General features: G+C 39.1%; 1 protein-coding gene across 1 annotated transcript; it reads left to right on the plus strand.

The window, feature by feature from the left end:
* The first annotated feature begins 2,021 nt into the window (after positions 1-2,021).
* HMGA2 (high mobility group AT-hook 2) lies at positions 2,022-118,242 on the plus strand. Its single transcript, XM_012782401.3, has 5 exons — positions 2,022-2,184; positions 2,851-3,143; positions 5,798-5,884; positions 15,513-15,563; positions 116,913-118,242. The coding sequence occupies exons 2-5, from the start codon at positions 3,033-3,035 to the stop codon at positions 116,979-116,981; spliced, it is 318 nt and encodes a 105-aa protein (XP_012637855.2). The 5' UTR covers positions 2,022-2,184; positions 2,851-3,032; the 3' UTR covers positions 116,982-118,242.
* The last annotated feature ends 25,937 nt before the right edge of the window (positions 118,243-144,179 follow it).

Below are 144,179 nucleotides of genomic sequence, written 5' to 3' on the forward strand. Positions count from 1 at the left end.
TCTTTTAAAATAAAATCCAGACATTTAACTTAATAAAAAGAATATATAAGGGCACCATTTTGTATAGTAAAAGTCTCGATAATTTTAAAGATGAAAACAAAGTTTAATGTCTTCCCTACAGAAAATATACAGAAACCTGAAAAAATTAAACACAGCTTCCAAAGAATCAAAATACTATAAAACTGGTTTAGATAAAAACGTGCCGCAATATTTGTTTAGTATCTTTCTTGTTACAAATTCAAAAGGAATCAAACAGTCTGATAGCAACCTGAAAACAAGTGGCTGGACATCCTCCCACCCTCAGTTTTTCTGTGCTTCTCTTAGATTCTGGGATTAATGCAAAAATAAAATTTTGGAATCCTCTCCTCGCCGACCTCTATGTACATGAAAAAAAAAAAAATTCTGAGGATACAATGAGGTACCCAATATAAAACTGGCTGGCTGAAATCCTCAATGACTTCCGCCTACATTCATCCTCAGAATTTCTACTCCTGGCAAAAAAGCACACACACACACACACACACACACACACACACACACACACAAGCCCATTTTGTGTGTGTATGTAAAAATGTGCACGCCACAGTGCAAACATGTGATCGCATTAAAAAAAATGTGCAAACTTGGCAGTTAGGAAATGTTAGTCGGTGAAATGCAATCGTTAGTAGGTGAAATTTCAGTCCCTTTGATGAAGATACCATCTTTCAGCCAACCCCTGACAGAAAACCTTTGGTTCCTGTTAGACCCCTCCCTCCCCAGTCAGCTGCGGGGCTCCATCCGGAGGGATGGGGGCTCTCCCTCTCCATCACAGCTAAGCGTTCCCAGAACCAGGAGAAACCCTGGGTTCCCGCAGAGCACTCAACGTGCGGCAAAGTGTCCCGGCTCTGCAAAGGGCAGCTGGAAATGGATTTAAAATGGCAACGCTGGCCAATCAGGGCCGCCGCGCCAAAGCAGACATTTACATGCGCCTCCTCCACATGCACCGCGGAACCTGGCGGTGCCTAACTCCCGGCTTAGGGCTGCAAAGTAGGCGTTTTTATTCCACGGTGGTCTGTGTCTCGGAAAAAAAAAAAAGAAATTCTTCCCCAGGTGAAAGTTTTTATTTTGGAATTAGTCCAAAATAATTTTGGGTGTGATGTGTGAAAACCTGAACCTAATTTTTTCAGAGTTTTGTGTTATTCAAGGATGAAAAGAGGTACATTTTAAAATGTACTCCACCTCTTAAAAACGGACTGTGGCCATTATGGTGTTCACATAACTCAGAAACAGCCCAGGCTATAAAATTAGGACTTGGCAGAAAGGGAGTTCTTAGGGAGAAGGTTAAATCGAGGTAAACTGAAGGGAAAGTTGGGCGGTTGGTGCAATTGTGGGCTAGGAATCCACGAGGTCCCCTTTACACGGCTAGCGTCGCAACCCGGGGAGTCTTCGCTCGCCCCAGTCTTCCCCGGAGGAAAAAAGCTCACTGAAGAAGCTGGCGCGCTCCGCGTGCGTGTCCGCACTTTGTTTGCACGTGTCTGCGAATGTGCATGCCTATCTGCGTGCCTGTGTGTGCAAATGTGCGTGTTTGCGAGTGCATCTGAGCGCGCGAGTGTGCACGTGTACCCGCGTGCAAGTAAGTGTGCGTGCGTTTACACTTGCCTGCGTGTGTATCTGCGTGCATGTGTCCGTGCGTGTGCGCCCGCCCGCCCGCTCCGTGGAGAGGGCACTCCGAGCCCCAGGAGGGCTGTCAGGGTGCCGTCTCCTACTCCTCTGCAGACCCTTTCCACGCTCAGGGAGCTAGGACGCTGCGGCGGGTGCAGCTGGACTCTTCCCGCAGAGTGTTGGCTCCGCACCGCGGAAGCGCAGGTAAAGGCCGATCTCCGAAACGTGGCTCTGGGACAGTCACGTTTCCGCACCTTTCCAGGACAAGTGCCCACGGGCGACCTCGGGCGGCGGGTGGGGCGAGGCCTGAGGCGAGCCGGCCCGGGATCCCCGGCCTGTCCCTTTAACCCCGCCGCCGGGCGGGAGCACGTGAGCGGGGCTCCGGGTGGCACCCGGGCGCCGCCGCAGCCGAGGCAGTTGTGTTTCGAACGCGGCCTCTGGCTCGCGGCCAGGCGCCTTGGCTCGGCGGTCCGCCTGGCCTCCCTCCTCCTCATACTTTTCTTCCTGCGCAGCCCCCTCCCCTTTATCCGCCCACGATTAGAGGTGGGCACTCCCCACCCCGCCGGCCGCCACCCCCTCCCCAAGCACACACGCACTCATCCCACTTGAATCCTGGGGCAGGAACTCAGAAACTTCCAGCCAGGGCAGCGCGCGCTAGGTTCAGGACGCAGGAGGGAGCAGCCCGTCCCCCTCCGACTCTCCGGTGCCGCTGCCGCTGCCGCCTGCTCCCGCCACCCGAGGAGGCGCAGTGCCACCCACTGCTCTGTCCCTCCCTTGTGCTCGGTGCCCGACCCTATCCCGGCGGATCTCCTCATCCTCTCATTACTTTCCGACTGCCCAAGGCACTTTCCCTCTCCCTCTCTCTCTCCCTCAGTCTCTCTCTCTCTTGCTCTGTGAGCGCGGAGCGGGGGGGAAGAGGAGGAGGAATTCTTTCCCCGCCTAATATTTCAAGGGACACGATTCACTGCAAGTCTCTTCCCTTTCCACGCCGCTTCCCAAGTGCTCTCGGTGCCCGCAACTCCTGATCCCAAACCGAGAGAACAGCCTCTCCAACCTCACGCCCTCTTTCCCTTGTCCTTCGCTCCCCTCCTCCTCTCGCTACCTCCACCTCCGCCGCCACCTCTACCTCCGGCACCCACTCGCCGCCGCCGCCGCCACCGGCAGCGCCTCCTTCTCTCCTCCTCCTCCCCTCTTCTCTCTTTTTGGCAGCCGCGGGACGTCCGGTGTGGATGGTGGCAGCGGCGGCAGCCTGAGCAGCAGCAGCAGCCCTCGTAGCACGCCGGCGCCCGCTCGCCCCGCCTGCTATCACCTACTCTCCCGAAAGGTGCTGAGCAGATTCGGGCGGTTGCGGCGAAGCGGCTGCAGCGGCGTTAGCGGCGGCGGGAGGCAGGATGAGCGCACGCGGTGAAGGCGCCGGGCAGCCGTCCACTTCAGCCCAGGGACAACCTGCCGCCCCGGCGCCTCAGAAGAGAGGACGCGGCCGACCCAGGAAGCAGCAGCAAGTCAGTACGCGGGCGCGGTGTGGGCGCCAGCCCACCCCCGTTCCCGCTGCCGGGGCCCCGCGACGCGCCGGGCGACCCGAGCGCGGGAGCCCAGTCCCGGGCCGCCGCACGCTGCCCGCCGGCGGCGGGGGAGGGGGCGGAGGGCGGGCGGCGGAATCCCCCGCGACCGCGCCGCGGAGCCCCGGGGCGCCCGCGTCCCTTCAGGCGGGGAGGTGGGGAGCCGCGGCGGGCGGCCGCGGGAAGGCGGGAGGTAGGGTCGGGCGAAGCTCTTCCTCGAACTTTCGCTATTGTGCCCGGCCCGGAGTGGCGCGGTGTCGCCTGACTGCAAGTGGCCGGGGTCCCACAAACCAGAGCTCGCCAGAACTTTCCGAGCCGCTTTTGCAGTTGCCGGAGGGGAAGGAGGTGCCGGGCGCCCGGGCGCTCCCGCCGACCAGGGCTGAGGGGCTTGATTCCTAGGGGTCGGAGGCACTTTCTCCCGCCTCCGGGGTGCCCGCGCGCCGGGGGCGGGTGCGCCGCCGTCACCCCGTTGGCGCCCTCCCCAAACTCCCGGTGGCCCGAGACTCGCGCCCTCCCGACAAAGAACGCGTGGGGACCGGGCTGCCGCGTCCTCTTAAGGCTCTTTAAACGCTGGGCGGCAGCCGCCAGAGGTGGCCCGGGAAGCGGACCGGGGGAGCCTGGGCCCCCGCGGGACGAGGTTAACTCCTCCGGCCAAGGGCGCGTTGAAAGGAGTGTCCGAGAGAGTGCACGGTAGCCAGGGTCGCTTCCTCGTCAGACGAGTCCCGTCTCCCTTTTGCCCCCGAATCCCGCGGCTCAGAGCTGCAGACATTAAATGCTCTTCTCCTAGGCGAGTGGTTGGGGGTTGGGAGGGCACGATCGAGGGGAGCCGGGGACCCCGCGGAGTGGAGGGTTTTGTCTGCGGATACAACCAATTAAGCGTGCAGCCGGCGCTTGCAGAGCTGCGCGCAGCGCCCAGGGTTGGGGGTTTTGTTCGCTGCAATTTCCAAGCCTCGGCGGGCAGGGTTGGAGCGGGATATGTCTATTGAGAACATTTAAACTCTACTTCCTTGGGCTTTAAAACTTCTCCTTCGCTCCTTAGCCTTAAATCGCTTCCTTCATGGCAAATAGGCCGATTAGAAAATAATCCTAGAGTCCCAAAGCTGAGAGTAAGTGGAGTAACGTGGGGAAATTGAACAACGTTTGCTTGCCAGTGCATTTTAGAAAAACTGAGAGAGTTGTACCTTTTTGAAATCATCAAAGGAAACAAGCCAATCTAGAGGCCCCTGAGTTTTCCCGCTCTGCCCAAGCGACACTTTACACCGCGTTTGGATCCTGTTTTACACCTCCCAGGAAGTCTCTGCCCTCCCCCACTTGTTTCCCACCCGCCACCCAGCTCTCTCTAACTCTACTAATTTCCTCCCTCCCCAGACCCCCAAAAAGAATTCCAGAAGAAAATGCACTGGGGTCTGGAGGTGATTGGATGTTTTTACCTTTGAGTTAAGAGAGTTCACAAAGAAAGAAAAATGTGTCTCCAATGTGTTTGGACTGGATGTGCCCAACTGGCGCTAGTGGTCCCACAGAAAGCTTGCAGGGAACCTTCCCCAGATTCTGTAAATAGGATGCGAATTTTCATTGAGGACTTTCATGTGTTTTAAGTTAATTAGTCTCACTTAATCACTGAATCTGAATGAAATGTGAATAGATGATTCACTGGATAAATATTTAGGATCTGGAATATTAATCATCACATTCTCTTAACCACTTGAGTATTTACTACTTGGCATGGGAGCCATTTAAAGTTTTGCTAAACCTAGTGATTGTTTCAATTTCTCCTTCCCAGACACTCCATCCTCCTCGCTCCCCCCCCCCCCAAGCATTTTAGTTTTCTCTAATCCACCCCCATAAGAGTTTTCTCAAAAGAAAGTTTTGAAGAAAAGTTGTTTATTTTTATCAAAAGCTATTTAAATTTAGACTGGAGACCATGTCTGCATCTCCAAAAGGAAGTGGAGAATTGAAGCAATTATGTAGATAATTCAAGCAAAACCTCCCACCACAGATTTACCATAATTATTTGGAAAGTTAAGGGGGAATGGAGTTATTTTGAACTGAAGAACTTGGATAATTGCTCCAATACTTCACTCACAATGTGTCGGTTTGAGGCGTAATAGACCTAGAATGCAGGTATACAGAGATGATTAAAAACTGCCTTTTCAATATGGAAGATGGTTGAAATATCTATGACGTTAGCTTCATATTTCTGTTGTTTGAAATGCTAGTATAATGGATAGTGGTATTCATATAAAATGGTTATTATTTCTGTGAGTTGCCAAATGCATCACCATGCAAACTTTACACCTTCAGAATATATGACTTTCTTTCTAGAACATGCAATATTTTGGCCTTTGTTACTATTATAGGTTTGAAATAGAATCTAGTTTTCATATACAAAATAGAGTTTCCTCTTTGAACCCTTGCATTAAAAATATAGTTATTTCCCCTTTCTGTAAACTCTGTACCATCATCATCCATTTATGCTTGAACTGAATGTGTTCCAACGGCTCTGTTGAGCAGCACGTGCAGAAAATATAGCTAAAGAGTCAGGGTCAATTTCTTTCAGACGGTCTTGCCACAACAGCATTTTTTCCCCCCACAATTAGGAGCCAACCGGTGAGCCCTCTCCTAAGAGACCCAGGGGAAGACCTAAAGGCAGCAAAAACAAGAGTCCCTCCAAAGCAGCTCAAAAGGTGAGATTTCTCAAGTCAAGCTCTCCTAACTTTATCAATGACTATGGGAACCTCCCTGTTACTTTCCCATTCTGAATCCACACCTAAGCATTTGTCCCAACTGGGTAACCCAGGACTCATTTCCTACGTTTAACATCAGTTAGATGGGAGTTAACTTTTTTTCTGAGTAGATGCTTAGCATAAAAAGTTCATGAAGATACTTACAGTGTTGTTTTTAAACAAACAACCACCAAATAATATGAACCTTAAAATCAGGGAGTGGGGAAGAAGGAAGGGGGAGTGGAGAATGGCAGAATAATATTTGCCCCCGTTGTAAAATAGTTAAAAACAAATCAAAACTATAGATTTGCCTGGTGGTGAAGTTTTTGCAGTTTCCTCTGAAAAATAATAGAGTTTAATTTACTTTGTGCTTATTTACATGACTACTGCAACCCAAGTCCTATTAAAGTACTTTGCCAAATAGATGATAATTAAAAGTAAATCCAATTATGGGATACTGGAAACAATTTCATGAATTTTACAGCTTTAATTGTGATGATAAAGTATACTGTTTGTTCTACAATAAACCGGCAATGTAGTATATCATAATCTCAAAAAGCCTTTCCGTCAAGTGATACAGAAATGCTCTGAATTAGACAATGAGAAGTTTTAACAAATATTTGACTCATTTAATATATATTTTGAGTCAGGACAAAACCCAGTCAAGTGTAACATTCAACACTTTTCTGAATAAATTTTAAATTGCAGTTTAAAATAGTTTGATGTTGGTTGTATTTGATCTAGAGAAGAGGAAATATCTTAGGGTCACATGTACAGAGAAGTAAAGATGAATATAAAAGTAATTTTTTTGGCTTTATAAATTGGGAAAACAAGTTTCTGCATTTTATTTGTAGGTTTGTATAGTAGTTGAGAACAAAGGTTTAAAAATCAGAAGTAAATTTTGGTAAACCTTTTCAATAGATTTGAGTACACCATGTATAATATTTGTTAGAAAGGACTATATGCTCATCTTTATGGAGTTAATGTTATGTGTGGTTTTTCTCCATGACTGTGGGCACTAGCCATATTATATGTGATAGTTTTCAGTGTTGTAAACTGTCATAGCAACTAGTTATTTAGGACGTTATTACAAAATTATTTAGAAAGTTAACTATGACTTCTTGTCTGTTTTATTTTAACAGTTTTGAACAGAGTTGAAGGAGCAGATTTTTAATATAATTAAATTTAGCTGCTGCTTAATGTTGAGGTTTAATTGTGATTTATATTTAATTAATAAACTTTAAAGTAGCTCTAAGTAAACTTGTTATTTAAAAGTGACAAAAATCTGGTATTCCTAATCTCAATACTTTGTTCCATTTTATGTGGTTTATAAATTAATGAAAAAGAACTAATTTTACCAGGGAGTTTTTCTATGTTGCATAAGTATGGAATTTACCTTATTTAATTTTATTCTAAGGAGATGACAAAGAAATGTGTTGGTGGTTAGCTAATAAACGTTTAAGCTTTGATGCAGTTGCTCTAAAAAAATGCATCATTATAATATCTCCCAGGAAGAAATCTTTAAATCTCACTATAAATAAATTTAGAATTTAATACAAAAAAAGGAAAACAAATTACCTTCTGGATTTTACTGTATTACATTTTTGAATGAGTAAATATAAATGCTGTCATCACTTTCTCTTCATTTGAAAAAGTTTACCACTGGCTACCAAAATCTTTATTGACAAAAGGAAAGCTGAGACTTGTGCCTAATTTACCAAACTAAAGCAAAATAAAAAAGTTGATCTATTCCCAAGTAAGGTTGGATTTGTTTTTAGTGACTTTAGTGCTAGGCATTTACAAATAACCCTCCTTGGTAAATCATATTCTGAATAATTCTTCATGTGTATGCATACATTATTACAATTTTCAAAACAGAAGTAGGTTTTCTTTTTTTCCAAAGAAGTCCTTCTCTTAAATCTTTCATTCTTCCAGACACAATTATTTCACACAATTCTGTTATAAAAGTCCCTCTCATAATAAAAGTGAATAAATACATTTGCCCATAACATGACTGTTATTTTTCTTCAATTTTGTAAATTACACTTCATTTGGAGAAGATAATACTTTGCATAATAATGAATGACATTGATGAATCATTCATGGCATGTGTAAACTTAAGCTATTTTCACTTTCAAATCAGTATTTGAGTATGCTACTTCTCTATATAAACATGATATTCAAACATTTGTTTATTAAGTATATATTATGTTCTAAAAAAAGATATATGTTTGTCAGGATTTTGAAATGCAGATCTTTTTAGAAAAAATTATGTTTTTCATAACATGTAAGATAAACATACCCTGCTAGACTGACCAGAGTAGATATGAGAAGTCTTCTATGATTAATAAATTGGGTGTTTTCCTGCAAACTGAGACTCACCACAATGAAAAATACATTACAAAAACTGGTAAGTATATGAGAAGAAAGAAGTCAAAAATTAGAGAAGATGCAGTGTACACTGGACTCCTGATGATGTTGTGTTTAAAATTTCTTGCTGCTTGAAATTTCTTTACTTAACAAAGTTTGTGTTTGGACTCAGTAACTGGCCTTGGGGCATTTGAAAACAAAACTGCTTATTAGCAAATTAACAGTGTGAAACTTGACAATGCATGCAGACTGTTGCAAGACCAAGAGGACAACTACTAAATTAGCCATCACTTTAATTTCAAATCATAGTCAATAGAAAATTGATTTATGTAATATGTGAAACGAACACATTTATAAAAACACAATTTGTTATGCTTGGAACTTTTGGAAGAGAAGATAAGTATTCTTCGATCTACTTATATTCCATTAAAACTAATTCCCATGGATGCCCATTATATGACAATTGTAGTCTTTCCTGAGGAATCCAATTTGAGTGCAGAATTTGTCCCTGAACCAGTTTCATATTGTTACCTTAATAAATGGAAAGAAATCCAAAATTAATGTTTTGCTGAATAATTAATTTATCCATATATCTGTGTGTCTGTGTATGTGTTTTTACCCCTTTATTTTTTAGTTTGCTGTACACCTATGACCTGTTGTCTCTTAATTTAATTTAATTTTTTTTTAGTTTGTTTTTGTGTTTTGGTTGTGATAGATAGAAATGCTTTTTATTTTCATGTCTCCCATGTTTGGAGAAAAGGAAGTTATAACCTCCTTTAGTTTAGGGTTTTGTCGTTCCTCTTTAATCATGAGAGGGGTTGTCACTAAACTCTTCAGTGTTTAAAGTCTCAAGTCAAATTCATCTTTAAGTTTCAAGCCAATTCTCACTCAAGTATTTTTAGGGAAAATTTTTTTCTGAAGTTGAGTTAAATTCTATTAGAAGGAAAATGAATATAACAAAATCTCAGGTGTGTGTAAGATAACCCTACTTCATAATGTCATAGATTTGCTTAATCTTCCTTTTGACTTTAGATGTAGTGGCCAGACCTACACAGCGAAGTGCAGAATGAAAATACCATCTAGGTAAAGCAGCTATAGTTCAAATAATCTCTTCACAATAAATGTTTAATGTCTATCTTTAATTTGCTATAAAAGAAGTCCTAATATTAATTGAATGCTATAAAGACTAGCTCACGCTCCTTCTAATCACTTGCATTCCTAGAAATATGGTTTATTTTTCATAAATCATTGCTAACACCAGTCACGGATATTTTAGGAAGAGAAAATGTGGGTTTTATTTACCATTTCAGATAAATCATGGGGCATAGATGCTGAGTGAGGACAGAATTTTCTTCAGAATATAGCAGGCCTAACTATAAAAAATAACCAACATTATTATAGGTAAGTCAGGGAAAGGTGTTGGAAGTTGTCATATAATTCCAGCCTATGGTTTCTACAGAACTTGTATGATTTAGTTTGATTCCTTTGTGTTTTAACAGGCAGGTAAGTTCTATTTTGGGATTCAGGACCCTATCTGAGTATACAGATGAATTTAGGCAGATGGAATTAAGTAAAGCCCAACTGCTGTCTCCATTATCTTTCTATTTTAGGCTGTCTTACCTAAACAATTGACTCATTTTTTTAATTTTACTTTACTAGAAAGGACAAAGCCTTACCTAATGCATCAGCAAATACTATCTGGCAATGCCTTTTTTTTTTTTTTGTCATCACAGATTATATTCAAATATGGGAGATTTAAATATATTTGGATTACTTTAAGAAGTAACTTTATTTCAAGGGACCCATAGTTCTTTCTGATTCTCTGGACGCTATCATCCTTCTGAACTCTCTGAACTTGAAAGCACCTCATTACTTTGGCTGACCTACATTCCTGGCTCATTTTTATCTCCAGGTCTCAACAGATCATTTTGCTAAGGAGATAGAATATACCAGATTGGTATTCTATTGCATTTCTTTCTTGAGAATAGGTGGATGCTGAAGGATCATTCAAACCTGTCTTGTCTTGTTACTTGACTTTCTGCAGTTTCCAGAACGGAAGACACAGGTGGAAACTGAATTGCACTGTCCTAGATTCTGAAGTTTTTAGTTATAAATCTTTGTTTTGCCAACCAGAAGAAAAAGGTGAATGGAGAGCTGACTATATTTTAGGCTATTGCTTTATTTTATATTGCTTTAATACACTGACCAATTTCGAATGGCGTATTCTATTTGATTTAGTGAGAAGAAGTAGTACAGGCATTCTCTTTGGTCTAGGATAATAACAGATTTGTTCAGAAGGTAATCCCTGTGAAATCTTGTATCACTGCTATTAATTTTTCTGATTATAAAAGAAGCAAAGGGAAGATTTGAAGGCTTTATCATTCATCACAGTACATATAAAATATAGTAAAAACATTTATCGTAGCAAAAAATTAATAGCCACCTAAATTTGTCCCTGAAGTCAGAATTGAATTACTCTTGTGGTTTCCAAACTCTGCTCTTATCCATGTGTTTATAGGAAAGTCGAAAATATTTTACTTTTCGCCAATTTGATTTTCACCATAGAAGGTTATCTTTTGTATTTTAAAATTTCTCATGGCAATTTTATTTTATATGAGAATAGCTCCCCGAAGAACAGACCCTTTACTGCCTTGAAATCAGATTGGGTCTCAGATCTGCTACCTGTGAACTTGGGCAGGTTGCTTAACCTCCCATTTGTGAAACGGGAAGTAATAGCTGCCCTACTTAAGTAAGATAATGCTTGGAAAATCACTATGGAAACTTACAGAATTGGTAAGTGTTCTTTTTAAGGGTAGCATTTTAAAATAAGGGGAGAAAGAGAAGAAATTACATTTGACTACCTACTAAATGCCATAGCTTTTATCAGGTACTTTACATATATATTAGCTCCTTTAATCCTCTGACATATAGGCATTGTGGTCTTCATTCCATAAATGAGAAAACTGTGATTGAAAGATGTAAACTATGACATGTCTGATGTTCAGCTCTAGTAAATGATCACACCTGGGTTTGAATTCAACTTTAATGCCAAAGCTTATACCCTTTCCACCACTGTAATCTGTCAAATATTTTATAAAATATTTCATATAAGGTAGATTTCTGTTATCTCCAGTGATCTGAGATACAGGTTGGAAGTTAGGTTTTGAGAAACTTTAAAGTGGCCCTCCAAAGGTTATAAAGGGATTGGAAATGTGTGCCTTCTGTGACTGATACTCACAGACTCTGGTCCCCAAATGAAGCTTAGGGCTATGCCTTTGGGGATTATGTCACATCCAGAAGTTCCCTTATTTGTTCAATGAGAAGGCTAAACGAAATGATTTCTAAAGTTTCACTGAGCTCCAGCATTCTGATGGTAAGAAGGAAATAAGATTACACATATAATATTTCCCTCCCTCCCTCCCTCCCTCCCTCCCTCCCTCCCTCCCTCCCTCCCTCCCTCCCTCTCTTCCTTCCTTCCTTCCTTCCTTCCTTCCTTCCTTCCTTCCTTCCTTCCTTCCTTCCTTCCTTCCTTCCTTCCTTCCTTCCTCCCTCCCTCCCTCCCTCCCCCCTCCCTTCCCTCCTTCCCTCCTTCCTTCCCTCCTTCCCTCCCTCCCTCCTTCCCTTCTAGAAGTGTGATGTGGATATCTCCTGTACATCAGGCACTAAGCACTGTCATCAAGCTCAAGAAATATATCTGCTAGATGAATTCTTTCTTATTTTTTTAAATGTGGAGTACATTTAAGAGCCTGGAGTACCAGAACCTTGGAGGAAGAGATGATTCCACTTCCCGTTTAACATTCCTTCCAACCCTCTTGAACTTGCTTCTAAACATATTAAAAATTAAGTTTACAGTTATGAATCTGAACTCAAAAAACAAATAAAAAATATGAATGGACACAATCAAAGAAGAAATAGTACTTTTAACAATATGGTATGATTGTTATGACTATTAGCATAATAGTTCTGCTAATATTCTGAAATAATCAGTTCTTACAAATGCAGAATTCTTACTGTTGCTCCCTTTTCTTTAGCTATATAAGCAATAAATGCTTAGATGTACTTACATCTCCATTATACATAGGTTTATAGTATAGAACCAAATTCCATTCTGGCAAAGGAAAACCAAATACACACTTCTGCTGTGTTGCATTTGTTGATATATTAAAACAAGCCCCCTGAAAGTTTTGTTTGTCTTCTTTGAAAAATAATATTCTGAAGAGAATTAAACACAGGAAAACAATGTTCAAGCCAGCGTTTTCCAATATGTAAAAATCCTGCATCTGTGCTGGTTTACAAACTAAAATCCTAACTTGTTTTGCAGCCTTTGTGAAGTTTGATTAGAATGATTAAATAATGTGGGTTTTAAAGAACAATGAAAACCTCCCAGATCGACGCCACACAGCACAGCTAATGTGTTTCTTCTAGATGTAGTCTCAGAAGAGGGTTTCAGTTTACATGTAACACTGGCCTGAACGACCAAGGAGCAAGTTTGCTTTTAACAAGTCCGAGTGATAATCATGATATTTTGCCCTTTGGTTAATGGTGCGAATTTTATTTCTCAATAGGCTTTTTGTAAATGAGATGTTCATTTAAAAGTCATCTTATTTGCAGGGCTTTCTCTCTCTTTGAGAGATTTGCTTTCTCTGACTTTGAAATGGAGTGAAACCCTTTTAGGAAAAATACCCCTCACTTCAGTAGATTTTAGATACACCCGGATCATGTCATGGCCCCTGAAACATAACAACCGCACAGAAAAAGCCTCTTGTAGCACCATTAGCCTTTCAGATCAATAATTTCCTCCCCTTAACCCCACCTACCGCCCTCATTCCCATTAAAAAGGATTTCTATCTTTCACATTTGTGTAATTTACTACTGGGTAAACTGCAATCTTACAACTGCTCCCAAAGATTAAATAAAATGCTGCTTCTGTACTAGAGAATTCTGTACTCCTGTACCTCACTAGGCACTATCCAAAGGGTTTCTTGAAAGCTTCATTCTAAAGGTGGTGGATGTAATGGAATATTTGCATTTTCGGAACCTTCTGTGAGATTTGGAACTAACTTGAAGAAAGACTTCCCTTTAAGGGTTCCATCTTGTTAGGAGTGAAAGAATATCTATGGCAGGCACTTCCAGGCACCTCGATGCCTTCTGGAGTTATCTCCATTTTACAGATGAAACCAGATTAAGGTTTTCAGGGACCTGCCCAGAGTTACAAAGCTAAAGTGGCAGAGCAGGAATTTGAATCTGTGCTTCCCAAAGCAGAGTCTGTGATCCTCTCGGGACACCTCCTTCTCTCCACGAAGCAACACTCCAAAAGACGGTGTGATTTACTGGGCACTCACTTAATTCATGCTCATGTGACTGAAATAAGACATTGTCACTAACCCCTGACAATAAATGATTCCTTTGTGGAGCTATTCAAAAGTAATGAACAACAATTCAGAGTGCCCACATCTGATGGTTTGATAGAGCTCCTAAAGGCTACCAGGTTTCCTTTTGTTCTGGAGAATTAGCTGAATTGGTGACAGTTTTATGTCCTAAAAGATTTTCTGAGGTAGCAAATGCTTGTGTACTAAGAGGATTGTTGAGAGGGTAGGAGCACAGTCATAAGAGTCAAGCAGAGCTGAGCTCAAATCCCAGGTCTGCCACTTAACCTGTTTTGTGTATAACTTTGAGCAAGTTATATATATATATATATATATATATATATATATAACCTATCTCAGACTTAGTTGCTCATCTGCAAAATAAGAGAAATATAACAGTACCCACTTTAGAAGATTGCTGTGAGGGTTAAAGTAACACATGACTCACTCAGCCCAGTGCCTGGGATATAATGCTCAAAAAATGTGACCTAACACCACTATCATGTAGAGTTTGAGTTAATTCATGGAACCCGTTACATAGTAACGCCAGATCAGAGAGATATTGGTGAGAAATCTTGACTTATTTTATCTATTATCTACCTGTCTATCAACTATCATCTATATCCATCTATTCTTTGCCAAGCAGATTGAAGAGAGAAAGAGGAAGTTTTCATTTGGCTGTGTAGACAGTTATGACATGTCATTTTAGTATCCCTGTACCAACTACTCACTGGTTGTTAACCCAGATAACAAAAGTAAGAGGCAAAACAAGTTATCCTGGCTCAGGTTACCTACAGTTTTGTGTTGCTTTAGCCTTGGGAAGATTCTCATACACAGAACAATATCTGCTAAGTTTTCTTAATCCTGAAAAGTATGAATACGTATTTTCATAGAAGATATATATGAGGGTGATATATATGAGGGTGTGTGTGTGTTTTTGCTGTGTTTAGGGATTGGAGTAGGGGGTGACAAAAAATGAGGAAAGCTAATTACTTTATAGAGACTATTAAAATTTGATTCAAAAGGGAAAAACAACTGTGAAACCAGAAAAATCTTCTGTGAAGTACAGCAATGAAACAAACTCTCAAGATGATTAGAAATATATTCATGTCAGGTCTGTGTTGAGTGTGGAATTATTGTTAATAATGTACATTTTAAATTAATTATTAATTTTAGGCACGTATAGTTTCCATCTCTGGTGCAAGCATGGATGATTTCTGCCAGCTTTTATTCCCTCTCTGCTTTAGGTGAACTGATTGACAGGTGATTGTTTTTGGCAAGAAACAGGAAATAGACCAAGTAAAAGTGTGCAAATGTTTTTTTTCTTTTGAATTAGAATGCATATGTATTCCTTTTTACATTTAGATTTGCTTTTGGCTGCCAATATAGGTTAGAAGTGCTTTGCAAACCGAAAAACAATATATCAACATTAATTTTTGTAGCTTGAGTTGTGAAATGGAAAGAAAACCTTGATCATTTGAAAAGCATTAATTTTCTAAAATACTAATTCATGTAATTATGGAATGGGGGATAATTTTTTTATTATGGACAGAAATAAAAGCAAAATAGCTTTTTAAACAGCATTTTCATGCAGAAGAGATCACTCCAGAGGAGTCTTTTAGGGAGAAGGGTTGCAAAGACAACTCTTTACATCAGACAGTGGGGGAAAAAACAAAAGAAGAATATATTCAAAAATGCAAAAAATGAACCTTAGAGAAGAAAGAGATTGTTAAAATAATCTAGATACCTCATCTGCAAACCAGATCATTCTTACTTGAAATGTGTCCCTCGGTGCAATATTTATAAATGATGTCAGGTAGGAAACTCTAATGACTTCCTTTTTCATGTTGTAGAAAGCAGAAGCCACTGGAGAAAAACGGCCAAGAGGCAGACCTAGGAAATGGGTGAGTAATAAGATATAATTTAGTTCTGTTCTTTTTTTGTAAAGAAAAATTTCTGTTTTTTTTTTTTTTTTTAATGAGAAAGTTGTATTTCATTAATTACATGAATTTCTGTCTTCTGGTTTGATGAATCGTTTGAAAGGGTTAAGGCAAGTGACAAAGTATCACCACTTCTTACCATTAGGCTCCAGGTGTTTACTCAGAACACTTTTCTGAAGGTGACTCCTTTTTCTTTCTCTTATCAATATCAAAAGAATCTCCACTCTTCCTTCAAATGGGGTAACAATGAGATGACTTGTTCAGTAGGTTGAATAAAGTTAAAGGGTATTATGAAACCTTGGAAATTGATTACAAATGGCGATAAAATTGAGATAAAATGTGTATGAGACACATTTCATTTTCTAGGTGGCTTGTGTTTTCTTTTATACATTGGCTTTGTTAGGAAGCAAGGGTTTAATTTCCAGTTTTTCCTGCTTCCCTTAGAAATCATTCTCTATGTACTGACATTAGAAACAGTTGCATCCACAAGCGTGTACTTGGTCCCATGGGCACACTGATCCCTTATCTTTTGAGGCCCAGAATTCAGTGATCACTGCAAAACTTCACTAATTTTATCACTTGAACCTGTTCCCTTGGTCCCTACCTTACCCACACTATTCTGGTCTGTCTTTCTCACTGACAGAGGAGAAAAATTTTAAAAATGAATAAAAGCATTTCTCAAGAAAGGCAAAGGCATCCTCTATACCCACTATTGTGTATGATGGGTTCTCTGGTTTTTCTTTTCCCTCTTTGCTAGTTTATTCTTCATGCTTCATTTTTTTTAAGGTTTCCTTCTTGCTGTGCTGAATTACATTTTTCCTGTTAGTTTGCCATTTCTTTCTGCTCTAGAATTCTGTATCACTTTCTATTTATACTTTGGTATTGCCTTTCATTTGATTTATTCATCTTGTATTTTTCCTCTGCTCAACATATATTGGGATTAGATTTCTTAGCATGAGGAAATGGGATGATGTTTAGATTAAAAACATCTCAGTGTTACAGTATAACCTTGAAGTAAGGGTATTTTACTCAACCTTCTGTTCAAAAAGTGAATTCTCTATGAATGTATTCACCAGGTGATGACCCTTTAGCCTGTGCTTGATTACCTTTAATGTTAGGGAACTCACTACCTATTAAGACTGCATCTTCCTTCCTGTAAAGCTCTGAACATTAGAAAATTCTTCTGTCTGACTCCCTGTAAGTTCTACCCACTTTCTCTAGGCCTCCCTCCTGGGAATATACAGAGTAATTCTTTTCACTTCACTCATGATGGGCCTTCAAATATTTGAGGATGATTAACACATACTCTTTGTTCTCTTTTCTGGTTTGAATATCTTCAATATTTTCATTTTTTTTTCTCCATAAAGGAACATTCTTGTTATTCTTTTCCGAGCATGTTTGTTTTGTAATCTTTTGAAATATGTCACCCAGAACTAAGTATCAGATTCCAGGTGTGGGTTCCATAACCAGTGGGTTTATCACTTCCCTTGTTGTACATATGGTTCTGGTTATTTATTCCTGCTTAATCAACCACTTCAAAAACTCAATAGTGCAAAAAAAAAACCCAACTATTTTATTATGCTTGTGGATTCTTTGGGTCAATAATATGGACAGGACAGAGCAGAAAGGCCTGTCTCTACCCCAGGATGTCTGGAGCCTCAGCTGGGAGGACTTGGGGATCTAAGGATGACCCTGATACTTGAGGCCTAGAATCTGGAAGCTTCTTCACTTACAGGTTCGGTGCTTTGACTGGATTGGCTGGAGGCGTAGGCAGATCTGGGAGTGTCCTCTGGACCATCCACACGTGGCCTCTTGGGCTTGGCACACTAAGGACAGTCAGCCTTCCTATATGCACTAATGGCTCCCAGGGAGAGTGTTCTGGTAACTGAGGAAGCTGGAAGGCCTTTCTTGACTTAGTCTCCAGAAGTCAAAAAATGCTACTTCCATTATACTCTAGCGACCACACTGTTGACTAAATTGGTATTGGCGTACTTATCAAAGATAGGTCTGCTGTTTTCTAAGCATCAGAACTCTGAAGGGACATCCCATCCCATTGAACGAATCAATAAGGAAGACATACATAGTCTTTCTAATCGGCAACATAATAGAAAATAGACGAGCTCTTTGAAGTCATGGGATTAATGTGACTAAAATGAAATAAAATAAACGTAAGCAAATACAATGACAGCTAACCAGCAAAATAATCTTGGCCAAGTGTGTTCTCTTAATTGTCTCGCTGCCTTTCATCTCTTCTACCTTTGGGATATCCTATAACGTTCACCAACTCACTTCCATCAGTTATAGTCACATCTCTGCACCTCTCAGAACCTTTCTGTGGCTTCACTGCTGTCCGGCGAATTAATTACAACCTGCCCTAGTCCTTGGAAGTTGCCCATTTTACACCCACCTATCTTTACGGCTTTCTCCCCCACCACTCTTCCTCACACAGCCGATGTTTTATCCAAGCTGGAGTAAAATATAGCACAATGAAAGGATCTGTTATGGTTTTTTCTTAATGAGCTCTTGCTAATTTGGGGGGACCTGGATTCTAGGCATCTCATCTTCGTGCTGGGTAAGAACCCCATGTGGGGCATCCACCGCAGGAACCCTTGCCTTTCTGGGAAGAGCTGGATCATTCTCTTTGACTCTCATGGTTTCTAATTTTTACTGGCTGTGAGAATGGAAAATATTGTGTGGTGAATTGTTACAAGTCCCTGATTTGGTCCCCAAAGAAGAGTTGTTCTGCTTAGAAGAGGAAATAAAAGGAAATTGTATATTTTTTCTAGACAGCGTGTTTCCTCTTTGCTTGTATATCTTCTGTTGGGTAGAGTGTGCAGCCAGACACAGCAAGGCATTCTGCTCAATGGCATTCTTTGCTGGAAAGCTTGTACTGAAGAAATAAATCACTGCATTTTCCATAGGAAATGGGCTTGTACTTTATAGTAAGTTCAGTTCTTTCCAACAGTGTCATTCACTGATTTCCTTGAGTTAGAGATGTATTTTTGAACTGACTGGATTTCCTAGGTATATGGCTTAGAAACCAAATTGTTACCCTTTTATTCTTGTGGATCGTTTTGTTTTAAAGTTCTTTTGCTTTTTAAAAATATATTCTGTAAATCTTATAGATTTGTGTAACAGGCCTGGGAAAAAATATCTTACAGTGTCATCCTTTTATCTGATGTTATTGGGATCAGTACTTGGTAGGTTCATCAAAAGTTGATTAACCAAAAGCATGTAGGTATAGGAGAGAAATTTGCAGCAGTCTTGCTTTGTGGGGGATGGAGTGTTGACTAAGCCAGTGATCCAGTGTGCATGTTCCCTATATTTGGTTAAGAACACTTCTATTGTTTGTTTCCATTTGTCTTTTTTTTCTCATTTGAATTAGATTTCATATCTATTATTTTGATGAAGTAGTCTGGATTTTCACTGTGTTTGTGTGTAGAAGAGGTGAGAAGTCAAGAAAGGAGAGAGAAATGGAGCGTCATTTTTTTCTTCTGTTTTTTTAATAAGCTAAGAGCTTAGAAACTGGATTCAAATGGCTTGGGTTCAAATTCCGAGCTACCATTTGATTAACTGTGGAATCGTGAGCAAATTACATGATATTTTAAAAGTTCAGTTTCCTTATCTGTAAAAGTACACTTCTCAAAGAGTTGTTGTGAGGATTAAGTGAGCTAATGCATGGAAAAAGTTTAATAAAGGGCGTGGCACATAGTAAGTGCTCAATAAATATTAGAAATTATGGTTAATTTCACTCGACACTTTCATGCTGTTATTAGCTATACATAGCCTCAACCCTAATTACTTAGGGCCACCAGTAGTTTACACATGGAGTGAAGTGACAGAATTATATGTCAAACTAACCAAGCACCCCTGGTGGTATCCTTATGTCTTTGATATGGGCTATTATCAAGTAGAGTATTATCAAGTTTAAGGATTGCTAATAAATAATATTAAAGTACATTTCAATTCTATTTGCAGTTAAGGGGGAAATTTTACATTGCAGAGTATAACCCTTTCTTCTAATATCGAGGTTTATCGTCATGTGGTGTTCATCAATTTGAAAAGCAGCATTTCTGCTGTTTGCCTCAATGTGCACATGGAGAGATGTGCTGGTTCTTTGAATTCCATTAGCCAGTCCTGCTAATTGAAATTAGGCATTTAATATTTGCATTTCTCAATTTTTGCCTAGGAAAAGAGCTCGTCATATAGTTTAGTGATGGGAAATTTTTGGAAAGAGTTTTAGAGAGTGGAGCTAAGGCTTAAGAATACAATGAAATAATTAAAGTTGTTAACCTCACGTATGAAATGCACCATCCAGATGTTGCTTAGTGAAACAGCTAATGCTTCTGGAGGAAAAGAAGCAAGAACCAAATAGTAAAGAATAGAACAGTGGGAACAAGCGATGCTTTTAAATGTTTTGTTTAAATTTTTATGAGAAAGGAAATTAACAACAGAAAGAAAATGTTCCCCACTATGAAATAATGGTTTTTAAAGGGAAAAAAATATTCATTCTGGAGATACTGAAATTGACCTAGAAATTGACCCATGGAGCAGATGCTGAAACTTAACTTCAGTTGGTCACTCACTAGAAAGTTACTAACAATCCCCAGCTGGTTTCTCAGGCTGCTGATTTTCTTTATTTGGTAATGGGGTGTGTGCAGTACGTCGATTTAAAAATATGCATTTCCATTCCATCTCTTTTGGGGGGGCAGTTGTCTTTCTTTATTGAAGAGCTTGTGATACACAGGAAAGTGATGTAATTTCATTTGTTAGTCAAACATGTGACGGTTCTAGATAGGCAACAAGGACTTTTTGTTTTTCTTACTCTGTAGAAATCTAGAAGCTTATGTGATGATTTGAGGATCAAGGAGGGGGAACTAAATCAGAGTAAAATCTGCTACAACTAGGCTGATTGAAGCTTTTTGGTTTTCTTCTAAAGATCCCAAGTATTAATGTATTGACGAACCTGGAAACTTAATTTTGAAGTTAAAGCATTAGGTTTTCATTTCTATTACTTTTTCCTTCCAGATGTTTGCTACTTCAAAAAAAAAAAAAATAGCCATTTGTAATTTAACACTTGCCTTGTTTAAACTGAAATATAAGTTCATTGTTTAGAATGGAATATCCAATAATGCATATTGCAGATAATTACAGCTTTGTACTGGAGTCAGAGGAGAAGAAATGGCTTCAATATAACACCAAAACTGTCTGCTAATGGAGTGTGTGAAGGTATAACCATTTTCACATAGAAACTTGATATAATAATGTGTTTTGAAAAACAGGAGTTACTCTCTTTAAAGCACATGGAGTTTTGATATATGCTCAGTAATTAAATAATAAATTTTCTGATGCATATAACTCATTCAAAATGGGTAAGTAATAATCTTCTGAAACTATCTCCTCCTTTGCAATAGTTCATGATTAAAATGGAGTACTTTCCAAATCCTTTTCCCTATGGGGAAAGTGGCTTAAGTTTATTTTGTTTTAATAGCCTACTGTGAAATTCACTAAAATGATCGGTTAAAATTGTAAGATTAAACATGAAAATGTTAGTAAGTCATACCCAAAAGGCAAGAATTGGATTTGATCATTAATGTTTTGATTCAAGATTAATCTCTTTCTTGTTTAATATCTAAGTGTTATTCCTAATTATACTGTTAAATGACGTCGTTAAAAAGGAGATTGATAATCTGCCCAGCTTGGTCATCCAGTTCTATTTGGCATGACCAACTCTACCAGACCCTACCCTTTCAGGACTGTGAAGAAGGGTCTGAAGCTCAAGTGGCCCTGTTGCAGTGTCATAACAGCCTAGTTATTCAGCTATAATCAAGGAAGAACATGTTTTCATTCTAGACAGGCAGTAGCTCGTATAAATGTCCTTTTTCTCCATGAGATATCATCAGATCAATAAAGTCTTGACCAAGACCATTATCTCAATTTCACTCGAATAAAATGGCAGATACTATGGAATTCAATAACCATTTTGTATGACAATAAATGTATGTACGACTTTTCTTACACAGCGTACTATCCCAACTCCCACACACATGTTTACTTATGCTTACACAACTTTTAAGTATTGAATTTAAGTAGTAAATGTTTCTAAAAGATTGGAAACTCTCATGGTGTATATAAATAAAATTAATATGCCACCTATTTTATTAGGTAAACAGGTAAAAACTATTACTCCATATTCCAAGAGAACGTTTTAGTTCTGTTTTTAAGGGTGGAGCCTGCTTTTAATATTCTTTTTTTTAAATCGAGAAATTCTTGACTCTAAACACTTTAATACTTGACACAAATATCTAAACATTTTTGAAAAAATTTCAATGCAACGGGGTTAAACCAAGCCTCCGACCTCTACTCCAGATTGAAATAAGGACCTCTGCGTTTTGAGGAACTGAATACCTTTGGGCAGGTCGCTTAATTTACCCATGCTTTTTCTCATGTTTAAGTACTTGACAGGAACATTCTGTCCATAACTAATGGCTGTCAAGCATTTACGGTTGTAAAACACAAAAGCCTTTATTGCCACAGCCAGTTCTATCATCCAGGGACTGATTATTGAGTTTGTCATGATCCAGCCTCTTGTCCCCTTCTTTGCTCTGTTTTCTCTGCTCCCCCCTGCTGCCTGCCCTTTGGCCATTTCACTGCTCATTAGCGCCTCCACCAGATGGGGGGCAGGGGTAGGAACAGGAGGTCAGCTCTGGTGAAGGCTCCGTGGGAAGGAGGCTGAGAGTAATGGCCAACAGAAGGTTTTCAGATTATCTCTCAAGTATCCAGGCTAACCCCAGACCCTGTCCTCAGGAATAATTGAATGCAGCCATGATACAGAAGTTTGTTTGTCATTCATTGTTTATTCATTCTTATAATAAATATGGTTTTATAAATTAGGTAAGAAGTCTTTTTCAGGATGCTATAGTGAACAGACGTCTCTTTTCTATATATTTCCTCAGTATTGATGGGTGGCTGCCAATCAAGCTTGTTCTAGCAAGTCTTTTGCCTGTGTTCAAATTCGGAAGAATTATACTACATCTATTTTTACATCAGACTCAGGTTGTAGAATGATAGTTCTTTAAATTCAGGTAAAGGGAAATTGCCTTATGTTGCTGAAAGGGTCCTATTTGGATGTTAAAAGGACACGTAGCTAACCCTAGCTGTATGACTGAGTACTGAAGTTTCAATGCATTAACCCAGAAAATGCACTTTGAGTGCCTCTTTGAATGTAAGAGCATGCAGAAGGCTCAGTGTATAAGATGGACAGTGCTGTTACAGACAGAGACTACTTAAGTGCTTTTTTTGTTCACTTGTTTGTTTGCTTGTCTCTTGCTTGGCTGGACCATTGAAACCCTAGGGCTCCAGTACCGAGACCCTTTGATTTTGTGATTTTTCCATTTGTCTAAATGTTTTGCCAAAGTCTTCTGACAGTGTTATAGATCAAGCCTTGTGCTAGGTCCTGTGGATGTAGAGGCCAACAAGATAGGTGGGGGCCGCCTTTGGGGAGCTTATAGTCTGAGCAACCTGAAAAGGCAAACCTGCTGCCTGCCAGGTAGATGAGTATTCTGTGCTTCACATGTAAGGCTAAATTCAGTTCCAGTTTTCAAGTATTGAATATTTTGAGCTCTTTAGAATCTAACAGGCCTTCTATAGAACTAATTAGATTGCTTTCTAAATCCTAATACACTATTTAAATTTGCCTATATTAACACCATTATTTGGATTTACATATATATGTATATATGGTGTATGAATTAGTTGTACTGTGTGGGCCTAGGATTACATTCTCTCATTATTGCCACAGAAAATATTCAGGCTAATATCAAATATATACAGATTTGTATATATTTGTATATATAAAATAGTGAATCACATTTTATCAAGTTAGGACAGGCTTAAAAAGTTCTATTGTCAGTTACAGGATCCAAAAGTGGGGATTGGGGCTGGAGGCAGGATAATTCTTTTGAGCTACGATGTCAACATATGGTGATATTTTTTTCTCTTTGTTCATGCTGAATATAATTTATGTTTATCAAATTTTTAAATCACTAGGTCTTAAAGCAACTTAATTATATACTTTAATATTTCTGAATAGTGCTACCCTTTGTGTGTGAAAATGAGCTCTTTGAGGGTAGAACACATACCGTATTTATCTTCTTACCCTCAGCACCCAGGACATAGGAGGGAATTTAGCAAAGTAATTAAGAGCTCAGACTGCCTGGGTTTAGGTAGGTAAGTTGGCAAGTTGCTCATTGTCACCAGCCCCAGGTTTCCCTTGTGTATAGCAAAGAGGAATCATAGTTCTTGCCACATAGGATTGTTTTGTAAGAATTAAATGAGAGGCCATCAACAAACTTTATTTGACACGTAGCAAGCACTCAGTACATCACAGTTGTTGATGTTAGTACAGTTCAGGCCCATAGCAGTCCTTAATAAATGTTTGGTAAATAGAATGACAAGTTTTTCTTTAGTACATATAAAGCATGGTTTTTGAATTTCTGTTTACCAGGAGTGAATGTGGATTTAAATTGCATTCTTTGACTTAAAAAAAAAAATCTGATGATTTGCATTTTCAAAGAGGCTACACTAGGTTTACAACCTATTTGCATCAAAGCAGTGTTTGCAATAATTTTGAAGTCCAGCTTATGCCTTTTCACTTAAGAAGTAAGCTGCTAGCCACTATCACCCAGGCCCAATAGAGACTCTGAATGCTTTGCCCTTTATTAATGTTTCCATTCCCTCACTCCTGGAAATAGCATTCTGCTTTCCAAAATAGATTCTAGTGCCTTACCTTAAAAGAATTTTTGTCACAACTTTGGATCATCAGAAAAACAGAAGAGAGCTTTGTTGGCAAAACCTCATGAACAGTTTTCTAAGGTGAGTTTCTCATTTTTTTTCTGCAAAAACTCATTCTAATGGGCCATTTGTGTCCCATTTTCTTACTCTTCATTTTTAGCACTAACATGAAAATAAAGAAAAGACGAAAATCAGTTAATAACTCTATTTGTTTCTTTGACTTCTTTCAAAGGCATTTGGAAGCACTTAAAGTGGCACATTAAGGCAGCAGGGTGTGCAACCAGGGATTTATTGGAGGGAAAAATCTAAATCCCTAGGCTTGAGTCAGGAATAAGTATGTCACAGTCGGAATACCATAGGTAGCAGTGTTGCATAACTTGGAAGTTTAAGCACCAACATTGCTAATAAAGGAAGTGCAGGTTTACCTAGCTCCCAGTCAATGCAGATATCTCAGTTTTTGAAGGAGCATCCCATTACAGGAAACACCAGATCCCAGGGAGGTGAGAGAATAACTCTATGTGGACAGAGGAACGTGGAATCATAAGATTATAGTTGATAATGTTCTAGAAAGCACCATTTGTTTTGCGGTCTTTTATCATTCCCTGTTCAAAATGATTCTGATGTCAGAGAAGATACCTACCACCTAGTTTGTGTCAGAAGCTGATCCTAGGGTAATAAACAGGGTCTCTGTCCCTACATTTCTTAACATTTTTTCCCCTGCCATTATTCTTTCAGATAATCCAACTTCAGTGTTTAAATTCCATCCTGGAAATTTGATAAGGCATTTGCAGGCCTGGACCCACTCTCAGTTGAGAGATCTGAGGGCGGGTAGGGAGGAGAAGTTAGAATTTATGAACAAATCCATCTCTGGGCCCACATTCTCTTGAAAGGCTAATATTCCTAACACTGGGTACACACCTATTGAGTTTTAAGGAAGGGATGGAAAGGCAAGGAATGATGATGTTGTCCATCCTATAACATTTTCATTCTTCTGTATTCTTGCTAAATCTGAAATTTCTCTTTTAAGAGGAAGTAGAGTTTGATTTAAATCCGTCATTCCCCTTTCTTTTCTTTGGACCATATATTTCCCTAAATACTGGATGAAAATCATCTCATTCCCAGCCTTGATTCTCCCTTTCATAATCCCTTTCATAGCAGTGTTGTAGAGTGTAATGACATTCTGTTTGGATTTGCTATTTACAAAATGCTCATTTGCAGACTGTCAAACCAAGATAATGGTGGGTTCTATGTTTTTTATTATTCAGTAATGCTTTTGCTCCAGTGGTTTGCCTCCTTTTTTTTGTGAGTATTATAATTTGCCATTGAATCTGATAGGCATAGGGTTTTGTGCTTTCCATCTATTTAGACAGTTGATGAGCTACATAAAAGCATTTACAATTCATAATTTTATAAACAATAAATTGGTGACTTTGTCTAATATGTAATCTGCCTTGCTTATTAAATCACTAATATTAGTGGAGATCAATTGGGATCCTTTTCAGTAGTTAAGATCTATGGGAACGAAAATGTTATTACCATTTTCTTACTTTTGCATTGTTGAAACTTCTTAGAGGTCCGCAGTATTCACAGGAAATTAATTAATACTGTGCTCACTTGTACTTAATTGTTTCCTGCTACTATTATAAAGTGAGTGGGTTTATGTACCTTATCGGATTAATAGGATGATCAGGGCACATAGATCGAATAGTGTGAGAGTGCCTGGCCATATATAGCTACAGTATGAAGAATTCTCCTGAGATTGAAAATTGTTTTTACTAAAAAAGACTTTTCTGCCTGGGATTATTATAACGTGGTATGTATTCAGAATTACTATTTGCTGTTGTTTTAAGTAAATATATTAACAATAAACATTTGGACTCCTATTTAACTTTTGTATATCTATAAGGTAAATGCAAAATTTTCAATTTGTGTGAACATTGAGGCGTTTTATTTTTGAGTCTGAGATATTTTTAAGTCTGAGAAAATGTTTAGATTAATTTACTTGTGGTATCAGAGTTATCTTTAGTTGAAAAATATCCTGAACTATATGAAAAAAGCCATCTAGAAAGGAGATTTCATGAGTACGCTTGATAATGGTGTACAAGTTTAATCATCTTTCCTGTGACAAGAGGGTCGTCATACATTCAACCTAAATTTCTCCTTTTACGGTTCTCAGTCCATTTCCTCTTCTCTGGTTCTTAATGGTGATAGAGAACATCTGTTATGTTCCTCTTCAAACTAAATCTCCCTGCTTGTGGTAGTGTAAAGTGTACACGCTTTGGCTCCTAACAGATCTGTGCTTGAGTCTGAGCCTTATTACTCACTAGCCTTAGGCCATTGTTACCTCCCTGAGCCTAAATTTTTCCTTCTGTAAAATGAGTGTGGCAATACCTCCCTTGCAATTTTAGCTACAGTGTCCAGTTCCTAGTGAATGCTCAGAATATGGTCCCTTGTATCATTATGATTAAAACCTGCGAGAATGTATTAAGTCAGCTTTCCCTTCTCCACAATCACATTCTTAGATCTTTCTTACTTTGCCCTGTGTTTCTAACCCATTCACCAAGGTTCTAAATGAGACGTCAGATGGTTTGGTAGATAGAACACCAGGTTTGTGATGAAAGGCCTATCTGACTAGTTTTCTGAATTAATGAATTTCTAACTTTGTGACTATGGACAGGTACACTAAGCAGCCTTGAGCATGTTCACATGTAAAATGGGGATCATCATTACCATACCTTCTGTATCTTCCTTTCTGGGTTGTGGTTAAGGTAACATAAGAAAGTAATTGATATAAGTCCCAAAGCAGTGTATCGTCATAAGGTGGTAGCAGCTAAGTATCAGCAATTAAAATTTCACACTTTACAATTGGGCAAATGAAATTGGTGTTGTTATTTACATGACTTTTGAAACTTAGCTGGCTGTCTTCAGCCTTACCCTGTCCTACATGGCAGTTTATAAGGCATTTGCTCTTTTTCCATTTCCATCTGCTCTTATGGTCAGAAGGCTAAAATGGACAACTTTCAGATGCGGCCACATAATAAAATAGTTCTAACATTGAAGGTATTGAGTTCACGTGAAGAGGGGGTGCGTAAATAAGCAGGGTTGGGTGAGATTAAGAGAAAGCTGGATGATCCAAGTGGAAAGAAAGGGGTGAAGTGGATCTACCAGGAGAGGCAGATGAGCAGAAGAGGTCTCTCCAGTGGTAGACATTAAAGGGGAGTATTATAGAACTTAGCTCCTGAGACAAGTCACTGCCGAGTTCCAACAGAAGAATGTCATGGTCAAAACATATCTGAATGAGATGGGGACTTTGATTAGGAAATGGTGTGGAAGTGCCCTTGAAGACTGCAGTGATCCCAGGCAGGGGGGGACAATAGGAGTATCTGCAGAGATACAATCTAACATAAAGGTTGGGATGACAGACTCATGAGGGGAACTGGGAATGGGATATTGAAGAAGACCAGTGGGAAAGCCGATTGCCCCAGCTATGAGAGCCAATCCATGAGGACTGCCCATGAGCACTGCAACTGGGGAGAAAAGAAAACAGAGTGGACACAGTAATGCTTGAATGAATATTTACATGGACTGCTGGTTTTATATTTTAAATCTGTGGAATATCCAGTTAAGAGTTTGTAGAAGCAAGAACCTTACCCCGTATTTGTACTGTATTAATCTTTTGGCTGTGTTGCCTCAATTCAGTTTTGTTTCATGTTTAATTACGGGGCTGAAAGTCTGTAAGTTTGGGTAGTCTGGAGTGGAATTTGGTTAAATATCCCTGCAGATTACTTTACATGCTTCGGTACTCTAATAAAATCAGCCACAGTGATCCAGCTATCCATGTGGGATTTGTCGTTGCTGTTTTCCTGAGGCCCTTTCCTCCATGGCTGCCTGTGACCTTAGCCATTGAATCACTTAATCGTTTTTGGCCTCCTAAGTCAGTGATTCTAAGCGGGCAGGGTGGTAATGTGATGTCATGTCTGGGGCATGAGCCTGTATCCTCGCCGCACAGGGTCCCGCCCTTCCTGGTCTAGGCAGCTCAAAGCACAGTGCTTGGCGCATAGTGAGCGCTCAATAAATTTAGTTGCTTTTCCTGTCTCCCTCTGGATCTCAAATAGAAATGTCCAAATTTAAGAATGCCACCACAGCATTAGGTTTCCCAATGAAAGTCCGTAGTGAAAGCTGAGGCAGATGTGTGGGAATGCGGTCCCAGGCCCTCTAGTTAATCCAGGAGAGATGATCGTGCTGGGTTTACAGCTAGGCTTCCCAAGCTCGTGAATCATAATGAGATCTCTTACAGGATTCATGAGTTTTAACTTAAAATGCAAAATTTTTAAACTGTGTGTAATGCTGAGACATTTCAAAGCGTTCGTCATGGAAAATTCTGAGGAGGGTACACTTCTTGAGATAGTCTGTGTTCCACCTACATTGTTTGTATCCTATTGAACTCCCCTCTTCCTTCCACAGAAAGGTCAGAAGGAAGCCTTCCTACATTTTCTGCAAACTCTCAGATAAGAAAAACATCAAACTAGAAAGGAACCTTTTGATAGCCTTACAGATTTATAATTTTTTAAAATAAAAAGTTTCTTTCCTGTCTTTTCTCCAGTAGAGAGAAAAATTAGACTCCATTTCTTTCTTGCTTTCTCCTTTACCCCAAATTCCAGCAAATACCTCCTTATCTTTCTTTTTTATTGAGATAATTGTAGATTCACATTCAGTTGTAAGAAATTACACAGAGAAATGCTTTGTACAATTTGCCCAGTTTCCTCCAATGGGGGCACTTTGTAAAACAATAGAACACTATCTCAACTAGAATCTTGACACTTATGCGGTCCACCCATCACAATCAGATTTCCCCAGTTTTATTTGTACTCATTTATGTGTGTATGAAGTTATACATAAATGTATCACATATGTAGGTTCGTGTGTTCACCAGAAATATTACCTTGTGAGGCTGTCAGATGCTTGAGAGTTTTTGGCATTTTCCATGATGACAGACACCAAGGTGTGTCTCCTCTAAATACACAAACACTTTGCATGACTGTAGGAAGGTGTGGAGTGGAATTCTGGCCCGTGGTTCCTGTCTGTGGCTGTGTAGTTACTCTTTCACACTCCCTCATTATAAAGGGCTGGCTGGCCCAGGCAAAATCTTAGGTGGGCTTGGCACACAGCTCACTGCTTGCCTGCAGTAACTTATGCTTTTGTACTGCATCAAGAGTTCTGCCAACTTCAGAGGCCAAGGAGGAAGCAAGAGTCGGCCTAGGAGTGTAACACACCTGCTTTTCCTGAGGCCACATACAACAGGGCTATTTGAGTACCTGCTTGCTGTTTGGGGTATATTGAAACATGTCTCCATAGTCCTGAAGTAGTGGATAAATAAATACCTTTTCCCCCCTAGAAATTCTTTGTTTCACATAGATTTTTAAATGACCTCAAGGCCAGATATTCATTGGGGAAATTGTCCTGTTAATTGTGCTTTTGCTGTGTAGCCCAGTCTCTAGAATGGATTGCAGTGGAACCCTGTCATCTTGACACCTTTAGGAATGTCTACATTGGAGGGTTCCACCATCACAATTGGTTCCCCAATTAAGATCTAAAAATTGTAACCATCTCTCTCTCATATGCACGCGCGCGCACACACATACACACAGAGCAAAGCTGTGCTAAGATGCAAACGGTGGGCAGGTGGCCAAACTGGCTCGTCAGCTAAGTGTCTCAATCCTGTACTCCAGACTGGGGAACACTGGATTTGCAAATAGCTCAGACTGTGAATATAAAATTTGAGAATGGCCAAAGTCTGTTGTGTTCCAGTAGTCACTCCTAGAATCTGAAATGTTTGATTAGATAGCCAGAATGCAGAGGATGCTGATGCTGATGATGTTTGATCATAATAACCAATGACCAAAACACCACAGATGTGATCATTATGGGATCCTTGTAGAGAATACCTTTAGTGTGTTTGGATCCAATTCCCTATTGAATCCTAAATCCCAACTTTGCTGTGGCATACAAAGAGCTATTTCTCCTCTCTTTGGACTAATACTTTTCCTATTGGCACTCTAAAAATCCATGAATTACAAGTGACATCCTTTATTTTTGGTGGTAACTGTCATCTTATTTAAACAAAAGCTTACTTTTCAATCAGTTGGAGACATTTTTGAGAATCTTAGAAATGTAAGAAAAGAAACTGTATTTGAAAGAAAAAAATTATAAAAGAATACCAGGACAGGCTGCTATTACTTTCATAGCAAACCCCTTTGGGCCTTACATAACCAAAACAAATACGGTCAAACTGCTGGTGTGGGTACGGCTAGTGGCACAGGGCAGACTGCGGTTCTGCTTCCTGTGTCCTGCCTGCTGTCACTGAGGTCCAAGCCATACCAGGACAGTGACTTTTGAAAGTATTAAAATGTTTGTTTGGTGCTTAATCTTCCCAGCCATAACCTAGAGGTCATATAGTCTAGAGGTCATATAGTCTAATCCTCTCATATTCTGCTGGTGACAAAAGGAAAGATGAGAGCAATTAAGTGTCCAGCTCAGGGCCACACAACTTCATTTACTCTGACGAGAACCAGGTTTCCTGACTTGCAGGACAGTGCTTTTTCCTATGATGAGGCACTGCTTCTTGCCTCACCTGTCCGTCTTTCCTTCCTTGGTTTTCCATTTGGAATGTCCACCACAGTCCTTCTGATGAACCCTCTTCCTTCAGGTCCTTTATTAGTTTTCTTTAGGGCTGCTGTGACAAAATGCCTTAACCACAATAGAAACTTATATTTTTTACAGTTCTGGAACCTGAAAATCTGAAATCAAGGTGTCAGCAGGGTCCTGCTCTCTCTCAACATTCTAGAGGAGAATCTGTTCCATGACTTTTTTTTTTTTAAATTTTTTTAGCTTCTGCTGTTGTTATTTTTTGTTTTTGTTGGTAGTTAGTCCTTAACATTTCTTGGCTTTTAGATGCAATCTCTGCCTCTGTTGTCCCATGGTGTTCTTCCTGTGTGTCTCTTCTTTCTCTCTCTCTCTCTTTTTTTTTTTTTCTTTTTGAGAGAGGGTCTCACTCTGTCACCCTGGCATCGTCATAGCTCGCTGCAACCTCAGACTCCTGGGCTCAAGCAATCCTATAGCTGGGACTATAGGCTTGTGCCACTACACCTGGCTGATTTTTCTATTTTTAGTAGAGACAGGGTCTTGCTTTTGCTCAGGCTGGTCTCAAACTCCTGGGCTCAAGCAATTCTCCTTCCTCAGCCAGCACCACCTATATTTGATTAGGGCTTACCCTAAAGACTTAATTTTAACTGGATTCCATCTGCTAAGGCCTTCTTTCCAAATACGATCACATTCATAGATACAAGGTGGGTGAGAACTTAGCATATCTTTTGGAGAGCCACAATTCAAGCTCTAACAGGTCTCTTTAACTTCAAACCCTTTTTTAGAACCAGGCAGGTATTTGTAACATATAATGGAGAACCTGTAGTGAATTTCATTAAGTGTAAAGCATCATATCCAACATTTGTAGTTTGTTACAACAACACATTGAAAAGATTTATAGACTGTTTTTGGTGTGATTTTTGGATTAATTCCCTCTTTTGAAACCATTTGTTGGGCCCAGTTTATTTAAAGGAGGTAATGAATAGACCTGAAAACACCTAATTTTCATTTTCAATTTTGCCTAGAAGCTAGTAAAAAGCTTTTTTAGAGAACTGAAAACTATGTCACGCAGCACCAGCACTGTACTTATTTATCATTTGGACCTTTATTAAATGCTTGTTTGCATGTGCTGAGCCTCTAGGTAAGACAAAAGGAAGAAATTTAAGAGTTTTTTTTTTTTTTTGGTAATAAAGTCTAAAATAAAGTGCTATGTAATATTTGATGGTGTGCATATATTTTTAAACAAAAATTAAAAAGAAAGAATTCCTACTCTCAACTATATCATTCCTCCAAACTTTACTGGTGCAATATAATAATTTGTGTTCATAAACAATCTCCCTGACCTCATTTGCTATAATATTAGTCGATCAATTTGGGAGGAAATGTCCAAACAACCTTAATATTTATGCTTCTTTTAAGAAAGTTTTTTAAACCAAGTAAAAGGAATGGATTGCCGTGTTTTTTATTAACTTTTATATGTGTGATTCCAAATCTCCCTTTAAATTAATGTCTTTTAGCTTCAAATATACCTCTTCTCATAAGGCTAGTCCCCATTTCCTATAGTCTTACAGACTTTGGAGAACAATATTTTCCCTTCTGTCGTTTTGATAATTACGTCCTCTGTGCTCAGTGGTGGCCTATTAACTCACATGAATACCATGGGCTTGCAAAATAGCCTCAAATTTCCATATATTGGAACTGTGAGAATTTTCTATAATGGTGCTTTAGCAATAATGATGGAGGTGCAGGCATTTCCTGAGGATTAATGACCAGCTGGGAGGAACCAGTGGCCCTTGGCTCTGCCTCCCAGCCAGCCATTAATTCCAAGGAAATGTCTTTTGCTGAGGTCGTTATTGCTATTATAAGCTTAAAATGGAAAAACATAATAGGCGCATGAGTTATTTTTATGGGTTGATGCAGTTTCCAATGGTATGTACTAATTCGAGAAAATGAATGTGTATACATACAATAGTAAGTCAGATTGTTTGAATCATCCCTCAGTATTCCATACGTTTTATGACTGATTTTACAGTTCTCTCTACCTTTCCTTCCCCCTTAAAAAAAGAAAGAAAATTTGATTCAGTAATTCTTACGTTGGTTCAAAGCTTAAAAGTGTTGTAACACTGACATATTTGGAAATGTGAGTTTCTGTTATTAACTTCAAATAATAGGTTCCATGTATGGTCTGAAGGGAAAAAGAGTTTATTTTTCATTTCTGTGATAATAATTTTTCTTTAGACTAAAACGTTGCAAGAAATGAAAGAAAGAAACACCCCTGTAAGGATTTTGCTGTGTTGCTTTGATTTTTCTCTGTTGTTTAACAGGCAGCCTCATATACCTTTACATATTAAATCCATGAGAGAGTAATGCACAGCTAGTTATTTAGCATTCCAGGGTTTAAAAAAATGTATATTAAGTATTATAATAATGGGGAACCTTTTTAACACAAAACTATAAAAAACTCCTAAAAATGAGGACAAAGAATTGAAATGTTGCCCATTGTGCTCCTTTCTGATTATTTTCAAAAGCTTAGCACTTCTTGTATGGTATTTCTACTTCTGATCTTAATCCACCGGCCTGTTGCATTCATTCATTTTATCTAGGTTATTTACAAGGCCTTTTTAAGAAACATTTTTGAAAGTCATAAAAAGGACAATCTTGACAATCTTGGAATATTGCCACCTTTGACCTTTCGGAGAAATGTGGACAGCATTACCCAGGCATGATAACCAGGGACCATTTTTACTGCCATCTATTAGTGACTCCATGTTTATCAAGCATTGGCTATGGGCCAGACTCAGTAGGGATTTAAAGATTTACAGGACACAGGTTTGCACTCAGAGAAATAGGAATCAAGCTAAGAAGTCTTGTCCCACTAGGCCCTCAAGTTCCTGTCCCATTTCTTCCCTTCCTCTGCCAAATTCACTTACACTTTTCAAGTACTGTAACCATCAGTAGAACCCCTTTCAATCCCCAAAGTGTCCTAATTTGGGTGGGTAAATCGTGTGATCATTCTACCTATAATCTGCTTGTTTTTCATGTGTACACCTTGTCCCTCCCTTACTCTTGGTACATTTGTGTTCTTAGGCCACTTCCAGATTGTTCTTTCACTGTCATTATTACGTCATTCCTCTTCTTAGAAATTGCCAACTGGCTCCTCATTAGTGACCGAATAATTTTTAAATATTTCAGGTCACTTAAACAGAATTACTTGGCTCTTCCTTTACCATTTTCTTCATATACGTGTAGCCAAAGACCCTATTTCCAAATAAGTAACTGATAAAGCAAACTTCCTATGCCATAAACAGGACAGACACTTTCTCACCTTCACTTTTACCTAGAATTTCCTTCTCCCACTTTCAGCTGCTTAAAATCTTTAATTTTCAAAGTCCAGTTTAGACACCAGTCTTTATGAGCTAGCTCCCAATTCCCCTAGTCAGAAGGGGGCTGTCTCACCCCTGGAGCATGAACACACATTACAGATGCTCTTCAACTGGGATTATGTCCCAATAAACCCAACCCATCGTTAAATCGAAAATATTGTAAGTTAAAAATGGATTTAATACACCTATCCTACCGACCATTGTGGCTTAGTCTAACCTGTCTTAAACATGCTCAGAATACTTTCATTAGCCTAAAGTTGGGCAAAATCCTCTAAAACAAAGTTTATTTTACAATAAAATGTTGAACATCTCATATAATTTATTGAATACTGAAAAACAAAATGATTGTGTGGGTACTTTAAGAACAGTTTCTATGGGATGTGTATCACTTTTACAAAACTTTAAAGTCAAAAATTCCCAAGTTGAACCATTGTAATTGGAGCATCATAAATGAAGAACTATCTACATTAATGCCTTGCTTATATTATAGCATTATTCATTTTCTCTTGTACTGATAATTTTTGAACACTTCTGTACTGATAAATTTTGAACACTTTTGAACTGGTATCTTTGGATACCAGTTTCATATGCTCCTTGAGAACAGTTTTGCATTTTCTTAAAAAGCTAGGGCTGTGGTATACAGTAGTTGCTTAATACACATTTGTTGAATGGAGAAAAAAAATACATGGCTAGGCTACTTGGATCTTTCCCACAAAATGATTTCTTACAACTGCATAATTGGAAGTTTTTGCATTTTTTAAAAAAGCATTTCCACAGTATTACATCATTAATTACTGTACCCTGAGGAATCACTGCTGCTGCTAATCTCTTGGATCCAATGCTTAGTGACATAAATATAAGTGACATTAGTACTGCTACTGTTCAACAAGATTACAAAATAGAAAGTAGACTTAGAAGCAGATGTTGGAAAATATCTTCAAAGATAACAAAAATGCAGAAAATCTTGCTAGGCTTGATTTAGGGATGTAGTCTAGGATGAAGCTGCCACACCATGGTGTTTGACAACACCATGACATCCTCTTCTGCAGAAACGGAACGAGATGTGACTGGTTTGGAGGATTTTCCTCCAAATTAAAAAAAAACAAAAAAAACAAAAAACAACTGTCTATAATTAGTTTTAAAAAGATAATTTAAAGAAACAATACTTGCTGATTGGGAAAAATAAAACTGAGTTCTATGTGCCAACTTGTATGTGAATATATTTCTTATTTTTAATCATTGTTTTATGTATGTGTGTCACTATGGAACATTGAGTTCAGAAAACAAATTAATTTTCTTTTTAAGAATATCGCATAGGTTGCTTCATTTTTTTTTTTTAGGTTCTATCAGTTTATCCTAAATTGGTAAAAAACCTAGATACTATATATATTTAATTTAGGCACCTTGTATTTCTATGGTAAACAAAATGATACAATTTTAAGAGCAAATTGAGTAAAGAAATATTGTAACTATTTTCTGAATAGACTATACTGTAAAATTTCATATGCCAACATATTTTTCTTTGAAAAGAGTTAATCTATGCACAAGCAGGGTCCTAATTCTACTGTGTGGCTTCATATTTTTAGGAGAGTTAAAAGAATAAAGCTTGGATGTGTTTACCTTTTCTGAGACCCTTACAGTAAACTTACAAAGACACACAAACACACATCCACACACATTCCGCCTCCCCAACCTCAAATATCAGAAAATGAGTTTCTCTGCCCACTGTGTCCTACAGTCAGTACAACCACCACTACTACCAATATAGTCTTACATGTTTTAGGTAGTTTTACATTTTTATATTACACAGGAATTGAGGAAAAACTAGATATTTCTGAAAGTATATTTAAAATACTACTTTAGAACAATTAATCTGCTTGGGGGTATACAAAATGGAAGCCAGTTGTTGGAAAGCTCATATACTCCAAAAATTAAAAAACGTTAAGTGTCAAAGATTACACCTGAACTAGAAGCAAGGGTGGGTCACTTGGTGGATTGCCATGTCTGAAAGTAAGAGAAAGCACTCAGGACAAAGAGTGGAGTTAGAACTCGAGGTAGAGATGGAACACGTACTTAGTTACGCATGTGCAACGTTTAGGAGACGGAGCTGCACTGAAGATGAAGCTACTGGTGGTAGCTAACAGGAGCTACTGGTGGTAGATAGTAGCTGAAGCCATGTCTGTGGGTAAAGATCCTAAGAGAATGTGACAAATGAAAGGTAACGTAGAAAGTGGAGAAGAAAGCAAATATGGGTACCATTGCACACAAAGGAGATAAAATAGGTTGTCAGCTGCCAGTGATGGCATGTGTACCAGGGATCATCACTGCACCCTTCTCCAGCTGTCCCACTGTACACAAGAACTTACACGTGGTTCCCTTGCCACTCCCCACCCGTGCTCAGCTCATGATAGTTGACATGGTCATTTCTTCTCTATTAGCTCACTAGACTGAGCTCACCATTGAGATAACCAAGAACAGCAGTGAACCCTAAACCCTGGTGATGCTATCGGCACTGAAGGAGAGCAAGGGAATGAAAGTAAGGGAACCCTTTGTGGGCCAGATCATTAACTCATATCTAGTGACATCCCTTTTTTTCCATCTGGAAAAGTTAAAGTTTTGTTGTGCAATTAGCTTTACAGAATGGAGCATTTCTGTTGGTTTACTAATAAAACTGCTAAGCCAAAATAGGGCACAGTGCAAGTCCTGGTTCCAGAAGTTGGCTGCAACCTTCCTTTCTGCAGTATAAGGTGAACATCTGTAAAGAAGAGTAAAATGTCCCTGGTGTGTTTAAACGGACTGCCTTTGGCTTCAAACTAAAACTGCTAAGCCAAAATAGGGCACAAGTGCAAGTCCTGCTTCCAGAAATTGGCTTCACCTTCCTTTCTGCAGTATGAGGTGAACACCTGTAAAAAAGAGTGGAATGTCCCTGGTGTGTTTAAATGGATTGCCTTGGCTTCAAGGATCATTAGATTTCAAAGACACACACACACACACACACACACACACACACAAATCATAACAATATCCTTTGCGTGGATCAGATGATGAGAAACTGAATTGTAATTTGGGATTCATTCACAAGAAAAGGCCGAAAGGTTTTCACATGAAGAGGACCGTGAGGGTCAGGAACGCCAGGCTCTGTGCCCAGCTCAGTCTCTCTCTCTGACCTACTAGAGAATGTTGTCTTCAGACTATAGAAGTTGTGACCTTCATACCGGGCAGGCAGCATGAGGTTTTCCAGCCTTTTGAAGGGTGTGATATTTCTAGGTGAGCTGGCTTGGCACAGGAATTGCACTTGTGCCCAATCGTGGCTAAGCAGTTTTAGGAGTCCAACAGAAGTGCTCTATTCTGTAAAGCTAATTGCAAAACAAAATCTTAGCTTCTCCAGATGGAAAATGGGATATGAAAATATACCGAAGGAAGGAAACAAATTATTTTCCCCAGTATGGTTCTGCAGTCTTAGAAAGGTTCCATGAATATTATGTATGCACAGTAAACATTTATGACCATATTTAGGTCCAGGCAGCATGAGGGATTTTGTTCTAGTAGTTGTTGATGAGTACCACAATAGGAATCTTTTATATCTGTGGTAGCCATAGCAACTAAGTAGGGCCTATGTCCATTGTGCTTATTAACTTCCAACCTGCTAACCATGCTTAGACTCTGTGGGCTCCAAGACTGCTAATTCATATAACACCCCAGAGAGAGGGGTAAGTGCTTTTCAGAAAAAGCAAACTTAAGCAAGGGATTTTTAAGAGATTTGAAGAATACCCCATAGCAGTCAAGATGATAATTTTTGAACCAACTGTTAGTTTAATTGAGTATTGTTATAAAGAGAAAATTACATAAACTGAAACAGAATTATGGTTATTAAGAAAACAATAGCCTCCATGATATCTTCTAGTTATGTTACTAACTCCATTGTTGGCTATATTTTAAGTAGCGCACATTCACCTTGCATTTGGCAGGGAACACTACCTTTGCTATTAATGTTCACAATTTTTTAATACAGGGAAATATTTAATATCCTAGAAGAAATAGTTTAAATTTATGGCATTAGCATTTATATTGTAATGTTAATATAATCCTCTTTTTCCCTAGGATACACCATAAATGATTTCATAATGTTTACATTTAACACACACAGTGGGTTTTCCTTTGGATTGAATGTACAGTCGTCATTGAACAATAGCATAAAATTGACAATGGCCTATATTATTTAGCTTATTTAACTGTGATTAAAAATGTTTTGATCTATATAATTCACTTCAGCTGTTTTACATAGTAGTATATACAGTTGATCCTTGAACAATATGGGCTTGAACTGCATGGGTCCACTTTGATGCAATTAGTTTTTCACTAAAAGTTACAGCAAGTAGCAAGTGTGCCTGCCTCTCCTGCCTCCCCTTCCACCTCCTCCACCTCTTTTACCTCTGCCCCCCACCCCCCAGATAGACCAACCCCTCCTATTCCTCCACCTAGGCCTACTCTACGTGAAGATGATGAGGATGAAGACCTTTACGGTGATCCACTTCCACTTAATGAATAGTAAATATATTTTTTCTTTCTTATGATTTTCTTAGTAAGATTTTCTTTTTTCTAGCTTGCTTTATTATAAGAATATAGTCTATAATACACATAACTTACAAAATATGTGTTAGTCTATTATTGTTTTTGTTATTAGTAAGGATTTTAGTCAACACCAGGTCATTAGTAGTTAGGTTTTTGGAGAGTCAAAACTATACTTTGATTTTCGACTCTGTGGTGGGCTGGTGCCCCTAACTCTGAATTGTTCAAGAATCAACTGTATTTTTGTTTGATTTCATGAGGGTGAACTTTTTATACCATACATTTATAGGTAGAAATGAAAGTATATTATAACAAATATATATGCACTGAGAATAGTATAGCTGTTGTTTTAAAGTAATATCATATTAGAGCGAAACCTAACTTAGTCTTCAGTTTTCAAATTTGAACTGGAATGCCATGCAGAATGCACTGAAATATTTTTCTGTTTCTCCAGAAAACAAGGTGGGAAGGCACTTGTTCTAAACATCTGTATCCCCATCTGTTTTTCACCAATATTCAAACTATAGTTACTGGCAAAAATGATAGAGAATCAAAATTTGTGAACTCTAGGGATCATACCAAATGCATAATTATAATTCCTTTGTGTCCAAGGAGGGTGGGCCTCTATATTGGAGAGAAAAACAATTCACAGACATGGGAGGAAAAATAGAAATTGAGAATGACTCCTAAGGAGACATCTGTTCAGTCACTCAGCTGACACTTATCCCTGCTGAGGCTGGGCACTGTGCTAGATATTGGAGAGACACTGGGGTTCAAGGTTCCTGCGCTCATGGCTCCTACATTCTAGAGAGAGATTATAAATGATGGCCTAGGTATTAAAAAATACTGACAATGATTTCAAGCAGCGATAAGAGCTAAGAAGAAAAGTGAACCAAGTTAATGCCATGGAGAGTACCAGAGTGGACAAGGCTACTTTAGATCGGAGAGTGTGGGTGGACTTGATGGAGAAGGTCCTGGGTTAACTTCCAGCCCCAAATGACAAGAAGGAGCCAGCCTTGCAGCTGGACCTGTTGGGTTACATTGACAGCAGACAGGAGGGGAGATTTAGGGGCTTAGCTAAGCATTCACCTTTATTTTCTTCATCCCTGGGTTATGAGAAATGTGACTAGGCAGAACACCCAAGAATATGTTGCAGGTGTCACAAGAGGCAGGTAGAAGTCGAAATGATTGATTATAGCTGTTCTTTTTGTGACACCTGTGTGACTATTTGTAACCTTCAAAGTGAAATAAATCTCACTTCTCCCATCTTAGCCTGCCTGTCATTCTTCATCGCAAATTTAAAAAAGCAGTCAATGCAATCATTAATGCAAATAGTCATTCTTTTTAGCAGTGTTAACTGAAAAAAAATCACTGGCACTTAGCTGAGAGAGAGAGATAGAGGTGGATGGGAGAAAATGGGAGAGGAGAAGTCAGTTCTGATTTTCCAGTTTCTAAACATAGTAGAGGAGAAAGCAGAGCGTTTGTGAGGAAAGAATTGGAAAGGTGTGTGAGAGATTCCTTAGCTGCGAGTTAAATTACCAGCTTACATAATGATGAGAGGTACTGACCCCAGGACTTGAGGGCCTGCCATTTTTGTTAACGGGTGTTCCTGAATGTAGCTAATGGCACAAGCCATGTACAAACAGGCACTTGTCCTGTTTTTGTAATGAGCAGAAATCTAGCCCACTGAAGCACCGAGTTCTTTTCTCACTTACTGTTCTCTGAGAACATCTTTGCCTCGGATACAAAGGCAGCCTGAAACACCCAGAGGCCTTCTCAGGAAGGGAAACTTCTAGGAACTTACTCTGTTGGAGGGAGAGCCGGGACCCAGCACACTTGGAGTGTTATCTGAGCAGGAGGAGTCAGAGTTGGCTGGGCAGTTTTCCCTTAGTGAGTGTTTATTATGTTTAAGCTACAGAGCTAATTACTGCGAAAAGACATAAAGGAACAAGAAGACCGAAACCCTATCCTCATGATACTGACAAATCATTTGGACCGAGCACACATGAATCAACTAAAGAACACTTCTGCCAAGTTCAAGTTGTGTAAAATGGAGGATATGAGTCTTGTGGGGACACAGAGTTGAGGCATGAGCTATTAGTCAGTGCTGCAAGGCTGCTTGCAGGAGAAAAATTTTGGGTGGAGTCTGGAAAGAAGGGAGGAAAAGATGTGAATGAATGTACGTAAAGCTTGTCACCTGGGCAAGACTGGAAGCACCCCAAGAGCAAGGACATATCTTCCCTTTCTTATACATTCCCCGAAGTCCCTTGTTCCTTGTTGGACTCTCCTAGTGGTATTTACCAAGGGCTTCAATGATTGGTTGTGGGTACCATGTTGCTAAATTGATTAAAGTTTGGTCTTCCACCCTGCCCCTGGCCACAGCACAAAATGTAGACAGACGCCACAAGCACCTTGTAGATCTGTCCCTTTCGCCTTCTGAGGTTCACCTCCATTTTAAGCTCTTCCTCCCCCTAGCATTGCTCACAAAATAATCTCTCTGCATCTGAGAAGGAACAAATACCCAGTAACCTTCTGCAGCTGGCCTCACTAAAAGGGGAGAATCTGTTAAATGCCACTGGAAATGTAAGGATCTCTTGTGACAGTAGAGTCTCAGGAGGAAGCTAGCGGTTAAATTGCTAAGTTCTTTGAGTCCGAAGCTTTTTTCACTTGCAGTGCAGATAAGTGCCCGATCTTGCAGTATCATGTTTCTGACTTCTTTGTTCTGGCTTCATTTTTTGTTTTTTCAAAATGCCATTTTCATTTGTTCTTAGAGTTCAGAACATGTCAAAGAGCTTCTCTGAGCAGTGGGTGGTTTCACAGAGCACATAGAGAATGAAAACTAAATATCATCCCGGAAGCAGTCCATTGCAATCAGGGAGGAGTCGGGTTACTTTCCAGTTTTGGCTCTGTTTGAATGTGTGACAGGAAGGGAAGAACTGAGGCAATGAGTCACCTCATTTGGGCCTTATGGAGAAAAATGGAAGAATATGGAGAAAAATTGGAGCATATGGAGTAAAACTGAAGAAATGGAGATTTTATTTGAATGTGGGGAGAATTGAAGCAAGAGTTTCTTTCGATAGGTAGTCTGTACAATTGCTGTTTTCTCCATGATTCTTATCCAATTCAGTACGTTCTTAAGGGATGGTTTGTGAAATCAGGAGATGGAAGAAAAACCCAGGTAATATCAGCATTGCCTGTTCCCACTTAACTCTTTCACCTACATCTTCACAAAAATTGATGAGGATGTTGGTTATTCTTAATAGAATAATAGAATTGTGACATTTTGAAGTTGAAAAGTGAGTTAAGAATTTGTTTCAAAATCCAAAAATAGTCAATGTCATGTTATAAACTTTAATGATGTCAAGCTGCCAACACATTGCATACAAGGGAGCCTAACAGGTTATCATTGATTTCCTGTACTCTGTGCCATAAGAGATTGGCATTGATAAGCTGCTACACTTCTTTGATCAATGAGGCAGAAACTCCTTTGTAAAACATTGCACTGATGGAAAGACTAGCTAACATGAATCTAGGAACTATTTTCTAAGGATCTAGCTCATTCAACTTAATTCCAAGTACACTTGGATTCATTTTTGGGTAGGTTTCCCTGGACCATATTAGTTTGGGTGTACATCATTTGCAATACAGTACTACCATCACCATCATCATGTATATTCATAAATCAAAGCAAGATTAGAAGAGGAATATGGTAGCTCATGGAGCAACTCAGAAAGATGACAGTAAGGACTAGGAAATAAAACCCAATGGTTGTTTTTCAGGGACCCTACCCAGTAGGTGAGAATTATTGTAGTTCTTAAAGGTAGGCCAGTGGATCCTGAAGTCTAATCTGACACCATAGTCCACTCTCCCTTCTTACTGTCTGCTGAGGTTGCCAAGGAGAAGTGGAAGAAAGTGCTATCCATAGGACATTCCTCAAAATCATAGTGAATACCCTCACTTCTCTGGCTCTTTTCCTCAAAATAGGCCAAAGATTGCTGCTCTGTTTATGTACTTAAGATAGAATGGTCAAAAAATACAATTCAATCCCAAGAATGGAAAAACAAGAACCACATATACTCACCAGCAAACTGGTATTAAATGAGCAGCGCCTAAGTGGACACATAGGTACTACAGTAATAGGGTATTGGGCAGGGGGGCGGGGGGCGGGTATATACATACATAATGAGTGAGATGTGCACCATCTGGGAGATGGTCATGCTGGAGACTCAGACTTGTGGGGGGAGGGGGGAAAGGGCATTTATTGAAACCTTAAAATCTGCCGAAATAAAAAAAAAAAAGAAATACAATTCACATTCATATGCCGAAATAAAAAAAAAAAAGAAATACAATTCACATTTCATTCTGGTATATATATATATACTGTTTTGAGTGTTATTTCACAATGTTACTAATCAATACTTATTAAATGCCCACCGAACCAGGCATTGTTCTAGAGGACCTCAAAATACACCTTTAAAAGCACATTTTATCGCCAGTTTTGGAAATGAAGAAACCGAATCTCACAAAATTTAAGTAACACACACAGATACACAAACTAGAAAGTAATAAAACTGAACCTTGAACCCAGGTCTGTCAGATTCCATGCGGAGTCTGTACCATGCGGCCATCGCACTTAGAAAGTTTATGGAAACCTTACAGTTTTTTAGCCCTTCTTACTCTTAGCTTTAGGATAAGAAGTATTGGCTGTGCTTTCAAAAAAATGTAGTGCTCAATATTATAATGCAGTTATATTTAATAAACACTTATCAAGCACTTAACACATGTGTATGCAGGTCACTGTTACAGGTTTGTGTGTAAATAAATGAGGTATGGCTGTTAGCTTTGAGAACTTACAGTCTAGGGGTAGGTATGCATGCAATACAACTTCTGTTTGTTTTGAACTCCAGCTATGTGTCAGGTGCTGTGCTAATTAAGTGCATTATAAACATTGTCTTGCTTTATTTTTATTATTTGATCCTTATAAGAGCCTTGTAACAGTTTTATAAATACTTTTGCCAATGTGTAAATCATCAAAAACAATCTTTGAGGCCTTTGTTCCAACTAGGTAAAATAAGCTATTAGTGAATCCCGTATATTAAGGTTTAATTTTTATAGAGGTGGTGAATGACACTTTACAAAGGAAGTGAATGACAGTTCTGCTGAGCTTTAAAGAATGAATAGGATTTTAACAGGATAGCTGGAAGAGGAATTTCCTGGAGAGGGCCTTCCATGCCATTTGGAAAGTAGGAACAAGTCCATGGAGGCAGTGAAGAGTAGGGCGTGTTCAAGTAAGAGCAGCTGGTTTGGGTTGGATAATGTAACTTAGGGCCATAGCATGGGTAAGGGGGTGGCTGTGGACGATGAACCTAAGCACTAAGTGGAAACAGGTCCCGAGGGCCATGCAAAATAGATGCACACGGAGATTGGACATTATAGGGAATGGGAAGCTAGTAAAGATTTCTAAGCAAGAGAATGATAGATCAAATCTGATTTGTAGAAAAAATGTGGGCTCATTGGAAGCCTCCATTGTTAGCAATCCATCATCAGTATTATGCTAATTTTCTTCTTTAGAAATCAGTTTTAAAAAATATATTTATAATGCAAGTTTATACATTTTAAATGGTTAAAAAAAGTCAAAATAATAGTAATATTTTGGGACATGTGAAAATTATGTGGGATTCACATTTCAGCATCAACAAACGAAGTTTTCCTGGGCACAACCACACCTATTTGTTCAGGTATTTTCTATGGCTCCTTTCCTATTGTAGAGGCAGACTGAGTACCTGCCGCAGAGACAGTCTGGCCAAAAAAGCCTGAAATATTTACTATCTGACCTTTAACGGAAGAAGTTTTCTGACTCCTGCTTTAAGCATGTCTCTCTGGCTCTCCTAATCTATTTACATAGGCTTCTTCCTTTAGTGTGTGAATGGAAAATAAATTTAAGTTTATTAGTAGAAGCAAGAAACCTTTAGCTTGGCCTCAAGATATTATTTTTTTTCCTACTCTCGAGAATTTTGAATGTTCTATATCTAGATTCTCAAGGCCAAAGAATAATGAGGCAGAATATGTTTTATTCATTACTATATTCCTTTCCTACGGGGATTAGGAAGGTATGGTTTTTCCCTTTAGGTTAGAGAACTATGTTCCTTTTCTAGGCAAACTCCATTTTTAGTTTACACTCAGACTGTCAGCCCCACAGAACAATGTCGAACGAGCTTCGTAGGCTGTCTTAAAAATCTCTTCCAGTTTGCTTAGATTCCCTCAGAAAGGCTCAGGAACAGCAGAATAACCTTGGATTACCGACAATGTCTGTAACTTTCCTATTGGGTGTGCTAATGTCGCAGTAGCTCACCAATTGCCTCATGCTCTTTGCGGCTTTTTGCTTCACTGCATCGTAGCCTTCCTGGGTTTAGAGGTCTTTGGGCATAGTGAAAGGAGGTAGGACAACCTGTCCTTTGTCCACGGAAGCCAATGTGAAGTGGCAGGGAGGCCACAGGATGCAAAGTGACAAACACTCTCACCTCTTTCTATCTTTCGTCCACTCCTGAGCTGCATGTGATGTGGCTTCCGCCCACTTCGTCCGGAATATGCCCACAGAAAGTACTCTAAATAAAGGTCCCCGGTCACTTCTTACCTGCCAAATCCATGGAGCACTTCTTAGTCTGCATCCTGATATCTCTTCTGAAACAGCGGACATGTTGGCCATGCTTCCCTGTTTCCAACTTTCCCTCCTTGAATCCCTGAAGGAAAAGTTGTCCTCATGTTTCTTCTCTTGTCTGAAAGCTTCTTGTATCTGGCAGCCTCTTCTCTCTCTACCTGTGATCTACATGGCTCATCTATAGGGTCATGGCTGTGGTCTTCCCTATGTTTCATTCCCTGTGCTCATTCTGAGTTAGCTCCTTGCCATCTGAGTTTCAATTACTACCTACATTTCAATGACCGTATTCCTAGCTGCTTTGAGAGTGCCATCGTTTATGCGGTCGTGCTGGACTCCCTCTTAACTCCATTTTCAACATTCACAAAGTCTTGCTATTTACTGCTCTTAAATATACCTCGAGCCATGTATTTTGATTTCTCTTTTCCTCTGTTCCCACTGCTACTTTCTTTGCACAGGCCCTTATCATCTCTCACTTGAACTATTTGCACTAGCCTTCTACTAGTTTCCCTGCTGTCTATAGTCTTCTCTGTCTAGTTCTTCCCCAGTATCACTATGACTATTATCTTCAAAACAGAAACCATATCACTGTCCTGCCAAAAACTTTCAATGGCTACCATTCACCCAAGGGATAAAGTCCAAACTTACTTCTTATGTTGATTATAGCATTGAATCTAGTTTCTAATTTAGTCTTCTATTAATACCATCCACCAGTTGTAGTCTTCACTTCATTGGTACAGAAAGATCAGTTTTTCTGAAACTTACATTGGTTCTTTCATACCTCTGCTCTGATGAGCACATTCTTTACCTTTACTGCCATCTGGACAAATCTGAACACATCTCCCGGTTCAAATAGGGTACTCTCCCTCCCAAAATTAGTTACCTCTTCCTCTTTGCCATCATGGGAGTTTGCACCCAGCCGGGGTGGAGCACATTTCACAATATACTATATTTGTTTGTTTACATGTTTTCCATGCACGAGACTCAGTCCCATTTATCTTTGTATCTTCAGTGCAGAGCACCGTGTCTATCTTATAGAAAGCATCCAAGGAATGAATGTGTCTGAGCTCTGTGTCTATGCCTACACCAGGAGCCCTCCAGATTCTGTCGTTGAGCATGTTAGAAATGAATGATGTTGTGAAAACCTAGTAGGGCAACAATCAGCAGAAAAGGTTTACTTCCTTCTCTCAATATGTTTTTTGTATTGAATCAAGACTAAATGTAGGTAGCTATTTATAGTGACTCATGAAATCAGGTGTGCCTGTGGGTTAGAAGATAGTGTTTATTTTATTTTATTTTATTTTATTTTATTTTTTGAGAAAGAGTCTAGCTTGTTGCCCAGGCTAGAGTGAGTGCCGTGGAGTCAGCCTAGCTCACAGCAACCTCAAACTCCTGGGCTCAAGCAATCCTGCTGCCTCAGCCTCCCGAGTAGCTGGGACTACAGGCATGTGCCACCATGCCCGGCTAATTTTATATATATATTAGTTGGCCAATTAATTTCTTTCTATTTATAGTAGGGACGGGGTCTCGCTCTTGCTCAGGCTGGTTTCGAACTCCTGACCTCGAGCAGTCCGCCCGCCTCAGCCTCCCAGAGTGCTAGGATTACAGGCGTGAGCCACTGCGCCCGGCTGATAGTGTTTATTTTAATAGAAAAGAGTAGAAGAAAAGAGGAGAGACTTCCAATGTCGCTCTTAGTGAATCACATATATTAAAATTTAATTTCTCGTATAAATACTAAGCTTGGTAAAAAGTTATATATATATATGTAAGTTACATATATATAAAGTATGTATATGTGTGTTTTATAATGTATGCATAATGTATGCATATAATATATGCATTGCATATGCATATGTATATACATATGCAATGTGTATATGAATATATATTTAAAAGTGGCTATTATCATATTACTCTGTGTTATATTTCATTATATTTATCCTTAGAAAATTATCATTGTAAGTCCAATAATAAAGACAGGGGACTGGGGTTGTATTTTCAAGTCTTACTTGGGGTATTTGCCCATGCTTATACAGCAGTAACAATTATGACAGATGATTAACGTGACCAGGACACCCATGGTGTTTAATACATGGTCCCTGCCCTTATGGAATTCAAAACTCATATAAAAAGATGGGTAACATTATAGGGCAGTTTGAAGTATGCCAGTTAATGGCATACAATAAGTAGGATTTTATTTTGTATCTTTCTATAGCCTACCATAGCACTTTGCACACATTGGATGTTTAATAAATATTTGGTGATTGAATGGACAATAAAAACAAATTTGTACTAATTGTCAATTGTTCTTCACTGTATGCAGTAAACTAGCGTTGGGTCTTGGGCTATGGTATTGACACCAGCTTCTTGTGAATAAGAGTAAGAATTTATCCTTTATATTTTCATAGATCTCATTTATTATCTATGAAGACAAAAATTATTTTGTAAATTAGAAATAAAAATTAATAAATATATAAATAATAAAACTATATACAAATATATATAATTTAAATCTATGAAAAACTACTTAGTCGAAGACTGTCAGTCTTGCTGAGACACATTGAGAGAAAATGCATATGAAAGTCTTTAATGACATGAAGTGAATACTCAGGAAATTGTAATCATCTTTTCAGTGGGAACGAACTGCTCTCTTACAACAAAGCCTAGGTTTCTGGTAGTAAGGAAACCATCTGAAGATGTGGTTCCTTCTAGAAGTTGTTTTAGGGTCAGTTTCAGAAGGAGGCGTAGGGTGACTCCAAGTGCCTTACCAGCTTCTTCAAGTAGAGTACAGGTGACCTATAGGTACCTGTTCTTTGAGCTGATTTATAATTAGTACCTGGCTGCCCACATTTATCCACAGAACTGCTTTAAGTCTTGGTAAGATCTTTTTTTTTTTTAATAAAAGAATGGATGATCATGATTCTAACTTATCTGTTTTTCTATATGTGTATATGAAGATTAACATTTTCACAAGTATAGATAAAAACATTAGAAGAATTTAAATGGTCAGCCCCGATGTGCTCTTCCTTTTTTTTTTTTTTCCAGTTTGGAGCTCCATCTCAGGAAAATACAATCACATTTTGAAACAGATGTAGCTCTTTCTACAAGTTTTTCTAGTGCAAGAAAAGTAGAATCTCAGAGATCTCCATGTGCTTATTCTATCTTCTCGTCTCCCTTTATTCAACTAGAAAAGTTTTTCCCCTTAATAATACTCTAAGAATTATCATGTAACTTGACGCTATGACCAAAGTGGGTTTTGTTTCGTTTTGTTTAAATCATATGTGTAAAAATAAAAAGAAATACTTAAATTTAAATTGAGTTACAACAATAAGTGATTCTTCCCAAGTAGTCCCAAATTGAATGTTTACTCCTCCATTCTCATCCTAGAAGATATACTGACAGTGATTCAGTACATACTTGCTTTGTTTGTCTTATTGGCAATAATACCAGATGTATTTCATTTAATTTGAATAGCCATGTGCCTAAATGAGTAAATGATATCATTCTAAGTTGATCTATTTACAAGCACTAGAACTTGCAATTTATAACAACTGTTAGTTTATTATTTCAAAGACCATACTGTACTGCAAAGAATCCTTTATTCAAATTTTCATGTATTCAGTTTTGCTTGTTTTGTTTTTGTTTTTGTTTTTTTTAAATACTAGGCCTACATCATCCATCAGTCAACTTTCTATGAGTTTGAACTACCTATTTGGTGGATGTTTTCTTCTTTGTTTTCTTATTTGCTTTTTTTCTTTGAATTGTTTTTACTATAATTAAAGAATGAGCAAGGTTAGTTAGTAGAAAATGAGCTCATCTCTGCTACTCCAGCTATTTTAAAAATCTTTGATTTAAAAAAAAGTGATTGGAGGGAAGAAATGGAACTATGTTCAGTTAGGCTAGCCCTGGTTTGCATTATTGTGGGGACGAGTGAGTTTTTTTCTCTTTTGGTGTTGTCTTTAGTTTTCAGCAAAACTATTTCTTTGGAAGTTCTTTTTCTCCTAAATTTGTTGTATAGGAATGTCAGAGCTGCAACAAGTCTGTCTATCATATGAATACATGTTTATAAATGATTTACTTAGCTGTTCTGGTCTGTTAATTAAATATGTATTTAAAGCATTTTTTTTTTTTTGAGACAGAGTCTCGCTTTGTTGCCCAGGCTAGAGTGAGTGCCGTGGCGTCCTAGCTCACAGCAACCTCAAACTCCTGGGCTCGAGTGATCCTTCTGCCTCAGCCTCCCGGGTAGCTGGGACTACAGGCATGCGCCACCATGCCCGGCTAATTTTTTATATATATATCAGTTGGCCAATTAATTTCTTTCTATTTATAGTAGAGACGGGGTCTCGCTCTTGCTCAGGCTGGTTTTGAACTCCTGACCTTGAGCAATCCGCCTGCCTCGGCCTCCCAAGAGCTAGGATTACAGGCGTGAGCCACAGCGCCCGGCCTAAAGCATTTTTTTTTTAAAAAAAACAGAAGGTCTGTATCATGTTTTTCACATGATACAGATTCTAAGTTGCTGCAAAACTAGTTAATCATTTATATTTAAATATTTTCAGAAGTTTTCACGTTAGGAATTTACACTGTATAGTCACTCCCAAGTCATGATGTAAACAGTGTAATCAGTTAGGTTAAAACAGTGACGGAAAATACCATATTTGATAATTGTGTGTTTGCCAATGAGTTACTTTGCATACAGCCATATTAAATACTCCCATTCCCTTCCTAATTTTAGTGTGTTCACAACTATGCATTCAATATTTCTTTCAAGAACACCAAACCCTACAAACCCAGAAAGGGATTCTAGATGGGTCATTCTCACTTCCTCTTCCTGTCATTTATAAAGCAGGCAAAACAATTTCTGGCCGCCCATTTTTGTAAACCATAAAATCATTTTACCAAGTAAGCCCAAACTTTCTAAATAAAAATTTAACCTAAGGACAAAAAAATTTTTTTTTTTTTTGCTATTTCAAACCTTTGAAATTAAGATTTCAAGTACAACTTTTTAGACAGCCTTCGAGGAAGCCACGTCAACACATGTCCCTAAAGCACATTAAATTATATAGCACTCTCCCAGGTATGCCCAGTGTCTGCCACAGAAGGAAAAGAACTTAACATGTAAGCAGGCCAGTTGGTCAGTGGAGGGGTGACAGGTGAGCATCAGTGAGGGCTCTGGAGGGGGGTGTGAATGTTTGGGGGAGTGGAAAGAGCTCATACACTGGGCTCTGGGTTGCTGGGCTCATTCTTTACAGCCCAGGTTTGTGAAGTGATTTATGGGCCATACATCACCTTCCTGGTTGGCTTTGTTGACACCTTGTCACATTTTTGCTTGGGCTTGAGGAATTCATTGTTCTTGTTTGAACTGATAAGAAAAAAAAAAGAAGAAGAAGAAGAAGAAAGAAAGAAAGAAAAAGGGGAAAAAAGGATTTTCTCACTGAGACCTTGGGAACAGGGACAGGGTGGAATGCTAAATGCTAACGGGGAATGCTAACAGGGCGCAACGGGGCGCTTTCCCGAGCCTGGCCGCCCCAGCTGCAGTCGCAGGGAGGCTCTGCCATTAGGTGTGCTGGCTGGAGTTTCCTGTGCCCTAGGGAAGTGGTCTCCTGGTTGGGAGCTCTTTTCTTTTTGCTGGGATGGTGCTGCAGAGAGAGGCCTTGGGAGGCGCAAACAAGGAGGGGGGGGGGTAGTTTTCTTCCAGGAGTGGGAGACAGAATGGCTGAAAGGAGATTCCAGTGGAAAGTAAAATGACCCTGGTCACTGGGAGAATATAAAACACGCGGTGACTTTTGATGTGAGCCAGTCTCTTCGAAGTTCATCCTGCTGTACAGCGTGCATTTCGGGCACGGTGCCATGCTGACCTCTCCCCTTTAATGTGTAGTGCCCCATGCTTCACTTAGTATTTTGGCAGCCTGCACACAGAGGCTGGCGCTTGAGTCCAGCGCTTTGAAGACAGCAAAAAAGTTTTGGAATGGGAACTCGTCAAGCCACTGGCCAAAAGTTTGTGTGATGTATGCATAGGGTATTGTCTCTCACTTTGCTAGAGCAAATGAATGACCTACCTGTTTTTTTAGATCTCTTCTCTGATATGGTTGCTTCAAAAATAATAGTAATAATAATAATAAGAATAATAATGGATTAAACTCTTTTTCACCCAAGAGAAGTAACGGGTGAGATCATATGTTCCAGGTCATGGGATTGTAAATGCTCACACTTCCTTTTGTGAAAATACATTTCCTTTAAGAGTAGCCAAGCACAAACATATTCCATTCACTAATATTCTCTGTCATCATGCTATTGTTGATTGGAAGGAGAAGAACCTACTTGCACCCCAGCCAAGGGTGAAGTGTCCAGGGAGTGTTCGCACTTTTGTGTTATACTGTTAACAAGTTCGTGTGTAATGTAATAAATCACTTTACCTGGAGGCGCCATTCACACATCCCCACTATGAACCTCATTTTGAACTGAAGCCATAGAAAACTGTGTTCAAGCTCCTTAAAATGGTTCTCTGCAACCATATGCATTGTAGAATGCATATGTATAAATGCCCTATACAATATTTGATTTTCCAAGGCATCCCTGTAAACAAGGGATGCCTAATTGCCGAGATACGTAGCCAGAGATTGGGATTCAAGAGCTGACATTGCAGTAGTACTTAATGCAAATGAAAGTGACCCAATAAATGTGCGACAGGAAAGCTAATAAGTATATATATGACAGTATAGTAACTGTAGGATTAAAATAAAAAACTAGTTTTGGGAAGCAAACACTTTTTTGTTATCTACCTAGCTATAAAGTGATGTTTTGACTAAGATTTAAATATCTAAATATGCGCGATGCTGTGAATATTGGCAGCAAAGTTTTAACACACATCCATTTTTATTTTTAATACTACAAGCCCAGTTTCCCCAGTTTCTTTGTAACTCTGATGAGCCTGCCAGTTCTGCATTTGCCTTTTTCCTAGCTTGGAATCTACTCTGGTTTCCAGAATTAGATTTATTGACAGTGTTTCACTGCTCTCTGCTGGAGAAGCCCAACGCCAGGCCAGGCATCTAGGGCTCTAATCACTTGCAAGGAATGCAGGTGAGATGGCTCAGCTGATAAACTCCTGGCCTCTGAAATTAAACTCAACACAAGACTTATTCATGCTGGTCGTAGATCATGGTTTACAAGTCAAGTTGTACAGGCTAGAAATGGGTTTGTCAGAGAGGAGGATGGGTGAGATATAAGTGTCACACTGCTGAAACTGTAATTTCTTACTTCAATGTTGTCCTCTATAAAGATAGCTCATATAATGACTCACAGAGACAGTGCCATTTCTCAAGTCAGTTTTCATCCTTTCATTTTTGATACATAAAAATATAAATTTTATTCTGGATGGTACTTCTGAGACAAAAAGCCCCCACCCACCAGAAGAAACAAAAGACAGTTCTTTTGCCCAAACTATATCAAGTTTGAAACAAACTATATAAAATGGTTTTTTCCCCCTAAACTCCATCTTTAGTATGCACATGGCTGGAGAACAGGGATCGGGGTATGTACCAAGTAAGCAGAAAGTCTGTTAGGACTTTTTTCCACAAAACTTTCCTGGGCAAGATAAATATTAATTTATATCTTCATTTGCATGAATATAAAACTATACCACTATATTTCTCAAATTTGAAACAAAAGCACAAGTACAAAAACAATAAACACTTTAGGTATTATTTTAAATATATATGTTGAGTTTGCATATACACATATTTATGAGTATATACATGTGTTTACACATATGTTTTATGTATATGTATTTTGTTGGGAACAGGGAGCAAAGATATGAGCATAACACATCTCCAAAGTGTTTTATGTTCTTTTCAGTCTGGCATCTTTTAACTTAAAAACAACTTGATGAATAGAAATCATAAAAAGCCATCCTTACAAGAGCATTAAAGTGCTATTCTGTTCTACGGCATTCCAAGTGAATTATTGCTGTGCTGTCAAAGAAAACAAAAACATTTGGGAAGGACTGTTTATTTTACAGTGGTTGACCAAAAGTATGCAAGTGGTTATAAAAAAATGTAGACAGCTAATGATGGGAGGTGCCACTTGCACATTCTGAAATCCATTCACAAACCTTTGACACTAACTCTTGATCACTGGAGATAATATTAGAAGCAAAAACATTTTCCATGGGGAAAATCCTAGCACTTTCAAAGAATTTCAGTTCAAAGCAAATAAATACAACCTCTACCCCCTAGCCTGTATCACTGGCATCTCCTCAACCACAGAGACTAAACGGCATGATGCTTTTTCCAAGAAGAGCAAGGAAAATTTTGCAAACTGTTCCTCTCTAAGAGGTTACGGCAATGAGGTATTTTTTTGCTACGAAGCATGTGTTGCTCTTTGTATTTAAAGATTAAAATTAAAACTGCCATTGACAATGTTAATAGTTTCTTTCAACAAATATTTTCATTTTAGAGCTAGATAGGAAATTAGAGGCCCTAACCTAGTCCCTTCATATTAAAGGCAATAAAATGTGTACTTAGAGAAGATAAATGACTTGCTTAAGGTCACACAGCTTAGATAGTAAAAGGACAAGAGTTAGAAATAGAAGGTCAGTGTTTGTGTTGTGGTGTGTTTTGCCAGAGGATCAGACAATGTGCAGTCAAGACCTCACTGATAACTCCTGGTAAATGTTTATTTAACATTTAAGGATTTCTCATTGATGAAGACATCCTTGTACCAGGAATCTAGGCTTGGAGTTTAGCTTTCTTTTACTTAAAAAAAAAATCCCACTGATAAGTCAGGATCCGTTTAACCTTCTGGTGGCCTATTAGATAATACTTTTGAGAAATGGGAATAATCATAACTGGCTCACTTTATCCTCATCATGGGCTAAAAGATACGAAAAGCTCCTTGATACATCTAGCACGACTCTATCACATAAAACCACTCAGTAAATACTGGTTGAAAGAATGAATTTAGGGAAATGCTTGTCAGTGCCACTGCAGCTTGTTTTCTGGGTGGTATGTAAATTGCAAGGAGTCAGCACACTGGATAAAGCATGGCGGTAGAGTGAATTGATAGTTTACCTCCATTTCTTTGTATTAGATGCAGCGGACATCTGGCTGTCCCAAAGCTTTGCCCCCACAGTGGAGATAGCGAAAGAGAAGGAGAGGGAGAAGAACTCCTTGCGCCTGTGTCCCTACCTCAGCAGCTTCTCTTCCTTGTCTCTGAGGGTGTCCAGGGTCAGAGAGGTTTGTGCCATGTTGGCCCAAGAGATAATTGTCCTTTTGACAGCTCAGCTGTTTGTGTCTCCAGAATGAAACAGCATCAGATTTTTTTTTTCAGATGTAGCATCTGCCTTCCCTCCTACATCCTTGGGTTAATCACGTGCTTGCTGGCCAGGATATGTAAATAAGAGTTGGCTACAAAACCCTTAAAGGATTATGAAGCAATCTTGCTTAATAGCAGCGGAACAAAACAAAACAAAAAAAAAACCGCTCCAACAAATCCTCCTGTGTGCTACCAAGTAGTGGAAAGATCCAGTTATGACTGGAACTGTCCTGGCCTGAGTCAGAGGGAGGGAAGGAGGGAGGGAGGGAGTAGGAGAGAAAGAGAGAGAGAGAAGGAACATGACCACCAGAGAGGAAAAACTGCCCAAGGCGAGCTTCTCTCCCTGGCTCCTCTCCTTCCCTCCCAGCGGTTGCTAATGAGGAACAGCGTGCTGGTGAAGGAAGCCTGCTAATCCCAGAACTGGCCTTGCACGCATGTGCTGGGATGACTGACACATTCCCTTCCTTGAGCTGCACCCTTTTCCCTTATGCCCAGAGGTGGTCCGGGGGAGCCCCTGGTAGACGCCTGAGCAGCTTCTGTGCTGCAGAAGGCGTGGAGGGATTCCGATGGTGCGGTTCCTACTCGGGATTTGCAGCTGAATGTCTCCATCTCCTGTCCCTGGGCGGTCAGTGGCTGGCTTGGCACTGCGGAGCATTACCTTCCAGTTGTCTGTCACCAAAGCTGTCTACCCTGCCTGGAGGGGAACGAGCATGGAAACCCCCGGTGGCTGTGCTGCCAAGAGCAACCTTAGTCAATGACAGAGCCGGGCAGGCGGCGAGGTCCTGCGGGCTGGCCTTTCTGCTGCTCACAGGAGAATCATGCGCTGCTATTTCGGAGGCTGCTGCCAGCTGGCCCCTGCCCACCTTTTCTGTTCATACTGAAGCAGCCAGGAGCTGAGGGGAAGAGGAAGCCTCGGCTGAGCTCCGGGCCGCGCTGCCAGGGCTGCGTCTGTAGTAGGTCCAGCAGTGAAAACAAAACAGGCAGAGCCCAGGGAGGCCCCCGCCAGAGCAGCTGAGCGTGGAAACAAAGCAGCCCGCCCGGCCAGGGGAAGCAGCCGCAGGCTGAGGAGTGTCAGGCTGGAAGGGAACTTCTAAAGTAGCTCGGTCTTCTCAAAGCTGAGACACTGAGGCCCAGAGAGGGTGTGACATATCTGGGCAGTGACCCAGCCAGGAGTAGAACCAACATCTCCTGGGGGTCCATCCACACTGCTGTTCGGTTTTAATACCTCTGCTGTTAACGATTTACCCTGGGCAAGCGATTTGCTCCCCAGCCACCGTCTCACCTGTAAAATGGGGGTGAGAATAATACCTCTCAAGGTGGTTGTGAGAATTACATGAGGAAGTGCAAGCACAGTGCTTGGCACACTGCCCGGCCGCTTAGTAAGCCCTTGGTCAATGCTGGCTGGTTATTTGAACCAAAACTTGAGATGTAAGTGAAGCAGGAAACATAGGGAGTTGGTCATAAGTACCTGATCTGTTAGGGAAATGTTTTTTAAAATAGGGCTGCTTTTCACAAGAAGGGGTGAGCACACTTGAATGAAGATCAAATCGATTATATGATTTCATTCACTTTTGATGTTGAAATGTTTAATCACATGGCAGACTCTCCTCCCCCTTCCAGGAAGAGCCCAACTGGAATTAGGAGGAAGCAGGTAATGTGAGCCGAGCCATCACCCCTGCTCAGACTTCCTGAATCTATGTTTATCCCCTTTGTGAATATGCATCTGAACCTTCCTGACAGTTTAAAATGTTTAACTTCAAAGTTATATTCTGATGGAAAACACTTCCTAAAAGGCTGAAGGATTGTTCCAGAGGTGAAAGAAGAGAAGAGGTGATGAAAAATACCATGTTTGAGGAAAACTGTAATGATAAATGATTTTGCTTTCTTAGGTCCAAAAATACTTTGCATCCTGTTCTGACACTAACTCATTGTGAATCACTTGATAAAGACGAGACCAACAACAATAACCATGTACTGGGTGTGAGGTATTGTGCAAAGTCCTCTCTATACATTACCTCACTTAATTTCCACAGCAACCTTCTAAAATATTTTCCCTTTTTGTGAAGAGGAAAGTGAGGCTTAGAGAAGTTAAGTAACTTGTCCAAGGTCACTCAGCTAATAAGTGCTCTGTGCCCTCAGTCACTGTGCTATGTCCTGTTTCTTACCCGTTGATGTTCACCTGAATCCTACCTTGAACTCAGATTAATCTCTATGTACTGCTTTTTTCTCACCTGTAAATTAAAGACTGGACTGCATCATTGCCAAGGTTACTTCTTTAAAAATTCTAGATGTTTCCAGAAAAAGGCATAGTTTACAATAAACAATCTTGTTTTCCAAATAAATTCTGTCTTATTGGAATCAATAAGCCAGTTGTCCTTTTCATATGTATTATTCATATTGTTTAAGATAGAGAATTCAGGAAGGAATTGAAAATTGGGAAAAGTAATTGTATGTGATGTTTTGATACAGAGGTTGAGTATCTGTAATCTGACAATCCGAACTTTTTGAGCGGCAACATGACACTCTAAGGGAAATGCTCATTGGAGTATATAGGATTTCTGAATTAGGAATACTGAAAAGGTAAGTATATAAGGAAATATTCTGAAGTCTGGAAGCATCTAAAATCCAAAACTTTTCTTTCTGGGCCCCAAGCATTTCAGATAAGGGGCACTCAACCTATATTTGCATATCCATTGGCCATCAGGAAAAATTAACATTTTTACTAAATTGTGCCTGGTCAGTTAGATAATAACTGATCAATATTAATGCAAAAGTGTATCTCCTTTTGCTGTCAAGGACAAAACTTAAACTTTATTTGTGTTGGTCCTCATTTCTAGGGAAGGTTGCACATTTAGGCATCTAATTTGGTGTCCTAAAGGTATTAGTCCAAATAATCCAGCATTATTACTTTACTAAGTGAAATTTCTTTCTCAAGATTTTTCATGTTCTAATGGAATTATGCTATTTAGAGAATTCTCAATATTTGTTAGTATCTTTGAAATTTTGTGAATTAGACTCGTCTAGATTAATATGTGCTAGTAGTCACTACCTGTAATACCTTGGACAAGTTTCTCTAACTCTCCAGTCCTTAGTTACCTCAGCTGCAGAATGGGAATGATAATGGTATTATCACATTATTACAATGGGTTATTGAGACCATCAGATGAGTTAAACATGTAAAATTGAGCCTGGTACATAGTAAATGCTATGAAGTGTCAGTTACTTATTAATCACTTGTGATTTCCAAACTGGAATACAATTGTACCCAGTAAGTTTTAAACCATGATAAGCCTTCCAACTGATTTTATTTTTAGTTAATAATTCAGTGGTATAATTCTCTCCCTTCATTTCCCTCTATTGTATGTAAATTACATTTGCATAGAAAGTTTTCTCTTTTAAGAAGTTTTTTTTTTTTTTTTTTTTTTGAGACAGAGTCTCACTTTGTTGCCCAGGCTAGAGTGAGTGCCGTGGCGTCAGCCTAGCTCACAGCAACCTCAAACTCCTGGGCTCAAGCGATCCTGTTGCCTCAGCCTCCCGAGTAGCTGGGACTACAGGCATGTGCCACCATGCCCGGCTAATTTTTTCTATATATATTAGTTGGCCAATTAATTTATTTCTATTTATAGTAGAGACAGGGTCTCACTCTTGCTCAGGCTGGTTTCGAACTCCTGAACTCAAACTATCCTCCTGCCTCGGTCTCCCAGAGAGCTAGGATTACAGGCGTGAGCCTCCGAGCCCGGCCAAGAAGTTTTTATTCTTTTACTTTATCCTCTCTAGCACTAGAGTAAGTGGTTTCTTACTATTTATTTCTTAGAACTTTACCTAGAATAGCTTTTTTTTATTTTAAGCTGTGGTATAATAATGGGTCAAATTACATTCATTGAGTTTATTTCCTCTGAATTACAGGTTATTTTAGGTAGAGTTTGTCTCCAGTTTTTTTCTTGCTGCTCAAGTCTCAAAGAAACATGTTTTGAGCCCCGATCATGATAAATATTGGGTTTTTAAGTGACATCACGGGATACATATTTCTCGGACACAAAAGATTGTTATGTTCTTTTGGCCAGAAGAGACTCTTCTTCCTGGGAAATGTAGCCACAAAATGCTGGGTTTGAGTTTTATTAATATCCTTGTAGATTGAAAACAAAATGTTTTCCCTCTAAGTTTTTGTTCTTTTCCATTTGGCAAACCCGGTGATTTTGCCACATGAGCCAATGTTGTGCACTAGCAGCCCTGGTGATATCATCTGGACTGTGTGCAATCCCTGGAAACAAATAACATGTTGGAAAATAGTTTGCTTTGAGGCAGTAGGATCACTTATGCACCTTACAGCACATGCTGACTATCTCAGGCCATTTTCCTTTTCTAAAAATAATGTTAAGGCAGGCTGCCTCTCCCGTATTTTTTGGTCCAAATAATAATAACAATAATAATAACAATGATCGGAAAAGATTTTTATAACTAATGACTATAATTTGAGAGTCAGATTTTCAGAATCATTTTAAAATTTGATCTGATGATATAGCAAATTTCTTTTTTTTTTTTCTTTTTCAGTATAGAGTTCCAGATCAATTTTTTTTTTTTTTTTTGATATAGCAAATTTCTATGCCACAAGAATGTCTTTTTTTTTTTCTTTGAGGCAAATTACTATGTTATACTGAATCAAGACAAAGGTCAGACTTTTAAAACTTGGCTTACATATATATCTTTATTGCTGTGTTTTCACCATTCTTAAAAACTGTTCGTTGACTAAATGGTGCACAGTTTTAACAGGTTAGGATGATGACTGGAATCGGACTGTTCTCGAGCTGACGTTTCACTTAAGGGGAAAGACTCTCTCACACCGTTGGTCCCTGTTTCTTCCTCCTGTTTGGGAGCTTCTTTTGATCCATCATTCTTGAAGGGGAATTACTGAGAAGGACCTTGGCTAAAAGACAGCACAGAGGGTTCGGGGAAGGGCATATGAATCCAACCAGGGCATACCGTTGAGTTGAAGAGAAATTTCCAGAAAAAGCTTCTCAGCCCACCAGCCAAGACCCAACTCACAGTGATCACTTTCACTCTTTGTCTTATCTTGAACATACTCTTGCTTTTTGAAAGCAACTCTCCATTGAATTCCTCATTTCCTGTTTTATTCATTGGCTTCCCACGTGCCCCTTAACAAGAAAGCAAGACTCTCTTGAAGTATAGGTTATGAAATTCTTTGGATTTTTAAGACTTTGAGCTCATTTAGAAAGACATGCGTGTTCCCCATGGCCTGAAAATATAGAATGCCAATTACTTCACTCTGTTTGGCAATTTAAGTGATGCATTTTCTATAAAGGGTTCATTACACAAATGGGCCCCTGTACAATGTGTGATATTTTAGTGAGGAATTTCAAAGACAGGAGAGTTTGATGACTTGCTAAGGCCAGTTCAGTGGGGCAGTGAAAACCTTATCTTGGCTATTGTTTTTAAAATTGGCATTCCAGTGAGTCACCTAATGGAAGAGATATAACAAAAATAGTGTTTACTTGTGCAATTCTGAAAAATCTTAAAGAACAATAGTCAGATCTCAACTTCTGTAATCAAAATAATTAAATAGTAAAGATTTTTTTGGCATTTGATCACTGGGACCTCTGTAGTAAGATATCTTACTAGCCAGTATTAGCCTGCCATAAGTAAGCTTTTATTTTTCAAGCAACAACATTTGAGTTTATTATTCTGATTGCCCCTTCCTTGCCTTTGACTCCATGACAATAGTGTGTCTTTTGGATCACACCATTGGGTTTCCTGTTAGTGTTTCCTCTTGACTTCCCTCATATGCACCCCTTCCCACAGACTATAAGAAATGGCAGTTGGTTTTTCTGAGGTTATTAATCCCGTTTTCCATGGTGGTTTGGGGACATTGGATATAATTTGTGAGTTAGGAGGGCACAAATATTTTCTTAAAAAGGAAACTTTGAATAAAACTTTGTTTACATCTTTGACTCATTAATTCATTCACCAAATCTGAACAGTGCTACAGTGTGCTAACTCTTATAACAACCATGACATGGGGACCCAGGGGCCACCCTCCCTGTCACAGGTAGACCCGTGTTCAGCTTGTCTGTCTTGAGAGCCTGTGCTCTTCCCACCAATTGTGAGCTGCATTTTGTGTCCATCCTAGCAAGAAGGACTATATACACTTGATATCTTGTTTTATTATGCTTTTGAATTTTGCTGTTACCCTACTCCTGTCTACACCAAAGCATCAAACATTTCTTAAATATTTATTGTGTCCATTTTAATCTCCTAAACTTTATTACCCTTGTCACATGAACTCTAGTGTCCAGCTAGATAGTTAAGACTTCTTTCATTTGCATTTTGGTAAGACTTATGTTGTAATTAACACAGGATCATTATCTGTTTTTTTTTTCCTGTCAAGTCCCAGAAAAGAAAAAAAGGGCTGTTTCCTACAAATCAAACAAACTTCAGTGCACCATGAGCTGCCAGTGTCATCTGGCGTTTGTTCCTTCTCTTTGCCAGCAAAGCACTGAATCAAGGAAGCTCAGATGTGTCGTCCATGTCCACAAAGGACCCCTTATGATAAATGAATAGTAAATACATACCCAATAAATAAATATACACATGCACCTGCAGGTAACAGGTGAGTGTCCTGGTCAGTTTCCATTCCAAGAATGCTCACTGAAAACATAGTCCATAAGGCCAATAAGGTGTAGGACAGAATATTCCAGCCTTGCAGAGAGGGAATGAACTGGGCTCTGACTGTAAAGAGGTAGGTGGGTAGTTGTTGACTTAGTTTGAAAGTGGTTTAAGTCATGGGAAAGTACATATCAGGGTTGTTTTGAGGATTATCTCATTTCTTTCTCACAGTGACTCAATGATGTAAATGATACATCATCTTATTTTACTGATCAAGAAACCAAGGCACAGAGAAGTAAATTAATCTGTGGGGAACTCAACAGCTAATAAATGACAGAGCCAAGCAGGGCAGGCTTCAGAGTTGTCATATTTCATGACCTACTTTCTTCTGTAGCCTAACCCCACTTACATGGCAGATCGCTCTGGAAAATTCTTCTGCCTTATTCACTGAAGAAAATGCAGGCTGTCTTCCCACTAATTCTTCCCCATTTTTATGTCTTCCATACTTACGGCAAATATGGGTCCATGCAACAACAGCATCACCAGCTCACAGAGTAGTAAAGTAGCAAAGAATCTTACAAATTCCTCTGGGTTAACTTTATCAGCCAAAAACACGAAGCAAAGGTGATGGAGACCCTCAAGTCCACTGACTTGATCTTCACAAATGATATGTATATATTAAATTACCACATGTACCCTGAAACTGTATATATCTATTATGCATCAATTAAAAGTTTAAAAATAAGTTAAAATAAAAGAACATTCCCCCCCAAAAGAAAATGAACCACTAAGCCAGGTGAGAGCTGCCCAAGTCCTGACAGTTATTACACCATGAAGTTAGGAGTTTTCAGGTGTAGACCACTGTTTAAGTATAGTGCTTAAAACATTGTATTATCCCAATATACCCCAATAGGACCGAAAGCATGTGGTATGTATCTTTTTATGTCCAGCCCTTAGCACAATGCCTGAGACATAATTGCTGCACAATTGATGCTTATTGAATGAATAAATTAATAGGTCTTGGTTTAGAGCCCTTTCAGAATCCTGCTTAATCTTTCATTAATACTTTCTTGTGATTTGATCAGTACAAAGAAGAGCAAGACCATCATCTAGTAGTATTCTAAATACTGTATTTTTATAATTGTGCCTAAGATGCAAAGCTTTTGCTTTTTTTCTTTTTGTCAGCCCTATTCTTTTTATCCTGACTCAGGCTAGCCACATATGCCGTGAAAATCGGCATCACCCTGTCCCCCGCACCCCAAGCTGTCTGGTAGATCAGAACCCCATGAAAGGCTGAGATCTAGAGGACCTCTTGGCTGCTACTTCAGTGTGTTCTTACGTGTGAACCGAGCCTTCCGGTCCTTCTTTTACTTTCTCTCCCATCCATTGGAACAAATTGTCTTTTTAACGTCAAGTATAGAAACTCATCCCCACCAACACTGTTTTGATTCCAAACCCTCCTTCTACCTAACGGGCCCTTTAGGAAGAGTGGGATAAACAAACACTGTAACTCCAGGGAGATTCCTGGTTTCATGATCCATTTCTGCCTCTTAGGGGCCAGACAGTGCAAAGCTTATAGGAGACTCAGCCAGAAAACTGGCAAGTCGATTAATCTGTAGTTAACCACAGCAATAAATGAGCACAAAGGAAATGCAGATGTAAGTAGGGGATAAACTTTGAGTGGTTCCATCAGTAGTGATTCATGATGTTGAACTATGATAATATTTTCCTCTACACACTCTCCCAGTTCCCCTGGTGACCCTGGAGCAGCATTTGGGGAAGACTGTTAGTCTCGGGGGGTAGGTTCTGTGGTCGGGGTTGTGGAAGATCGGTCCTACAGCTGTTCATCTAGCTGACAAATATTTTCATAAACACGCATTGTCGAAAGTGGCATTATGCGCAATGGGTGGTTGAGAGAGTGGCATACATATTAAAAAGCACAAGACGGGACAAGAGCAGTTTTCTGGGTTTTCCAAGCTTTGAGCTGCAGAATCAGAGGTGGCAGGGCAGAGAGGGAAGAGACAGGGGCACGAGCTTGGATTCCAGCCTAAGCTCTGCTGCCCTTTGCTGTAGTGACTGCAGCAAGTCACTTATCTAATAAGCACGGGTCTCGTTTCTTCTTTGCCCATAATGTTAGCGGTCATTTCTCAGGAGCATTAAATGAGAGCATGAATTTAAGGGGTTCAGCACCACGGAGGCTGCTCTCCCAAAGATCGGTCCCCTTTTTGCATGTCTTGTCCTTTTCTCTGCAGCCTCTTTGCCTGCCACATCTCTCAGCTGACTTTTGTCCCCTGTTTCCTGCCTACTTAAGTCAATTCAGCGATTACAGTTTTTACGATAATGTGCCTCCTTGTCTCCTCTCGGGTAAATCTAGGGCGGAGTGCTCTGCCTCTCCACGGCGCTCACACTGATGGTCTTGGCTGGAGGACAGAGGCTGCTTGGCAGAAACCTAAGAGGGAACATACCGTGGTAGCAGCATGAAAGAATTTGGCAAGGAGGTGCTCGTCACATGATTGTGATTCATACTGTACTCTCAAAATGTGGCAGGAGGGCTAGGAAAGGCTTTTAATGCCAGCACACAGAGCAGAGACACTCATTTTCAAACATCACATTCTTTTTATAGTACAAGCATGCCTCACAGGGAAAATATTGAACTTGGCCTGCCAGCACCACGAGAGTCATCCCAACTGTGATTTTACTGCCTGAGTCACTCCCTGAATCAGATACTAGCTGCGTGGAGGAAGTCTTCTATTAGGGATGCTTTGACATTGTGTTTTTAATTAATTAACACCAACTCTGGGCTGGTTTTGCATTTACTTCTAGCAGCCTCCTTTTTTTTCTTTACTTGCCTGAATTTTTTTTAGACAGTTTTCTTAAGGTCTCAGTTGGATCGTGTTTAAGTATCTTGGTGAAAGAGTCATCTTTGTTGGGTGAACAAAGCAAACGCACTCTTCAAAGTAGAGTTCATCCTCTCTGAGTGGATCTGATCCATGGGAACAGTGTCGTTGGGGAAGAGGGTCCCTGAAAGTCTGGCATAACACTTTTTGATGCCTTCAGCCATCCTCAATCTGTTCATCCTGTTGTTAAAACTAGAGTTGGCCAGCTGTTGGGAAAAGTCCTCAGTTTTATTTCAACCAAATGCTGCTGCCTCCTGGGGCTGGAAAGGGGCTGACTTCAAGCACAATTATAAATGTGTAGCTCTTTCAAGCGGTGGAAACCTACAGAATGGCCTTGAGTCACAGGGCCCCTTCGGCTCAAAGGCTCTCTGCTTCCCGTGTGTCATAAATCTGTATCTGCATCAGAAAGTGTAAAGGCTGCAGTGTGTGGAAGTCCCTCTTCCTCTGCGAGTGTGTCTATGACAGATTTATACTGATGGCTACACTGCGCCCTGGTCACAGACTTCTATTATAGTCATGCCCCACTGACTCAGCCCCGTTTCCTGTTGAAGGTGAGACAAGGTCCTGCACTGAGGAGGGTGAAATTACAGCTCGACTTTCTAATTGCTGTTAGTACAGGAGGACCTTCAAGGGCTGTAGCAAGACCCACTTTGTTCAGAGCAGCATCTACCGTCTCTTTGCGATGGTGTGGTCACAGCTAAAATCCGAGGCATTTTGTTTCATGACAAGATCTGCCGTGACTGGGCACTACAGAATTCAACATTGTATGAGTAGAGGCCAAACGGATGCATGTGAAAGGAACCAATAATCTCTTTTGTTATAGTTTTTGTCCCTTCAAAGTGATTTTTCTTTTCGTCCTGAGGTTACAAGTTTAAAAATGTGGAAAATTTGCAAAAAGGGTTGAATCCATGTGTCTGTTAATATTTGCAAATGGATGCAGAACAGAACGTGGTTTTGCAGCCACCTCCTGGTTTGAGATTTTTTTTCATTCTTAGTGAACGTTGTAGGGTTTCAGAAGTAGTGGCTTGTTAGAACCTCTTGTGTTTGACCTTCGCCTTCAAGGTTTAGAGCTGTCCTGTAAAATCATGGTGTGGTGAATCTCTGCTGGTAAAGGGATACATCAAAGCTGTAGTTCCAAGAGTTAAGCAACTAAGTGACAAAGGTTTAATTGGTCTAATTTGTGGGGTTGAGGATTGAAGGGGAAAGATGTTAAAATAGTATGAATCTTCCAAGAGGAGAAAAAGCACGCCTGCTATGTTTGACTTTCTCACTATATTTAGAGTATAGTCTTCACAGGGTAGCTGTTCCTTATCATTGTGTTTGTGTTTTCTCAGAGCACCCAAAATTGTCACTAGCTGATGTGCAATGTTTGTGATGGTATTTTTTAATTCACTTTTTTATTTTGTAGATTGTAGTACTAACTATAAAGAAATGATACAGAAGAGTAGAAACTTATGTAGCTAACAATTGGTATTATATTTTTGAATTCACAATTCTTACTAATTTTTCTCCTCTTCCGTTGGCCAGCCTAACATGAGCATGTTTATGTGCCTCTGGTGTTTGTATTATGTCCACTGCATTTTTTTTTCCTAGCATGTTAAGGATTCTGTTTTAAATTGAAAATCAGATTGCCGTTTGAAAAACTGAGTTTTAAAACTCTACCATCTGCTGGATTTGTGAAAGAGGATCTGAAAATTGTGTGTGTATATGTGTGTGGTTTGTTTTATAGGCACTGCATATTTCTTTGATGATCTCTTTTCCAAGCTCATTCTTATCTTTTAGAAGATGTTTCCAGGATTTATGCATTTGGCAAGATTTCAGAGAACTCTATAGTGGTGGAGAGGTACACTCCATTTATAGGGGATCCTGAATCAGGGTCATTCAGAACATTTATTTTGTTCTTTGCTTAAATTGATTTCTGCTCTGGACATTTCTTTCAAATGGATCTTTTTTACATTGGCAAAACTAAGCACTTTATTCATAAGAACTCTAATAATAAAGCTTTTTCAGTCCAGACATAGGAAATTTGCAAAATGCATCAGGCAAGTATGCCAATTGTTTTTCAAGCCATGGTGCATGTTGAGAAAGTATTGTATTCATTAGTGTTTGCAAAACTATACATTTAATGATGCAAAAGTAAAGTTGACCTCTCCCTTTTGGTGCACAGATGCATAAACTTTATGGGAGTACACCCCAAGGTAGAGACTTATTGGAGTAACTCTTAGAAAGGGCAAGGCTGGCCATAAACAGTGATGCAATAACCCCACAATTATGTATGCTCAATTATTTGGAAGGGAAGTCTGGGAGAAGTGTTTTATATGGTTACATGGGCAAATAAGACGTGAGTATGGAGAAGCACAGTCCAAAGGTTTGCATTCGTTGTGTATCCCCCAAATTGCATCCTAATACAGCTTTATAATGTAAATCCACTGGTACCAGTAAAATGGCATTTAAAACAAATTGTAAAATGAACAACATTTGCAAAGCAATAAAGACACCACCTTTGCAACCACTTTACTACAGTTTTGAAAAATGTTAGTGAATAGCTCTCCAAAGATGCAAATAAATAATATTTTATTAGATTTCAGCCTAGGAGAAAGGGGAGGAAAACCTTCAACTAGAATTACATGATTATTACTTTGCTCCTCCCTCAACCCAGCAAACATTAAAATGGAACATAAAATAAGTCTATAACAAGATTTATGAGGAAAGGTATTACACTTAGGGGCACATTGTGCAGAAAAGTCATTAAAATTGTTTGGGCCTTTGGAAGAGGGGTGGGGGAAACCTTTTGAGAAAAATGAGAAAGTCAGATGTACCAAATGCCTTGCTGACGATTACCTAAGGCTTTATGTTTTAAAAAGCCGTGTACCTTAAGATCCGATTCATTCTCTATTATTTCTGTGTCTTCCCACCAATCAAAGCCAAAAGATTTTGTTTTATCTGAGAAAACATGCTAAAGGAGGTATAGTAGGCCTGGCATTGCTTTTGCATGCTCTGGTAGACCCAGGTTATTTATTACATGGTAAAAACAATATAGGCATGTTATATTTGCCATATGTTAGTTAGGGTGTTTCAGCAAACAAATATTGCCCTTGTGTATGGCGTAGATGAAAGCAAAGCTTACTGATGTCTAGGGCCCTGATGCCTTAACTTCCCCTCTTTATTCTCTGTAGTCTGCCTGGCAGATTTTCTTTCTGGTTGGTCGTGTGCACATTTGAATAATGGTGAGAATTCAGCATATTCTTTGTGCTTTGTTCTGGTCTGAGGAGGATGGTTTATACACTCAATTTGCTATTATATGCTTGCCTGATGCTTTTATGTTTTACTAAATCTCAGTTTATTCTGCCAGTAAAGTCGAGGTGAGTGAGTGTGCGTGCATGTGTGCGTGCGTTCGTGCATGTGTGTGTTGTTGTGTTTTCTTATCGGTAAAGCTTTAACTTTGGCTTACTGTTTAACCAGGAAACTCAGCAGGACAAAGGAGATCTAACTAAAACTATATTCCTGCTGAGAATCTCCAAGGTTATATACGATACCATAAAATGGTGGTTTGGGTAGAAAGTTCTGCAGTTCGTTCTTATCAGAGAAATAGATTTGGGGGGTTTTTTAAAAAGGAATGTTTCAAGGAGGTCTTTGAAAACCATTTTCTTCAAATGTTCGTTGCATCTGAGATCCCATTTTTGTTCCTTTATTTGCTCCAGAATACCGCCAGACTGCCAACAAAGAAGGGCCTGTGCTCCCAGGAATTTTCTGCATTCCTCTCTGGAGTAGGCATTTTTCTCAGCTACAAAGGCCTTTTGGCGAATTCCCTCTAATCATTGGATTTGCCCTGGGCTCTGATAGGTGCCATTCATGGACTTGGGCTGCTGTTTGATGGAACTGAGGCATTAATGGGATCTTTTCATGATAAACAAAACTGGGTAACGTTACCAGAAGGATCACAAAGCTACTGTTGTTGGGAGGTGTGGTGCTTTCTCTCTCTCTCTTTCTCTCTCTCTCTCTCTCTCTGTTTTTTCCTTCTTCCTCTTAGTCTACTCCTCTCATTTCTGTTAATGAATGCACATTTGTGTGTACGCGCAGCATGGCCATTTCTAGAAGCAGATCTTCTGACCTCTGCTGCTTCTCATCAGTGGCCAATGGCAGGCCTTTGTGGGACAGAAGATGATTCCATAAACTGATCTACTGTAGCTCCGCAGGCTGCAGGGAGCTCTGTGTTTTCCTAATAGATTAAACATTGGGAGAACACTGCATGAAGAATCTGACTTAGAGATCTTTCTTACATGCTGGTATTTAATTACCGAAAATATCTGGTAGTTGAGACCAATGAGTGAGTCTGCGGGAACAAACACTTAACGCAAGATTCGACTTCATGTGGCTGCTCTGCCTGGTACATCTGTAGCTGTGTGACCAGTGTCAGACTTAATGGGGCACTTTCAGTCACTGTTGTTCTTGTATCCTTTTCATGTCTAAGAAGAATGCAAAACTGGTTAGTTGAAACCTGATGCCTGCAATAGCGAAGAAGTGAAAAATACTGTTTGGGAATATTTTAGGTGACTTAACATTATTTTTGATGAAAAGAAAGTGACATCACAAACTAGAGAGCATGCAATCATGTCATCTACATTTTCTTTAAGTGTCTGAGAAAATTTTTTAAATTTTCTTATTTCAAATGGAAATCTCATGTATTCTCTTCAGAATAAGTAGAACTTTAGGTATCCCAATTGAGGTATTCTACTCATTTTTGATGCATTTTCCTTGTTCTGTCTTAACACGGGGGCCCAGGCAAAAGGACAAAAAACGGACCTGCCAGGGAGAGCACAAAGTGAGTAAATGGGCAGAGCAGCGTTTTAAAGGTCAAAAGGGACCTTAAGTTAGGGGAGGGCAGGGTGAGGAGCAGTGCTTATCATATCCTCCTACAGAAATAAGAAAGATAAATGATTCTTCCACCAGAAAAGATAGCACAAAAGCTTCATGATTCTGCAAGCCATTGATGTCACTTCTTTGTTTTAATTCTGACACAACCTGCTGGTTAAGTGTGGGTATTTCTGACTTTCAGCCTCAATAGGTAACAAACATGATACCGGGCAGCTTCCCAGCCAAGGTGTGATGATGCTGCTTAGTAGCTCCCAAATCCCTGCCTTAGTAAGTTTTTATATATCCAGGTGCTTTAAGTCAGGTGGAGAAAAAAGTTTGACAGCTTCGTACAACAGAGTAGAAAATCATTATCTTCAGTAAAGCAGCGCTTTCCCCCCCCCCCCAGGGTTTTTGGTTTTTTTTTTGGCTAATGCTATTTGTTATAATCCATCCAGTATAGACTGTTGTGAATCACAAACGCAGCATTCAGATCTGTGTCCAGTGACTTTTGCAACTTGAAAAGCAGAGTTTCCCATCCTCAAAGGAAACCTGCAATGGCTAGTGTTTCCTGCAGGGCCCTGGTTACACCAGCCCTGAAAACATGCTAACACGGCATCATTTATTTCCATTGAGAAAACATCATGAGTTTTTAAATATCTATGTAATTTAATAGTCAGGTGTTTCATACATATGGACATTGGATATATTTGACAGCTTTTAAGGGCTTAAATTTCATTTATATCTACTATCATTCTGGTAACTATACAGCAACTATACAGATTGAGCACCTACTATGCCCAGCACTGCACGTGATTTGCATTGTACTCAATCTTCCTAGCAACCCTGCAAAATCTTGTTACGGTTATTCCCATTTTAGAGATGAGGCAACTGGGGCTCAGGGAGGTTATAATGTTGAAGGACAATAGAGTCAGATTTCACCTATGTCTGGAAAAGTGCATTGGCTGTGTTCTTCCTATTCTGCCTTCTTGTCGGTTTGTAAGTCATGCTTCCGAACAGATGAAAACTTGAAAGTGTAGTCAAATATCCAAATGTTTCCAAATATCCTTATATTTCATAGCTTGTAGTTTAAGACACCTTTGGGAGCAAGTCCTTTCCAATGTTTATTTATTCTCTATAGTACCTACATTTAACTTTTTCCCCCCTGTAATGACTTCCGATCCTAACTTCCCTGTTTCAGAATTCACTCTATGACTCCACTGGTCCTCTTCCTTATGATCACAGAACACACATATTTTGGAAATTCTGCCTTATGATATGATAATTGCAGGATGTTTTCTGTAAATGCAGAAGGCTAGAGTAGAGGGAGATGATGGTTTTGAATCAAGCTTCTCTCTGGATGAGAATAATTCTGGCCTAGGAAATTAGATGGAAACATTTGGATGAACTCTCTGAATGCTGATTAAAGAAAAGCCTAATTCATGATAGATTGTTTTCTACATTCTAGACATTTTACCATGGTCTGTGCTCTTTAGGATTTTATATTCTTTGATTATTTCTCAGATTGTCTTATTTTTATTATGAGATTTGAAGATCTTTTATCTCTGGATAGTTTTCATTTTAATTTGCAAATATCCCCCTGCATCTTAGAAAAGCTAGTATTTTTAGTTCCATCATGAACTGCCCAATCACATTTTACCCGCCAACACTTTTGCCACCTCAGTAGTTTCCTGACACTTGGGGTTTTTCTGCTACTCATGAAGTCAGACATTAAGGCAGCTATGCAGGGAATTTAAGCAAATAATAAAATCGAAAGGGGGAGAAACCTTTTGTCTCAATCATTTGACTATTTTGTGTTTTCAAAACCCTTACAGGATAGGGTACTCCTTGGAGGATAATTAACTTCATTGTCTTAGATTATTCTGCATATGTAGTTTAGATCATTTTGCTAATTGCTATTAACGAATTAGGTCATGTTTACTCTATCGTCAGTGAAAACTGATTTGTTGGAATTGAGGTCTCCTTGGATTATTTCAGCCACTGCTACCTCTCTTTTAGAAAGGAAGGACGCTGATTACCAGTCTTTCTACATTCTCTAGCAGGGCCTTACGCACCCTAAATTTGTATATGAAGAGTTTGTTATGGACGTACCAGATCTTACTTGACTAAATGGCACAGTACTATTCTGAGGGCTCGTTTTTTTTGTTTTCACTCCCAGGGTAGGGTCCGGCTCCTCCCCCTACGACTCCTTTCCAGGGTGTTTTCAAGCAAGATAGAATCTGTTTCTTGTTCCCAGCATAGCTGAGTGCCAGAGATCAGAGCTTAACAGACCAGAATCTTAAGCCCGATTCAGGGAGAAACCAGACCAGTGTCATTAACTTTTTCTCTTAGTAGCCACAACAAGCTCATAGCAGCCGAGGGCCAAGGACCAACTGTCAGAGGAGACGGACCAGCACCATGGCCTGCGATAAGTACACAGAGTGGGGTATGGAGACCACAGGAGCAATTTTATTTTTTTTTTTTTTATCCTCAAAAAGACAACTAAGAACAAAATCAGCCCAGTTTTTGTAGTAGTTATTTCTGAACAGCCACTAAATCCACTGTTTACAGAAAAAGCTAGGTTTACCCAAACTAACCAGAGTTTTTAAGGGGTTTTGTGGTCTGTTGGAGCTAGATTAGAGCCAGTTATTAAATTTTTAGGAATTTTGTGAGCTGGTTGTTAAACATAGCCGTTACTAAAAATTAATGTATATGAATTTATAATTAAATAATGTTAAAAGCAAATAATGTGCAAAGCTCATCAATTCCATTTTTTTTCTTTAGATTTTACTATTATTTAGGCTCTTACGGTTATAATGTTTATTGTATCCGTATGGAGGAAATACTTTATAATAGTGTCCCATGGCTCATCTCTTCCCGACTCTGTGTTCAGTGATGACACATTGGTAGCTTGAAATTGACCATGGTAGGAGCATTTACACCACAGACATTGGCAAATGCTACAAATAAGACTTGACATATTGTTTTGATGATCGTCTAGACTTAAAAAGTTATTGAGAACATTTTAATAAGGCAGGTTAAACTTAAAAGAGTGTTGTGTCTGTACCCTCAACATTTGAATAGCATGTACAATTTAAGAAAATATTCTCTGGGTGTTCAAAAGCTATCATCCAGTACAGCAAAGAAGTCACTCACATTACCAATGAATGAGTAAAGTTCTGACTTCACTGTTTCATGTCAGTCTTAACTTATTAATGTAAATGAAAATATCAAGGAACATTCATGTTTTAGTTGCACTCATTTATTAAGGACATGAACTGTTTCTTTGCTGAATTGAATAGTAATCAAGCATTTGTTTGTAGTAATCAAGCATTTGTCTGTAGCCTGATTTTGTGATACTGTTGTTGGTGATAGAATTATAAAAATTGATAATTGAATTTTGAAAAAAATAGCAAATGAAAATGAAGTTACAGGTGTGTGGAACTTATAAATAGAGTATTATGTATTATTATTTGTAAATTGTTTGCTATACATTGTTTATATCGTAAAATTTATAATAAACTTGTGTAAATGTATATATACACACTTTTTTTTTCTCCCAGAGAGCCCAGTGTTAAACATTTACTGGATAGTGGAAGACAATGGAAGCCTTATGACCTGAATCCATAAATCCTTCACAATTTTCTGTTGAGTCCTATTTTTAGGTCCTTGTTATCCCAAGGACATAAGCAGAACTTTGCAAACAGAATGAAGCACACACATATACACACACAAAAGCCTAAGAAAGGAAAGCAATCTCCACCAACTGATTTTGTTTTTGAAAAGCTAAATGCAGTATTTATATCTGAAATATACTGAAGTTTAAGAAAACTAAGTTTTTATGTGAGGCCCACAAAATTGAGTTCCACATATAGTAAAAATTGACGGTGTTATTAACTTACTTTTTAAAAACTAACCTTGGTTTATTTTCTGCAAACCAGCTATGTACCAAACTTATCCTTGACTCTACACTGATATAAGTAAGACTTGGTCCCTGTTCTCCAGATCAAGCTCAAATGTGTGTCCATAATATGGACCATCCCACTTTAAGGACGTTTTTCATTCCAACTAAGTAACTAAAGAGCCATTTTTAATTTCTTAAGGAAATTGGCATGAATTTAAGGAGATCATTGATAATCTTAATTTGCCTTCCATAGAATGTAATAAACCGACAATATCAAACACCTGTTACTGCTACATTCTGTACCAGGTCTTTTAAGGAACTCTGTGAGCTCAGTTTTAATATCTCTGTTTTTTAAAAATTAGACATTTTATACAAAATTAGTTATGCCAGTAATAAAAGATGGAGGTGAGATTTGAGTTCAGTTCTTTATGACTCAAAAATTCTTTCTTTCCTGAAAAGATTTTTATGCTGAGATCCCCTGAAGAAAAAAGAAAAGAAAAACAAACAAAATTTATACCCCTTTATATGTAATTATTGAACACACACAGAGCCTAGGGAAATGCTTTTCAGCAAGTGTGAGAACAAAACCAAGTGACAGCTGGGTGACCAGATCCATTTTCTGTAGGAGATAGCACAGTCTGAGAAAACAGCTGCCCAGAAAGGAGGAAATGGAACAGACAACAGTATATGTTTTGGTATCATTTTACATCTAGAAGAAAGTAGAGAACCATATTCTGATCTCATTGGTCACCGCTGGTACAACCAAATTTTTGGCCTGCTGATGCTACAGGGTTTAATTATGCAGCTCACGGCATAGCATAAGATAATTCCAACTTCCTCACTCTCCTGTTGTCCCATACAAAATGGCAGTGCGCTACTTATTAACATTAGTTCAAAATTTTACACCTAAAATTTGTAAGAGTGAGATAGTTAAATAAACCAGGCAGTGTGATTAGAAAGAAAATAAAGCAAGCTGAAGTATGATAGGAAAGAAGAAAGAGAGAATACATTATTTTTAAATATTGGTCCAAATATTGCCCAATTGTTTAAAAAGAAACAAGCATCAGGATATGAGATGTCACTGGGAATACCATTTCCCTTCAGTTGCTTTGTATTTCATTGTATGTTGATCTAGGAGATATATGTGTGTGTGTATATATATATGTACACATACGTATTCTCTCCACAAAATATACAACTTGCAGCTAGTGCTTTTGATGATTCAAAATGCTGAGACTCGCATCACTTCACTAAAGCAGTGCCTGAAAAATCATGCCATAAAGTTAAATGTGTGTGTGTGTGTGTGTGTGTGTGTAAATGGTCAATGTACACTAGAAAATAATAGGAAATGTAGAATTTTTTAATTAATTGATTTATTTTCAACAATCAGTTTGAAGCAACGTAAATCAGACTATTAGGAAACTTTGGGGAAATGCAGAAGCTCAGAGTAAAATAGTGGAGAGAAAATATGTTCTAGGAAAAGCCAAAAAGACTAGTCACAATAGCAGAATGAACAAACAAACTGAGACATGGCAGAGTGGTTCAGGCAGCGCAAGGGTCCCTGGTGAACAGGAGCCACTGTAGGAAGAATCCAGTATAAAAGGTTCGAGGTCTCACAGTGAGTATGTTTTTAGGTCAAATGTTAGCAAAATGTTTCTGACAGCCCTGTCAAACACTTTATCGTGGACTTAGAGGGGCTGTTTGTGTTCCAAGGGTAGTCCTCCCTCATTCTGAGAATGCACATGAGTTAAATCACAGGATATCTGAACCCATAGTTATATCATATCTTTTGGCTTCCTGATTGGTGAGAAACAGGCTTCAGTGAATAATTAGCAGATAACAGATAATATTCCATTTTTTGTTGCTGTAACGAAATAAGACTCAGCACTGACAAATTTACATTCATGATAACTGCCTAGGGCAGCTTGATTTCCTAGTGGAGATAAAGAGGAAATGTTTTATTTGGGGGAGGTGGAATTATATTTGCCAGTATGTAATAGTAAATAACAAAACCAAACATATCACATAGTGATAATCATGAGCGGTAACGATAATACCTTCAATTTGTAGAGTAATGTGCAGAGCGCCACTTTAGCAGAGAGAATTTGAAATCATTAGCTTCATTTTCTAGAGGACCTGGGCTAGAGAGGTTTATTAGGAGATTTGCCCAATGTCATAGGGCTCATGGGTTGAGAGGCTGCAACTAGAATCAGGACCTGTGATTAGAACTAGAATCCATTCAGTGCTCTTGGCTCAAGCAGTCTGTTGAGTGACCAAAGCATTATAGTCACTAGATCTACTTCTAGAATCATCTAGCAATTGCAAACTACAGAACAATTCATTTTAAAATGACTTCTAATATCAAGCACTATACAATGATCACGTTATCTCTTTCAACATAAGATTGTGGCACATCCTTATTTTTCCATAGTAGAAAGCACCCAGAATCAAGATAGTGCTTGCCACTTACTTCAATTCCTTAGCAATTTGTTCTTTAACTGATTTTTTTTTTTGGTTGTACCTTTACAACTAAAGTGTTGCTGTTTTATAAATGAATAAAAACAAGGTGCAACAGAATGGTTCTGATATGCCCAACTTGTTGGCCTGATAATTCTGAATGATGCTACATATTAATTGATTCAAACAATTATTTTGATACTTTGAGGATTAAACTACCTACTGATTTGTTGGTATTAACTACTTATTTTAAAATTCTTAAACATCTTTGTATGTATAACTCTATAGCTAAGTCAGATTTTGATTAGGTGAATTGTGGAGAGAAACAGCATTAAAAAAAAATGTTTAAATTGCAATCAAATCGAATCACTTATATCAGACATTTAAATGCATATCCTAATTTTTGTTTCTTAGAGGCATGGCTATCTGATTATTTTGAGAGTAGGTCATAATAAATTGACTTTATCACTTAAACATAAATACATATATATGTGACAGAGGCATAAGGATAAATACCAAAATGAGCATTTACTTTATATAATTAACAATAGTGATATATTCAGTTAAAACATATGAAATTGCCATTTTTGTAAGTAAAAAAATGGTTGAATATCGCCTATTTCTTATGCTTTTGTCTACTTTATTTTGTTCACATCTTCTTCAATGGGATTCTACTACATTTTGAAACAGGTTACTCTTCCAGGAAAAAAAAAAAATGGAAAAAAAGTCTTACCACTATTCAAATACTTTGTTCATTATTACAGTTTTATAGGTTGAGGAATAAAAAGAAAAATCAACAAAAAGGTAAATAAAGTACCTCATGTCAAAACCTGTGCGTGAAAACTGCCTACATTGTGTGGATATGTCAGCTCACAATGACATTTGTTCTCAGAACAGCCACACAGTGCCAATAAATGTACATGTCGATGCTTGCCCCTGAAAATGCACAGTACTTTTTGCATGCTTCTACTCACGTGAGAAATATTTTCCTTTAAAAAACATATTTTCCTTAAAAGCACTATATTCATTTTTCCTGATATTAAAATAATACATTCTCTGTAGAAATTTTGGATAATTCATAAAAACACAAGCAATAAAATAAAATTGTTGTCTTAATCCTACTACCCAGAAAGAAGTCAGAATTATTATAGAATAATTTTTTACATGTATGAAGTAAATAATTTTTTAAAACTATAGCTAGTATAGAGCCCATCTCATTTAGAAAACATGGATTATACCTTACGTATAATTTTGTATTCAGCTTTTTACGCTTCCCATTATATTGTGAACATTTCCCAAGTCATTAAATATTCTTCTAAGTAGCCAGAAGGGATCAGCAATAGTTCACTTAAAACAGTGAACAAGCTGCATTAAAAACCAGCCAGAGCCTTGCCAAAGAGCTGATGCTATGAATACCAATCATAGCTTAGTTGCTGTTCCATATGTTAATTTAATTTGACAGAGTAAGAGTCTTTGAAGTCCTAATTCTCTTTTGCATCCAATAAACCAGTTTTTATAGTGCCTGAACTTTTAGACATCAGCCTGCAGCTAAACTCATGTCAGGAAGTTGCTGTGAGGTCACATGCCACAATGGCTGGAGGGGAGTTCCTTTGGAAGTCCTGTGGGAGAGGTGAGGGGCTGTCAGGGGTCACTTGGGGGGTCAGCGCCTCTGGTGATAGCATCTTGCGGGCATGCGGATTTGTTGCCATTTTATGTGAGCTCTTGAAGGTCGATTCCTACAGAAGTGGGTCCGCAGTAGGCCAGCAACCTTCATTAATAAGTGTTTATATACATCTTTGTGTTTATTAGTGGGTTCTGTGGCTCCAGAAGGGAAAAGTGAAGCAGCAGTCTCTTGCTGGTGTGTGGTTTCGCTTCCCACACTGGAGCGAGAAGGCCACTCTCTAGTCCTCCCCACCAGTGGCATTTACAATCTGGGTTTCCAGTTGGTTCAACTCACAAAATGCTCTATGGATGTATTTTTGTCCGACGGTTATTAGAGTTGGTGGTACCCACAAGAGGAGTGGAAAGGAAAAGGACACAAGGGCATTAGAGAAGATCAAAAAGAAAGAGGTTAAAAATAACATGTTACGCTGAACGTTAAGTTGTACAGAGTAAGGATTTTAAGTTTTCTTTTATTATTCTTTGTTTAGGTTGTAAGTTCTTTGAGGGCAGAAAACCATGTTTCTAAGGTAATTACGAGCTTAGGAGGTGACATTATTGTCTAGTAGTCATTCCAGGGGCTCACCATCAAATATAGAATCGTAATTAAAGACCAATACCTTGTCAAATTGGGTTTCTTGCACAATTACTGATCACACCTACAAGGTGCCAGGACCCACACGCAAAGTTAGCACTTGACTCCACCCGTGAATGGGCAGTGCTTGTAGCTGAAAACCAATAGGAACCCAGCACGTGATCTGTTAACGTCAGTGAAATGGGGTACAGCGCACTGGTAGAGTCACGTGCGGAGAATTCTGGCCTCGCAGCACTTGTCCCCAAAGTCAGGGGATCACTCAACAATTAACGAGTATGCGGGGAAAATGACAATGACGGAGAAATGAAAAGAGGAGTCTGTGCCCTTCCTTGCAAGGGCCTGGGGGAGGGGAGGGGGCTGTTCTTGGGGAGTTCTTCATTAACGACAGCGATTTGAGACTACGTGGCTGAAAGATGGAGCGGCCACTTAAGAGGCACATGAGCCGACATTTAGGGAAATTGGTCATTAACGGGAAGTTGTTGGATAAGAGCTTAATTTTTCCAGTAAGGATGTTTCTAGGTAACAGTCCTGTTGGGGCTGAGTGGTTCTGGGAAGGGTAGACACGGGATTAAGCAGCTGTGCTGGTGGTCATGATGTAATTGGGTTTCCAACATAATTTCCAGTCCTTCCACTGCTTCTGGGTGGTTCCGACGACTGTGTGACCAAAGTTCCATCTTGGCAGTGCGCTTCCACTTCTGCCATTGCTCTTCAGTCTTTACGAAGGCAGCTCGACTGCCTCCTTACACTGAATTACTCAATTGTTACTCCTTTAAATAAAATTGACACCATATTTGATAGAGTCTGCCAGGGAAGCATTTGGAGGACAGTAAATGCTTTACTCTGTGGAGAAAAAAGGCCAAATGAGGCAATCAAATGACCAAAATTTGCCTAAGATTTGGTACGTTTTTGTAGGAGGTTATACCTTACTTTTGTGGTGAGCTGTGGTGTGGTGTAGAAGGCACTGTCTGGGTTACCCTCGCCTGACTTGGAAACAGCCGTTATGTGCAAGTGGCAGCCTGTGTTCCCCTGGACTTCCCCTTCCTCCTGGAGAATGGGCACAGGGAACTGTTGGCACGCATCTTGCTTCTCAACTTGGGATGTCGTGCACGTGTTGTAGTACTGTTCTTCACTCCGTCTGTGCTCCTGTCCCGTGCAAAATTTCTTACTCGTATATTCCAACATCTTCTCCAGACTTTTCCTCGTCTCTTTACAGTCTTCTTCACTTGTCTTTTACATATCTGCCTTCTCTACATCCTTCTTTCTTCTCCTTTGTCTTTCTCTTTATTACCCTCTTTACATTCTCAAAATGAGTTAAATCTGGCCCCAGTTGTTGCTGGGAAGTGGAGTTAGGTGGTCCTCTGAACATCCGTGGCTTTTTTTATAGCACAGTGTTATGACTATTTGTTTACGCATCTGTTTCTGCCTTGAAGGGACTTTCATCTTTAGCGACTTCCTTGACATCTAATGGGGACTTAATAAACGCTCATGTTTTTAACCGTCATAATTTCAGCAAGAAAGTTTTATTCTGCTTTCCAGATAGTTTACAGACCTTTGGAAGCCATTCCCCGTATAGGTTGAGGACTTCTTGCAACGTAAAGTGGTCAAACTACTACAGCAAAAGGCTTTTTGTTACAGAACTGTAATCCTGATAGAATCCGGCCCCACCCGAATTCCATTATAATTACCTTTATAACATATATCCTGCCATCATCTTAAAGAGGTTTAGTTCTGAACACATCTGCTGGCAGAGGATTTGTTTTGCTTTCTCTTCTAGGAAACTGTAGCTTAGCAAACTATTATACTGTCTGACTTTAATTTTTCTTACTTTTTAACTGTTGATCTAATTTTTTTAAAAAGTAAATAGATTAGCTATATATTTATTTTGCTCAATAATCACATGTTAGCAACTTAATAATTTTAATAGCAGCAAGTACATCTAAATCTTCCACTGTTTGTATGTGGGAGCCACAATACTTTCAAAAGTGCACATCAAAGTAATTGTTATGTCTGGCACCAGCACAAATTTCTGCTGGGACCTGCCCCATTTAATATAAATTATATTACCTGTGGAATTTAAGAGGATGTAAGGTGTAGCATGCCCTACAGGAAGGAAATTCAAACTGTGGATTGCTTTTTTTAAAATCTCTGATTTATTCCTATAATATGGAATATTTCGCATCCCTAATTTCTGCTTAATCTTTTTACAGGCATATTTAGAATTTTGCAGTCATATGGAAGACAAGTTCGAAAATTCTATTCTTCTCTCAGGCTGACTTGAGAATAAAAAATATCTAAAGCTAGTGAGTGGTATTAAGGCTGTGACCTAACCATGGTGAAGTGAGAAAGAGATGTCATTGTCTGAATGAGTCTTTTTAGAAACAAACTAATAAAAATGATAATGAAGAAAAATAGGAGAATCTGACCTAATTTGACCAAATCATCAAGCCTCAGACCTGATTGTCTTGCCTCTGTTTTGCTTATATAAACATGAACTTAGGAGTAGAACATCCATGGGCAGGAATATGGAGACATAACCTCATGTTCATAAATCCAACGAACACAATTTCATATCCCGCGTATAGGACCACGATGTTAGATTTTAAGCGTGTGGCAGGAACACGTGCCAACCCAGCTATTCAGATGGAGAGGGCTCTGGCACTCGACATGCATTCACATCCTCGGTGACTCAGTTCTCCTGGTGGACATCCCTGATGCCCCGTGGTCAGCCCATTTGGCCCACGTGGTCCTTTGACATGAGATTGCTGCATACCTAGCATCTTGGGTGTTGAGCGTGTAGGATAAACACTTTCACTGGGACAAAAAAAAAAAAAAAAGGTAAATAAAATTAACAGCACAAAAGAGGATGTCTTGAAAAGAAGCAGAAAGGAAAGTGGGAGAGAGCGAGTGTGCAGGAGCGTGTGCCAGTACTAAAGAGCCCGCCAACACTAGAGAAGGAAATTAGAGGAGCTAAGACCAAAGGAATGAAAAAAAAAAGGCTCCTGCCCATGTCCCTCCTTGGTCCCCCAGGTGATTCTTACGCTCAGCCACGCTCTGCCACAGCTGAAAACCTGCTCCTTTCCCTGCTCCTGGTGGGAGGAAGGAGCCTCTCTGCTCAGTCTCTTAATTTAGTCATCATCTGACCATTGTCCTAAGACAGATGCCCATCACCAGGAACAGAGACCAGGTACTTTCTCCAGGTTTTTTTTCTTTTTATCCAATAATCCAAATATTCTCTCGAAGACTAATACTGTAGTCACGAGTAATAGTTACCACTGACTGAGGCACTGAATTAAATCTTTTATAGCTTACCTAAAAATCTTTGCATGTTAATCCTCACACTTGAAAGACAGGTACTTCTGTCCCTTTACAGAGTATTGAGTAAGATATTATAGATCTTTAGCTAGGAATATAAATGCACGTAGTTGATAATTCTGTACAAGACCTTGCTGCTGTCCCTTTGCTGCTGCATGCATGTCTGTCTGTTCACCATCTGTGGTTCCTGATTTTTCACGGGTATCTCCCAGTAGGGAATTTGGATACTGGATCCACAGCCACTTTTTACAGTTTCCTCTTTTTTTTTTTTTTTTTTTTTCCTTTTCTTTTTAAAACAGCTTCTTATTAGTTCTTGGAGCGCTGTCCAACTTAAACTGAAATGAACACCTCCATGGTTTTCTTTTGGTTTCTTACATGCTTCCTTTTGCCTTAAAATAAAATAAAATAAAATAAGGCTAAGTACCCTTTGTTCCAAGGGTTGACTGAATTCATAGGCTCCATTTCAACTCTTAAGTTTTTGAACTGCTTCAGCTAGGAAGCAGCAACCGGTAGTTACTGAATGTCAGTTGTTAGGAGCGCAGGTGTTTAGTTTAGCTTTCTTTGACCCAGTACTCCACTCACCCTTGTTCCTTTCAGCTTCGTGGAGTCCCCACAGACTGCAGCAAGGGGCGGGATCATGGTGATGAACAACATTCAGAAATAAGGATTCAGATCATGTAGGACATTTTCTAGTCCTAAACACTGATTTATAACTAATAGAAACGTAATGCCTTTATTTCAAAACGGCACTCTGTCTAGCCAACTCACTTGGAATACTTTGATGACTAGCCTTTAAGATACAAGCTGGTTTAGAAGATGCCTCTAGGCTCAAGTGTTGGGTGCAGGGAAGAGCTGGGTGTTGTTGTTGGCAAAACAGATATTCCAAGGTTGGGATGACAGAGGAACCATCTCTATCATTTGACTTTAGAGTTAGTTTTTAGATAAAAGGATAGGCTAATAATGGGGCCGGTTGTTGGGAGGATCAAGCTTCTAAAGACCTTAACATACTTTCAGCCTTCCCCGGAAGCAGGTGACAGGGTAGTTAGCGTGCATATCCTCTGCTCAACAGAGCAGCTTCTCTGCTGGCACATTGCCTGGCGTAGTTCCAAGGAAAGCTGTGCAATGACAGCAAGATTAGAATGCAGGAAGCAGAGCTGGGTCATATGCTCTAAGTTGTATGTTTCCCCTATTCCCTTAGCATAGTCGATTCCACTAACACTGCTTATCCCTAAAGCCAGCCCTCCTAACGAGAGTCTTTTGGATCCCCCTCAGTACCAACCTGAATCACATTTGGGACCCCTCTTTGTCTTCTTTGTCATATTTGAGATGATGGGATCCCTTACGCTGTAACCCCCTTCTGTACCCCACAGAGATCCAGGGCATCTGTGTAGAAAAAGTAACATGTCATGATAAAGGGTTGGTATTGTTGGATCTGTAAGATTTGAGATTCACCACGTTTAGCTGTATGTTTATGAACAATTTCATGCTTAAAATTATTTTATAAGCATGGCCAAACAGGAATGAGGCTATTATAGTGGTATCTGTATACTAAAGTCTGCTCTATATTGATCTGGGCATATCTACACTTATAGATAATACATTATATGAAGGCTCTAGATCCCTGATTTAGACACTGTACTTCTTTAAAATTTATTATCTATAACTATATTTTCTTCCCATTAGTCTTTCTGTTCATGTTCTCTTTACAATTTCCAAATATGCAGTAGTTGCAATCCTTACCACAGTTCACAGAATGATTCTTCAGGTAAATGATAAGTATTAAAATGTTTTTATTTTTGCTTATTATTTTTGTAAGCTAATCAATTAAAAATGTTTTAGTGTTAAAGTGAACTTGATTTTTACAAAATATTCTGGCATTTATTTCTCCTTAGAAATAAATTTCTCCACTACTTTAAAATTTTTCAGTGCTGCAAAGATAGACCAAAACTTGTGACCTCATCTGTTTTAAATTTGAATAAATGAATAAGTAAACAAATGAAGGAACGAATGTTCTCAGGGGGCAGTCTTTTTAGTGGGCTTCAGCAAAATAAAGAACCAAAACTTCTAGATGTTGCTTCCTGCTCTGTCTAGAATGATTCTGAAACTAGTTTTACCCGTATTTCTATAGATTGGCATGGGAGTCCTAGATGCTTGGATCCTTTGTGTTGTTCTGTTACTCCACATTGTCGGTTTTATTTAATAATTCTTCTGCCACCCATGCAAGCAGTCTCTAGAGTTTACAAGAGATTCACATAGACATTAGAGGAACAACCTGAGGTGGTATTGTTGATAGATAACCAACCAAGCATGTGTTTGAAAATACAGGTTAAGATTCTGGAAAGGATCCGGGATTTGGAATCTGCTTGAGGAATTAATGTCAAGTCTTAGTTCTGTCTGTTATTAGCTGTATAAGTCTCTTTTGTCTCTTTAGCCAGAGTTTTCACAAGTCTAAAAATGTAGATTGTCATGGGATGATAATGCCTAATATGTAGGGGAATATGAGAATTAAATGAAGCATTATAGTTTTTAAAATAAGAACACTATTAAATATGTGTGTGTGTGTGTGTGTATAAATAATTTAAAGGTAAGCTGTTTGGGGGAGTACAAAAACTCCTGAAGTGGTCATTTAGGACTTACGTATTCATGCTGTGAGGCAGGACCACACTTAAATGCTTCCATTCAGATAAAAATCTATATTGCTTGAGATACCTTCAGAAAAGGAGATGCTACAGGATTTGGCTCTACAGGCATAGTTACACTGGACATTATTAAAACAAACATGTCTTTATTATTTATAATCATGCTTCTCTTGTCTCCTCTGTATCTCCCCAGCCAGCATTTCTTCTGTTCCTCCATTCCTTCTGCCATTTGGTGCTATGTTGTAGCACACAGTTCTGTGGCAGTTTTTCCTCCTCTTCCTTTTCCCTGCTCACCTCAGTGGTTTTTCTCCATTTTAAGCAAACTTCACTTTTCCTCTGCTCCCCGGGGTCAGCCGTCCTGACTTCTGCACAGGAAGAAGATTCCACAGCGCTCCTCAGCCACTGACTCCAACGCATGCAACCCTTCTGGTGAGGAAACTTTCCTTCATGTTGCATTTGAAGCCCATTTCCTATTCTTATTTCTTCAGAACAAGTTTCAAAACAGCTGGTTGCCATCTTTTAGGTTAGTCCTTCCTAGACAGTACTTCAAAAACATTATATCACTTTTCCGTCTTTTTTGTCAAGCATGAGTTATTGAACTTCCTTTAACTTTTTCTCATAAGGCATATTATTCAGCCTTTTATTAAGGAGCAGAGTGTAATTGAAAGAATATGGGCTTTGTAGTTAGACCTGGGTTTGAATGTAGGCCAAGTTACTCACCAACTGTTGGGCCCCGGTCAGAGCTCCTAACTCCTCTGAACTTCAGTTTCCTCATCTGTCAGGTGGCGTCAGTGGGACCCGTCTCACAGGGCCATTGTCAGAACTGACGATGAGTATCCTGCTCCTGACGTGTGACCAATGGTCTGATAAATGCTATGCCCCCCTTTCCTCCTTCCTCTTGGTGACTCCTCTGCGTCAGGTCACTACTTCCTAGCAGTTACGGAGCCTAAGCCCGAACAGTGTTGAGAATTTGAAATAATTCTCTTTTCTTATCCCCCCAAAACATGTCTTTTTAACATTTTTCCATTACAGTGTTCCATCACTAGATCTCGTCTGAGGTGTTATCCATGCCATTCCCACATGCCCCTTGCCCTGACACCACATCCACAGGACAAGCTACCAAGACCCAGCTGTGAGAAGAGAACATCCAGGGAAAGCAGTATCAGAAGGAGTCACTGAATTGGCACTTGAGGAGCCCACGCTAGCTCTTGACCTCATTTTTACCATGAGGAATTTCCCAGGTTCCCTCTACGAGGCTTATTTGTGACTCTTTCCAATATAGAAACCCACCAGGTGTCCTTCAGATCACTTCAAAACACTGAGTACTCATTTTGAGGTTTCCAATTCAAGTGGGCACCTTTGTACAAATTCAAAAAAGACACTCAACTCGAGGCAAGCGCAGAGCCATGCCTTAGGGGACAGCTTAGCGAGCTGTACGAGGATTCACCTTTTTACAGAAATCATAATGTTGGCTCTGGTGTGGTTTAATTTTATAAAACAGATACAGAAAGTAGTCTGTGCCCTGTCTTGTCAGCGTTCTTTAATATCGGCCTTCTCTTCTCATTCCATCAGCCTTCTCCTTTTCCTGTGTCTGCCATCCTCTATGGCAGCAGTCCCCAGTCTTTCGGCACCAGGGAGCATTTTCGTGGAAGACAATTTTTCCAGGGAGGGCGGTGGGATGGTTTGGGGATGATTCAAGTGCATTACATTTGTTGTGCATTTTCTTTCTATTATTATTACATTGTAATATATAGTGAAATAATTATACAACTCACCATAGGTCCGGGACCCCTGCTCTATGGAGTTTGTCAATGACATTTCATTCTCTGCTTCAGACCGGCTCCAGTGACTTCTGCCAATTCCAGCTGTTTCTGTGCATGCACCTTTGAATGCCTGCCTTGACTTAGATTTTTTTGTGCAGTTATTCTTTGTGTTTAAACTTTGGGCATTTGTGGATTAAGCCAAATAGATTTGTGCTAAAAATCCCAGCATTCTATTTACAGATTCTGATTAATAGCAAGTTAGCAAAATCTATATAGTTAATTCATGTCAGCGTGGCTTCCCCTTCTTCCCTACCAGGCCTCTGGAGACCACTTAAATGAGCATCTAGATGACCCAGACGGAAGTACTGGGAGGGAAAGGGAGAGGGGAGACTTAGATCATCCATATACACACAACTTTCACAGGAAGTGAGAGTTCAGTGGTCTAAGAGGATTGCAGTGCTATCCTCCCTTATAGGAAAGAGGGTCCTTTTATACTAAACTCACACCTGTGGGCAAGCTCCTTGTAGAACAGTAAGGCGAGGGTTGGGCAGTGGACAGTGACATTTTCCAGGTCTCAGCCAAATCACTTCTGGTGATCAGTGAAGCTACAAGTCTCAGCCAGTTTGTCCCCATAACCAGTAACTAATAGATACTCTTACATTCATCTCAAGGAAGTAGTAGAATACTTTAATGCAAAAAAAAAAAAAAAAAAAGTGTAAAAAGGAATGAAAATTAAGACATGGGAAACTTGAAGATGAGCCGGAGGCAAACTTCCCTGACAGCATGATGTGCCGGACTGCAAAGGAGTCTTCCGACGGACATGCTTGGAATGCCATTGTCAAAGTTACCTTGTCTGCATTTCTCTTCATTCATCTCCAATGTGCCTGTTAGGCCAGTGGCTCCCTGGGAACCTGACAATAAAACCAACTATTAAGTAAATAGAAAAGCCTAAGAAATACTCATATATCGCCAGCTTGAAGCATTTATTTATGCTCTATAAAATCACTAGAAAACATGTGACAGGAACCATTCCTGATCTGTCTTAGGATGAACAGGATACCCAAGAAAGTTTTCCTGTTTGTTACTTCTTTGAGAGTATGGAAATATTTATTTTTGACTTTGAGATAAGTTAATATCTAGCATAGTTCTTTGGCTGCGGAAATAGTGGGGAGGGCTGGATCTGAGAAAATAACAGAGAAGAAGAGTTAGCAGGGCTTCATAGAGGACTTGAGGGAGGGGTGCAGGGACAAGCGGAGGCTGGTGAAGACTCCAGAACTGGGTCGCCAGCGCCCGTGCTGCTCACGGGGAGGTCGCCTGCAGAGGAGGTGGCTTTGAGGGGAGCGAGCATAAAATCTGGTTTTGACCTGTTTGTTTTAGATGGTGGTGAAATGTCTAGTCCATATATTTTGTAGACGTTGAGAAATGTGGGACTGAAGATAGGAAGGCAGGTCAGGGCTGGAGCTAGGAATCTGGGGCTCATCTGAGTCTAGGTGCTAATTGAATCCATGTGGGTGCACCGAGGGACTAAGGAGAGAAGGAAAAGAAGAGCTAGGAGCCCCTGGCTGAGCTAAGTGGCAGTGCCTGGGGAAAGGAGGGAGAGAGGTCAAAAGAAGGAAGAAAAAGCAATCAGAAGTATCAGAGAAGTCCTAGGGCTAAGGTCCCTGCCACCAAGGCCGTGCGAGTGTTGAGAAGCCCATTGCAGCGTGGAAGGGCAGCCCTGATTCCTGGAACCAGGGAGCCGCTAAGAAGTTTAGGAAGGAGCCATGGTGCCTGATAGCGCCCACAAAAGCAAAGAAGAAAAGCGAGCACTGCAGAGGTGAAAACTGAGGCAAAATCTGAGTTTCATCGTCTTGTTCCCTCCATGTTGTCTAGCGCCATGCTTTGTAAGAAAGCACTGGTTTAAGGAAAGAGGGAGGGAGGGAGAGAACTGACTCAGGCAGATAAGCAGATACAGGTAATAATGGGTATATTTATAAATGAGAGGGTAACAGCATAGTACTCTACAGCGCCTGTCAATGTCACTGACAAGCCTAACACATAAAACAGGCAGAAGGTAGAAAAGGAGTTGAGAAAAAGAAAGAGAAGACAGAGGCAGGGAGGAGAGAAGATGTCAGTAGGGAGTGAAAGAAGGCCAGCAGTTTCCTGGAGGGTACAGTCATGGAGGGAAACAACCTAAATTTGTGGGTTCAGCTTTTAATTTGTTCATACTTCTAGATGTTTCTTAGGCATTCATCTTGTCTCTTTGATGGAACTTTAAGCTTCTTGGCAAAGACAAGAACTGATTTTGTGTATCTCTTTAGTACCTAATACAGTTCTACAAGCATTTCTTCTATACTTAATAACAGGTTGAAAGAAAGAAAGCAAGTTTTCAGTAACTTCTAAAAGTGAATAATTACCCAGAAATTTATTTAGGAAGAACATCCAGTTTCGATAAATCAAACTAAAACATTCCTTCTCCACTCAAAGGAGGCTTTTAAACTTGGCTTTTCTAAATAACTTACTTCAAGCCCCTGTCTCTCAAAGAGTCTCTGGGTGCATTGCTTCTGAAATGTCCTTCCAAGTCGGCTCTACAAAATGTCCTTCCTAATCTCTGCAAGATGAACAAGGGGGCCTAAATGATTGGTAATATTCTCCTCTCTCTTCCCTCATTCCTTTTTTTTTTTTTTTTTTTTTTCTGTTTTCATAAGAATACCTGCCAGCATTTGCAGATGAATTAAAGGCAGTGTCTTTCTGGAGAGAAGTTACATGTTCATTAAATTTTGTGATGTGAAGACTTAGAAAGAAAGACGTAGTTTGGTTAGTAAGGTGAAACGTACACTTGGGAAACGTAAGCAGAACCAGTGAGAAAATCTGGTGGTGGCAGTTAATTAATTTTGAGCCTGGGAAATAGTTCTATACTTAGTCTACAAGATCTCTTTTATCCTGGACCCTCGGAAAACTTCAATTTTTTTTTATTTTCAACCAATTTGAATGCAGTTGTGATGTGAAGAAGAAAGACGGCCTTGAAAACATCAAAAAATGTAATTTCACTCACAGTATGAGAAAATACTTTAAAAGCATCTGAACATGTTTTTCTCAAATTTAAGAAAAGAAACAAAATTCAGCTTTTGGTGAAGATCAAGATGAAAGTGTTGACAAGTTTCAGGAGGCTGGAAATTGTTTTCTGAGTGGCATTTGTACATAACTTGATAATGTCCTACCACACATGCTCCTGAAGGGCGATGGAGAGGGGGTTGACAAGAGTAACGTCTTCCTTGTTTTATTAGATATGTAAGGGTTGTTTGCATCCATTTCCTGGCAGTAATTCCTATTTTTAGGAGTGAGGTCAATGATACTATAGAGCATGAGATACCAGTGGGTTGACTATAACTTTCAAAGCACCTCAGGATGTGGGGGGAAAAAAGTTTCTGCAGGAGGGAAGGGGTACTGCTCTGGTGAATCTCTCAGCAGGATGAAAAAGAAAAGGGAGGTCTAGACTTGTTTCATCTGATAGGATTTTCCCACAAAAGATGAGCAAATATCAGATAAGAGCGTTTATCAGACCTCAGAGAATTTTACAACTACATCCATTTGGGAACATTACGCAGCATAGACGTGCTAAGTCCCCAAAAATAGAAGACAGAAAGCACTATAAAAAATATAGACTGGCGCCCTGAGAAGAACAATAGATTGTCTTTATTACCCTAATATAAACATTAGGCATTTTTGTTTGCTTGTTAAATGATACATAAGACAATATCTCCAATGAAAATACATCCATAGCCCATGAGATCCTGACACAAAAGAAAGCAAAAATACATTAGGCAAAATATCTAATAAAAAGATGGTAATGGTCCTAATGAAAAACTAAATATTAATATATGCTGGTCCACTTTCCTATTTCTGCTCTTATCTGGTTTTCATAGCAACAGAATTGCAAAGCAGGATTGTAGAAGACAGGTACTTATAGTCAGTTAATCCCAAACTTCAGAAATAAGAACTGGTGATCTAGGAGATGCTTTAGTAATAAGGGCAGGTGTCAGCAGGGCAAATTTTTTTTGCAGATAAAGTAGAATTTAAGACAAATGTTTATTCAATGTAAATCTGCCATTTTCCTAACTCTGGAAGAAAGATAAGGAGAGCCACGTGTAAGGTTTTGGCATGTTCTATATTACTCACCATTAAATTGGTGGGATTAAAATGCCTGTGAATCCACCAACACCGCTGAAAGACATGCTGTAGAATCAAATAGGTGGTAGAATCTGTATATAAATGACAAAATATAACCAACAATTTTCAACAGATGGTGTTCGGGTCTGCTGTTTGTTTGTATTTATTTATTTTGCATTCTTTGTTTAATATTATCCTGTTTTTCCTCAATCCACAAAGGATTTCAAGGCTGCTTACAAACACCACAATGGACCTCAGGCAACCAGTTTTCGGTGACCAAAGACAGACCCTGAGGTCTGTAACATTTAGTACATTTGTCGTTTTTCTCAGGCACAAAGCTGAATTCTGGCTCCTGGAATTCAGATGTTTAGGAGAAAATCATTTAGTTTGTGGATGAAGTGAGCCAACACATTGCCAGTAGTCACGTCCCAATGTGACTTGTTTGCTTCCTAATTTGAGTTTACATAATAACTGTCTTAAAGAGACTAAACCATTTTTTTGTTTGTTTCTTTGTGAAAATAGGCACCAAGCAAGAGCTGAGTCCTTGGTAGAAGTTGGAAAGGGAGTTAACGTGTGGTATGAGGATGTGCACAGGAAATGCTTGCTTCTAGATAGTAATACAGTTTCAGAAGAAATTTCCAAACCTGCGTGAAATATTTCCTGAATTCCCAATTTAGAGACTGAATTTGGGGGGTTGCCGAGTCCTCAAAAACATCAAGGGCCTACGAAATCTAATAGAAAACTCTAGAAGGGAAAAAAAGAGAGAGAAAAAGACAAGGAAAATGTAAAAGATTCATTTAGAATGTATAGTTTAGATCCGGTTTTCCTACTACTAACCTTGGGAACCCTAATTGCATGACCCTTCCCTTAGTTTCTCGAACTGGAAACGAGGGGAGGAAACTGCTCATCCCCACTGAATGGTGTGCCCAAAAGGAAGGGCAGCTTGCTCCACTTGCTAATTTGATAGGCAAACTCCAGCCCAAACAAGTAAAAGAGAAACAAAAAATCCTTATGGTCATTCTTAAAGAAGGTTCTTCAGGGAATAAAAGGGCAAGGTTCTGTCTGGGTCCTTTTCCACTCCCCAAAGCAGAGCAGTTCTGTTTTTATCATTTGTATAAAATGATGTTCTGAAGACTGACGGGGACAGGAGAATAGGGAAGCAGAGTGGTTACTTGATGAAGGAACCCTCATCACCCACTATGGGCTTCCCTGTGATCCCCGGGGTATAAGCTGGTACGGTGCTGGGCACCACTTGCCAGCTATTGCACTGGATCAGTCAAACAAAACCTTTTATGCTAAAGGTCAAACAACTCCCTGGCTTGCTTAGTAAATAACTTAAGCTCCTGTAGGTTCCTGTACCCAGGGGGAACCCAGAATAGTGTGATAGGACACCCGTGTAAGTGCCATTTCATGGCTGCAGATGGAAGCTCTAGAGCTCTGATCAGAGATGCCAAACTTTATCACCCCTAAGAAAGTCATTCTCTGACCCCACCCCCAGCCTGCCTTGGGGAGGATACAATTTAGTACTATTAATTCCTCTTACTGTAATTAAGGTCCATTTCGTTTATTGAGGGCAGTGGAAGCTTCACCCACTTCCTATTCTCCTTCATGTTATTGAAGCTGGTTTTTGAATGAACCTACCTAAATTAAAACGATTTCAATTTTCCTTCATCTGACCTACTTTCAGTCCCATTGTTCTTTCTGCCTTACCTGAAGATAGTCTGCAGCTTCTTCAATACATTAATTTCTGGGCTGTAAATTGGAAATAGGACAGGCACTCAAATTTTGTAAATGTCCTGGGGTGGGTTGCAAATCATCAGTTGCCCTCTGCGTTGCCTCAGCCTACCACAACGCCCTCCCTACACACGCACCTAAAGTCACTCCAGATAACAGCAATTACGATGTCTTTGAACTTCTCGAGTCCCTCTGCTTCCTTCCAGGTCTTTCAAAACATCTCTCCCTATTTTCTTCTATGCCTCTTCTACCATCTTGTCATACTTCTAGAGTGGCCCTGGCAATAAACACATCAGAGAAGAGAGAAACCATATGTTTTGAGGTAAAATTTAACAGAATAAAGAAAGAATGCCATTAATCTCCAGCCCTTGAAAAATGGCCAGAAGCTTCCATTCAGACCCTCCTTACAAGTTTCCATCCACTGTCTTTTATTAAGCTGTGGTATTCCTCAAATGTTAAATTCCAAGGTGAATTTTTAAAATATTTCTTATGAACTTTAGTTTGACTCTTTTAGTTAATTATGAGTAGCTCAAAACTATGTATTCTATAATTTCTATTATAAATGTGCTATATTTTAGGTTGATGGGCTTTTGTCACGCCACCTGCAAATCTAACTACTGTTTATACTTTTCGTTTATTGGAGGTAAAACATGTCTCAAATTTGAAAAAAAAATTCACACCCAAATCAACCTTTGGACTGCTTCTGTGCTAGTAAGGATTTGGTTAGCCCAGAACAGGATGAAGTGTTCTTCTAGCTTGTGACATACAGCTAAGAAAAACATTTAGGCACAGCAAGGAAACTACATTTCTGAAACCTTGGAAAGTAACCTGACTTGCAATTTAGGTGTATAATTGAGATTGAGAACCAGAAATTTGGACATCGAAAATTCTGATTCTGCTTCTGGTTCCATCTCTATCTTTGGGAAGTGTTGTTTGGCAGCTCATCCTATTTTGTGAACACCGTCTCTTCTTCGTCTTTGTGTCTAATACAGCACTACAAACACTAGGTACTCAGCAGTTGCTCCCTGAACTGAGTTTAACCCAAGGCTAATTCATGATTCTTCACTATCAGATTTGGGATAAAGATGAAATTAAATAAAAAGTAATTATAAAGTACTCAGGTTAAATCATGTCAAGCAGTCATTACATTTACAATGATCTTGCAGATCTTTGATTGAAGACACAGATCTCAGGGGCATTTCCAGTTGTGTGCTCTGAGGTGTGCGTGTGTGCGTGCGCGCGCCCACATACGTTCTTACATAGCAGAAGGAAGGAAGTTGTGAAAGGGGAGAAAAGAGCGCTATTGACTGAAGAGCCATAAAGCTCTTTTAAGAATGACTGCTTCTGTTGTATTGGGGAATGCTTCCTTTGAGAAGGGCTATAGTATGCATCCTCTTTCCATTACGTCTATTTTTGGAAGAAATTACAGAGGATAATATATTACCAACTCTCAGGGATTCTTATCAACATAGCCTCTGTTCTCATACACACCTGCTTACATACAGCAAAATAAATTATTCTGTTCTTTAGGAATACCAACCCCAGATAATCAAAATCTCCACTAAATCACCATGTTTATCAGAAAGGTGCTGATTTTTGAAAAGCATTAGCCCCTAAGAGCAGTGAGAGCGAACAACAGTGGTTGGTGTCTGTGGCTTGAGCAATCAGTCTGAACAGGGGCAAAATCTAGGAATTGTTTTCAAAACAGTGTGGCGCTTCCTACCCAGGGAGAAGATTCACCTGCAGTTTGGCAGTTACTCCTGTTACTGCGGAACAAGAAGTTTACTTTTCAATAGTTTTACAGATTATGTGTTTAACTTTGTCTCTATAGAATTAATTCGTGGGCGGTGGGGAGGGAGGGTGGAGAGGAGTCTTTCAAGGCCAGTTCACAAGTTCAACATTTAAAGTGATAGTAGCAGTTTTTCCCCAAATCACAACAGTTTGGTGAAGTTTTGTTTCTGCCCGAATGCAGTTTACGTCCTGCGTGTACGTTGATTTAGACATTAAACTAAAACAACTTAAATGCTTAGCAATAAAAAGTTGTTTAATCATTAAACAACCACCATTTTCTTTTGCCCTTTAAACCTACATTCATTCAGCCTGGATGCTGGTGTAAGGTCTCATTAACTGCCAGGATCACAAAGGAAAGGTTAGCTAGATCAGCAGCAGCAGCAGCAGCAGCAGGAAGCTCACAAATGCCCCTGTTGTCACATGAAACATTTGTGGAGACATTCATCTGTCTCCCAACACACTCGCTCTGAGGGAGGTATATGGCGAGAAAACTGCAACCTCCAATTCCAGAAGCAGCCCCCAGATTGTTCAAGGGGGGGGGGAAATAAGTGTTCTTGCATTGACTCTTCTGCATGGCCGTATTGATCATTGTTACTGTGCAATAATTGGGGGACTTCTTTCTTGCTGCTTAAGTGTAACATGAAGAGGGTACATCATTGCAGACTCCTAGGTGGCTGGTGTGGATGCCACTTTTTTGTAAGGCCATGAGGAGTTGCAGTGTTTTCTGGGCTTCTTTCAACACACGGGAGTTCTATCGCTCCTTTTAAAAGCACAACCTAACACCATTTTCAAACCACCCTGAGTTCCACCCCTGGATTGTTTGTTACAAAATGGTCCCTTTCTCCTCAGAATAGGATGGTCAGAGATGCCTGGTAAGTGCTATTCTTGTAGAAACTGAATTTATTCCCTTCAAGAAGAGTCTTTTCTGAAATTTAATTCAATGAGCTACCATCTGTGCCCACCCCGGGCTCCAGGAAGGGATCACAACTTTTTGAAACGATGAGTTGTGCTTTATCACAGGCTGGGTTATAGACAAAATTGGTAATTGCTTCAGTTTTGAAGAAGGCAGGGACAAATGGTTTTTTATATTTTATAAAATTGCAAAGTATGCCAATGATCTCCATTTGAAATGGAGAAATGGAAACCTAGAAAGTTCAAGAGACTTGCCCAGGATCTCATAGCTAGTTAGAAGCAGAAAATGGGTTAGAAGCCAGAATCTAGACTTACAATTCATTGTGTTTTTTTGCTGTCCTAACATCTTTACTCAATTAATACAAATTTCTCCTGACTTGCCCTCATGAAGGATAAAGGCTCATTGGCATTCGTTCTTTATATATATTCCATATATATAATATATATATTCTTTATAAATATGTATGTGTCACTTAATGATGGGGATACATTCAGGTAAATGCTTTGTTAGGCGATTTCGTCATTGTGTGAATATCATAGAGTGTATTTACACAAACCTAGACGGTAGAGCCTACTACGTACCTAAGCTATATGGTATAGCCTATTGCTCTAGGCTACAAGCCTGTACACCATGTTACTATACTGAATACTGTAAGCAGTGTAACACCATGGTAAGTATTTGTGTATCTGAACATATCTAAACATAGAAAAGGTACAGTAAAAATAAGGTATAAAAGAATAAAAAATGGTACACTTGTATAGGGCACCCACCGTGAGTGGAGCTTGCAGGGGTGGAAGTTGCTTTGGGTGAGTGAGTGGTGAGTGAATATGAAGGCCTAGGATATATCCACTGTACACTACTGTAGACTTTATAAACACCGTACACTTAAACTACACTAAATTTATAAGAAAATGTTTTTCTTTCTTCAACAATAAATCTTAGCTTACTGTAACTTTTTTACTTTATAAACTTGTAATTTTTTTTAGCTTTTTGACTCTTTTGTAATAAGACTTAGCTTAAAGCAAACAGTGTATAGCTGTACGAAAATATTTTCTTTATATCTTTATAAGCTTTTTTCTGTTTTTAAAACTTTTTATTATTATGTTTTACTTTTTAAACTTTTTTGTTAAAAACTAATAAGCAAATATACACATTAGCCTAGGCCTGCATGGGGTCAGGATCATGAAGATACACTAGGTGATAGGAATTTTTCAACTCCATTATAATTTTTTGGGACCACTGTCATATATGCAGTCTATTGTTGACCGAAACATTATCATGTGGTGCACGACTGTATTTATATCTATATAAAGATTGCACGCGTATAAAGAATGCATAAGTATATATATCTCTAAGACAGCTCTCAAGTCACCAGCATTCTGACCTTCTTCAAGCTAAAAAGTCCAATTCTTTATTATTTACTTTGGGATTTCCATTTTTCTAAACTTTTTACCATTTTAGAATTGGTCTATGCACAGCAGACTGAACCAAAATATTCAGGTAATTGGTGAAGTTTTTTTTACAGATATTTGGATACTGTGCAGACAAGTTCTACATTTCTCTGTTCTCAAAGCTTCTTCCTAGGTAAATACTGGGATTGTTCTTTGGCCAAAGTTTGTTAAACCATTTCTCTCTATAGGAAAACTTTCTTATGTTTTCCATCCTCTGTCTTTCAGAGTTGCTTCCTTAATATATTTTATTTTTAAAGTAGTGTTTTATTTTGCTTGCTCATAGTGCATCATGACTACAAAATTTAAATCATTTGAATTTAAATAATATTCCTCTTTGAAGATGAAAGGAAGACATTTCTGATTTTTAAGAGTCCCTTGATTTAAAAATTTGAAGAAAAACTTTTATCAACTTGATCTTTCTAAAAAGATGCATATTTAAGTAACCAATTTACACAGGTAGATATTAACAAAATAAATCTTACACCAATTCTTCAAGTACATCAGATACTTTACAGTCAAGTACTATAATGAGTGGCCATTTGTGCTCAATTTTAAATTATATTCAATTGAAAATATTTTTTTACTTTAAAGAGGATATTCAGTCAAGTCACTGAGGAAAAACAATTGGTTAAACTGGTTGTTTGCCCTCACCCAGATAAAATCACTGATCAATGTATTGAGTGAATTTTTCTCATGAGTCAAGACATAGGTGGCTTTAACTATCCAAACACATTAAGTATGAGACCTGTGGCAGGTTGTTCTTACACAGTAGTAAGAACTGTAGAATGAGAGAGAGGGAAACCATGAAAGATGAAAGAGAATGAGAGGAAAGAGGAGAGATATGATAGACTCAAGAGAAGCTGACTATTTCAGAATAAAATATATTGTAAACCCAATATAGTTGAATGCTTACAAGAGGAGATGCTTTCAGCGACTCCTTTGTTTCTCAGTGTATATACTATATCTGAACAAAATGCTTCTTTCCTGTGAGTTAGACAGTAGGAAGTAATCTATCTTCAACCTTGTTTGGTTTGTAAATAAAACTGTAGAAAGGGTGTGTTGAACTTTGAACAGGCAGTCTGCATGTGCTCCCCCTCACTCTTTGAGGCAGGTTAAAGGGTACGGCCATGACCATCACCTTAATCCTTTGGAGACTATTTATAAAAGATTGAAAAATGTGTCCAAGGCCCATACCTGCCTCTCTGTGGAACAAGCCCAACTCAAGTGGGCTGGCAAGCAAGCCTGGCTGTAATGGGAACAGAGAAGAGAGTTGGGGGTGAGCCTGGTATCTTTCAACACATGCTTTTTGGCTTCTTCTACTAAATTTTTAATTTCTATGAAATTCGGTGGGGAAATGGACACTGGCCTTTTTTCTTTTCATCTGCTGCTTTGCAGCTATTGGGATTCTGTGCCTTGGGATAATGAAGCAGGCTGTCATTTCCTCCTCCCAAATAATACATTACAAAGTGGAAATGCAAATTTCCTGTGCAAGCTCTAAGTAGCAGGTGGTATTTCCTTAATATATTGTTTTTGACCTTTGGGAAAATTGGTATTATGAGCTGACTTTGGAAAATTAAAATAGCATCAAGGTCCTACATTTTAAATAAAACAATCAATATCTCAATTTTAAAAAATTAGACAGGAGTACCACACCAGGAAAAGACATGTGTATTTTATGTATTATTTTAAGTTTTGTAATTCAGGGAGGACAAGAAAAGAGATATGGCACAGCTGAATTTTCTTACTCATTAAAACAGTAAAAAATAAATGAAGGAAAAAATATTTTTAAGTTTCACTTTAAACCTTTGCTATTAACTAAATGCTTTGATACGATTAGTCATACAAAGAGTTAAGCATGGGGCTGTTCAGATGGCAAGTCTGAGTTGAGCTGAAGGTAAAGACATCTGTATTTTTCATTCATTTGCTCAGCAGCACTAAATTTCAAGGTTGTTTTTTGTTCAGCATCAAAGAAAAGGTTGTTTTATGGTTACTGGATTTTTTTTAAAACCCACTTATTTTATGAAAGGGACTCAAGTCACTGGGTCTTTATATTCTTTTTAGTTATTTTTGTGCCCACAGCCCTTCTGCATGCCATCTTGTTGAATAAGGAAAATGTAATTTTATTCTTTTTCTCTTCCTTTGAAGAAAAAAAAATTTAAGAGGTTTAAATACCATTCACATTTTGGAATTTCCTTCTTTACTCCCTCCCAAGACCATCATCTCACAACGACGTAAAGCAATCAAATGTTGAAAGACTTAAGAGATTTTCACTCCTATAAATATCCTTTATATGCTTATAACTGTTCTACTTATCAAGGACAACAAGAATGGAACCCAGGAGCTAACTAAGTTTATAGATGTGTGTGTGTGTGCATGTGGGGATATATCCAGATGTGTCCAAATGTCCACAGTATTTTTAGCATACAAATTGCTGATTTGGCATCTGTATCCTTTTTTTCCTCTAAAAATTCTGAGTTTGTGGACCTATTAGTTCTTAGGGGCCAAAACAACAGTCAATGGAGGACTAAAATAAACCCAGGAAATGGAGGTTTGTTTAATAGTTTAAACTATTTAAACTTGGATAAACTATTTAAACTTGGATAGTTTAGTTACCATTATTCTTTAATTGTTTTGTAGTATAAATTTGACTCGAAGGCCCAGGTGTTTGAGCACAAGAAATCTGCATTTCATCCTGTGAAGTATAAAATAAGATAGTTATATTTCCCTTAAGAGCCACGGTCATTGTCATGGCTCCTTTTCTTCCCAGAGGGAAAGGGAAGTGAAAGCTAAAGTTAAGACCTGGTACTGTAAAAGCTCATCTAACCTTGGACTCTCAGAGAATATCCATTTTCCAGATAGTTGAGTTAATGTCTTCAAATTTAAGTTTAAATTTTGTTACTATTTGTTGTATATGAAAATCTGGCTAATAGACATGATACGTGTTTCTTGAACTACATTTTATGAATGCACTGAATGAAATTTTATGTTTCTTGATATTGTCATATAAGCATCACTAGACTTTGTCAAGTGGCAAAAATCATATTTTTTCTTCCTTTCTTCCTTCCTTATTTCTTGAGTGCTGAGTAAACGTCAGGAACTTATGTGTCCACCCTGGTCCTTGGTATATAGAAGGCACTCCATGAATGTATGTTGAAGAAATGCATGAGTAAACAATTGCTCAATGGATAGTTAAAAGGACAGATTCAATTCAGCAAATTTTGTTATGGGTGTAGGACCAGCTGCAATGCTGTGACTATCATAGAGCTATATGGTTGTAAATAGTGTGGAATGTAGAGGTCATTGTGTTCACCACCAGGCAGTGAGCCCCTGTCCCTCCTTGGAAAGTACTCCAGATACAAGAATGGTTTTTTTGATCACTGACCACTTTCTCATGAGATTGGAGGAAACCTGTGCAGCTGTAGGACTCTCTGGGCATTGTGACAAGGCTGTCTGCAAAATTCATGTGCAAGTCAAAACCCAAAGCAGCCATCTTTCAAAAGGGTTTCCTCACTTTCTAAAAATCTATTATCGTAACAGCTACAGGCAATGAACTTTTCCTTGCCACTGCTATTGAAAACATTAGTGATTTGGGCATCCTAAGCACACACCACAGACCCCAGCTTGTTGGTTTTCTCACTCACTGCTGTCCCATGTGAACTAAGTTTATTCTTGGGCTGTGAAAGGTGCATTTCTTGTCACTCTGAGAAGTTGGGCTAGGATATTTGAGGAGTGACCCACAAATTCTTTATGATCATTACACCCCGATCCAGCGTGATGTGAAGGGAAAACATGGCCTCTGGAGGTAGACGGTGCACAGGTTTGAATGTTTGCCTCATCCGTTACTAGCTGTGAGGGTGACTTGGGGAAGTGCCAGTGCCTCATAAACATGGTGATATACAGGAAAGATCTTTGCAGAGCTCCTTGAAAGTTTGTTTTGATTATTGTACTGAAGATTACCTACACCTGAGCAGACACAAAACTAGGCTAGAAGTTTTCTTTGTAAGTGTCCTGAATATTTGCCCTTTAATCATAAGTGATACCGCAATTACCCTTTTAGTTTATTCTGTCTAAACAATCTCTATAAAGTCTGCAAAATAGATTGAATTTCTCATGAAATCCATTTTGTGATAACATTTCATGTACTGAATGATCCATACAGTGAATCAGAGGTAATTAATGCTAAAGGACAAAAAAGATTATAAAGATAGTCACAAAACTACACCCTGCTTCCTCAGTAGCTACGCATAGGTATGCCTATTGTTCTGAAATTACTGTTGGCTGAAAGAATAAATACAAAAGATGCTAGGAGCTACCCATCAAAAATGTTTTTATCTTTTGAAACATTGGCTTGTGCTCTATAAGCAACAAGCAAAAAGTAAGGATTTTTTTTTTTCTAATGACTAAATTTTTGTTTTCCATTTGTTAGAAGGGTTAACCTGTTCTTAATTTGCTTAAACCCATGGAGACATGATTCACTGGCACCAGAATAGAGCACAAAAAGCAATGCCAACATAGACCCATTTTATCAGTAATGCAAAACTGTTTTAGGATGGAGTATGCCCAGATACAAGTTCTCAGAAAAAGCCACAAAACTCTTTTATCAACTCCTGTTTTAACCACATTTTACCTCTTTTTCTGCCTCAGTTTGCTATAGCATTGTCTGTCTTTTGGGATGTAAGGATCCATTAACTGTTGGAATTCCTCAGAAAATGTCTGCATTTTTTTGTGTATTCACTGGGTGGTAGCCTTCAGAGAACAGGGAATTCTCAAGTCTTCTTAAAAAGAGACACATAGAGAGCATATGATCTAAGTGCTTGCATTCATATTTAAATGGGTACCTTGTGAGATACTATTCCACATAGTTTGAGTAATCGAGAATTTATATGGATTTTTAACAGTGGCACTTTCTAACTATTGATCAAATACAAGGTGAGTGGAACCAGTTTTATGGTTTCAATAAATCCAATGACATTTGCCTGTGCTCACTTTTTCTAATTGTATAGCAGTGACCACATTCTTTAATAACATTAACATCTAAAGATGTTATTAACATCTTTAATAACATTAACATTAACAATAACATTGCTTTTCATTAGGAGAATACTGGGATTCATGCTATAGAATGGTTCTTTTTATACCTCAGCCCACTGTGCATTTACATTTTTATTTTGATGATTTTTTTTTTTTTTTTTTTTTTTTTATCTAATGTGTTGTGGCTAAATTGAAGAATGCAAAATTTGTCTTCATGAGAGCCTTGGCCTTTGTGTCTGTTTTCTGCCAAATCGTGGTTCGTCTTGCCTCTGTTTTCTCTGTAAAAACCATTGGAACACCTACATATGTCATCTCTTAATGATGATGAGTAGAACTTAGGAGCTTTTATTCTGGTGCTTGCCTTTGTTCACATAAATGAAAGGTCTTAAGTTGAAAGTGATCTACATATAGGGTGAAGAACTGAGCTGGCATTCTTCATGCTGTTGGCTGTTGATGTTCCTCATCTTCGTTCTGAGGTCCTAGAATGAGAAGTGAGTATCCATAAAAGTGTTAGGAGACTTGGATTTGGCCACATCTATGACACCCAAACAGATGTTACCCTGCAGGATTGGAGGGATCTTAGAGAAGGAAGGCGTGGTTCCTTTTGCCAGCAGTCAGAGCAGAAAATACAGAATAGCAAGTTGCAGCAGTGATGGTTCCAGCAGTGACGGTTTCTGAATTAAATAGCAACCACTGACTCTCCTTTCCCTGGTTCTTCTACCACTGGCTTTATGGCCTCCCAGTAGAAGGGAACTTACAGAGTGTGCATGGCTTTGCATGCTAAACACACTGTGTTGGTTGAGTCTGTTGGGGAAACATCATGAAAATTAGATTGTTCACGTATTCAAGCTCTTCCATATTAGCTCTGTATTCTATTTGGTATTAAAACTATAGGATGGAAAATTAGCTTAACTTTAAGGTTATATGTATACAGGGAATGTTATCAATTATTAGAACCATTGTAAGTGTTGTCAAACAGTAAACTTATAGTTGAATGTAATCTATTAGATGCCTGCTTAGCAGTTGTCGGGGAATAATCTGTTAGTCATCTAAGCACAAAGTAGCTACTTGAAAATTTGTTGAGTAAATGAAATCTCTTTGACAAATATCTGCATAATTGCATGTGTTATGCATGCTCATTATAGTCTAAGAGCATCTGTTTGAATTTGGGTTTGGTTTGTTTTCTGTCTCTGTGTGACACACATGCAGACATCATAGTGTGGAAATTTACTGTTGTTATCTTAAAGAAAAGTGGATCCCTTGACTCTTTTAACAGCCTGTATACTAAAGGTAGTTTGTGAGCAACACATAACTTTGAACAAGAATAAGTTCGCCTTTACTGAAATTCTAATTTTGTAACTTGCTGAAAGTAACTTTTAGAGCGTGGTGATTTAAAAAAAAAAAGCTTTTTTTCCTTTTAAAGCCTGCAAGGTAATTGGTAGTCATTAATTAAATTTAATAAAATATAGGTTCCTTTCAAAAGAAATCCCTGACAATAGTGCATTTTAAAGCCTGGCTCTCTTTCCCAGCAGCCCAGGGTGTTTTGAAGATAGGAGAACAAGGGAAGTACTTTAAGCTGTAAAGTCTTACAGGGTAGCAGTTAAGTGCTTAAGGCACTGCATTCTTGATGCAGCATCATGTTACAGTAATATTATGAAAAAAAGCTACAGGGAATTCTCATACATGCCTAATACATATAGCTTTAATGTTCACATGGCTGGATCCATTCACAAATGGAATCTGTGGGTCAGATGTAGTTTGCAAGCCACTATTATTAAGCTGTTTTCCTTTTACTATTAAGTAATGGTTCCTTGTTAATATTATGAATGCGTGTGTTCTTTGCTCTCTCTGTAAATCTTTTGTTCCATTCATTTTTTTTTTTTTTTTTTGGCCCTGCAAGAATGTAGGGGGAGGATATCCCTATCCACAAATCAAGTGCTTTAAATAGCCAGGCTAGAGCTGAATGAAGGAAATCAGTCTAGATAACATCTTTGTGAAATGTACGCCTATGAACTCTGCATCACACAATACAAAGGAAATTGCCATTGTCCTGTGCAAGTTAGGTGAACAAAGCACATAAAAAATTCTGTGCTGGTTGCCATGCGTATTCCCGTGCAGCTGAAACCGGAATCTTGAAGGCCACAGAAATGGCAAGACTTAAATGACAAATTGGTAAATCAGAAAGTAGGGATTTTAAATTTATAATGCAGAGTTCTTTAGTCATTCACTAGAATAATACCACATTCTTTGATGTGAACACTGTAAATCATAAACAATGAGGATTGCACCACAACTGCTGCTACTCTTCCTGCTACTGCCACTACCACCACCCTCCCTGGTGCTATTAAATAATGTTTATTGAGTTCCTACAGCCAGCAACTGTGCTATGTACTTTAGTGGCATTCATCATATTTAATCACCCCAAACACCCAGTGAGGTATCCACATTGTGCAAATTAGGAAATTTAGGTTTAAATTGCTACCAGGTCATACAGCTTGTGCATAGCTAGGCCCATACCTGATCTCAGAGGTCTTTCTGGCCCCAAAATCTTTAACTTCCTTTTCTGTATGTGAAGGGACTGGAACTCTTGAGGTACCAAGATGTTAACTCCTAAACTTTACAAAGCCCATTGAGTTCCGGGCGGGGCGGGGGGGATACTTTTTCCCTAGACAAAAAAGCTGCCTCTGTAAGACTGCAAAGTAACCTCCAGATCCTGAAAACACCAACTACAATGAAAGATAGCACCTTACAAACATCCTTCCTTTATTTAAAAAATTAAAAATTAAAAAAAAAAAAAAAAGCTACCACCACCAACAGTCTCTGCCAAGATCAGAGATACCTGCACATCTGGCAATAAGCCTAGACATACCAAACCGTGTATTATCTAGAGCCAAGGACTTGAATACCCCTGCATCTGCAGAGAGACAAGCATCTCGTTTCAATAGACAACTTGTTCCTAGAGTGGGCTACTCCCCTGCTGAACTGACAGGGAGCCGGAAGAGCGGCATGAAACAAAGGGAATAGTTATGACTGGGCACCAGACGGCCCCAAGCACGCCCTCAGGTTCTGCTCTTCTTCAGTTTAGCCAAGCAGAACTCCGGTTGACTCCCATTAAAAGTCAGTAGACAGTCGGCTTCCAGAATGTGGGCAGAAGCTCATGTTAGTTATTTACTACCCATCTCTGGAATTCCTTTTGGACATGACCAATGAGTTACAGCTGGTTTTTAGGCAGCATGGCACACTCATTAACTAGCTGTCAGGAACAGCTACACCCTTTGGTCCACAAATCTGGATTTACCAGAGGAAAATTCCAAACAGACCAGGAAAGCAAAAACCACTGACACCATCACCATAATAACTGTAAAACTGAAACATGTACATTCTACAAAGAGGGCTGTTCTTTTACCTCCTCAGAAATAGCTCGACAGAAGCAAACACTTTATGTTCTAGCCGTGGACAAACAATGCAAAGAAAAATCTTGTGCGGCTGATTTCAGAGTCAAGAGGACCTTTTCACCAGCCCTCAAAGACAAACCAGCACAGAGAATAGGAAAATGTGCAAAGCCAGACTGGTTACTACTCTATATCCATCCTCTATCTTCCTTTGTTCACAGGAAGTGACTCTTTCTGTGGCCCACAGGTAAATCTGGTTTGTCCAAGCTGGTCATAGGGGTCCCATTCAAATCTTCTGGGGCCATGGGAAGAGACTGTCTCTCCTTCTGCTGGACGTGGACATTTCTGGAAGTGCCGCCACAAGTGGCCATATCCATTTTGTGACTCTGAGGAAGACAGACGGAGAATAAATCCCAGATGGTAGAGCAGAAAGATAGAATCTGAAGCTCCAACAGTTCTTGACCCACTGAATTTACCAACTTTGGAGGTGCACTGTCTTCAGCCTTTATGTTATGTTAGATAAATAATAATATCCTTATCACGTCTGCTGGAGTTGGGGTTCCCCATTATACCCAAAAGCATACAAGAGGACTGTTCTTGAGTGGACTACCTGAGACTCATCAGAATTCACTATTTACATTCTTCTAAGTTGGTTTCATTTCCATTACTAGTCCTTTCATACACTGATCTACAGGAAATATAGGGAGATAAAATCATATTTAATGTCTTGTCGTATTTTAAAAATATACTCATCATCTTCTCCCCACTTTGGGATCTCTGAAAAAGTAGCTCTCGCATGTCAACTACTGCCTTGTTGGAGGGAAGAATTGTAGTTGTATAAGCATTGTTTTCCCATGACAATCTTTCTTGCTTATTTTTTAAAGCAGGTCACGCGGGGCCCCTCCTGAATCTAGGAGTGGAGTCCAGGAATCTGCATTTCTAACAAACACCCTTTTATGTGAGGTATGAAAGGTATGACATACCAGTTGAGGAAAAAGAGCTAGAAGAGGAGGAGGGACTTCTTCCAGGCAATGAGAGGGCTTAGAAATTAGTTGAAAATTTTTTTGAATATTTACTCCATGCAGAAGACAAGGAAGTGTGTTAGGGACTGAGTGAGGTGGGTGGGCAGTAGCCCTGTTTGGGGAGAATCTCCCTGAAATTTTCCACTGGGGGCATGGTCTACCTCAGGGTTTGTGAACACAGCCTATCTGAGTTTGGAGCACGAAGTGGTGTGTCGGTAGCTTTGACCAGTAATTGTGCCTTAACATAAATAATACATATACATATATGTATATATGTATATATATATGTATGTATTGTACACATGTAAATATATATATAAGTATTATAAACACACCTATATGCAGGCTTTAAATGGAGTGTTTTAAATGGCTCCCTCTGTATGGCAACATGTATTTACATATATCATAGGTGAAAAATAAGTGCCATGGGTGGTAACATTCCAAAGAAAGGAACACACGCACAAAGGCACCATCCAGTAAACGCAGAGACCATGCTGCACAAGGGATTAAAGGCAGGAGACGTGCGGATTTCTTGAGTAGAAAGCCACAGGGAGAAGGGGGTGGGCCCGTATGGGAAGGACCTGTGTGGCTTCTGTATGGGGAACAAACATCTTCATTCTTCCTCGCATTTTGATCACAAACAATAACATATGGTACATGAGATTGTAAACTGCATAGATACAGGAAATGTGTCCATATATTCCCTATGTCGTAGATACCACAAAATTTATAGCAATGTTTGCAACACAATCAAATATTAGAGCAAGTGATAAGCAAGAAGGGAAGAAAAACAAAAATAATTTATTTTTATATATTTCTAGATATTATTTAAATTGTGTAAAAACAGTATATTTTATATGTTATTTTTATATTTTTATAGATATTTTTATATATTTATCACAGATATTTTAGCCTTCACAACCTTACTTGAATTTTTTTCCATAGTTTTCTAAATGAATAATAGAAATAAAAGGATTAAGGAAAGCATAGCTAGATAGGTAGATAGGGATATAAATAAGAATAGTAAGATAGGATTTCTACTTCCATAGAAATCTAGTGAGAAACAAGATGTTATTTATATTTCTAAGCTATCTTAAACTGTTAGATGAGAAAACTTTCTACAGAGCAAAGCTGTTACTATATAGTTTTCTAATGCTTACTTGGCCTTTAAATATGTTAGAAACAGTCTTTTGAACTAAGATATTTTAAATTGTTACATTAAATGCAGTTTTTCTCCTTATTTGGTCATCTCTCTTCTCAGCGAAATCATTGTTTTAGAAAAGTAGATTTTTTTTACTGTGTGTTTTAAAACAGGTACTATTTTTACAGATAAAAGAGGATGGGTGTTTAGAACACTGATTTTTTTCATACGAAAATAGAAAGCACAGAATACACTGATTGCCCACAGGTCTTTCCTGGGGCAGTGTGGCTCAGTGGAAGGGCAAACGCGCTGTGAAGCTGTACAACCTGGCAGGTGTCACAGCTTTGTCATACACTGGCCATGTTATCATTTGCAAGTCATTGACTGCCCTCAGGATTCAGCTTCTTCCTACATGCCTCTGAATGGCAATGTTTCTTCAGATGGTTGTTGTCAGGGTTAAACCAGACGGTGCACTCTAAATCACTTTATAAACTATGGATCTCTGCATTATCTTATGATTGACAGAAATACAAAATGAAGAGTCATGCCATCTCACGCTGAATTGGAATTAGTGGAATTCTACTATTGGAATTGGTGGGCGTGATCATGAAGAAGAGTTCAGAGAGACATTACTGGAACATTCTAAACAATCCTAAGCAAAGATATATAGTTTTTAAATAAACAGAATACCGATCTCAGAATCACCAACTTTAGAGACATTGATCTGAGTCAGGTAATGGAAGCGGTTGCCTAAAGCTCCACTTGGGTTTGAGATTGAGTAGATTTGGGAGACAAGCCGAGCAAAGTATTTGGTTTTCTAAAGAAGGCATGGAGACATTTTAATTTATGGATTCTGAGGAAGGGGCATTAATCCAGAGAAAACCTTGAGGGAAGGTGCAGGAAGAAGGTATCCCCTGGAAAGACCAGGGTGCTAGGGCCACTAGGGAAATGTAAGGATGTAGAAGAAAGAGGACTCACTTCCACTACGGTTTAAAAAAGTTTAAGGATATGAGCTAGTGTTCAGGAATAGTTAACATTTCTCAGATTGAATATTAAGATTCTTCCAAGGAAAACAATTCAACTGCTAAAGTCAGCCCTAAACTGGTGCCAAGGAAATAATGCTAAATTAGGATTCTGGGAGAGATATGACTCAGTTATGTATCATAGAGCTCTCAACCCATAAACTACCCCTTTGTAGTCCTTGAGAACATAAGAGATTACAAATAAATGTACTGACTCTTTACTTAAGGAAAGGAAATGCCTAAAATCATGATTCAGCTTTTTAAATTCAGTTTCCATGTGTCACTGTTAGAGCTGTTGGGAAATACTTAATAGTCAGATCATTTTGTAAAACTATTTTCAAATGTTTTCGTCTAAGACCCAGACAAATATTCTTAGAACTGAAGAAATTTTCTAAAGTATTGATTTAGTCTTGAGTCAAAATGAAAGTAATAAGAACTATTTTAAAATCACATTATTTCTATAAGCATATGGGCAGGTATACAAGAGAAGATATGCATGTTATGTGTAAAATTGTGTACCTATAGTTCAAGTCCAGACCCAGTTTAATATAGCCACTCTCTGGATAATAGGCCAGATGTCAAGAAGATTTAAATCTTGAATGGACTTTCAAGTATATTACCAACAAATTTGGAGTATGAACGAACAACAAATTTGGATGTTAATTACTGGTCATCTCTAACAGCAACTAATTTCGTTGCCATTATTTCACAGATATCTCCTTTTCATCTAATATTGAACATTCATCTTTCTATCTGGCTAAAGTTGACATTAGCTAAAGTTTGAACTTAGGCTACAGCGTCTGTGTATATGAGTTTGATTTGTTAAAACCCAGCAGTGTTTTAAATGTTCATTTTCCTTTAGTGCTCTTAAGCATGTGTGCATATGCAAAGTGACCTAGCTTTGTGAATGGTTATATACAGAGAAAAAGAAATACATATACAATAAATAATCTGAGCCTTTGAAAAATATAGAATTTCTTTTTAAAAAAACTTGTAGGATAAGAAAATGGGACTGAAACAGATTAATTATTTTTCTATGTTAATCTTGCATTTTTCACTCTGCTTCTTTGCCTAAGGGTGAATCTTTCCCCCAAAATCTTAGATAATCATAAAAATTGAGATGAAAAGTCAACTCATAGACCATGTATTCCTTTACCCAACCTATATGTGACTGTTTATTTCAGACTGCTTTATGTTCCCCAAAAGCACAACCATCTTCTGTAAAATAAAAATGCCTATTAAATTGCTATAATTCAGGAGCACACCAAAGTATCACCTTAAAACTAACCATGGTTTGACAACACTATCCTTATAACTTCATCTTTTGGTTTTTTAAGCTTAATTATAATCTTTAACTTTCCAAAGCAATGAATTTGCTTTCCTACCCGTATTTCTTTCTGATAGGGAAGAAGTGCTACTTTTCTTCTACATCATCTTCACATTTCTTCTTATATTTTTTTCAATGAATTTATCTCTAGTTTTTCATTTTCCTTATTATAAGGAAAGTAGTCATCTCTTTCTTCTTTCTTATAATTGTTGTTCTCTGTATTTGAGAACACTTAAGAATACGTTGTAGGAAAAAAAATTAATCTAAAATTGCCCATTGTATTCCAATATCTATTTTTTCATTTGTCTCCCCCAGTAAATTCTGGGCACCTTGAAATATTTCTTGTTTTTGGTGTACCCAGTCACTGTCTGACATATAGTTTATCAAAGATCAATTAGCATTTGATGATAACTTCGTCAGGTCAGATTTCAGAAGGATAGATTTTGAAACTAATTGGGATGCTGTGATTTTTAAAGAGTTTCCCATTGACCTTTTCCCTCCATTGCAAAGGCACCAGGGGGAGGGCAAAAATGCCAAAGAATTGGCCCCCAGTCTGCTCTTTCGAGAGCTGTCATGGCTTACTGCCATACACACACAGGCTGATATTAATCAACACTAACTAGAGTGGATCATGGCTGTTCTCATCCTTGGGCAGACAAAATGAGGCCAGCAGCAGTGAGGGCACTTTGCCGTAATAACCCAATAAATGCTTTTGAAATGATGCTTACTTTTGCCTTTTGCATTAAAGTCTAAGAGTAAAGCCAAGTAGAATAGAAAATAAATAACACCTCTGCTTTCCTCCAATACCAAGCAGAAATTTCAGAGATTTTGCCAAAACTCCCCCATGGATTTATCACTTCTTAGGAGACTTTGTAAAGAGAACTGCAAAATCTCCTTTGCACCATAAGGTCCAGATGTTACCATCAAATTGTAACCATCCGTGGCTACATGTGTACACACGTTGCACAGTCATCTCTAAGTGCACACTGGAGGCACAAAGAATGGGAGTTATGACCCAACCCTCTTATCTAAGAGGAGAGAATATTATCACTCATGGTAGATGGTTTCTCTTCTTTACCAAGGCCTCCCACCACTAGGGGGCAGGGTCATTCTCAGTTGAGGAAGCCACTAAAACAAAAAAACTTTCAACTCAAGAAGCATGGTATCTAGGGATGTGATTTGCATAGCTAGCTATAGCTGAGTATCATCCTCACATTGTTGCACCAACATTTGATCTGAAATAAATTCTTCGAACTTCAGGTGTACCATATTCCCATCTAATTACCAAAATACATTGCTTAGGTAAATCAGTTTTGTGGGGTTTTTTTGTTTGTTTGTTTGTTTGTTTGTTTACTATTTGTCATTATAGAAAACCTTGAACTCAACTCCCATATATTGGTATCAATAACTGAGAGTTGACCATTCATTTTAAGTTTAATTAGAAGTTGGAGTTTTCATTCTAGAGCTTCCTGGACAGCCACAGAGAATTGTTATTTGCGAACTACTCCAGCCATCCAGTTTCAGTGAAGAGCTCAGAAGGACCTGGAGTGGGTACTGAGACTTTAGCCTCACAGTCACAAGGACAGCCCCAGTGCTCTGGAACAAGAACTGCAGCATAAGCCAGAAAACTAGGATATCACACCTGGTATAACAAGTCCCTCCTTTCATCACAGAGTCTGGCAGCCTTTGGCAAAATAAATGAAGGGTTAGGACCCAGGCTGGAGAGCAGTAAGCAGGAAAATTAAGTGCAGGGTCTGTGTGCACAGAGTCTGTTGGCTAACAGAGTTTAGTGACACATCACACACACACACACAAATATATATATATATATATATATATATATATATATATATATCTGAATTAAAGAGATCTTACCTTGATCCTGTTAGATTAAACCATAGGGAATTGCTGATATTTGACTGGTTTTGATCCGCAAAAATGCAATACTCAGCTATAGCTAGCTATGCAAATCCCATCTCTAGATGCCAGACCACTTCATATGGTTCAACCTAATGGTATAAGTCTCTCTGGGTGAATGCTATGGAGATGCTCTGCCTCCACCTTTCCTGGTGCTACAGGTCTGCAGGAGGATTTGCATCTAGAGATCAGAATTTTATTTCCTTGACTTCCCCTAAGCTCTGGTGTTGAATTGAGGGGCCTCAGGGACATCCTGGGGGAGCAGGGATGGGTTGGGATGGAGGCCACATGCATGAGTCTCAGAACCTCCTATCGGCACTGCAGGCAGAAGAACCACTGTGTCTGCTTCCTAATGTAGGGTTCCACCTAAGATCTGAAGCAGAGGAGAAGGTTCCTATGTCAAAAAAAAAAAAAAAAGGAGTTCAAAGCCTCTAAAGAGCATGCTGTTCGTTTTTTTTAAAGCGACCCAAACACAAATCTTGACATTCTAGAATACTGAAGTTCGAAGACTGTAAATCCAGAGGGCCATGAACAAATGTGTTGATCATATCATTTCATGAAAGGCAGGAAGGAATTTTCATTCTTGATGATAGTAGTCCTCCTCCAGCCGGGTTAATGTCATATTCAAAGAAAATACAGTCTGGACAGCACTGTCACATTTAGAGGATGAAAAGCATATTTCTTAGCACACGAATGAAAGTGAATTTTAGTGAATTATTACATAACGGAGAGAATGGTCACCTTTTGAACCTTTAAACAACTTGGGACAAAGGGTGAAGAAGGATATTGTTCAAACCACAAGTCAAAAGGAACTCCCGTCAGCGCACACCACACAGCCGGAAGCCGCCGCTGGCCTTGATGGCTCACGGCCATGCGGAGTGTTTACATAAAGACTTGACAATTATTTGTCTGGAATCTGAGCTGTGTCTACTTATTCAGTATTTTTTGACATTTTTGCTATAAATAACCAATCAGTTTGGTCTAGAAAGCAGTCGGCGTAATTGGGGCAATAGGTCTATTTATTTATTGAAATTTTGTCCACGTGGTAGGGACACATTAACCAGGCGGTTCAGGCAGATACAGCCGGTTGCAGTTGTGTGGATACAAACGCACCAGAAGCTCTACCATTTCAGTGAGCTGACTCAAGTATAAAGGACTCTTTTGGAAGTTTAGAAATACTAATTTTTTTTCAAAGTCATTTTTAATCTGACACTATACTTAACTTAAAATTTTAAATGACTGAGCTTATCCTGTGAGATGTTATTTTGTGAGGGATGAAAGGCCTCTAAAATGGAACTTTTTTTTTTTTTTTTGAGACAGAGTCTCACTCTGATGCCCGGGCTAGAGTGCCATGGCGTCGGCCTAGCTCACAGCAACCTCAAACTCCTGGGCTCAAGTGATCCTTCTGCCTCAGCCTCCCGAGTAGCTGGGACTACAGGCATGCACCACCATACCCAGCTAACTTTTTCTATATATTTTAGTTGGCCAATTAATTTCTTTCTATTTTTAGTAGAGAGGGGGTATTGCTTTTGCTCAGGCTGGTTTCAAACTCCTGACCTTGAGCGATCTCAGAGTGTTAGGATTATAGGCGTGAGCCACCGCACCCGGCCTAAAATGGAACTCTTATTGAGAATTTCTCCCAAAAATTAGGGTTTTAAAATTCTTTTTTAGTAAATAGTAGATCTGTCTTATCCTATAATGCTATGAAAATGAAAAACAATCTACTTGATAAAAAATTATACTAGGGAACAGAAGTACCTATTAATTGAACAGTGGGGCATATCATTTTAAAACAAACTGGGCAAAACTACCTACTACCAGCTGGCAAGAAACTGAGGATCTATTAGATTAAAAATCTGCTGCTTACATTAAACCCAAAGACCCATGTGCACAGAGATCCAACTGATGAGCTACTTTTTTTCTAAGGTCAACTTAAGATATTTGCATAATGATCATCTTTACTATATATTGTACCTCATTTTTAAAAAAGATTAAGTTGGTAAGCCTAATTCAAGCCCCTCTTTTTCTTAATGTTTAGTACTAAAATGAACTACTAATGTCTAGGTCCTTAGTGTTCAAGGATTTTCTTTCAATATCTACTAGAAGGGATGGCTTAGCTGTCTAAGTGTCAGCTTTAAAATACCTAGACTTCCTGGAACCATAGGTTGTATTCTCAGGAGGGCTGGGGAACTCCTTAATTATTCTAAAATATTAGTAGATAGGTGGTTTGTGGCAGACCATTTCCTACACAAGTGTCTTACAAAATCTTAAAAACTGAAATGCTCTGTGGACTTTGAGAATTTGGTAACTTTTTTTCTCCCATTTGGAGAAATGCTGGTTTACTATACGATCTGAGACCCAGAAATATGTCCTTTCCTTTTTTTAGCCTCTGCACTTTCACATGTTGTACCCTAAGCTATTTATAAGGACTTTAATGATTATATTTATTTGCTTTAGCGTTGTACTTTCAATCGTGGCTGAACTAGTCCATTATAAGGACTAACCTGCAGAAAACTACATGTTGAAGGTCCATGTGGTTACAGAGAGCCTTTCTTAATCTTTGCATGACACATTTGATTGATGGGATATCTCAGTTCTCTTCACAGTTTTATTTTAACATTACATTAATTCAAAGCAGTTTTTCAAAGTCCTTTGATGCTGTTGTTGATGATATTGATGTTTTGTTCTAGGAGGAAGGTCTCTTTCACCCACTGCATTTTAGAAGTTTAAATGCAATGGTGGAATTTTCATGTCAAGCTTTTTCAAAGGTGTAATAGTCTTTTAACATAATGAACTCAAAATCTTTGTGCATTGAGAGGTTTGCCTGCCAAGTTGACAGAGTGCCTAAACTATAAAGACTCACTGTATGCACACTTACAAGAAACAGAATTGTCTACATAACAATTCGAAAGGTTTTGCTGTCTGTTCAATAGAGCAGTAGCTGTGGCATCCACACCTATAAAAGCAACTTGGCTCAGACCCTCCACAATTGATAATGAAGGAAGAATCTCCAAGTGAGGTGGGGCAGCTGGACCTTGCAGGCCTAACTCTTGTCCCATGGGGTTCATTTTTCATCAGCTACCTCAGAGAATCATAGCTGGGCCCTGCTGAGGAAGCCACAAGCCTCGCTGGGTGTGGAGCGATCCCAAAGAGGAAGGTGAATGTGGAGGTGAAAATCAAGGCCAGGAAGTACAACTGCTGGATTGGATCTGGATTTGACTTTTTTTTCTTTTTTAAGCAATAGAATAGGTTTCTTCAGAGCATTATACAGGGGATTAAGAGAATTAGTAAACTCAGGTTGTTTTAGTTTTAGAAAATGATCTTGGGAGATTATTTCAATACTCTTTGCCTTAGTGTTCCCATGAGAAAATGAAAACAATAAGGCCTAGGCCCTCCCCATCACCAAGGGGGAGATGTTAAAAATATGAAGGATTTTTGCTACTATATAGGAAATGCTTGTGCAAACTATTATTACTCGTGCATGAAAATACGCTGTTAACAACACTGAAGATTAATATGCATGGCTGATATTATTCAGGTCTTCTTATAAAAATGTAGTGACTAATCATGCTTTTAATGCCATGAACCCTGGGGAGCAACTGGTTTCTGGGTATCCACACTTAGCTCTAAGCTAAGAGATGCCTCAAGGAAGATAAGAGACTTGCAGTTTGTTTGGTGTCCAAAAAGCTTTCCAGACAGCAGTTTGCTTCCTTTCCCTTTTTATGAATGGCGGTAGTATTATGCTTCAGTCTGCGTTTTCTACCAAAGCCATTCATAAAAATAAAAACAAAACAAAATAACAACAAAAAAAAACTTTCTCGGCACAGTCTGGAGCCATTGGGTGCCAGGGGCTGGGAAAACATCCCAGCAGCCCTAACCCCAACCAGCACTGGAAGTATTCAAGGGTCTGTTTGTTTGGTGATCTGAAAAGTATGAAGTGCTGTGTCTAAGGGTAGCTGGTAGAAGTTCCGTGACACGAACTAGGCTGGGAGCCAGGGCTGGCAGAGTTTCAGACATTGTCTTTCCCCTCATTGAAGTGTCAGGACCTAATTCATGGAAAATTGGGTGAGCTGGCAGCCCTTTCAGAGGATTTCATTGAGCCGCAGTGTGCAGGAGTCACATGAATGCAGGATCTTCAGCCAAAAAAGGAGGGGGATTTCTGAGCAGTAGGAACCAGTCAGCCTGCAAGAATGTGTGTGGATTTGAAACGGTTTGGGAGTAAACATGTGTACAGGTGTAATCGGCAGGAAAAAAGAGGAGGAAGAAATGTGGTCTCTTCTTACAAATGACCCTTTTGAAATGAATCCTCTGTTAGCACATGCTCTTTGAGTCTTAAGGGGAAAGAAGTCCTAATCATCCTTGGTTCAATTCCACCTGGAGAAAACATCATGTCAAAATGTGGGCTTTGATGATGATGATGTCATCTCTACTGTGATTTAAAGTCAGAGGGAAGAATGGCTTTTTTCATGGAGCAAAAGTATCTTGCCATTTATCTCATTTTTATCTTTTGCATCTAAAAAAAAGCTCCAGTAGAGATTTTTATTTAACATTTCCAACATACTAGCAGTAAAAAACAGTGCAGTCCCACAGAAATTCTGAGAGGAAGGAAAATGAATAGGTGCTCATGAGCTAGTGAGTCTACCCCAACTTCTATTATTTGGGAGAGCTGTAGCAATTTTATTTTCTTTCATTTATACTGTGAAAGCATGTCACTATCCATATCAAAGTGGCTCAGTTGTATTTACAAATCTCAAGGATGTGTAGACAGAGTAAGTCAGGCTTATATTAAGACATGAGAGTGAATACTAGAAGTAATCCATCAAAAAGCCTGGGCTTCAAATCCACCTTTTACAGTACCAAAGAATAGCAAACATCTTCTAATATTTTATTGGAAAATTAATTTAGGCAGATAGTAAAAAGTTTCCTCAGATGTTTCACTCAAAATAGGAGAGTTTTGCTCTACACATACAAGGAAATATATGTCAGTATAGATATAACACAATATATTCTTCATATGATACCATCAAGAAAGTGAGCAAACTTACCGAATGGAAAAAAATATTTGCAAATTGTGTATCTGAACACACTTGTATCCAGAACATTAGAAGAACTCTTACAACTCATTTATGAAGAGACAGGCAAATTTTTTAAACGGGCAAAGGATTTCAGTAAACATTTCTCCACAGAAGATACACAAATGGCCAATAAGCACATGAAAAGATGTTCAACATTTTTAGTAGTCAGGGGAACTCAAATCAGAACAGTGATGACATTCAACTTCACACCCAGTTGGGTGTCTATAATCAAAAAGACAGGCAGTGACAAACGTTGGCACGCACATGGGGAAATTGGAATTCTCAGACATTGCTGGTGGGGCTGCTTTGGAAAACTGTCTGGCAGCTCCACAAAAAATGAAACAAAGAATTGCCATTTGACCCAGCCATTCCATTCCTAGGTGTACGCCCATAAGAAATGAAAACATGTCCATACTAAAATGTGTATATGAATGTTCATAGTAGCATTAGTCATAATAGCCAAAAGGTGGAAACAACCCAGATGTCCATCAACTAATGAATGGATAGGTAAGATGTGGTATATCTATACAATAAAATATTATTGGGCCATACAAAGGAATGAACTACTGATGCTGCCATAAGGATGACCCTAGAAAATACTAGGCCAGTAAAAGAACCCAGACATAAAAGACTCTCTCTCTCTCTCTCTCTCTCTCTGTCTCTGTCTCTCTCTCTCTCTCTCTCTCTCTCTCTCCATATATGTGTGTGTGTGTGTATATATATATATGTAATATGATTTTATTTATATTTACATGCAATGTCCAGAATAGGCAAATATACAGAAACAGAAAGTAGATTAGTGGTCAGTGTGGCGTGGGAGGGCAGCTAGGGAGGTGTAGGGGAATGAGGAGTGACCACTAATGGGTACAGGGTTTCTGTTAAAAAAAATGAAAATGTTCTAAGTTTGATTATGGTGATGGTTGTACAGCCCTCTGCATATACTACAAGCCTTTGAATTATATACTTTAAATGAGTGAATTAGACATCTTCATTCCTCAATTTTGTGATACACAGACTAAAAAGAAAGTGAATCAAACAGTAAGGTTATTTTGATATAGTTTGTATGTATGCCAGAATTTAATTGGGAATTATTTTAATGGAGACAACCTGTGTTGTATTTCCTTAAGATAGCGAGATCATGAATAAACACCTTTTAACCTTAGATAAACTATTTGAACTTTAAATATTCCTCTTTTCTTTGTAGACAAGTGTCTGTGTTTGAAACATGTATACTTAATTGTTTCCATAGGATATGTTTCCTTTTAAAATATAACATTTCTTTTTTTTTTTCTTCCTTAGCCACAACAAGTCGTTCAGAAGAAGCCTGCTCAGGTAAGAAACGGCCATTATGATTTTTTTCCCAATTAATATAAAAAGTAAAGTGAAATATATAGTGAAAAAGTCCCCCAATAAAACTCTTAATTAGTATTTTTCCAATTTTGATTATGTCAGCATTACAGTATTCTTGGAAGTTTGTTGTATCCTTCAAAGTCAGGAATATCTAGTCCAAGGTTGTGTCATTAAAAACCCAAAAACTCAAGGTCTTAAATGGACAAAGAAAATATAAATACTTTTAATAATACAACTAGTTTATTTCATTGCTTCATATATAAAACAAATATTTAATCTTATCGTATGTTTTAACAATTCTTAAACATTAGATTTTATCCTTTTCACCTGACTGTCTATATTTCCTTGACTTGACATGAGATTTATTAGTTGCAAAATATTTTATGATCCATGACTGGGAACATATCTGTTCACTGAATTATTTCATAATGTTTGATGATCCCAAAATACCCCAACGGAGGCTGGGAACGTAGGAAGTTAAATTGTACGAATGTGCAGATTGATGAACTCTCAGGTCTTGTTTGAATGACTGAATCACAGTCTCTGAAGTTTTTGGACGCATCAAAATTAGGATCCAACTTTACTTCTCTTGTTCTGTATGCTTGCAGTTCCTTATCCAACTGCAATCTATACATAGAAACATAAAAAGCATATTTATTGAGGAAGCATAATTTGAAGAAAGCAAAACTGAAGAATAAATCAATCATGATTGTGAAGAATGTGAGCCATTATTGAAGTGCAAGAATGTCTTGCTGTTCTCTTCCCTTCTGGATTTATGTACTTAGGAGATCTAGGTGGTATCACGAAGAACCTGCTAATGTCAGTCTTTAAGCAGGTGTCCTGAGTTACCAAGGTCCTTGTAGAATATCTTTCACATAATTTCAGATATCCACAGAATCTTTTTCCCTAGAGATCTTTAAAAATTGCCTTGCATCCTGTTGTCTTAGGACAATGTTGCTTTGCCTGGGAAAGACCACTGGGCCACCTTATATGTCTACTGTTCTTTAAAAATTCTTGGAAAAGAATTGAAGCTTCTAAAGATATGTCCTAGGATGCAAGGAAAGTGTATTCAGATAATTACACGTGAACTATAAGTAGAATAAAAAGAGAATTACCACCAAAAAAATCATTCTCATTGCAGCTCCCATATTTAAAAGTCAAGAGTGGGAGGGGTGCACTAAAAATACTCAGTGTTGAGTGTTTGTAAGCAATACTTAACAAAACAAAATATAAACAGAAACTTAACTTTTTAAGTAGGATAACGTTTAACCTCTCATCCTTCATCAGTGCGAAAAATTAAGACAAAATAAATTGATAATTCTGTGTGTTTGAGTCAAAGGATACTTCAGAGTTCACTTTGGCGCCATGGGCTGTGAAATGTAGATTAACAATTTACATGGTTTGCTAACACTGATTCATTCCCTAATCTTGGTGTTGTAGGGAAGATGAGTCAAACAAAAAAGAAGTCACTGCAACTGAGAAATGTGTGATCTAATTCAGCGGTTCTTAACCTTGGCTACATATCAGAATTACCTAGAGATTATATACATATATGTGTATGTATACATATATACACATATATGTATATATATATGCCTGCACCCTGTTCCATGGTGTGTGGGAGCCTGGCCTTGTGAGCAAATTGAGCATCTCTTCTGAATTCTGTGTTCAGTGATGTGAAGTAGGTAGCTTGAAATCCACTATGGTGGGAGTGTTTTCACCATAGAATTTGACAAATACTACAAATCAGGACTTTCTTCCCTGGATGGCAGGTTGTTCTACATTTACCTATGTACCAATGGCCCCAACCAACCTTCAGGGATTCTGTTGATTTTGTCTGGAGACCTAAGCATCAGTATTTTTTATGAACTCCCTAAATCATTCTAATGTGCAACCAGGGATGAAAATACTCAGTGAAAACACATGAGATGTTTGAACATTTGTTGAGCAAATGACCACAGAATGCCAATGTATATGGCGCTCGTAGGGGATACAGATGAATGAGTGGAATGTCTCAGGTTATTAAGGTGAGGATACCCTGAGGAGTGGGATTTTCTTGTTTTGTTTGATTTTGTTGTTTAGTTTCAGAAAGGAAAATGGAGACATAAATTAGGGGAAAGAAAGGAAGACGTTATAATTAAGATGAATTGTACATGCAAAGGTAGAGAAACAGGAACAAATACGTCATAGGTGGAGATTATTAATGTGGCTGTCACTGACTGCAAATTGGACATTAATACATCAAGAAGTAAAGTAAATGGAATCACAATTCATTTCCCAAGAAAATCAGGAATCTCAAAAGAGCCACAAGTGATTGAGTTGCTCTCCACCGATAATCTGTGTGTCTTACAGACCCTGCTCCAGATTTCCCCTTTAAAGAAGAAGAGTTCAGATTCAGAATTAGAAAAAAGAGCATGAGCTCATTGGGCTACCTAATTTGTATTGTCTGAGGACACAGTGATGGATTCTATAAACATGGAGACTACATGGATGTTCATGGAGGATAATGTAAATTTTACACTACATTCAAAAGAATCTCTTTTTTTTTTGCCATCTGTTTCTTTCAAAATATCCTCCCAGGTGGCTTTTCCATGTGGCAGTCTGGATTAATTCAGGCTGATACCCTTTCTTTATTGACAGCATTTTGAAGGGCTACATTGAGATTCTGTTTTGAGGTGATAAAGAGTTTAGCACAATTAAATATTATACATCTAAATAAAAAGGCTCAGTGATGTGTAAAGAGACCTACGTATTCCTTCCTGGCTCCACCACTGGGGGCTAATTAATTTGCCTTTGCCCTATTTATCCACCTAGAAAATGGGGTAATTCTAATGTCTCTGTTCTTACTCCCAAGAATTCTATGAGAGATTCATAATTATATGAATTCCAGGGGGCATTATGTTCTAACTTATTTTTGGCTGCTACGTTTTTCATTTCCAGAGGTTTATATTTTCAAAAATTCTAGAATTCTAATCAACTCAGAAGCACTGCCTTTTTGACATCCAGTGTTTTCATTGCATGTTTTTAAAGTCAGGATTTTATTTAACTAGGAGAAATTTTATAGCAATTGCTACATCCTACTGTTAGGGCTAAAGCAGTCAGAATCACCTTCCTTGCATGCATGTTACATTTTTGGGCAATTACAAAGACTCTGGGGTAGAGTATCCTCATGCCATCAAACTCTGACACCTCTTCAGAGCTTCAAAAATGCACCTTCTCAAAACTGGAGTACAAAACAGCAAAGTTTGTTCCAAGGAGACAAATTCATTATAATTTATTATGATAAATTTCAGCATCTATATATGTGCTTGTGTATATAAGTACATGTGTCTAGAGAGAAATAAAAATTTAAGGGAAATCCTACTGTGGGGGGGGGTTGGAAAATCAACCTGGTGCCATCAGTTGCATACCTCAAGTGTGTCCCATAATCCTAATGGGAAAGTTAATAGACTCTTAAAAATCTGAAGGGGAAAATCTGCAATATTCACATTAACTTTTTTTTTTAATTCCCAAACCAGTGAAAACAAAGCTTACCTAAGAACTCTACTATATTTTCATTTAAAGTGATAAAATAAGCAGTAAATAGAAATTAGCTAATTAGAAACAAACAAATTAGCTTGTTTTTTAGCAGTTTGAGCAGTCGAATTCTCAGCCATATGGATTACATTCTTAACTTTAGTAGGAAATGGTGGTAGGGTTTTCTTTTATTTTTAATAAAAGAAACACCATACAAGTATCAGATTATTACTATTGATAGAGGGTGCTTTTATTTCTTTTTTATTTTGATAAAAATAAATCTCTTTCCATATCAGATGTCTAAAAATGTTTTGCTAGTTTATCAGATGATCTTATTGTTTGTTGATGTTCCCTGAGATTAGAAGTGACTCCCTGTATATAAAATTCAGACATTATTTTTCACCTTTCCTTCCTACCCAAAGGGAAAACAGGTTTTTAGAATCTCAACAGTTTGCCATCCTTTCAGTCTACTTTCCTCATTGTTGTACAGCCCTAGCAAGCTATGCCTCTAGCAATTAAGACGGGTATAAACCTGCTCCGTTTCAATTTCCCAGTGAGAGAATTGGAAAGTTTTCAGTTTCTCAAAGACCGGAAACAAAGCTTTCTGTTTCAAAATAGAGTTTTTACCTGCAAGTAACATCTTCTGTGGGTGGTGTGCATCGGGGCAAAGAAATCTCAGTAAGCCTAGGATATCAGGGGATTTTCCCCCCTTAAAAAAAAAAAAAAAAAGTTAAATGTTTTTACAGAGACTTCAAGGGCAGTTTTAAGAATGTTTATATTTCAGACAACCTAAACATTGTTTGGAGCAAAATGAGAGATTTCATTTTGGGACAAGCAAGTTGATGAATTGCAGTCAGCATTTTGTTCTCAAAGAAGGCAGTTTTACGGAGGGCTTTTAGTCTAGACATACAAAGAAGGAAGGAAGAGAGGGGACAACATTCTCACTCTAACACTCATCTTTTACATGGTACCTTGGCCACTGGAGTAAATAGTTCATAATAAATCAGGCTTACAAATAGTCACTGGTCTACTCACTCAGGGAGCATAGTGATTTATACCGCCTGAGTTATAAAAGAGTACTGATTTATTTATTTTCTTACTTATGGTCTTTCAAGCTGGTAAAACATTTTGTGGGCCAGTAAATGTTTAGTACCAACTGGCAAAAACATGACGAATCATATCAAAGGCTGCCCTGAGTGGCACTGTTTTGTTGTATAGGAAATACTTTTTGATTTAACCTCTGACCTCTGGCATTACAAAGGTCAAAGGAAAAGGAGAGAGCAAAGTAGAAACTGACATTTAACCCTTAATAAAGTAGTTCAAGGACATAACAGCACAGGGAAATTGGAGGGCAGAGGAAGCATATCAGAATGATTATTAACTGTAAACAGATGAAGTAATTAGCTTAGCTAACAGTTGAAATACAGGAATATTGGCAAGAAGAAGTCAGCTGTTTCTTGGCAGGGAATGTCTTGTAGAGATGACATAGCTTCTAGCAGAAGTGAAAGAACATCACTCGATTTGTGGCAATTTATAAAACTCCAAAAGACAAAATTTAGTGTTTATGAACTTGACAGGGTTTCACTTTAGGAGTTTTTTAAAAGTGTGATTGTTTCTAACTGTGTGGGGAAGTCTGTTGATTAGGCCAGAAATAAGATGGCAGCGGCTACCTGCTTTTCCCATTCCTGTTGCAGAATGCTTTTCCTCTACATTTTGATGTGAACTGGCTAAAAACCAATTATTTATTCCACATTTAAACTTTCTTCTTACTATCCAAACTTCTTGACCCAAATTAATACGGAACGAATAGCAACTGGCTTTAAAACCTGGTCTTCCTAAGAAAATCCTTAATGATTGATTAGAAATAAGTTGCTTTGTCTAAGACACTTCCTTTACATTCAGAAAATGTTTGCTGGACACTCAAATGTCTACTGAATAATTATTTGTTGACTTGTAGTTATTGATATTTTTATAATCTTATTCAAAAGTCATAACTCCGGATAATGAAAAACTTTTGGTGCAATAATGATTAAAATCCAGAAATATTCTGTTCCCTGGCAACAAATGCAACAGCTATCCAAAATTTTATACATACAGAAAACAAATGAAAAGGCTTTTTCCTAGTCTATCCCATTAATAAGCACATCTGGAACATAGCCATTCAGCAGCCTTTAACCTAACCACATATAAAAACTACTTTGCATAAAAATAAGAGCATTCCTCAGCAGTTTTGGAAATGTAGAAATAAATTCCCTTCTTATGATCACTTTCTTCATGCAATGATCCCTTTGCTGCATCTTTAGCCATTAAATGCAAGGCTCCTTTTGATAAGAATTGGACCTGGCTTAGAAATTGGATTAAACTTGGAATCCTCAGAAATCTTGACTCCTAAAACTTGCAGTTAGTTTGTACATGAAATGATTTTCCTATCTGAAAAATGTGAGTACCACCTCAAGATTTTTTTTTAAATAGCCCTCCACGCCAGGAAAGAGAAATTTGTAGTATTGTAGGGACCAGTGTTGGATCCATTACAGTATTTTCAGTGATGGAACTCTGTTGAGAGTACAAACAGGACAGGCAGGAGTACATTTTAGGAATCTAAGACTTTGTATTTTATTTTCTTTGGGTATTATTTAATAATTTTATTTAATATTTTTATTTCTCAAAAATCTATCATTGAATCACAGGTAAAGAAATAATCATAGAATGTGTCACTGAAATTAATACTCACAGTTCCACACTGTAGTCCTACGGGATGTTTACTCTTTTTCAAAGTTTTCCCATGTGGTTGTCACATTTTTTTTCTCACACAACCCTGCAGTGTAGCTAGATGCGTATTGTCATTACTGGTCTGACATGGAAGGATCATGCACAGGTTACACACACAACCTGTTAGTGTCACAGCTGGCACCTGTGGTCAGTGACATCTAAGATCAACCTCCTTTACCTTAAACATGCCCTAGTGAGACCTTAAAACCCATTTTATTAAGTTGATGCTCACTCGCACAAAGTAGTCCTGACACTTCTAGGTTTTTGTACACATAATGCAAAAATAAAGACAAGATGGTTACAAATGCCATACGTACCTCAACTTCTCAAGTCTCTTTTTGAAAAACGTATTTCCCTCCTATCATTTCCACCAGAATCCCTTGTACTTGCCAGATTCTATGGGCTAGATATGTTCCATTTCACATGTTTTTAAGAAATCTGTAAAGTTTTCCTAGTTGGAGGAAATAATTGCTTTCCATTAAGTTAAACAGCCCCAATCCATTTTAAATTAAAATATTTGACAGAGATAATAGAAAAACTCAGCCTTTGTGGTCTTGCGGGTCACTTAGCTGCAGATGGAACTTGAAAATTTGGTTCCTGGTCATTGCAGCTAGGAAGGACAGCCCTTTATTTCTGTTCCAACAAGACCAACTAGAGGTATTTGTGGACATGAAAAATTCTTACATGGGTTGTTCCGAGTTCTTAAGGAGTTGAGCATACTAAGATGACAAAAAGAATGTCATTCAGCCATAACTGCCCTTTCTAGATTACCAGGTTTATTGGCAAGATAGCCTAAATCACAAATGTATTTCCAGCCTGCAGCATCATAAAATGAAAGAGTTGCAGAATTCTTTGTAGCTAAGAAAAAGTGTAAGGATTTATTAAAGCTACGTGGACTTTTGTGATTTTTGTACTCCTTACAACACACAAAAAAGGGACATTGTGGTGACACAACCCCTGAGTTTGCAGGGAGAGCATTTCCATTTCCCAGTTCCATTTGGAATCCACCGGCCTCTCTTCCACTGCAGACCTGCTGTTTAGTCTGCATCTGAAAATTAAACCCAGAGCTTCAGCTCTTAGCATTAAATCCTGAACTTTCTTGCAGTGCACACCCTCGCCAGTGCTTGTGTGGTAAGAGCTCTGATTAAACTCGAGACATTTTAAAATTCCGTCAAGCATTAGAACTTAAGGTTGGATATTGGGCTGTCTTTGTCCTCTTTTTTAATCAATTAGCTGAAGTGTACCCAAAAGTATGTACGACATGTGCTGTGTTGAACCAAATTAAAAGAACAGTGATATGTGCAAACTATATTTCTGGGTTTTAGTGGGGATTTTTTTCAAGCTTAGCCAAAGCAATGAAGGAGTTATGTTTATTAAATTCCTTTTTTCATGAACAAAAGGAAAACTAAAGCAAAGTGAATGCAATTTTCCAATAGTTGTAATAAAAATATAGTTCTCCAATTCTGCCCACCCCTTTCCCTTCTCATCAGTTTCCTGCCAGAAAAACTCATATGTTTCAGCCCGGTGTGGTGTAGCTTCACTTGTCTTTGCAAAGTGGCCGCATGAGTGGCCAGGAGCTGTTCAGTGTTTAGAGGCCTTAGTGGCTGGTGCTCATAAAAATGTCACTGTGCACTTCCACTTTGAAAAGTCCTTTCATCTTCACATTCCTGAAGCCCCATTCCAGCAGGTAAGCCCTCTTGACCAGAGAGCTGCTGTTTAGCCCTCCCATCCCACCACCTCGTCCCAAATGCAAGAGATGTGTGTAACTCTTAGCGACAGTAAGTCTCCCTGTTACTTCAAGGCTGTTCCCAGGGAGTTACACAAGCTCAAAGGTCCTTTGGCCATTATGTGGCAAACATAGAGTAATTTCTAAAAAACGTGTGGAGGTGCAAGCTGTTGTCTGCAACCCACGGCCATGTCTTCTAAGTTATCAAAGAGGATTGAAGCTCAGGGGTCCCTACCTACGCTATGGTACTCTGTTACGGAAATAAGATACTTTGGGGACTTTGGAACCAGCTCCTTATTCTCCACGTCACCTGTTTCTGTCCCCCTCTTTGTACCACAAAAGTGCCCTGTGTGAAATCCAGCCAAACTGTGACGCTTAGCAGCTGAGAGTGGGTTTTGCGACTTCATTCCCAACAGGGAGGACTGTGCTTCTCTCCATTGCCCACACGCTTGTGTGACAGCAGCCACACATGTAGCAGAAAGCCAAGTCACTGGGAAGGGGAGAACTGAGGTTTGCCGAGGTAGGAAGTGCCACCCACCCTGCCAGAGTCATCCGTTTTGGAGCCATACCTTCCTTTTGAGGGTGGCCAGGTGGGGCTATGCCAGGAAGGGAGCGTCCCCCACTAACTAGACATTTGACAGAACCATCGTTCTGAGAGGGTGAGAGCCACATCACCTCCAAAAGTTTAATGGAGTGAGCCTCCCGCCCCCGACATGCTCCCCATGTTCCCAATACTAATTGATAGCTGCTGGTAGAAGAATTTCAAGGTCGGCAGAAAGATACATTAATGAAACAACTCACCCCCATTGCATTAAGGACTGTTAAGTAAAGAAAACAGCATGAGAGACCATTTTCAGCAGAGTTGTGTCCAAGGGGTTGGAATACCAGGCGTTTCGGGAGCTCAGATGAAGCAAAGTGTCTGGGAATGTTTTGAAAAGCTGATCGCATTCCATCTAGTACAAGGTCTTTGTAAGTTCATGGCCTGAAAATTCTATTTCCTTCCGGATTTAGAAGTACCTTAGTTTCCAGAGAGTATAGAAAAATCAAGCAGTTAGAAATGGCATAACCACTGCCCGATCCAGCTTGACCACACTCAATTAATTTGTTAACTGTGAGAAGAAGGAATAAAATATACCTTCCGGCTTCTATGCTGTGGTCTGTTTCAGAGTAGCCAGCTAAGTCCACCCCTCGTGTCACAGTGAGAAGTGAGTCATTTGGTGGACGGACGAAGAGTGTATCTGCCCAACAGCTTAGTGCCTTTCTGGAATTTAAATATTAAGTGAAAAGACAAGGTCACAGGGCATCTGATCCCTGGCTTGTCCCTCTTTCGTCTGTCCATGGCTTTGATCATGCCACATCCTCCTTTGTGGCCGGGACTCCGCAGAGAATCTCGGGGTCATGGCCTGTTGCCTAGTCAAGAGGTATAAACCTGCTGCTTAAATATGTGATGCCCGCAGCGTGGGGGTGGGGAAGGGAGGCGAGGTCGCTTCCTACGTTCCACATGTCCCACAAAACCCAAAGCAGACTAAACAAAACTGGTGTGAAATCTCATGACTTGATGCTTGCCGTGGTTATATTTTTTAAGCTGTAATCCATTCATTTGTATGTGTGTTTATTCCCAGGATTTACAGCTCTCTCAGTCTTTGGGGTGGGGGGAAAGAGAATGTTTGAAACCTTTTGCAAAGGGTTTGCAAGCAAGCAGTGGCCTGTGAGTAAAGCCCAGGATAGAGCCTGTGTAAGTGCATGTGTGTGTGTGTGTGTGTGTGTGTGTGTGTGCATTCATGTGAGCGTGTGAGCGTCCGCTCGTGTGGGCTTTCTTCCTCCCGTTTGCTGCTTTTACGCAAAAGCGTCACACATGGTAGCATTTAGGAGCCCCTTCACAGCTGAAGTGTTTCAAACACTAATGAATGGAAGTTTGGTCATATAACGCAGACAAGCTTTAAGGCATGCTTTACTGAATGGTGTACTGTAGTGACCTGGGAAAGGAAGAGAGGTATAAATTGTGTCGGTTAGCCACCCAGACAAAATGAAGCCATGTGGAAAATCAAATCTATTAAAGTATGAAGACTGTTATAAGCTGTTTTAAGCTGGTCATTCTTAAAGGGGCTCCCTTTGCTGCAGGCGTAAATGTTTACCTCTTTCCCCAGATCTTTTTCACATGCCGTCTGAGGAGACAATGTGCAGCATTTGATAAAAATCATCCTCTCTTGCTAACGACGCTTTTATCAGAAATGTTTATTGTCTCCGCTTTGCCACCCATGTCCTGAAAGGTACTGCACATTTGTTAAATAAGCAAAGGGAAAGAGAGCTCTGCGGCTCAAGCCGGCTCGCAGGAACCCCAGCGAATTCCAGAGCCATAAGGAACCAGAAGAAGGGAAAGAGAAGGAGGAATTAGATTTACATGAAGAGGGGGCCCTGCAAAAACATGTATGTTAGATTTTCTCTGCTTGGCCAGCCCACCATCAAATGTTTGGTCGATGTGGATTTAGTACTGAGATTGAGCAGTTACGCTGAACTTTGGCTGTTGTCTCAAAATGTGCTTTAAATAAATAAGAGAGTGAAGAAATAGATTTGGAAAGGTTTGTCATCCACTCTTGCAGCTCTTTCTGGGCTCCCGTGCTCACACTGATTTTGCTCAGTGGCACAAGGGTCACATACAGGTGTTGCCACCCACCTCACTCGGCCCAAATCCTGGCCCCAAATCCCTGTAACTTTGGGCACATTCCTTGTGTGCGCCTTGGTTTTCTCATCTGTAAAACAGGAATCCTAACAGACAGTACCTGAAAGCATCTGGTTAGCACTGTGAAAAATATCAACTATTATTGCCCGTTTCTGGAAGATGGGTTTATTCATGCCTTAAAGAAAGGATCCCCTCAACTTCATTTTTCTTACTTGTATGTCGGTTTTTAAAACTGATGACTGGCATGCTGTCGGGAAAAATTCATCCATTTCTTTTTTCTTCCTAATTGGTGAGTAAGCTTGCATTGCCCTGACATTCTCTGGACGGCAAACAATTGAATTTGCTGACCAGCCGCCATGATGTCAAGCCTTAAGTCAACAGTAGCTAATGACCGCTCTGGGAAAAAACAACACCTTGATTCTTCAATTACAGTTTAAGAAGCCCTGGGAATGAGGGCTTGCCAATCATCGTCATCCTCTTTTGAAGCAGGCATAATGTGCCGTGGAAAACCGGTCACCTCTGAACTGTTTGCAAGAGCAGCCCACACAGTGTAATGGTTGTGCCCTTTGTGTGTTCCAGGAGGAAACTGAAGAGACATCCTCACAAGAGTCCGCAGAAGAAGATTAGGGGGCGCCGACATTCGATTTCTACCTCAGCAGCAGTTGGATCTTTTGAAGGGAGAAGACACTGCAGTGACCACTTATTCTCTATTGCCATGGTCTTTCCACGTTCATCTGGGCGGGGTGGGGCGGGGTGGGGGAGGGGCGGGGGGTGGGGCGGGGAGAAATCACATAACCTTAAAAAGGACTATATTAATCACCTTCTTTGTAATCCCTTCACAGTCCCAGGTTTAGTGAAAAACTGCTGTAAACACAGGGGACACAGTTTAACAATGCAACTTTTTAATTACTGTTTTCTTTTTTTCTTAACCTACTAATAGTTTGTTGACCTGATAAGCAAGAGTGGGTGGGTGAGAAAAACTCTGACTTGGGTTTAGTCAATCACTGCACTGCATGCGAACAAGAGAGGTGTCACGGACTGTGACGTCGGGCATTCATATAGGAAAAGCCGCGGTGTGTGACACTGCGCCTGCCTCCAATACCGCCCCCTCCCGCTCTCCGTAGTGAATCCTCTGTTTAGAACACCAAAGATAAGGACTAGATACTACTTTCTCTTCTCCGTATAATCTTGTAGAACACTTACTTGATGATTTTTAACTTTTTATTTCTAAATGAGACGAAATGCTGATGTATCCTTTCATTCAGCTAACACACCAGAAAAGGTTATGTTCACTTTTCAAAAAGGGAAGTAAGCAAACGAATACTGCCAACTCCTGTATTTATGGATATCACACATATCAGTAGGAGTAATAAATTTACTCATAGCACTCTTATTTTTTTTTTTTTCAGAATAACACTTCATTTTCAGGAAATCTACTTCCTACAGAGCCAAATGCCATTTAGCAATAAATAAAACTTGTCAGCCTCAGAGCATTTAAGGAACCTAGACAAGTAAAATTATCCTCTTTGTAATTTAATGAAAAGGTACAACAGAATAATGCATGATGAACTCACCTGGATTATGAGGTGGGAGGAGCGAAATCTAAATTTCTTTTGCTATAGTTATGTGAGAATTTAAAAAGCAAAAATAAGCAATCTGTCTCTCTCTCTGTCTCTCTCTCTCTCTGTCTCTCTCTCTCTCTCCATTATGTATCGGTTTCCGTGAAAGACCTAAATACCACTTACCTCAAATTAAGCTTATGTGTTACTTCAAGTAATGCATTTTGACATAAGATGGTTGACCGAGGTGCTTTAGTTCACCATCTCTTCATTCAAACTGCACTTTTAGCCAGAGATGCAATATATCCCCACTACTCAATACTACCTCTGAATGTTACAATGAATTTTACAGTCTAGTACTTATTACATGCTGCTATACACAAGCAATGCAAGAAAAAAAAACTTACTGGGTAGGTGATTCTAATCATCTGCAGTTCTTTTTATACACTTAATTACAGTTAAAGAAACAATCTCCTTACTGTGTTTCAGCATGGGTATGTATTTTTCTATGTTTTTTTTTTAATTAAAATTTTACAAATACTTGTTTCAGCTTCTCTGCTAGATTTCTACATTAACTTGAATATTTTTTAACCAAGTCGCTCCTAGGTTCTTAAGGATAATTTTCCTCAATCACACTACACATCACACAAAATTTGACTGTAATGTTTAAATATTACCCTCCAAGTCTGTACCTCAAATGAATTGTTTAAGGAAATGGACTAATTGACTTGCAAAGACCTACCTCCAGACTTCAAAAGGAATGAACTTTGTTACTTGCAGCCTTCATTTTTTTCAATGTTTGAAATAGTTCAAACTGCAACTATCCCTAATCCAAACTATTTTTGTAAAAGTCATTTGCTAGAAAGGAACACATTTTTACATACTTTTGCAAAATAAGTAAATAAATAAATACGTAAAATAAAAGCCAACCTTCAAAGAAACTTGAAGCTTTGTAGGTGAGATGCAACAAGCTCAGCTTTTGCATAATGCAATCAAAAATATGTGTTTTTAAGATTAGTTGAATATAAGAAAATGCTTGACAAATATTTTCATGTATTTTACACAAATGTGATTTTTGTACTATGTCTCAACCAGATTTATTTTAAGCGCTTCTTATGTAGAGTTTTTATGCCTTTCTCTCCTCGTGAGTGTGCTGACTTTTTAACATGCTATTATCAACTGGGCCAGGAGGTAGTTTCTCATGACGGCTTGTGTCAGTATGGCTTTTAGTACTGAAGTCAAATGAAACTCAAAACCATCTCTCTTCCAGCCGCTTCAGGGAGGTCGTTGCAAAGGCCACATACCTCTCTGAGACTGGCAGATCGCTCACTGTTGTGAAATCACCAAAGGAGCTATGGAGAGAATTAAAACTCAACATTACTGTTAACTGTGCATTAAATAAGCAAATAAACAGTGGCTCATAAAAATAAAAGTTGCATTCCATATCTTTGGATGGGCCTTTTAGAAACCCCATTGGCCAGCTCATAAAATCGAAGCAGTTGCTCATGTTGGCCAAACCTGGAGCACTGAGTGATTTCCATCTCTGATGAAGTTACACTTTTATTTCCTGTACGTTGTACAATCAAAACACACTACTACCTCTTAAGTCCCAGTATACCTCATTTTTCATACTGAAAAAAAAAAAGAGCTTGTGGCCAATGGAACAGTAAGAACATCATAAAATTTTTATATATATAGTTTATTTTTGTGGGAGATAAATTTTATAGGACTGTTCTTTGCTGTTGTTGGTCACAGCTAAGTAAGACTGGACATTTAACTTTTCTACCATTTCTGCAAGTTAGGTATGTTTGCAGGAGAAAAGTATCAAGACGTTTAACTGCAGTTGACTTTCTCCCTGTTCCTTTGAGTGTCTTCTAACTTTATTCTTTGTTCTTCATGTAGAATTGCTGTCTAAGATTGTACTTTGAATCGCTTGCTTGTTGAAAATATTTCTCTAGTGGATTATCACTGTCTGTTCTGCACAATAAACATAACAGCCTCTGTGATCCCCACGTGTTTTGATTCCTGCTCTTTGTCACAATTCCATTAAATGAGTAATAAAGTTTGGTCAAAACAGGTCAAGGAGGAAGACATTCACAAGTCATTTTGTTGCACCCCCTGCATATTAAGTGCCCTTACCTTTGCATACACTGACATAAGGTGTGTTTTTAGGTAATCATACTTCTTAAATCAACTGCCCTGAACTCACCTTTCAGATTCTGACATTTAATTCCACAGAGAAAACCTTGGAAGAAATGCAAAAGATGTATAGGCTGTGGTTTAAAACTACAAAATCTTTATGTAAGGTTGGCATCTACGTTTGTAAGGGAAGTAACTGATATTCCAAGTATCCTTGAAATAACATTGGGAGGGAGATCTAGAAGTTTGCCCAAAAGAATTTCTAGAATTCTAGAATAAGAATAAGAATTTCATTTCTAGAATAAGAAATGAAAACCACAAAGTTTCTCCTAAATAGGAGTCTTTTAATTAATTCTATAAATATTGTTAGAAGAGACAGAATTAATCCAGCCAAGTTCAAAGTCATCTTTACACTTCAGTTGCTAATTATGAATATATCCAGGATTTAAACAAGGTAAAACTTAGACGGGGCGTGGTGGCTCACGCCTGTAATCCTAGCACTCTAGGAGGCCGAGGCGGGAGGATTACTTGAACTCAGAAGTTCAAGACCAGCCTGAGCAAGAATGAGACCCCATCTCTACTAAACATAGAAAAATTAGCTGGACTTGGTGGCTCGTGCCAATAGTCACAGCTATTCAGGAGGCTGAGGCAGGAGGATCACTTGAGCCCAGGAGTTTGAGGTTGTAGCGAGCTACAATTAGCAATTAATGCCACTACACTCTAACCAGGGCGACAGAGTGAAGCTGTTTAAAAAAAAAAAAGCTAAAACTTTTGGTTTGTGCTATCACCATTGTTAGTAAAACTCTTTTTTCCTTTCTTAGGAGAAATTTGTTTATAGGAAGAATCTGCCCATTTTAAGACATCTTTCAGGAAATTTGTTGTCAAACTCATTAGTCCATTCTTTTTTTCATTTATTCTCACTCCCAATATATTGTGAGTGCCTACTTTGTGGCAGGCCCCAGACCAAGAGGCTTTTCAAAAGATTACCTCATTGGAGAACATTGTGCAGGTACAAAAATAGTAACAATACAGGCAGCATGTGAATAGAACTAAGTAAATTGTTTAGGTAACAAGTTGTAAGAATTCAGGAGGGAAAGACATTTCTTCCTTCTTGGTGGATCATTTACCTACAATCATAAGTTCAGCCTAATAATAGACCAAATGCATTTAATATAACCCATCTCTTCATTTTTATTAGAAAAGCACATAAGAAGCAATTACTTCTTGAAAATGAAAATAAACCAAGAGAGAATCTTTGGCGTGAAAGAGAAAGAATAAGAAATTATCTGTCTAGAATAGGAAAAGTAGATGAATAGCATAAAATTTTTATCATAAATTGGAGATGATGCCCACTAAATGATCTTTGGATTAGGTTTGGGGTTTTTTTTTAATGTTAAAGTATTGCTTTCATACAACATGTGAAGAAATCTTACAGGTTTACATCTAGGTTTGAAGAAGGTGTCCCCCCAAAATCAGCCAATGCATTCAAATAAAGTTGGGGCCTCTAGTATTTTCTGGATATTGATTAGGGCAATAAAGGTAAATGAGACCTCAGCCCTGCCCACAAAGAGCCAAAACCTCTGATAAAAGAGCAGGACCCAAGGGAGATCTATGGAAATTTAACCTTTTTGAGTTACCCTGAATAGTGTGGATGCATCCTGAACTCCCTGCCAATCCCAGGGACAAACTGCCGGCCATCACGAAAGGGCTCTAAGGTCACCAACAGAGAGGGATCCTGGGGCTGCCTGGACAGTGATTTTCAGCCAATGTAGCATTTCGTATAGGGGTGAGGGGAGGGGTGTGCTTTTCAACAAGGCTAAGGGTGCTCAACTCTTTGGCGAATTCAAGAATGGTAAGTGGTTTAGGAGTATGGGCAGAGATAAAAACAACTAAAGAATGAACAGCACTCCAGCCAGGGAGCCTATGATGCAAACTCAGACTATAACAAAACTTCAGAGAAGTGAAACAATAAGAAGCCCAAGGCCCAGGGTGGTGGTGCACACCTATAGCCCCAGCTACTGAGGAGGTTAAAGCGGGAAGGTCACTTAAGCCCAGGAGTTCAAATCCGCCCTGGGCAACATAGCAAGATTCTGTTTCTTAGTGGAAAAAAGAAGAAGAAGACACCCAAGAGCAGAAGAGGGCAGAATGGATGAATGGAGGCACTTCTTTTCAAGTTAGCTCCATTTATACTGGATGGCTTTTTATTGAACAAGATTAATTCTCAGAGTTAGGTAAGGTCATCCTTGAGCAATTACTCTTCAGATCTAGGAAGTCTGGCCTAAAAGGGGAAGAGAAGTTAAAAAGAATCAAAATTACCTTTGAGATATGTAATACAGATGGACAGGGACCAGGGAGTCAAGGCAACAGCAGAGGTCTACGCCCCTAGGCTGAGTTGAGCCTTCTGCAAAACTTGGCCATCTGCCCTCTTGCTGAAGCAGGTGGGAAGTGGCTGCAGATGTGACCCTCTGCCTGGCTCTCTGCTCCTCCATCCTCATTCTCTGCATTCAGGATCTCACCATGCTAAGCGAGCCATGCCTCTGTTCTACTCTCATGCCAAGACCTGGTATGGCCCATGGGACAATGCCTCATGTCAGTGAGCAATACCCCACTTTGTGCCTGGTTTACAACAGCTGGGTTCTTGCTTTATGCCTTTGAGCCTGACTGGACCCCTTGATGACCTGCCCCCACCTCATGCATCCAAAGCTAGGCCTTTGCCTCATTTGTCCCAGCCTTCACAGGGCCCTAAATCCTTCCCCTGTACCTCCACCAACCTTGGAGCTGACCACTTGTGACCTGTCAGTGCCATCTTTCCTTCTCATCTCATCTGATTACCTATTTTTCTCACTCTTAGATTTCACTTGTCGTATGACTTCTCTGGTCCTAGATTAAGCCAACATTCTTGGGGACATGAAATAGCAATATTTGAGAACACTGTACTACTAGAACCCAGATCATAGGGTTGGAAGAAACTTGGCTTAGGAGGAAAATGGTAGACACATGGAGCCCCTTAGTCTGCTGTCCCTGAGCACTTAGAGAGGTAGGAGCAAAGAGGAGCCCTTTAACACACTGCTCTGACTGCTCCCTCAATCCTGGAGGTCTCAATAGCTCCAGTGTCCTCCCAAACGATGTCACTGACTAATGTCTGTTGTTCTGCTGGGCTTGTTGGTCAGGTCTCAGAGGAGCCTAAGAAAGAGGAGTTGCCATTCAAGCACTCCAAGAGATGCAATGAAGCAAAGAAGTTAATACTAAAATTCAGGTAGTTCTATCACCTTTCAATAGTAGTAATGACTAATGTTTAGGGACACTGGACAAGACATCCCATTGTACCACAGGATGCAAATTGCTAAGAGTGTGGACTCTGGGGCTGGAGTACTTGGGTTTGAATCCTAGCTCTGCCAATAACTAGCCAGGGACCTTGGACAAGTCACATCACCATTCTGGGATCAATTTTTTTCATATTTAAACAAATAATAGCATCTACATAAAATGATTGTTATAAAGATAAGAGCATACATGTGAACTGATTAAAAGCACTTGGTATACCTAAGGCACTATATGGTTCTAGCTATTATTTGCTATCATGCCTCTGGCTGCAGGGTAAGCTTAAAGCTAACTTTCCCCTCTAGTGTCTATCACTATTTTATCTTTAGCACACAGAGATATCCACAGATCGCAGAACTGTACTAGGGTTTTCAAGCATCACTTTGGTTATACATTTCATACATGGAAATCATTAACATATGTGCATACGCCTTTTTCCCATGTGGTTTGTGCTGTGTTTGATTTCAGTGGACTTGGTTACTAAAGGGAGTCACCCCTGGAAAATCAGCAAAATGCAAATTGCATCTATTACGGTGACAGCCTTAGTAGTCCCTGATGCTCTGCAGCTTCTCTTTCTGCTGTTAGGTCCAGGCCATCCTCAGCCTTGGTTGCTCCAGCCTCCAGACTTTGGCCTTGGCTGGAAGTATCTCAGCGTTGGAGTACAGAACTTCCTGGTGGTTTCCTCCTCCTGGCTGATGATAGCACACAGCTCAGGCTACTCCTTCAGATTCCAGCCTCCAGCTGTGGCCCACCCACCTAGTGGAGCTGAGCTGCAGGCACTTCTGTAGCCAATCTTTGCACCTCATTAGCATTCTTCAGGCCACCTAATTGTCCTCTTCTACCAAGTCCTTTTCTGCTGAACTTGGGCTGATCTGTATCTCTGTCATGCCAAGGGTTATCATAGGAAAACCTAAGGATTCTAGGTGCCTTGGGCAAGGACTAATTGAAGATTTAGCAAAATTCTAAGAGAGAAAAGGCATGTAGAACAAACAAGGAGACAGATTTCTCCTGCTTTTGAGCTTCCCTAATGGCTGGTCAGAACTGGATGCCCATCTTTCACCTCTATTACGTCTTTGGCCAGGCCGGCAGCTCCTGCACTAGAAATGAATGGTTATATTAGCAGGAATGCCTTCAACAGCGCATGACATGAACCCGGTTCAGAATGGCTTAAGCCAAAAAGAAAACATAGTATACCAGCTAATAAATTGAGAAGTCTGGGATGCTGGATATTTAGGCCTGACTTGATCCCAGGATGTGCCCGGGAGTCTGCCTATATATCCCGCAGTTCAGCTTTTCTCCAACTTGGCATTCTCAGGTAGGTTCTCCTCTATTGGTAACAAGACAGTGGCTAGAAACCCCAGACCCACATCCTCTTGGTCTAGCAAACCCTACAGAAAGATATTTATTTTTTTCAATATTTTCAACAAAATCTTGGAGTTGGATATTATGGGACTAACTTGGATCTCAGGCTGATCATTGCACCAATCATTCTGTTGGGGAGGGGCTGTGGAAAGGAGGAAGCACTGATTGGCAAGAGCAGATGTGGGTCATGTCTGTCCCCAGAACCAGTCCAGGAAGGTGGACCTCTGCAAGTGAGTGGGAGGGAAGGGAGGAGGGCCAGCCCCACGTGAAACATAAAATGGGTGGTGCCCCAAAGGAAAATCCAAGTACACTTCTGGGAGAAAGGAAAATAGACACAGGAGACTGGCAGTGGACCTCACAGGGGGACAAAGAAACCTTGTTTGAAGCCATTGAGACTTTGCTGTTTCTCACCACAGCATATGTTAACCTATCTTGCCTGGAAAAAATAATAACAATTATTTTTACATCCTCATTTTTTGCTTAAAAGCCACTTTCACAAATTTCCTTTCTTTTCATCTTCAGCCCTATGCTGGGTGATATAGCAGGTATTACTATTATTATTATGTTTATTTTACAGATGGGTTAACTGAGGTTCAGAGAGCACAAGTGGCTGACTTGGGGTGCCAGCTAGTAAACAACAGAGCGTAATGTAATCCAAGGTTCTACATTGTCTCCTCCAGGCTAATGTACATCCATAAAATATTCCATGCAAACGCTGCTTAGTACAAACCTTCCCTTGTGTGCGCATCCCTAACATATTTAATCCTAGCTGCCCAGGCTTAAATTAGATCCTCAAAGTTGTTTTTCCAAGGGACCCCCAAAATAACAGCACGTCAGTCTCCTAGTCTGCAGTACCCATCAACCGGAATTCTTCCATTGCGTTGTAGAGCACCTAAACCTAGCTATCCACCCCATTTAGCAATCCAAGAATAAACATCAGGAGAGTATGAGCTCTAATAGATTTAAGGGATTCTCAAGCAAGCTGGCTGTAGGACTTAGAACATTCTGCAGGACCCCCAAAGTTTAAGGCTTCATTCATTTATCTTTAGTCCCCAGATCTGTAGGTTCAACAAAGTTCCCTGTCACCTTGTCTCTTAAATCAGGCACCAGGTAGGTTGATATATGGATATTATTTATTACCATAGGGTACATTTAGCCATAAAACAATTATGTTTAGCCTAATCCCCAGCCAATTTAATGCTTTCATGAAAAGTAAAACCTGCAATTCAACTAGCTAATGAAAATGTGAAACTTATCCAAATCCACAAGATATATTGTGCTGCCTGTCCAACTATTAAAGAAGTTATCTTTACAAACCTAAGATCTTCGAATACCTCTTGAATGTGCCCACTTTCTCTTTGTCTCCGTTGCTGCCACTACAATTTGAGCCACCATCACTTTTTGTATGTTCTGTATAGTCTCCCCTCATTTTCAGTCCTTTCTTTTCCCACAACAAAGGTCAACTTTCTTTTTTTTTTTTTTTTTTTTTTTTTTTTTTTTTTGAGACAGAGTCTCACTTTTGTTGCCCAGGCTAGAGTGAGTGCCGTGGCGTCAGCCTAGCTCACAGCAACCTCACACTCCTGGGCTCAAGCGATCCTCCTGCCTCAGCCTCCCGAGTAGCTGGGACTACAGGCATGTACCACCATGCCTGGCTAATTTTTTGTATATATACTTTTAGTTGGTCAATTAATTTCTTTCTATTTTTAGTAGAGACGGGGTCTCGCTCAGGCTGGTTTCGAACTCCCGACCTCGAGCAATCCGCCCGCCTCGGCCTCCCAGAGTGCTAGGATTACAGGCGTGAGCCACCGCGCCCGGCCCCAAAGGTCAACTTTCTAACGATACAAAACTGATCACAAATGGAATGCTAAGTAAAATTCAAAATCTTTCCTGTGGCCCAAGTGGCCCTGCTGGGTCTGGCTTCTACTTCCTTTGCCCGCCGGAGCCCTCTCTGTCTGTTTGGCTTCATGCTCACTGGCCCTGGGATGACTTGGAATGCACCATCCCGGAACCCTGAGCACTTTCTCACAGGCTCGAGCACCCCCTGCCTGGGATGCTTTTCCTTCTCGGCCCCTCTTCCACCCTAGCAAACCTCTTCCTTATTCTTCAGTTCTCAGTTTGAATGTTTCTCCCTCTAGGGTAACTTCTTTGCCTTCTTACTCTCCATACCCTGACCTACCGCTACCATCACATCCTCCAGCGTTTACTCTCTAGAGACACCTCAGACTGCTGCCTGGTAGCAATTACTGCAGTTGTCACTCACCGGTTGTGTGATATTCCCCCTGTGGATCTTGAGGGCAGATCTATCTTGCCACCTTGGATTCCTAGCATCTGGCACAGTGGCTAAGCACAATAGCCCCTCCCAAAGTGCCCGAATGAATGAACGAATGAATGGACCAGGCCCAGACCTTGACTCAGAATTCCTCTTCCCTCCCCAGTGCAGGGCTCTGTGCACCAAACCTCTCTGTCACCTCCGCATCGCTCCCTCAGTACAGCCAATAAAATATCTCCTCTGCTCCATTTCTGTAAGTTCAGCTTTCGGCCAGCATGTTCATCTTGAAAAACTATCTGAAAAACAAATGAATTGACAAATTCTCCATAGACAAACACTTGGCATGATGTCTCAGATATAGAATGCATTCGAAGCAGACAATGGTGGCTATGAACTATGCAGCATCCATTTTATTTTACCTCTGATAACAGAACTTTTTCTTTTTCCTTTAGGAAATTTCTTTCCCTCACTCTCAGCCTGTGAGAGTCAGCTGGAGCTGACATCCACTCCCTGGTGGCAGTGGAGGATATGTGACTTAGGTCAGACTGGTTGGTATATTTCAAAACTCTGATTGATTCCAACATAGGCACACAACCCAAGGCAAGCCCATGAGATTTAATGTCAGCACTCTTCTGGGGCTACTAGGAAAGCGAGCCCTTCCCACTTTGGTAGACTTGAAGCTGGTAAGCCACGTGCCTGCAGCTTCTGAGGACAGGGTGGTGAGAAGGCAAGCATGCGGCCATAGCATGCGATGAGCTTGCCTAAGAATGAATCCAACACAGAAAGCAGAGACAAAGTTTGGAGATAGACCAAGTGTTGAAGACTTTGAACCACTGGGGTGGTTGATCCTACTGTGCTTGGAGGTTTTCAGTTACATGAGCAAATAATGTTTCTTCTATTCTTGAAATTTGTCAGAGTTGGATTTTTCTCACTTTCTCACCAGAAAGATCCTGACTATGCCATAAATTAAAGAATGAACAAATACATGAGCACGGTGAAAGAGAGCAAAACTGACCTTCGGAAGACCCTTATTGTAGTCATGCCTCCCTAGCCCTCGGGCTGTGAGACCTTGGACAAAGCTCTGAGTTTCGGTTTCCTTATCTATAGACTGAGGACAGTGGTTGGACCGGATCTTTAATATCCTTCTAGGTTTAAAATTCTAGCATTCTGTGACATTAAGATGTCCGCAAAGCTTAAACACAAAGAAACTAGTTCACAGTGTGAGAGTTTAGTAAGGGAAATAGTAGTGGATGGAGGGAACTTTCCTGGCTCTGCCATATCTCACTTGTGCACAGCTTCCTAGTGTATTTCCAGGTTAGAGAAATGAGGAACCTCCTGAATTGATGATAGAACCTACTAGAGTTTGAAACCAACAAATAAAAAAATAGCAACACCACCAGAAACAGTGGAGTTTATTTCAGTGTGTATACACACACACACACACGGACATGCACATATATATGCATATGCATGTATTATATATGTGTTATGTCCATATATATGCACATCTATGTGAGTGTATATATTACTTTCAGTTAATTATATGCAGGAGATAAGTCCTTTCCTAAATTTCAGATAATATAAAAATATGGTCACCCATAATTAAGCATATATTACAATAATGATAAAAATTATAAATTCTAGCCAGAGGCTAGTAAAGAAAGTAAATGAAACATCACGTATTATGGCACGTAGATAAAGGTAAAATGACGTGGCCAGTATTCTGGTCATAATGGATGATAACACATATAGACTTGTGGCCAAGATGGTTTCAACTTTTAACTAAATATGTCTCTGGAAAATCATTTGAATCAAAGGTCCATTCTGCTTAAAAGAAGTACTCTTCTTACAAAAGGAGCAAGTGCCGTATGAAAATAGACGTAGAGCCAAAGTCTAATCTTAACATAAGTCAATGAAAATCCTCCCACAATTATTACTAATAGCACCCTGATTTATCCATTTTCCCCCTAGAGTTATGTAAACTGAAAATATCTGGAAATATCTGGCTTCACACATAAAACACATAAACTATCAAACTAGGATAATTCTCTATTTCTTCTTACTACTCATTTGGATGGCCATGAAGCTGTTTCAAGGAATCTTTGATTTGTTATTCCTTAGCCTGACACCTAACTTGAACTAAAATATGAAATCTTGCCCAATTTCCCAATAATCACAGACAACCATACCTCCTTAGACAGTTATCTTTCAACTAGACTCAGATTAAAATTTTAAAACCACCTTTCAGGTTTTCTTTCAAGTCGTTCATATCATTTGTGAGCACATTCAGGGCATATTAACTCTGGTCCAACGAAGAGCAATGGAAAAATCATGGAGTTGCCATCATGCTTCCATGGCGTCTCATGCCCCTCCTGGAGGGCATGGCTGTGGAGGGAGGGCTGTATTGAAAACATTTTCACTTTGCATAATCCAGAACCTGATCTCATAAGTGATAAGGCAAGTAAAGTTTTCTATGTGGTCTGTGTTAACCATTATTCAAAGGCTCTGAAAAAAAACAGGAAAATATAGCAACTTTCCTATTTGTCAAGCCATAAATAAGAGGCAAGGTTACAGCATGTGGCACAAACCATTTTGAGAGCATTTTACTTTTTTCTTTCATGGGGCTATAAAATTATATGGTGCATTCTCAATTGACTTAGGAAATTGCTGGAGGAAAAGAGCTTAGGAAATATTCATTTCCTATGGAACACAGGAAATATGCATAGCCTTCTCTATCTCTTTTTCCCTTAACTTTTGGGTTTAGGCCAATAGTTTTCAACTCATTAGCCTTTGACTTAGCAATGGTTAAGCACAGCTGTGCGGTTGTTTAGGTTGTTACTCTTCACATGTAATCAGTATATGCAGACTACAGTGGAACTATACACAGTGATGATGGCTTTCATTCATTCATTCAACAAATGTTTAGTGACCACCTACTATGCAAGGAGCTGCAGCATCTCCATTTAGGTGGCGTCACTGTCGAGAAAGGCCTCTCCAGAGAGGACACTTCTAAATTGAAGCTAGAGAGATGAGAAGGAGTTCAGCCAAGCAAAAAAGAAAAACGAAGAGGAGGGTGTCCCCAATAGATCGGTAGTATAGACTAAACACCAGCAGCGTCCAAACAAAAGAACTGTGCCTTTAAAACAGCCACCGATGTTTAAATCACACCACCGTAACGACTGAAGAATGATTTGCCGTGGTAACTGGCTCTGTGTGTTCCTGAACAACTGGTGGGTGACAACGTCACAGCAGAAAATCTCAGCACAGACAAGGTGAAGTGGATCAGAGCTGAGGCTCGAAAGTGACTCTGTCAGGAGCCATTTCATGCTGTGACAATCTCATGAATTTCCTGAAACAAAGGTCACTTGCATTCCAGATGAACAGACTGAAAGAGAAATACAGAAGGAAGGGTGGAGGGAAACCAAGCAGATGACACTGACAGATGTTTCCAAAAGGCGGGGTGTGGTGGCTCCCACCTGTAATCCTAGCACTCTGGGAGGCCGAGGCGGGCGGATTGCTCGAGGTCAGGAGTTCGAAACCAGCTTGAGCAAGAGCGAGACCCCGTCTCTAATAGAAAGAAATTAATTGGCCAACTAATATATATAGAGGAAAAAATTAGCCGAGCATGATGTAGTCATGCTCGGACTACAGCCAAGTTGCCTGTAGTCCCAGCTACTTGGGAGGCTGAGGCAGGAGGATCGCTTGATCCCAGGAGTTTGAGGTTGCTGTGAGCTAGGCTAACACCATGGCACTTACTGTAGCCTAGGCAACAAAGTCAGACTCTGTCTCAAGAAATAAAAATTTTAAAAAAAAAAGCTGATATGCAATTTTTCCTTCACTTTCTACAGTTTCTATTGCAATAAGTCCTGTTGACAAGCTCTTTTGCAGTTCTACAAGAATGTCCTAGTAAATAAAAACTTTATTTAAAAAATTATTGTATAGTGCTTTTTCCTTGCATTTTAAGGACATGAGTAGGCATATCAAATTCCTATCTCTTATGAGGATTGATAAGCAGAATTGATTCAGTTGAGTTTATATTACTAAATATTTATATTTGAGGATTGAGTTTTTTCCATTTTTAGCTTAAAACCAGATGTTTCCAATCCATACAAGATGACAGCATATACATAATATATGTATGCTTCAATACTGCATATAAAGGCTAGCACAATACCTGGCATGTAATAAATGCTCAATAAATGTTAGCTATTATTATTATTGTTGATATGACATATTTGCAATCAATAAATACAAAATGTTTTCTAAGGAACGTACACTCTTTTTAAATCAACAATACATGCACGGGGTGAGAAAAGTAAGTAATTCACAAACACTTGTAATGAAAAACAATCATGACTTGCCATCCTACCCTTCCATTTCTCAAATGCAACTAATTGCTTTTAACTCTTTCAGCTGTTCCTTCAGGTGGTTGCCTTCATATTTTGAAATTTTAGTCCTACATCTTTGTATTTATTAACTAATCTGAGACATTATCAATTGACATCTTTCCATGGCAGATGAAGATTTAGATCTCTTGTATCATTCACTCAACAGATAATTAGCTATGAGCTGGGCACTGAGGATATCACAGTGAACAAAGCTGACAAAAGTCCTTGCCTGCAAAGAGCTTATATTATAATAAAACAAGTAAAATGCATAGTTATATATCAGAAGGTTATATATTCAACAGAGAAAAATTAAATAGGGAGGAGGACATGGAGCGCTGGGTAGAGGGGCTTCCAGTTTAAATAGTTTGATCAGAGAATGCCTCGCTGAGAACTTGATATTTGAACATTCGTTAACCTTGGGGATTTTCTTATGTTATTTCTTTGATCATTTCTTCACCTTCATTGCCTATATTCTATCTTTCTGGATACCTTATTAATCAGATGTTGAGCCAAATGGTTTAATCAGCCTTGGATTTTCTTTTATATATTTTTCTGTCTTTGTTTTTTTGTTCTGTTCTCCAGAAGATTTTATTGATGTTATCTTTCTAATTCTTCATAGAACAGGTATATAGAGGTCTTTTTTCTGAGACTCCTCAGGTCTCCTGGAAAGTCACCTCTGAACTCTAGGCTTGGGACAGAGAACATGCTGTTGACATTTTATGCCCAAAGAAATGGATGGAAGTCAATTGACCCATGTAATCTCCTTGTTTTAGACCTAAGCCCATATCCCATCCACTACTGTACCTGGAATTCCAGAAACTTAAGTCTTCGGAGGATTCCTCTGGGCAAATCTGATTTCTTTGGTCTTTGTCTCCCTGCATGTGCAATCAAAGAAGCATCTTCCTCTGCTCTGTTAGAAATGTACGGAAATTTCTTATCTGCAATTGACTTCTTTCCTGTTCTTTTTGTCCTCATAAATCTTTATCTTTTATATGCCTTTACTATGATTCTGTTGTGGTCTAGGGAAGAAGAGGAAACTAATCTATTGATTAATCTGCTATCACTGGATATCTGTGTACAGGTTTTTAAATCATTTATTGACTGTGATCATTTCTATCATACATACACATATATGTACATTTTGCCATAGATTTATCCAAAATATATATGTGTGTATATATGAGTGTATATGTGTTTATACATGTATATATATTCATGTACATGTATGTGTGTATAATCCTTTTTCTATCCCACTTGTTTAGAGATAAGATATGTAAACTCAAGAAATATTAACCTCAAAGACATAAAGTCCTATATATTATGTTTCAGGGTGAAACAGCATGAGACATGTTAAGACCTGCAAGATGGCCAGAGTGTAGATTTGTTTTAGGGAGAGAGAAATGATTACAGAAGATGCTGGAGGAACATTTTTTAAAATGGAACATATAGGCAAAGTTAAGCAGGTTGAATTTTACTCTATGGCCTGT

This window comes from Microcebus murinus, chromosome 10, assembly GCF_040939455.1.
Source record: "Microcebus murinus isolate Inina chromosome 10, M.murinus_Inina_mat1.0, whole genome shotgun sequence".
Taxonomy (NCBI): domain Eukaryota; kingdom Metazoa; phylum Chordata; class Mammalia; order Primates; family Cheirogaleidae; genus Microcebus; species Microcebus murinus.

Bases quoted from the DNA above. Each gene is read 5' to 3' on its own strand.
- HMGA2 (XM_012782401.3), top strand. From the start codon at position 3,033: ATGAGCGCACGCGGTGAAGGCGCCGGGCAGCCGTCCACTTCAGCCCAG. The intron at 3,144-5,797 runs GTCAGTACGCGG...CCCCACAATTAG, and splicing joins GACCCAGGAAGCAGCAGCAA to GAGCCAACCGGTGAGCCCTC. The intron at 15,564-116,912 runs GTGAGTAATAAG...TTTCTTCCTTAG, and splicing joins GAGGCAGACCTAGGAAATGG to CCACAACAAGTCGTTCAGAA.